Raw genomic sequence first — 127,797 nt, 5'->3', positions numbered from 1 at the left:
TGTGCACTTCTCCATTGGCTAGCATTAGCTTTTCATCACCCGTTGCAAGACATTCTCTTGAAAGTAGAAGAAAATTGAATTGTCCGTCTGTTTGTGTGTAGGTATACTTATTTTAAAATTAATTTGTTTTTATGACGAGCAATTTTCCATCGAGTTAATTTACAATTTCGTTTACAAATTCTTAAGGTTCAGTTTATCTTCATACCCTACTGTGATACAGGCTATTATGTCTTTTGGCATATGCAGGAAAAGAAATCAATAATATGCATAGAATTACTTTCTGAGTCGATATAAAGAATTTAGATACAGCTCCCTTATACATTTTCGTCCCATTTTTATGTAAATTTTGCCACATACTCACAACATTTGTACAATGGAGATTTGAATGGTGTTTGTAAGTTTGGTAGAAATCAATTCCGTTTTATTCCCTCATATAACTTCGACCGACTTCTTGTAGATGTTGCTCCAAACTCACAATATTTGACCGATCGACATAGATCGAGTTTTCCATAGCCTCCTAAATTGTGTTTATAATGGCGTGTGTTAGATTTTGTTGAAATCGATTCAGAATTAGACATAACATCAATATATTTATTTTATTTCGATTTTATGGCAATGATTAATCAAACTCTTCACATATGAATTTTACTAGCGTAGCATGCTGATGATAGAATTTGAAGATATTTGTCTCACTTTCAACCAAATTAGCTGTAATTTAATATTTTGTGTTAGCACACATTCTTACAAAAAATGATAAATTTTTGGTCCACTATTAGGGATCGATTTGGATGAAATCGGTTGTTCCCTTCGAGAATTACGAGTATCGTGCGCACGAGCCGGCCAGATGGACGGGCGGACAATTGTAAATGGACTCCAAATTTTCTTAATCGGATTTGGTGAAAGAAACATGGGGTCTAAAATCAACAATTCGATGAGGCACATTTTCACCGCATCAAAGTGTATATACCCTCATTAGCCATGAGGCTGAGAATATAAAAACTATATATATTGACTTATGTTTCGCATTAGGCCCAATGTAAACGGGCCTTCTTTATTACATAATTTAGGGATTTTGAAAGCGGCAGTTTGAGAATTTTATATGTATATATATACATATATATAGGTCATCGTACTATAGGGTAATCTGGTACAAATTGTTACTTTCCTTATTTTAGAGATTTTTGATAGCGATCACCGTTTCTCCCCTCATATATTGTTCTTAGTTTAGTCACCGTTTATTAAATCATTTTAATTAAAAAACAAGTGAAAAAGCGTTAAGTTCGGCCGGGCCGAACTTTGGATACCCTCCACCATAGTTATACTGACAGATACATGTAATGAAAATATAGGGAACATACCAAAAAGTGGGTATATACCGATAATTCTACAAACCGATTTATGTAAACCATTATATACACCAAATACAAACTTCAGCAATTTTTAATGGGGATTTTTCCTAAAATCTGCAAGATCCAAAAAGTGGACTGATACTGATAACGCATGGTAGAGTATAAAATCCTCAAACTACTGTAATTTAGATTACAAAGTTATATGAGGGTATGCCTAAAGGGGGACCAATATTGATTACATAGTGTAGGAAATAGTGAATATTTGGGGATACCATTATATGAGGGCTATGCTTAATTAATGACCGGCATATGCCAATTTTAAACCCAATATTTAAATTGTTTATCTCAATCCTTTCCTTCAGGAGGTATCACTATATTGAGGAGATGCCTAAATGTCTGCCGATATATTTCATTATCGTCATGTTTGAGTTTTCTTTCATCACCATATCTTTAGAAGGCGGAATGCTTACAACAGATGGCTAAATAGTCTTTGTAGGGTAAAAATTGACTATTCCCCGTAACGACTACCCAACTCCAACACACGGAACAAATCAGATAACTATTTTAATATAAAAAAGGGGGTTATATGGGGACTACCCCTAAAAAGGGGTGAATATTAATAATTTTTTGGTGGGGAGATTTGCTACCATAAACGACTACAAAATACCAAATTTCAGCGAATTCGGTTGAAAAACGGGCTCAAGAACCTTAAAATACCGAAAATTGGGGGGTACCCTTATATAGGGGCTACCGGAAAAAATTGACCAATATTTATAATTTTTTGTGGAGAGATTTGCTACCCAATAAGAACTCAAATCACTAAATTACAGCCAATTCGCTGAAAAAATCCGGTCAAAACCCCCCAAAAACTGGAAATCGGGAGGTACCCTTAATGGGGGCTACCAGAAAAAGTGGACCTATATTTATAATTTTTAGTGGGAAAAATTGGTACCCAATAAGAACCCAAGGAGGGTACCCTTATATGGGAGCTATGCCTAAACGTGGACCGATAAAGACCATCTTCGAACTTGACCTGCCTGCAGACAAAAGTCGACTCTATGCAAAATTTTGGCGATCTATCTCCATTCGTTTAGACGCTAGAGTGATTACAACAGACAGACGGACAGACAGACAGACAAACCGACATGGCTATATCGTCATAGAATTTTACGCTGATCAAGAATATATATACTTTATAGGGTCGGAAATGATTATTTCGATGAGTTACAAACGGAAAAACAAAATTAATATACCCTCTATACTATGGTGGAGGGTATAAAAAGGGGGTTATATGGGGACTACCCTAAAATGGGGGCGAGTATTAATAATTTTTGGTAGGGAGATTTGGTGCCATATACGACTACAAAATACCAATTTGCAGCAAATTCGGTTGAATAACGCGTTCAAGAACCCCAAAATACCGAAAATTGGGGGTACCCTTATATGGGGGCTATCCGAAAAAATGGACCCATATTTATAATTTTTTGTGGAGAGATTTGGGACCTACTTTGGGAACTCAAAATACTAAATTACAGCTAATTCGGTAGAAAAATACGATCAAAATCCCCAAAATATTGAAAATTAGGATGTACCGTTATATGGGGGCAACCAGAAAAAGTGGACCTATATTTATAATTTTCTGTGGAGACATTTAGTACCCAATAAGAACCCAATGTAGCAAATTTTAGCGAATTCGGTTAAAAAACGCGCTCAAGAACTTCAGAATACCGAAAATTGAGGGGTACCGTTATATGGGGGGAACTTGACCTGCCTGCAGACAAAAGACGCCTGTACGCAAAATTTTGGCGATCTATCTCAACTCGTTTAGACGCTAGAGTGATTACAACAGACGGACAGACGGACATGGCTATATCGTTAAAGAATTTTACGCTGATCAAGAATATATATACTATAGGGTCGGAAATGCTTATTTCGATGAGTTACAAACGGAAAAACAAAATTAATATACTATGGTGGAGGGTATAAAAAATTAAATTATTCCGAAAATTTCAAATGTAAATAACAAAGTAATGAAAGCGTAATGAAGAGAAAACGTAAACAAGAGGAAAATAAAAGGCAACAAAATCCGCCTGCCATTAAAAAACAATTTAACTTCGAATATGATTTTGAACTATCTCTTTGACGGAAAATCATTTTTATAATTTTATTAAGAAAAAATCTGGACATTCATACAATACATGAATAATAAATACCTTGTGTGTTTAGTCATGACAGGTATTATTCTAATATTTCATGGATTTAGCTATAAAATTTCAAATGGAAATATTCTCTTTCGGAATTTTTCAATAACATATGTTTTATTGAACAGTGTGCAACATTGCTTATTTTCCCCTCCGCCATAAGATGGTGTGTATATAAAATTTGTTATTCCGTTTGCAATACCTTGAACGATTCAGAGTATATATTGTCGATCAGAATTAAATTAAAAACAATTACATTTGTATTTTCTTACTTTTTTAATGGGAATATAATACATATATTATAATATTATTTTTATCCATTACCTATACCAACTTGAATCCTAAATAAAACTAAATCTTAAGAAAAAATAATTTTGTGTCACCCAATTGTCTAGGTCAAGAAATAGTGTAGATAAATTATGTTAATGCTTGTTTAGCTCGTTTTGTTTTCTGTTTTCACATTGTCCGGTTTTTTTATCACGTGAAATAATTAAACAAATTAGTATTTGGGTTTCCTACTAATTGACTCAAACAATTAATGCGTATTCGATTAATATCATCTACATTGACATGGGTTGGCTCTTTCGGCACATAGTGCAACCTGTCACATATAAACGTTTGATAAAAATCTTATTTTACATGTACATCAGATTAGGTAAATTTGATTTATAAAACTATAGTCCAATTATGAGGGAATAACTGTGATTTTCCGTACCGCTTGGACGCAACGAATTGAAGTCGGACTAAGTTAATATATTCCGCAAATTGTACCCTTTGTTATCTACATATATATTTAAACCAATTACCCCACGGTCAAAATTATTAAGCATGGATTTATATATATATATATATATATATATAATTTTGAGTTCCTACATGTAAATCAGATCCATATAGACTAATTTACAGGACGATAGTCCAATATTTTAATGCATTACAACGCTTTTTCTGGATGGGTACAAATGTACCACGGTTGTTGATCTACGTAGGTAATAACTTTAAAATATTGTAAAAATTATATATATAGAAAATATTAATATTTTTTTTCTTCAATTATGTCCGAAAATACCTCAAGCTTGATTCCTCAAAATTTGATGCAAATATCTCCATTATTAAACATTTTATAGCATTTTTATTCAAAAAAGGTACAAATGTACCCGGTTATTGACCGTAAGATTAAAAACCTTAATCTGGACCTAATTGAGCACCCGTGGCATATACCATTTGGTATGCTGCAGCCAGTGTTGCCAATTTAGCACTTTTAGTGCTAGATTTAGCACTTTTTGAACTCGTTTAGCACCAAAAAAATTGATCTAGCACCTGGCACTTTTTTTAGCATTTTTAATTTCTTAGGAATTTTTTTACAAAATTTTGGTTTCAATCCAAAAAATCATGTTTTTCGATTTCATATTGACGCATTGAATTTTCGCTATGTTTCACTCGATTAATTTGATTTTCCAATGCTATCCAGAAAGTGCCGTGCATTCCAAATTTCTTAAAAAATGGTCGGGTACTATGACATTGTCTATTGGTAAATTGTTTATTTAGGAAAATGAAAATCCAAATTAAGTTGTACATTTCATGAGAGCGATGTAAAAATAATGAACATGAATTATGTTGGAACTTTCTGAAAACAGGTTTTTTATTCAGCGGGAATCCCAAATGTCAAGTTATAACCACTTTAGATTACCGAAAAGGCGAGCGTACCCCTTTATATTGGGATTGTGCCAGAATAAGGACCAAAATAGAAAAATTCTGGCAAACATATTTTTTTTATTAAAGTCGCTGTTTGGAATGCGATTATAAACCCTTAAAAGTACGCATATGGGACGAAAATTGATAATTGTCTTCATATTTGTACGCAATGTGAAATTACAGATATATACCTTAACCAAATTTGGACATTATTAGTATTTATATTTTAGTAGGAAGATTTCAAAATCCATCAAAACAAAAAAATTAAAAAAAATTAGTCTATTCGGTTGCGTGTCCGACGTCCCCAAAATGTCGAATAATGGGGAGAGTACCGCTCTCTGGGGGCAACCCCCAGGGATGGTCCGTGTGACGAATTTTTAGGTTTTCGACTGTCAAAAAGGTGTAAACGTCGAAAACGTCATATACCTGTATAAAATGTAATAAATGTAGAAAACGTCATTTATTTCAATATTATCAGTATATACAGTCATTTTCAAGAATATATATTATTTTTACATATATCTTACTATTCCTTACTAGAACTGATGTAAATTTTTTTGAGAAGAAAATTTTGAAATTTTATATTAATTTGAGTAAAGCATGCGTAATTTCCCAATTGATTAATGGAAATAGCTATTTTGTCAAAAACCAAATGGATTTGGGTAGGATTCCGACGTTTCTGACGTATGTATTATACGTCGGAAATGTATGTCATTTACGTCACTGTTTCTGACCGGCCATCTCTGGCTACCCCTTATTAATAATTTTTGATAGGGAGATTTTTACTCAACAACATTTAAACAATCAAATTAAAACCAATGCAATTGATGAGGGCTACCCTTAAAAGTGGACCAATATTGATAAGTTCTAGTAAGAAGACTATATATCCAGGTAGAACACAATATACAAATATTTGTGCCTAAAAGCTTAAAAAACAAATATTGGGGTATGGTGTACCTAAAAAGGATTGATATATTCCATTTCCAATATCAAATTTCATAGGAGTAGTACCAACGTATGTGCAAAATTCCAAAGCTCTGTCTTCAATATTGCGACGTCAATCGGACGGACATGGCTAAATCGACAACGAATAGCCGTTAAGAATAAATGGGGTTTCTGATTAATATTTCATTATATAATATTAACAATTTTGTTCTAGAAATTTTTAGCACTTTTTTCTGGCACTTTTTTAAATTTTTTAGCACTTTCTAGCATTTTTTTCAACAAAATCTAGCATTTTTCCTCAACAACGTTTTGGCAACACTGGCTGCAGCACAGTGTGCTGTCAAAAATTTTCTATCGTGTATATCGAACAGACGTAGTTTCATCGGTGCACCATTTAAATAAAATGGACGGAAATATATATATGGGACCTATATCTAAAGCTGTACGATTTTAATAAAACTTAGCATGCACCTATCTGTACCTATCACTGTACACTGCCCAGGATTTTGTCTCAATCGGACAAATTTTGGGAGTTTGGTGCACCATTTACCAAAAATTGGACGAAACTATATATGGGAGCTATATCTAAATCAGAATCGATTTCCACAAAACTTCGTATACATCAATATGGACCTAATTTAGTACGATGTACAAAATGTTGTTTCAATCGGACAAATATTGGGTGTTTGGTGCACCATTTAGATAAAATCGGAAGAAAATATATATGGGAGCTATATCTAAATCTGAACCAATTACCACAAAAATTCGTATACATCAATATGTACCTATGTCAGTTTTGTTTTTTTGTTTGAATCGGTCAAATATTGGGAGTTTGGTGCCAAAAATCGAAGAAAATGTATATGGAAGCTATATCTAAATGTGAACCGATTTTAACAAAACTCCATAGGCATTCAACTGGACTTAATTCCGTACACTGTGCAAAATTTTTTATCAATCGGACAAATATATATGGGAGCTATATCTAAATCTGTACCGAGTGTGATCTTGTTTACAAATGCCTTGTTAACCTCGAAGTGAGCAACAGCGAAATTCTCATGCAGTTTATTTCGTTGGTCAGTAAAGTACTTCGCTTTCTAACAACATACATTTGGGTATAAAAGGCTTTTTTGTAAAGAAGCTTTTAATAGCTTTAAGGGAGAATACCCCTAACAAAAAACTAAGGGAACTGATGAAGATCAGTGGCGACATCCGAAACTGTAATCTTCCCTACATTAACCTTTGGTGGACAATGTTACACTTTGCCCACTAATCAATAGTTGTTTTTATAAAAACAACAAACTGGGACACAGCCTGACTATTTTAGAAAAACTAAATACAAATGGTATACAAAATAACCCATCATCATTACTGATGTTTTAATAAATATTAATTGTTTTCTAGTTGTTACAGTAATTCCTGGTACATTTGGTAATTTATTTTGTTATTTATTGATGTTTTTTTCGAATATAAAAATATTAATGGAGGCCGTTTCCGTACATTTATAATGTGAATTTCGAAAAACAAACTCCTTATACCTATTATTAGTTCTATTCCTTCACCCAAAGTTCTTAGCATACGAAAATGTATAGAGGAGCTATATCTAAATCTGAACAGATTTTCTCCAATTTCAATAGGGTTCGTCCTTTGGCCAAATAAGTGAGCTGTTCCAAATTTCATATAAATCGGATCACAAATACTTTGATCACAAAAATATGTGGACGGACGGACATACATAAATCAACCAAGAAAGTTATTCTATGAATATCTCAAAAGGAACCATGTGTGAGGCACCAGCGAAATTCTCATGCAGTTTTTTTCGTTAGTCAGCTAAGTATTTCGATTTTAGTTTGAGTAGTTAGTAGTTTTTTCACCTCCCATTACAACAATATGCAGCAACAATGACCAAATACAAATTTTCAGAATTTATACGTTATTAATTCACATTATTCCAAATACAATTTCACATTTAAATTTTCTATATTTAAAAATTTCATACACTTATGGTACGAATTTACAAAATTCAGCCTTTTCTAGATTCAGCCGTTTCTGCTGGACTTTAATTAGTAGTCATTTTAATACATTTCGTACCTTATGGTACGAGTTTCCGAAAATCTAAATAGTATACTTTTTAGTACTTTTCGTACCCTTATAGTAAGAATTTCACTAAATTCGGTTTTAACGTTTATCTACGTAGACATACTGACCCACATACGAAATGGCAAGATTCAAGCTTCAGCCGTTTCTTGGTCTTGGGTCTTGATTATAAGCCCTTTTGAAAATGTCATTAGTTACTCTTTATACCCTACACAACTATGTTGTCAGGGTATTATAGCTTTGTGCAGCTCCAAAAGTTTGTAACGCCGCGATATATTGGTCCTAGACCCACCTTTAAGTATATCGATCGTCATATCTCGACTAGCTGAGTCGATCTAGACATGTGTGTCCGCCCGTCCGTCCGTCTGTCCATTATAATTTGTAAACACGATACAGACCACAGTTATGGACCAATCTTCACGAAATTTTGCATGTAGAATGAGTTCTGGCCAATGAAGACCTCTATTGTTTTTGGAAAAGATCGGTTAATATTTAGGGGATGAAATGGACCAAAAACTTTATTTTTGTCGGTTTTTCTGGTTGCTCCTGAGGCCGCAATTATGGTCCAAACACCGCGAATTTTTGCACGGAAAAGGGGATCGGGCCAAAGAATAAGTATGCCGGTTTTGATAAAGATCGGTCAATATTTAGCGGGTCAAATGAACACTGACTTTTGTGTGAAAAATGACAAAATTTGTATTCTATGGCGTATATATTTGCCCCTGAAAGACAAAGACCCGAGAAGTTTATAGTGTGTTCAAGAGGAGTGGTTGACCTTTAAATTGATACCAATTATATGGTCGTATGTACTCAGATGTGGGAGTTACACTTAAATATTTACAGGTTCTTACTTATTCAGACATTATTTAGTAACCCAAAACCACACTAGAGGGCGGAAATATAGCGCTGATCGCTTTAAAAATTTCCATGAGATTCCAGTTATGGTCAAGGACAACGCCTATAATTTTCGGTGATGATCATATAATCATTTTGGGATGAAGTCGATCGAAAACTTAACTTTTTGTGTGTGTATGTGTTTTTTTATTCAATCTATAGGCCACAGTTGAAAGCCCAACATCACAACATAACCCACGGTAAAGAGAATCTGGACATGTACAGCCCTCGTCTACTGAATATTGCTAATATTTGTTGACCTTTAGTCGGGTATCAAGAGGGTGCTAATAACGCAAATTTAGATTTTCGTGGAAGTTGTGTAGGGTATTATATGGTCGGCCCGTACCGACTATACTGCTCCGCTCACTGGTTTATAGATATGTTTGTCGTAAGTTTTCAAAATGTTCTTATTTTTAAGGCATTTATATACAACAGACATTTTTAATTCGTTAATTGGTAATACGATTGTAAACATTCACATACACAAAACAAAATCATTAATATTTTTCACCCGGTTAATATTCGAGACTTTTCTTGTCGTATTAACTTCGTTTTTTTTTCAATATTTGCAATTTTATATATTTCTTTTAACTTCTTTTTTTAATATTTGCAATTTTATATATTTTCCACTAGAATATACAGAGAAATATGTGTAAAGTATAATTCTGTTTAGATTGACAACGGTTAATTTGAATTCAAATAACTCGCACAGTTCTTAACCAATTCGTAAGGAAAATGAAAAATATTTCAAAACACCAAAACATTTTTATATATGCATTTATTGTTCGTTTTTGTGGGTTCTATTCCGATGGCCCATCTACCCTATACTACTAGCAAACATTTTCGTAGAAGTTTCTATTACGGTTGGATGATAACGTGGTTTTTGTCAACATATTTTCCTAAGAACTCTAATGGACATTATTTAATTGCCGACAAACAATCAAATATAATATAAACAAAATATAATGGACAATGTGTGTATTTCGGTCTGACATTGGCCCAATTTTGTGTACAGCCGAAGTACACAACTAAATAAGGAATAAATTGTTTTGTCTGATATGCGAAGGTTGGTTCAATAATTGATTGAAAAGGAATACGTGCGTAAAACACCAAGCATTATTAGTGTGAATGAAACATTCGATCGAATACATGAATATAAATAGGTCACGCAGAGTTAATGAAGAAGGGATTTTCAATTTGTACAATTGTATGATTCAAATTTTAGAATCTTCAAGTGTATTTAAGACGGAGTATGTTTAGTAATTATACAACAAATATAAAATAAAACAATTAAGAAAGCCTTTAAACCGAATATTTAAAATTGAAATATCTAACTACATACATTCAGGTTGGAATATATTGCTAGGATATTCAAGGTATTGATTGATATATTAATTATTTTATTATTGATATATTAATTAGAATGTTCTGACAACACACTGAGAACTAGAAATATTAAAATTGAGGCAATTCATTGAAAAAAAACATACCTGAAACCATCAACAAAACGACCCATATGGTAATCTTTATTGGGAATGATTTGTCACCCAATAAGAAACAAAAATATTAAAAAAATATTAATATATACATACAACTATTAAAAAAATTGAGGGTACGATTTTATGAGACCAGTATTTTTAACATATATTCATAACTTTTGTAATTTGTAACCCAAGTAGAACACCAGACTTCAAGTTAGAGCGAAAAACGTGCTCAAGGGTTATAATATTCCCCCATATAACCCCCTTTTTATACCCTTCACCACACTCTGGTACAGGATATTATGTCTTTGTGTATATGTTTATAACAGACAAAAGGAAACGAGGTAGACACATGGTTCCTTCTGAAAATATGCATAGAATCACTTTCTAATTTAGATATAGCTCCCATATATATTTTCGTCCAATTTAATGTAAATGGTGTACCAAAGTCCTTATATATCTTTCGATTTGCCTGAAATTTAGCATAGCGCAATTAATTGGATCTAGCATGATGTGTATTAAGTTTCGTGAAAATCGGTTCAGATTTAGATATAGCTCCCATATATATTTTCCTCCGATTAATTGTAAATGGTTCACCAAAATCAATATATATCTTTCGATTTGCACGAAATTTGGCATAGCGTAATGAATTAGGTCTAGAATGATGTGTTTCCTGAAATTTAAGGGAACCTCCCCCCATTCTCGATTTTAATTTTTCAAGATTTTTAATGGGCTGGTAAATGAATACCAATGCTTGTCAAGGTTTGTAACTTTGCACATATATAATTGAAGATTTAAAAGAGAAGAAAAATAATTTACAAAAAAATTTTGTTATTGTTTTGTTGTTGTTTTTTGTAATTAAAGAAAAGTCCTTATTTTTAATGGCGGGCATGATAACTCCTCACTGGAACATCGGAATCCGAACATTCCAACGGTGTTAGAAAGAGTACATGTCTGGCTCTCGTATGAACTAGGATTATTGACATCGCTCTAAAATTAACAAAATAGTGGACCTGTGAAAAAATATTTTTGGAAAATCACCGATTTTTTACCAAAAACCAAATTAAAAAATAAGGAAGATCTTCACCGATTGGCTTTATCCTAGTTCATACGAGAGCTATACACTCACGGAGAAACGTTGCAAAATATGGAAATGATTGGATTATTAATTTTTGTGTTATCGTGCCCCCCATTCGCAAAAAAATGTTTAGAGAAAAACGCGTTTAAAGTTTGAGAAGCCCTTCAGCCGTCACTTGATGCTGACACAATAAATCGGCTATATCTTCAAGAGTTCTTGAGATTTTCACTTGAAATTTTGTAGTACAAAATGAAAGAAATCGCTGTTGCAAACATACATTTACTGTGAAAAAAATCATTTCGGGGGGGACCCGGGCCCCCCCGAGTTTATGTAAATTGTACACTAAAGACACAAAGTTTGTCTAATTGCCACACAATTTTGTACAATGAACTGTAGTTAACATAAATTAATCTCTGGCAAGTCTCGTTGAAATCGGTTAAGATTTAGATATACCTTCTACATATATATTTTCGTCCTATTTTGTACAAAATTGTTCACAAGGTACTGAAGTTAGTATAACCTAGACGATAGATATAAATTCTTCAAACTCCCCAGGTGTGTCCGATTGGCACAAACTTTTCCGCAACGTACTGAAGATACTATAACATTAAGTGCATCAAGTTTTGTTGAAATCGGTTCAGATTTAGATATAGCTCCTATATATAGTTTCGTCCGATTTTAAGTAAAAGGTGCACAAAAGACCCAAAGTTGGGCCGTTTGCTACAAAATTTTGCACAACGTACTGAAGTTAGCCTAACAAGTTTTGTAGGAATCGGATCCGATTTAGATATAGCTCCCATATAGAACCAAATTTAGGTATAGCACCAAAGTCCCAAAGTTAGGCCGATTGACACAAATATAACCTAGCATGTGGAAAGTTTTGTAGAAATCTGTTCAAATTCTGATAGAGCTACCATATATATTTTCTCCCGATTTTAAGTAAATCATGCACTAAGAACGCAAAATGTGGCGGATATGCACAAAACACAATGAAATTAGTATAATCTAATCTTTGACAAGTTTCGATGAAATCGCTTTAGATTTCTATATAGCTAATATATATATATATTTTCGTCCTCATGTTTATCAGATATTTATCCAAGTAATCACCGGGTGTCCGATTGATATTTGGTGATATGATTTATATAATTTTGTCCATTGTAAGAAACAACTCTATATCTGACCAAATGAAAACTTTAGTATAGGTTGCAGAATGACATGTTTATGCATCCAATATCATTTTACTGGTCCTTAAAAAATGCGACGTCTGTTAGGATTCATCTGTTGGATATACCCAAAGTGGTGAAGGGTATCATATAGTCGGACCCGTCCGAATTTACAACTTTAGTTGTCGTATTTGTTCCGCGTTTTAGGTTTGGTTCTAAGACTCTGTTGTAATCAGTTTTCCCGCGCAGGATATCGAGATAAAAAACTATAACGTAAGGTTCAATAATGAAATATATATGAATTATAACACGCTTTTAGGCCTAGTCCATTTGTGGGAGGTACCAAAAAGATGGTCAAAGTTTGGATGAAATCAAAATTTTCTGAAACGGATTTGGTGCAAAGAAACATGGGATCTAGAACCAATATTTCGATGAGGCACATTTTCACCGTGTCAAAGTGTATATACCACATTGGTCATAATGCAAAAGTCGGCCCAGCCGAACTTAACGCTTTTTCACTTGTTTTATATATAATGTATTCATAAAATCTTATAAAAATCCTTATAAAACAATCGATAATTGAGGGTGTCATGATGAGCATGTGTTCGAAGTCAAAAAAAAAAAAAAAAAAAATCGAATAATTCTTCGAAAACATTTTCAAGTCTATCTGTGTTTCCAGGTGTTTTTCCAGAGAATTTTTCAATGCCTTACATTATATAATAGAAGGCATTAGTATGAGTATAGCATTAGCAATCCGCTTGCGAATTCATGAAGGGAATTCATCCGAAAAATTATTATCTGATCATCACCTAACTTTGTAGACGTTGACCTTGACCATAACTGGAACCTCATGGAACATTTCAAAGCGATCAGCGCTATATTTCCGCCCTCCACTGTGGTAATAGGTTACTAAATAATATATGAATACGTAAGCACCTGTAAATATTTAAGTGTAACTCCCGCATCCGAGTTCCTACGACAATATAATTGGTATCAATTTAAAGGTCAACCACTCCTCTTGGATATACTATAAACTTCTCGGGTCTATGTCCTTCAGTGGTAAATATATACGCTATAAAATACAAATTTTGCCATTTTTCACACAAAAGTCAGGGTCATTTTGACCCGCTAAATATTGACCGATCTTTATCAAAACAGGCAACCTTATTCTTTGACCCGATCCCTTTCTCCATGCAAAAATTCGCGGTGTTTGGTCCATAATTGCGGCCTCTAGAGCGACCAGAAAAACCGACAAAAATTAAGTTTTTGGTCCATTTCATCCCCTAAATATTAAGCGATCCTTTCCAAAAACAATAGGGGTCTTCACTGGCCAGAACCCATCCTACATGCAAAATTTCGTGAAGATTGGTCCATAACTGTGGCCTGTATCGTGTTTACAAATTATAATGGACAGACGGACGGACACACATGTCTAGATCAACTCAGCTAGTCGAGATATGACGATCGGTATACTTGGGTCTAGGACCAATATTTCGAGGCGTTACAAACTTTTGGGGCTGCACAAAGCTATAATACCCTGACAACATAGTTGTGTGGGGTATAAAAACCAGCAAACATGTTATGTTGATTCTCTGCAAATTAGAGATGCATAACAGTGGAGTTATGGCACATGGTTACATGTTCCGCCACAACATTTTTTCAAAGACTTTTAGAGAATTCTCAAACAGAGCGTACTCTAAATTGGGGATGAAAGGTTTTTTGTGTAGTGGAGTGATACACGACTCCCTGGGACAATATCCCAAGCAAAAACTAAGAGACGTGATGAGGATTTGTGGCGAAATCCGAAACTATAGTCTTCTCTGCCTTTCCCGAAAGTAATCAATGTGACAATAACCCACTGCAAAAATAAACCCACTGCAAAGGCTGGCTTACCTAAAAAAGTATTTGTAATTACGATATTTTTATCGATGCCGCCCTTAGGGACAAACATTTTTAAGGTTTTCCTATAGTCGGCATATGTGTGAATAATAAACACCTTTTCGATGTTAAATAAGTGCTCTAAATAAGTCTCAATTTAGATTAGGCGAGTTTACTTGCGGCAAGTCTTTGTTTGTAGGAGAGAGGGGCAAGGGGTATAGAAATGAAAAAAAATTGCTCGTACCGACAATTTTCTGGCAATTCGTTTTGTGTATTTCGTATCTGTTGACATTTTATATACATACATATATTTAAATGTGAAAAAACAACAAATAAAAAATTTTTTTGGAAACCGAATTGCCTTGTATAGACGCATGGATCAAGTTCAAAAGAGAACGATAAAAATTGCCGCGAGTAAACTCGCCTAATATAAATCAGGACTAACGATTAGTTTATAAAAAGTCAGTTTTGAGTGATTTTACTTGGTTTTAGTCTTAAATTACACTGTGCAACACAAAAAAATAATTACCGTGTATAAAGAAGACACGTGTATCGGCGTTTTGAAAGTTTACGTCGGGAGGTAACCTAAAAAGGCGGGGCAATATTCCCCCTTTTCAAGAATTTTGATAATTTTCGAATTATGATTTCTTGAAATCCTTGCATTTTAGGTATATAGTGTCTTCGGCAATATTACTGACAAAATATCGAGGAATATTTTGGTATGCAACTTTAACCCTCAACCGACTCATTAAAGGGGTCTTTTCGGTCCCCTTTTCCAGGAGTGATTGAAAACTCATTCAAAACGGGGTTAAAGCTGCTCAGAATATTCTACAGAAATGTCCGCCATAAAGTTTTACTATAAGTCTCAGAATAGACTAAAACTCAAAAATCAGCCTAAACGTCAAAAATCTTAAAAAAACAAAAACTCATTTTAGGGTTAATATCGTACTTATTACTAGTTTTTACCCATTTTTCCCATAAGATGTCGCTTTAGAAGAATAGTATAAGGGACAAAAATATTCTCCACTAAATTTTAGCATAAGTCACTGAACAAGAGAAATCTGTATATATAACGTATATACCGAATATATAGTCACACATTTTGAACTAAAAACTCAAAATGTTATTGTATTTTTGTCAAAGACATTTTCCAGTATTTTTTTCGACTAAGTGCATTAAAGTAATGTTCAGACATTTTTCAGTATAACTTTTTATGGAAAATACGAATAACAAATGCATAACATACACATAAAATGTCAAAGTTGTTTTTTGTAAAAATCAGGATTTTTTCCGGCACTGAATAAGTGTGATTGCGCAATACCTTGACAACATGCCTAGTTACTTTTAAGAACTCACATAAATGGGATGAGGAAAACACCTTTGTTACCTACATCATCTTTATTGAGAAGCATGTGAAAATTATATTTAATAAAAAGTTTATATAAAAAAGTAATAAATACTCTCTTCATCTTAAAGTGAATTAATTCAATGCTTATGCTACAAATCACAAGATTAAAACAAATTTGGTTTTTTCGCAGTTTTTTGTTATTAAATATTCATATGTATTTAACACCATGTTCATAAAATTGGAAACATTGGATAGTTGGTATCAAATGATCCGCATTTAAAATCAATTAACACTTTTTGGCAGCTGAAATTAAAACGGATTTGAATTTTGTGCATCACAAAGAAAAACTTAGCTTTGCTAATAGCAAACAAAAACATGTTTAAATGTTCGCACTTAGTATCCACACATGGCCAGCCAAAACAAATAAACTGCCCCCATCAGCTTTGTAATTGCAGCAAGCTATTGTTTTGTATGTGTGTGTGTGTTTGTTTTTTTTTCAATTTTGGACGCTGACGTGTAAACAAAAGGCCTATGCCACTGAAAACAACAGAATAAAAACAGAAAATAGACAACAAGAACAATCAACTCGTATAAATGATTGAATAGCAGCAAATGGTTTCCCTGATTGTATTACAGGGGCAAAAATTTGTATACACAGTGATTCCGAAACAATGAATTGATCAAATACAAAAAATGTAAAACGTTGTTATGTTCGGCCGGGCAGACCTTTTTATAACCTCCACTAAGTGAAGTGCATTAAAAATTCCTTAAGTGGATCGGGACATTTATATGTGGACTATTTAATATGAAAACCTCGATATATATACACACACATGCACAAATTTGTATATAATGCGGCTAAAGTTTTCAAAATACCGAAAATGGGTACCATTCTATGGAAGCTGTACTAAGCAGCTGTAAGAACCTTTGACACAGCATAAAAATTTGATAAATCAAAATAAAGCTAATTCTGTTGAAAAACATTGTGAAGATGTGTTATATAGGGGGTTCCCCAATAAGTGATCCAATATGGACCTGATGTATCAAATTAAAGCCAATTCGGTTAAAACGGCTTAGAACCCCAAAAACACCTAATAATGGGGAATGCCGTTATATTGGAACTACCTGGAAACATTGGTCAATATTGATAATACCTCGTAGGCAGATCTGACAACCAAAGTCTATTCAAAATACCCCCGAAATACCGAATAACGTTGGGTAACGTTATATGGGCGCTATCCTAAAAAGTTGACCAATATTGATCATTTTCGGTAGAAAGATTTGATACCCAATGGGAAATAAATTAAGCAAATTCGGTTGAAACCCCTGCCAGAACCCTTAAGGGGACATCCCCCATTTTCGATTTTAAGTTTTCAAGATTTTTATGTTAAGGTTTGTAACATTACACATATATATATGAAGATCTAAAAGAGAAGAAAAATAATTTCCAAAATTTGGTGTTTTTGTTTTGTTGTTTTTGGTGATTGATCCTTATTTTAGATGGCGGGGATGATAACTCCTCACTGGAACATCGGAATCCGCCAATTCCAACGATGTTAGAAAGAGTACATGCCGGACTCTCGTATGAACTAGGATTATTGTCTTCGCTCAAAAATTAACAAAATGGCGGACCTTTGAAAAAAATTGTTTTGTTAATTTGCCTATTTTTGGCCACAAACTGAGTTAAAAAATAAGGAAGTTCTTTATCGATTAGCCTTACCCTAGTTCATACGGTAGCTATACATTCCCACAGAAACGTGTCAAAATTTGGAACCGATCGGATTATCAGTTTTTGAGTTACCGTGTCCGCCATTCGTATAAATACTGCTTCGAGAAAAATGCGTTTAAAGTTTGGGTGCCGTGCTTAAGCAGCGTTCGAAAATAAACATTATGGTACCGTTCCATAGTGTTCTGTACCGTTCCAAGGTGGATAGGTACACTAAAATAACGTATTGTACAGGTTAACAAACACTAAAAATATTTTTAGCGTTACTGTTCCGGAGCACAACGAAAATCTTAGCGTACCGGCTGAGGTACACTAAAAAATCGTATTGTGCCGACAGCGGTACACTAAAAATCGTAGTGTGCCGGCAGTGGTACACTAAAAACCGTAGTGTACCGACTGCGGTACATTAAAAATCGCTGTGTTCCACTGGTCGGAACACTAAAAATGTTAGTGTTCCACTGGTCGGAACACTAAAAATGTTAGTGTTCCACTGGTCGGAACACTAAAAATGTTAGTGTTCCACTGTTCGGAACAATACAAATCGTAGCGTTCCACTTACTTGAACTGTACTGGTAGTGTACCATACACGTCTGTTTTGTTTTTTGAGGTAAAATGAGATCAAATAATAAAAAATAAAAATGAATATAACTTTATTTGCAATTACAAAATGTAGGTATTTTGGCCAGTTTTTGTGACAAAATTATACAGCTTTGGATAAAATTGTCATTAATTTACACCTTGTAAAATGTTAGTATAAAAATTGTTGTTTTTTTTTAATTATACCTGCATCCTGTCTTCCGACAAATGGAACAGTACGATTTTAAGTGTTCCGCCAAGTGGATAACTATGATTTTTAGTGTTCCGGCCAGTGGAACACTACGATTTTTAGTGTTCCGACCGCGGTACGCTACGATTTTTTAGTGTTCCGACCGCGGTACACTACGATTTTTAGTGCTTCGACAGCGGTACACTACGAATTTCGTTGTGCTCCGGAACTAGTGTTACTGTTTTTTAATGTTTGTGTACCGGAACACTAACGCTAAAATTTTTTAGTGTTTGTGTTCCTGGTACGGAACACTGTGCTTAAGGTCCCCAAACTACCGATTTATTGGGGTGTAGCTTTATATTGATGCTTCCCTAACAGATGGATCAAAATTGAGAATTTTCAGTAGGAAGATTTACTATCATACCGCAAACCAAAATAACAAAGAAACATGTGCCCTAAATCATCAAAATAGTATTTGGGACGTACCATTGTATAAGAGCTACCTCGAAACATGGTTCAATATTGATAAATTTTCGTAGGCAGATTGTATAGCAGAAATGAATCCAAAATACCTACTTACAGATGATTCTGTTGAAGAAGGTTTTTTATAAGCTTTAAAATGATAATCATTTTGTATTAATCGGATCCTTAGAACCAGGTGCCCGTACCAAAAACTTCCGGCTTAAATAACCGGGTATCCGGGTACTTTCCCATGAAAAATACATACCTCTGGAAAAAAAATCTGACCATTTTTACTAAAATAGAATTGTTCCTACCTTTATATTTAGGCTATAGGAGAGGTCTTAATAATAAGTTCTCAGTATTAATTGCCCATTTTCAAGAAGTCTTCCGTACCATATGCTTATATTCGTCGGATTAGTCTGTTCTAGTGGAAAACTATCATAACGTTATATAAACTATTGTTCCAAAATTAAATGTTATATCAATTTTTCATTATTGTCTTAAACAATGCAATGTTTGATTGCCGTCCATCGATATAATTTTGTCTCCGTCCAGACCGATTTATAAAAAAAAAACAATTTCAAGTAATTACTTTAGATTTTAATAGGTTTGCGTGTATAAAAAGTGGTATGAATAAATGATACAGACTAAAAGGCCATACAAATTCAATTGTCTTTGGGTTCTTGTGTGTTACACAAAGGATGAACCTTGTCACTGTGTCATTCGTGCTAAGGATGGACGGCGACAATAGAAGAAAATTGAAGCTGAAAAAAGAACGATTGATGACATTGTTAAGATTTCAATCGATAAACAGGTTATCTCTCTATCAATGTTGTTATCCTCTATCGTATGTTTTCTATGGTAAAGACAATTTCTTGTCACTTTTGTAAGAATGTTCGTTGTATGTAATTGTTGCATACTTTTAGGCATATTTGTGGCATTTGTAAACATTTTCTGTTTTTTCCTATTAAATTTTAAGCGTTTGTGATATCTTTTCGGTGATTCATTCCAAATTAAAACCAGCAAGGAAGGCAGTAAAGTCTGACGGGGCCGACTATATGCTAGCCTTTACCACTTTGAGTATATTTAAAAGATGTATCCTAACAGACGTCGTATTTTTCAACGACTCTTGACATGAAATTGAACTAAATTTAATATGAAATCTGCAACCTATAAAGAATTAAATTTCATTGGGGCGGAATTAGGGTCGTTTTTCTACAATTGAACAAGATTACATAAATCGATTTAAATCAAATTGTGCAAAATTGTGCAACTTAAGTAGGTTGTGCAAAATTTTGTGTCAATCGGCCTAATTGTATCCCTTTGATGAACTGTTTACTAAAAATCGGACGAAAATATATATAGGAGCTATATCTTAACCGATTTCAATAAAACTTGCTACACGTTAGGCTATACAAACGTTAGTAGGTTATGCAAAATTTCGTGTCAATCGACCTAACTTGACCCTTTGGTGTATGATTTACTAAAAATCGGACGAAAATATATATGGGAGCTGTATCTAAATCTGGAACGATTGCAATAAAACTTGGTACGCGTTAGGTATACTAAATTCAATACGTTGTGCAATAGTTTGTGCCAAACGGCCATAAATTAATTCTTTGCTGTACCATTTACTAAAAGTCGGGCGAAAATATATATGGGAGCTATATCTAAATCTGAACCGATTTTCTCCAATTTCAATAGGGTTCATCCAAAATAATGATCTTTGCCAAATTTCATCTCATTCGGATAATAAATGCGACCTGCACTATGTTTACAATTTAACCTATATAGGCAGACGGACGGACATGCATAAATCGACTCTGATTCTCAAAAGGAGCCATGGGTCAATTAGTTTTCTATTGCATGTTACAAACATATGCACAAAGACATGATAACCTTTATCGCAGTATGTCTCCTATTTTTTTTTTTTTTCAAAAATACCACAGTGAAAAGTTTTCGGTATGTTGGTGATTTTTGGCACGTTTTTCAAATGAATTGTCTGAAATTTGGTATTTTAGGTCCTCAATAGAGGGGGTAGCCCCTATATAACAGCACCCCGATTTTTGCCGAATTGGCTCCAATTTAATATTTGGGTCTTTCCTGGGACAAATAAGTCGGCTGTTCCAAATTTCATCCAATTCGATTCATAAATGCGATCTATACTTTGCTCAAAAGAATTAAAAGTGATTCCTTGCATATTCTCAAAATGAACCATGGGTCTATCCCGTTTACTTTTGACTGATACTAACATATGCACAAAGACACAGTACCCTGTAGAACAGGGTGGTGAAGGGTATAAAGCATGCAAACTTTTCGGATAACTGAAATTATTTTCAGTTAATCGAACTCCGCTTAAGTGAAAAAATCGAATATCTGAAACAAACATCCAGATTATCTGTTTCGGTAAAACGGAGTCGACTGTAATTGTATTGGACAAATTGGTTTGTATCTTTGCTATTAGCTATTCAAACAAATTGCTGCTTAGAAGGAAAATAGTATTCCAAATATGTTAATAACATCCTAAAAGTATACACCAGAAGTTTACCAGTTTACATGCGGATAATGTGCATACCCATATTTTCATTATAGCCTGAATATATGCTATAGAAACACTTTTAAATAAATCACAAAGTTTTTTATACCCTCCACCATAGTATGGAGGGTATATTAATTTTGTGTTTCCGTTTGTAACTCATCGAAATAATCATTTCCGGCACTATAAAGTATAAAATTCTATGACGATATAGCCATGACCGTCTGTCTGTCCGTCTGCCTGTTGTAATCACGCTAGCGTCTAAACGAATTGAGATAGATCACCAAAATTTTGCATAGAGTCGTCTTTTGTCTGCAGGCAGGTCAAGTTCGAAGATGGGCTTTATCGGTCCACGTTTAGGCATAGCTCCCATATAAGGGTAACTCACCAATTTTCGGTATTTTGAGGTTCTTGAGCGCGTTTTTCAACTGAATTCGCTGAAATTGAGTACATTGAGTTCTTATTGGGTAGCAAATCTCTCCACTAAAAATTATAAATATGGGTCCATATTTTCGTATAGCCCCCATATAAGGGTAACTCCCCAATTTTCGGTATTTTAGGGTTCTTGAGCGCGGTTTTCAACCGAATTCGCTGAAATTTATTAAATGGGGTTCTTATTAGGTACCAAATTTCCACACAAAAAATTATAAATATAGGTCCACTTTTTCTGGTTGTCCCCATATAAGGGTACCTCCCAATTTCCAGTTTTTGAGGGGTTTTGAACGGATTTTTACACCGAATTAGCTATAATTTAGTAATTTGAGTTCTTATTGGGTAGCAAATCTCTCCACAATAATTATAAATATATGCCAATTTTTTCGAGTAGCCCCCATATAAGGGTACCCCCATTTTTCGATATTTTGAGGTTCTTGAGCGCGTTTTTTCCGTCGTTACGGAGAATAGTAAATTTTTACCCAACAAAGACTATTTAGCCATCTGTTGGAAGCATTCCGCCTTCTAAAGATATTGTGATAAAAAAAAACATGACGATAATGAAATATATCCGCAGACATTTAGGCATATCCTCAATATAGTGATACCCCCTGAAGGAAAGGATTGAGATAAACAATTAAAATATTGGGTTTAAAATTGGCATATGCCGATCATTAATTAAGCATAGCCCTCATATAATGATATCCCCAAATATTCACTATTTCCTACACTATGTAATCAATATTGGTCCCCCTTTAGGCATACCCTCATATAACTTTGTAATCTAAATTACAGCAGTTTGAGGATTTTATACTCTACCATGCGTTATCAGTATCAGTCCACTATTTGAATCTTACAGATTTTAGGAAAAATCCCCATTAAAAATTGCTGAAGTTTGTATTTGGTGTACATAATGGTTTACATAAATCGGTCTGTAGAATTATCGGTATATGCCCACTTTTTGGTATGTTCCCTATATTTTCATTGCATGTATCTGTCAGTATAACTATGGTGGAGGGTATCCAAGTTCGGCCCGGCCCAACTTAACGCTTTTTCACTTGTTTTTTTTTTAATTTCATTTAAAGAAACTTCATTCAAAGAAATTCAATTTTGAAAATCTGTTATGTGTATTAAACTTATAACACTGTTAAAGTTTAATACGACACTGTAATTCCGTTTATTACAAAACAAAAGAACTCTCTGTTTTTGATTTTGCATGTTTTAAATGCCCACGTCATGTTGGAGGTTACAAAAATGCGGTCCGTCTTAAATTGAGGATGTTTTAACTTGTTTCTTTTTCAACAGTTTTCAGAATTCGTCGAAGGAGTCTTAATATGGGAACCGATGTTTAATGTTTCTTTTTATACTAAGAAAAAACTACATTTGTAATATGTGTTACTATCAATGTGTCTTTACATCCTCTCCCCCAATTCACTTTATTTGCCATGACATAATCACACAAATAGGCTGACACTTGAAAACAAAATCCAGGGACATTTTTGTGATTTATTGCTTAGACTCCTGTGGGTATTTTAGAAACGAAAGTCGAAATGACAGCAAGCAAGTTTTCGTGGACTTATCTGTAAACACACGCACACACACTCACATACGTATGTATGTGCATGACGATTGATAAATATTACTTAGCTTTCATAAGACACTATGGGAAACCGATTTTACTTTGTTTTTCAGTTTTCTTTGTCCGACATAATAATGCGGATGCGGATGTTTCTAACACAAATACTCATATCCTTGGCCATCAAAATGAAATGCACTTTATATGCTTTTAAGATAACAAGAGTATCTTATAACCCAGGATATATGTGCCTAGTCGAAAAATAAACTGTCATTTGTTAGGAAACATAGTTTTGTCTAAATGTAGGCCTTTGTCTGCTTTGTGTCAATTTTAAATCGGCTTAACTGACGTCAATTTATACTGAAAAGAATGTGGCTTAGTACACACACAATAACCATAATAATTGTGATGCATTGCAAAAAAGTTAGTGGGTAAATACAATATATATATATATGTATACAATTGTAAAATCATTCATAGCATATGAATAAATTGGATTACATACAAACATAAGGGAACAGTTACGAGGCAATTCGGAAACATCTTAGCCCAGCACAAAAAGCGCGATATAAACAGAAAAAAATAAGTGTTTTGGAAACGTCCATCTCTATTATGAACGCATGTTAAATTTTGTTTCGATCTGGCCACTCCTTCGTATAGAAACAGGAGTTCAAAAAAGACGCATCCGCAATTTTTTACAATGGAAAAATTTGAAATGCGTGCTGTCATGTTACAGAATATAATGATATGGTGGATGTGCTAGGCGAAAGTGCTCTTTCATATGCAACAGTATAAAATTTGGGTTGCTGAATTTAAACGTGGTCGTACAAGCATTTAAGATGAACCACGTATTAGACGTCCAAAAACAGAAACTACAACAACAGAAATTCTAGCCAAAGTGCATGATATGGTATTAAACGATCGACGAATAAAAGTGCGTGAAATTGCTAATATCATGGGCATCTCAAATAATCGAGTTCATTTAATGAAGAACTACGGATGAAAAAGTTTTCTGCAAGATGGGTCCCGCATTGTTAATAGTCGATCAAAAACACATAAGCGAAATAAAATGGATTTTAAGCGTCGTTTCATAGCTGTCGATGAGAGATGGATCCACCACTTGACTCCAGATACAAAAGAACAATCCAAACAATGCACTATAGGTCAAATGACCACTTTTTCTGTGCAAAATTCATAGCGGCAACAAAATCATAGTATGCGTCATGAAATTTGGCCCAGCCGATTTTTTGTTACTAGAATTGTTATTGTTTAATTTGGAAGAAATCGGTTCAGATTTGGATATAGCTCCATATATATATTTCATCCGATTTCAGGTTTAATATACAACGGATTGCGATGAAATTTGGTTTGTACGATTTTTTTGAGTCTGCAAGTAAGTGTGTTGAATTTGGAAGAAATCGGTTCAGATTCAGATATAGCTCCAATATATATGTTCTATCCGATTTCACAACTAAGTAACTCCAAACCCACAAAATACATCCGGTTATCGTAAAATTTAGTTTGCATGTTTTTTATAGGTTAAAACAACTCAGAAAAATTTGGTTCAAATCGGGTCAGATTTAGATATAACATCCATATATATGTTCCCTCCGATTTCACGTTTAAACCACGCCAAATCACAATATAACCCGATCATAACGAAAATCAGAAATGTCTCTGCAAATTTGAATCTGATCGGATCTGATTTAGATATAGCTCTCATATATATCTGTATCTATCCGATTTCAACTTAAACCACTTCTTTACATTATCCCGCCCTTTTGAAAAGTTATATTTTAAAAGGAAAGCTAGAGCTTCATCCGTGGAAAGTGGATCAATCTCTTGGGGTGTCACGTTTCTCAGTTGAAAGCACCTCTTTTACCAAATTCAAAGTTTTTATTAGGTGCCGCTTTTTTTGAATACAGTAAACCCCGCTTAATTACCTCAGTGAAAATTTCAAGATTTTTGAGTAATTATCCGTGGAAGGTAATTAAGCGTAGACGGTTATTTACCTCGCTAGGGTAATTATCCGTGGACCCCGATTAATTACCCAGCAAGGGTAAATATCGGTGGACATTGGTTTTTTGTTTTTTCTTTCTTTTTTGCTTGAGATATTAACATGAGCTTTAGTTTGATAGACAAAGATGTATTTCTGGGAGACATTTCACGAAAACTTTCAAAACAATAGATTTTATGTGCACATGTGTGGCAAGTGCACTAGCAAAAATAAGCCATTTTAAGTGAAGTTGCCAGATTTAGACAAAATACATTGGGTAATTACATGGGACAGATTTAAATGTACGGTTACTTTGGGGTAGGTTATTTAGGGGCAAATAAATGAAATGGGTAATTAAAAGGGGGTAATTAAACGTGCTATTTTGTAAGGGATTGTACTGAAAATAACTGGGTATTTCGAAATCGGATTAATTAACCATGGAAGGTAATTAAACGTGGAGGTAATTAAGCGGGGAATACTGTAATTCTTAGGCAAAAAATGTAAATCCGAATTTAGCCTGTCATTGTCTTTGGAAACATTCATGTTTCTGTGAAATTTTTCACAATTGTGCGCTTATTTTAAGCAATATAAATGAATTGGTTTCTTTAAATATTTCTCTCTTTCATCCGAAATGTTGTCGACATCAATTTTGCTCATTTCATTGTTTTAAAACAGCATCAGTTTTTTATTTTCGCCATATTTCAAATATAAATTATAGTATATTATAGTTATATAGTTATCACTTAATTTATGTGCAAAATTTCAAAGGGGTCATATTGGGTCATTTTTTTAAAAGCTTACTGAAAATTAATATATCAAATTATTTTAACTCTTTAAAGTCTTCATAGGCTAAAGGGTTATTTTCAAGAATAGAGTCGCAAACATAAAAATGTTTTAATTTAATATACATATGCTCTTTTGTATATATATTTTCCATTTTTTTGTGTCAATTTTAAATCGGCTTAACTGACGTCAATTTATACTGACAAGAATGTGGCTTAGTACACACACAATAACCATAATAAGTGTGATGCATTGCATAGAAGTTATTGGGTAAATACAAATATTTATATATATATATAAATATATATATATATATATACAATTGTAAAATCATTTATATCATATAAATAAATTGGATTACATACATACATACAAAGTTACGAGGCAGTTCGGAAACTTCGTAGCCCACATGTTAAATTTTGTTTCGCTATAGAACTATATCTATAGAACATAATGATATGGTGAATGTGCTAGGCAAAAGTGCTCCTTCATATGCAAAAGTATAAAATTGGGTTGCTGAATTTGAATGTGGTCGTACAAGCATTTAAGATGAACCACGTATTAGACGTCCAAAAACAGAAACTACAACAACAGAAATTCTAGCGGAATTTGTTAATAGTCGATCAAAAACACATAAGCGAAATAAAATGGATTTTAAGCGTCGTTTCATAGCTGTCGATGAGAGATGGATCCACCACTTGACTCCAGACACAAAAGAACAATCCAAACAATGCACTATAGGTCAAATGACCACTTTTTCTGTGCAAAATTCATAGCGGCAACAAAATCATAGTATGCGTCATGAAATTTGGCCCAGCCGATTTTTTGTTACTAGAATTGTTATTGTTGAATTTGGAAGAAATCGGTTCAGATTTGGATATAGCTCCATATATATATTTCATCCGATTTCAGGTTTAAGATGCACCAAATCGGTAATATACAACGGATTGCGATGAAATTTGGTTTGTACGATTTTTGAGTCTGCAAATAAGTGTGTTGAATTTGAAGAAATCGGTTCAGATTCAGATATAGCTCCAATATATATGTTCTATCCGATTTCACAACTAAGTAACTCCAAACCCACAAAATACATCCGGTTATCGTAAAATTTAGTTTGCATGTTTTTTATAGGTTAAAACAACTCAGAAAAATTTGGTTCAAATCGGGTCAGATTTAGATATAACATCCATATATATGTTCCCTCCGATTTCACGTTTAAACCACGCCAAATCACAATATACACCCGATCATAACGAAAATCAGAAATGTCTCTGCAAATTTGAATCTGATCGGATCTGATTTAGATATAGCTCTCATATATATCTGTATCTATCCCGCCCTTTTGAAAAGTTATATTTTAAAAGGAAAGCTAGAGCTTCATCCGTGGAAAGTGGATCAGTCTCTTGGGGTGTCACGTTTCTCAGTTGAAAGCACCTCTTTTACCAAATTCAAAGTTTTTATTAGGTGCCGCTTTATTTTGAATACAGTAAACCCCGCTTAATTACCTCAGTGAAAATTTCAAGATTTTTGAGTAATTATCCGTGGAAGGTAATTAAGCGTAGACGGTTATTTACCTCGCTAGGGTAATTATCCGTGGACCCCGATTAATTACCCAGCAAGGGTAAATATCGGTGGACATTGGTTTTTTGTTTTTTCTTTCTTTTTTGCTTGAGATATTAACATGAGCTTTAGTTTGATAGACAAAGATGTATTTCTGGGAGACATTTCACGAAAACTTTCAAAACAATAGATTTTATGTGCACATGTGTGGCAAGTGCACTAGCAAACGTAAGTAATTTTAAGTAAAGTTGCCAGATTTAAAAAATACATTGGGTAATTACATGGGACAGATTTGAAGGTATGGTTACTTTGGGGTAGGTTATTTAGGGGCAAATAAATGAAATGGGTAATTAAAAGGGGGTAATTAAACGTGCTATTTTGTAAGGGATTGTACTGAAAATAACTGGGTATTTCGAAATCGGATTAATTAACCATGGAAGGTAATTAAACGTGGAGGTAATTAAGCGGGGAATACTGTAATTCTTAGGCAAAAAATGTAAATCCGAATATAGCCTGTCATTGTCTTTGGAAACATTCATGTTTCTGTGAAATTTTTCACAATTGTGCGCTTATTTTAAGCAATATAAATGAATTGGTTTCTTTAAATATTTCTCTCTTTCATCCGAAATGTTGTCGACATCAATTTTGCTCATTTCATTGTTTTAAAACAGCATCAGTTTTTTATTTTCGCCATATTTCAAATATAAATTATAGTATATTATAGTTATATAGTTATCACTTAATGTATGTGCAAAATTTCAAAGGGGTCATATTGGGTCATTTTTTTAAAAGCTTACTGAAAATTAATATATCAAATTAAGTCTTCATAGGCTAAAGGGTTATTTTCAAGAATAGAGTCGCAAACATTTTTAATTTAATATACATATGCTCTTTTGTATATATTTTCCATTTTACACTAATTAATTATTGTAAACACAATCGAAATAACACACACTCAAAGTTGACTAAGCACCACTGAAATATAAGCATATTTATAGAACAAATTATATTGAGCGACTTGCACGGCCAGATGTATGACGGTACTTTATATTTAGCACTAATAAATATCACGTGTCTCTATTTTGGAGTGTTCTAAAAACAGAAACAACAACAACTCGTGAAAAGCGACACTTTGATATTTTTCAATTTTGCACAGAAAAACCGGTCATTTGATCCAATTCAATTGGATGGAAAACTACCATCCAACTGAATTGCCTACGTTTTTTGTGATTTCAAAGGTATTTTATGGATTTACTATCTGCAAAAGAGTAAAACAATAAATTCAGAGTATTATTGCAAGCTTTTGGATCAATTAAATTTACAAATTCGTGAAAAACGTCCTGATTTACAACACAAAAAATAATTTTTCATCAAGATAACGCACAAGAAGAAATAGGGAAAAATAGTAAGATTTACTTTGGATTTATTTCTAATAAAAATGTTAGATCAAACGCTTCAGCTGTTAATCGCAATGAAATTCTGCGTACGTCCCTGTTATTTTGTGCACATTTTTAAACGTTCCTACCAAAAATTATCAATATCGATCGATGTATTGAATTAACCAACATATGGTAGAGGCTATAAAAAGTTCGGCCCGGCCAAACTTTACAATTTTTCACTTGTTTTTAACTACAGGGTGCTTCAAAAAAATGTATACACACTTTAAACTATTGTAGTTTTCCCGCTCTACAAGGCTAATGTTATATTTCTTTGCCAGGTGCCCTTTATGTTATTTTATCAGTTGGAATTTGTAATATCAACATGGTGAGATTCAAGCAGTGTGTAGAGACATCTCATTGGACGTTTTGATACGATGAACTATAGGTCAAACAGACCATTTTACTGGCCAAAAGTCGAATTTAACACATTGTCTTATCACTTCTTTTGAGTTAGAATCGAGTAAGGAACACTTCAAAACAAATAAAAATTAATTTTGTTTTTGCATAATCACTTATACCGTTATATGGCAAGCTGTCAAACGTGAATTATTAAAATATGATAAAAAATTATTCATTTGGTATGTACTTGTTAAGATTTAAAGTGGAAATAAAATATAAGTATAACTATAAGTAAAGAATTAATAAGAAAGTATTCCATATTTTTTATCATAAACATTGTATTAAAACAAGCGTAACTTTAGATTGATCGAAGGAATTTTTAAACTTTAAGGTTATGAAAGCATTAAATCCGTGGGCAACTTTTGGCAATTGAAATAAAAATTGATATTTGTTCATTGAACCGTCCTTAATTTAAATAACCTAATGTGGTTTTGCGGATTTGTGCGGTTTTTTAATTATTACCATTTTTGTATGTTAAACCATTTACCGAAATACTGATTGATTTGAATCTGAAATAACTGGAGTAGAGGTAAATCTTATATTCCGCCTCAAAATTATTTTAATTTCATTATTACGTCAGTTTTCAGTACATTTAAACATATTTCGAAATTATTGTTATGCTTGTTAGCTCTCCATGACTGCTACTGTCCATAAGGTACAAATTCATTCGACGCAGATAATGGAAAATTGTGTACCCCTAATGGAATTCTTGGAAAAGATGCTGCTGAAGCTAGGCATAAATTGTATAATGCATTTTAGATATATTTTTACTAGAGCCTTGGATACATTAGATCCTTTAATATCATCAATTAGCTTAATCAAACGCATGCAACAGCGAAAACGTTAAAGCTTGAAATGCTAAACCAGTCGAATTTAAATCAAAGGTGAAGATAGATCACATGATGAGAGCGATGAGTTCAATTAAGACGGACTACAACTTATATAAATATTCTTAATGACTTAGTTTTAGAAAATTAAACGTACTTCATTTAAATAATATATGAAATCAGAGACGTAGCAAAGTTGAGGTGTCCTTGGTGGTCGACAACCCCGTTTTTTGCTTACATTAACTTTTGTTATGCAAGAGAATTTTTTTCATTTTTTTAACAAACACCAAACATATCACAACCACCCCCTGTTTCGAAACATTGCATACGACCCTGTATATAATGATATTCCATAATTTTATTTATTCACAATAATAGGAATATATATAAATAAAATGTTATCAAATATATAAATTAATTTATTTTTATCCCCAAAGGCTTAATACATTAATAACCTAAAGGGTTTATTTCTAAAAAAAATTCCATTATTTTTTCAGAATGTTGAGACAGCTATTCAGGTTGAAATACCATTATTTTTCAATTTTATGACTTTTGGCCACAAAAATTGCCAGTTTGACCTATAGTGCGATGTACAGAATCAGTGGTGACTCGTACTCAGAATTGTATTGATGCTGCAGGTCACCAATTTGAACAGTATTAATATTTGTAATTTGTGTTTCATTTCCATTGGACTTTTAACTTTCTATTTTCCTTAAATTGAACTTTGTAGAACGGTAAAAAATTTTTTTATGGAAGTTCAAAGTGTTTATAATATTTTTGAAGCACCCTGTATAATAATAAAAAATTCGTAAGTATTTGTCCGTAAAAAATTAGTCCGTATCACATGGTTTATTTTATTCTTTAATTTCTTTGTGATACTGCTATTATGTCGACTATGGAAAATATTAAAATAAGCGGCTCCTGAGTTCCAAAGAAATCCATTCCATTGTACTCACATCCATAATTACTAAACCATGTGTACACATTTTAAGGATGAAAGGACGGAATACTTTTTTTGTTGATCGTTTATTTAAAAAATATATATGTAAAGCAAAAAATATGTGCATATATAATTACTAAATATATGTATTTATTTTTTATGAAAATAAAAAATAAATGTTGACCATGTTTTAACTGTTTGTTGTTTTTAATCAAATATTGCTAGCTTTGTTGTTTATCATTTACGGTGCAGGTGGGGAGGGAGTGTTGCGATGAATGTCGGAGGTCCCAAAGATTACAACATAAATAGAAACTATTAGTTCTGTGTCGACGATGTTTTTATTATTGTGGGTTAAAAAAGTTCATAAGTGCCGCACATGATTCCGGTACTTGATAAAGCTTTGGGGACTGTAGCTGTACATTAAGTTGTCGTCTTATCTCTCTCTCCCTCCCCGTGTTTCGTTCGTACACAACCAACTTGCTGCTATTTAAATAGCAGCCAACTAAACCTCATTTGTTGCTGCTGGTGCATATGTATTTGTGGTCGGTTCGTAGTCTTTGGTTAGAATAAATTTATATAGCACAAAGTAAAGTATGGCTCCCAGCAAAAGTTCACTAATACCAATCAGAGTCACAAGTGCCCATCCGGGTATAGCCAAACCAGCTGCATTCACATAGTGGCGTAACAAAAATATGCAAAAGAAAAATGAGACAAATAGAAAATATAATCAATGTTTAGAGAGCATAATATTATGAATTATGTTTTGTTTGTTTTAGTTTTCATTCTCGGTTGTGGTAACAGAAACAAACATAAATTCATTAAATTGTGGATGTTTTAGAATGGAATTTATACTCACTGAAATATCTGCGGGTTAAGGTACGGCGACCACGCATTACACGACGTACGGCTTCCGTTTCCTGAGTGCAACATGCGAATAGAACTGCAAGCAAATGAAACAACAGAGAGTTTAATTTAAATAAAACTAATAAAATCGGACGTAGAGGTTATTGGACAATTTAGCAATACGTTGGGTACCAACTTGCAGAGCTAAATTGATTACGAATGCTGATTGACAGCTGAGGTATTACCGTTTGTAACTCATCGAAATAATAATTTCCGATCCTATAAAGTATATATAATCTTGATCAGCGTAAAATTGTATGACGATTTAGCCATGTCCGTCTGTTTGTTGTAATCACTCTAGCGTCTAAACGACTTGAGACGTTTAGGCATAGCTCCCATTTAAGGGTATTCCCCAATTTGCTGTATTTGGGGAATTTTAAGCGCGTTTTGCAGCTGAATTCGCTGAAATTTGGTACATAGTGTTATTATTGGGTACCAAATTTTCCCATTAAAAATATAAATATAGGTCCACTTATATAGCGGTACTCCCAACTTTCAGTATTTTTGGGGTTTTGGCTGTAATTTCGCTTCACATAAAATTATAAATATAGGTCAATTTGTTCAAATAGCCCCCATATAAGCGTACCCTCCAATTTTCGGTATTTTGGGGTTCGTCCACTTTTTCTGGTAGCCCCCATATAACGGTACCTCCTAATTTTAGTATTTTGGGGGTTTTGATCGTATTTTTCCGCCGAAATAGCTGTAATTTAGTATTTTGAGTTCTTAATAGGTCCAAATCTCTCCACAAAAAATTATGAATATAGGTCCACTTTTTTCGGATAGCCCCCATATAAGGGTACCCCCAATTTTCAGTATTTTGGGTGTTTTCAACCGAATTTGCTGCAACTTGGTATTTTGTAGTCTTATATGGTAACAAATCTCCCACCCAACAATTGTTAACATTCACCCCTTTTTGGGGTAGTCCCCATATAACATCCTTTTTATACCCTCCACCATAGTATGGAGGGTATATTAATTTTGTCATTCCGTTTGTAACTCATCGAAATATTCATTTCCGACCCTATAAAGTATATATATTCTTGATCAGGGTAAAATTCTAAGACGATCTACCTATGGCCGTCGGTCCGTCTGTCTGTTGTAATCACGCTAACTTCTGAAGGAATTGAGATAGGGTGCTGAAATTGAGGTTTAATCGTATTTTTCCGCCGAATTAGCTGTAATTTAGTATAGGATAGCCCCCATATATGGGTACCCCCAATTTTCGGTATTTTGGGGTTCTTGAGCGAGTTTTTCAACCGAATTTGCTGCAATTTGGTATTTTGTAGTCGTAAATGGTAACAAATCTCCCTACAAAAAATTATTAATATTCGCCCCCTTTTTGGGGCAGTCCTCATATAACTCCCTTTTTTATTTTTAAATAGTTATCTGATTTGTTACGCGTTTTGAGTTTAGTTCTAAGACTCTGGTTCTAATCATTTCACCTGCGGAGGATAGCGAGATAAAAAATTAGAACGTAAGGTTCGATAATGAACTGTAGCCGCATTTAGACCTAGCCCCTGTGTGGAGGTTCCAGAAGGAGTGGACCGATATTCCCCATCTTCTAATTTGAACTAAGTTTGGAAGAAATAAGTTTGGGTGAAATCTAATTTTTCTAAAACGGATTTGGTCCATTGAAAGATGTGGTCTAGAACCAATATTTCGATGAGGCATATTTTCACCGTGTTAAAGTGTATACACCCTCATTAGCCACAAGGCTCAGGATATAATTATCCATTAAAAAATTCTGAAATTTGTATTATGGTTTACATAATCCTTTTTTAGAAATGTCGGTAAAGGTCCACTTTTTGGTATGTTCCCTATATGTTCATTTCTAGTACCTGTCAGTATATCTATGGCGGAGGGTATCCAAAGTTCGGCCCGGTCGAACTTAACGCTTTTTTACTTGTTTCAGTGTACGCTTTGTCCTTAAATGGGTTTCTCTTTGATGTTAGCTGCTATTTATATTTTTTGTGTTATGTTTATTGTTTTATTTTCATTCTACTTTTAATTATTGTCATTTCAAAAGTAAAACCATTGTTTTTTATATGATAGATCATGTACGAGGGCAGTTCGGAAACCTTTTAGCCTAGCACAAAAAGCGCGGTATAAACATAAAAAGGTTAAGTGTTTTGGAAACTCTGTTATGAAAACATGTTAAATTTTGTTTTGATCTGGCAACTCCACTCCATTTAATTTTCCATTAAGAACTACAGATGAAAAAGCTTTCTGCAAGATGGGTGCCGCATTTGTTTACAGTCGATCAAAAACGCATAAGAATGAACATTTCTCAATGTTTGGATCGTTTTAAGGGAAATAAAATGGATTTTACCACCATATACTCCAGAGACCCGGTAAATTGGGTAAATACACAATATAGAAATCCAAAATGGGGTGCTGGGCCCATGTTTTGATATAGCCCCCATATAACAGTATTTCCTGATTTAAGGTATGAGGACTACCAGTAAACGTGGACATACATACATAAATTATTGCATGGACATTTAACACCTAAAGAGAACAGTCTGTGCCAAATTACAGCCAATTTAGTTGTAAAATATGTCTAATAGACAATAAATACCTTAAATCGGGAGATATGGTTATATGGGGGCTATATCAAAACTTGGACTCAGGGACTCCATTTTGCATATCTATGTTTGCGTTGATATTAAAAACATGTATGCAAAATTTTGGCCGCCTATGTCAATGGTTAAATACCCAATTTTTGGTAAAAACTGGGTATTTAATATTTACCCACATATTAAAAGTATTGTAAAACAATCCATTCTAAATCGATTTGATAACATAAAAAATAGGGTGTTTGTTGTATTACCGTTTATAGTAAATACCCAAAAATACCCGCAAATGGGTATTTACTCACCCCTTGTATATACCACCATCTCTATTTTGGATCAATTAAATGTACAAAATTCGAGAAAAACGTCCTAACTTTCAACTGAAAAAAAATAATTTCTCTTCAACACAGCGCACGTATTAAAGTTCGAGTTGCTTTACCACCCACCTTATTCTCCTGATTTAGCTGCCAGTGACTTTTACTTGTTCCCAAATCTAAAAAAAAATTTTAGGAGATTACATTGAAAAATAAAAATATTTTTGAAAAAGTAACTATTCTCTTTCATTGATAGGTTAAGAAGTTTACGAGCCGCCCTCGTAAGCGGTATGTGAGGTCAACGGAGATTTCGGAGAATATGTTTCAATGTACAGCATATGGTGTATATTCATTTAGTAGTTTATAGAAGTACATGGCTAGAAATTATTGTACTGCATAGTTGACATACATATTAAAATAGATGGAATTGCAAAAATTTGTAATAACATAGATTTAATAACAAATTAAAAAAAAAAAAAATTAAATTGTATTTGTGTAAGTAAATATTTTCAAATGAAAATATGACAGTATGAGTTTTGTTCTAATGAATGGGGGCTCCATTAATTTCAAACATTTTGAATGTCATCCTCTTGGTGGAGCGTATTAAAAGTTCGGCCGGGTCGAACTTAACATTGCTGTAATATATCCAAATGCTTTTGTCTCATATAAAACGTATGGACAAAGCAAATAAACGAGTAGTATTTTTCAAAATTCAATTATATAGATTTCAAAAATATATATAATTGAATTGTTTATTATTACACACTGAATCATCACAACATTCCTCTTGCACACAACTAACCATGAGTAATTTCGTTATCTTATCTATTTTTGTGTACTTTGTTTTTATCAATTTTATGTATGGTTTTGTAAGTCACAATATGTATGTACACATACATATTTTTTTTCTTTTTTTAATATTACACACAAAATCATCACTTAATTTGAAATATTTTCAACGATTTTAGTAAAATAAAAGAAAAATAATTAGATCGTATTTAAGAACAATATTCTTACTTAAAAAGATGACCAAGTAGGTCGATGGATTTTTAATTAACTTCATTTTTCAAAATTTTTTTTTTTTGATTTTTCTTTGTGTTTGTTGAAAATTGAAAATTTCGTTCGTTTTATCGCCGACAATTGTCGCCGTTTAAAAGTCGTTTCAGTACTAACCAATATAACGGGGTGCGTACAGTTTTTTTTAATATACCATTGTTATCCGAATACACTGCATTCGGAATGATAAGATAAGACTCAGAAATGTTAGGCAGTTAGTATTTTGTGTGTGCCCCATCTATATGTGATATTCTTGGTAAACTGGTTGAATGTCACATATAGATGATGTTATGATTTTAATTCCCGCCTAAATGCGATTGTTTTAACCAGGATGTAGTCAGGGTTTTGTATTGGGGACTGGGTCGACTATGCGATACTCTTCAGCACCTTGGATAGTGAGAAAAAATAATATTGATCCAAGTTTGAGGATAACCCCACTCAACGGTATTTTGGAAATTTTAGACACGTTTTCTAACCGAATTGACTGTAATTTGGAATTCTCTATTGTCTGTCAAATCTTACTACCAAAAATTAACAATATAGATCCGTGTCTTGGTATAGACCCATATAACGCTATTCCCAATATTAAGTATTTGGAGAATTTAAATAATTTTTTCACGTCTATTTCGGTATGTTTGAGACCCCATCATAACATGAGTTTTCTCCTCTTATTTGAATGTCATCCTCATGGTGGAGGGCGTAAAAAAGGTTTTTATGCCCTCCGCCATAATATGAAGTGTAGATTAAATTTTTCATTCCGTTTGCCACACCTCGAAAAATTTACCGGAGACTCTACGAGTACACATATTCTTGATTAGAAACACATTCTAAAATTCTTAAGCAGACAAAATTCTATAAAATCCAGTGTCGGTTTACGCATTTCCGCAATAATAAAGTTAGAGATCTGAAATTTTGAACAGACATTGCTAGTACTCCTAGGATGTTTGGTATTGTAAATGTATCGGTCCACGTTTTGGTGTAGCCCCCATGTAACCGGGTTTCAATTGAATTGGCTGTAATTTGGTATTTTGGGTACTCATTGCATAGCACATGCCCGTACAAAAAAATTATTTATATTGACCCAAATTTCAGGGTAGCCCCCATATGATGGTACCCCCAACATTCGGTATTTAGGCGATTTTCGACACGTGTTTCAACGGAATTGGCCATAGATTAGTATTTTGGTTTCATATTGAATAGCACATCTCCATACCAAATATTTTTATACCCTCCACCATAGTATGGAGGGTATATTAGTTTTGTTTTTCCGTTTGTAACGCATCGAAATAATTATTTCCGACCCTATAAAGTATATATATTCTTGATCAGCGTAAAATTCTATGACGATCTAAGCATGTCTGTCTGTCTGTTGTAATCACTCTAGCGTCTAAACGAATTGAGATAGAGCGCCAACATTTTGCATGGAGCCGTCTTTTGTCTGCAGGCAGATCAAGTTTGAAGATGGGCTATATCGGTCCACGTTTAGGCATAGCTCCATATAAGGGCACCCCCAAATTTTCAATATTTTGGGGTTCTTGAGCGCGTTTTTCAACCGAATTCGCTGAATTTTGGTAAAATGGGTTCTTTTTGGATACCATATTTCTCCACCAAAAATTATAAATATATGTCCATTTTTTCGGGTAGCCCTCATATAAGGTACGCCCAATTTTCAACAGTTTTTCAACCGAATTCACTGAAATTTGGTACTTTGAGCTCTTATTGCGAAGCAAATCTCTCCACTAAAAATTATAAATATAGGTCCATTGTTTCGGGTAGCTCCCATTTAAGGATACCCTCCAATTTTCGGTATTTTGCGGTTCTTGAACACGGTTTTCAACCGAATTCGCTGTAATTTTGTATTTTGTAGTCGTATATGGTAACAAATCTCCCTACCAAAAATTATTAATATTCGCCCCCTTTTTGGGGTAGTCCCCATACAACCCCCTTTTTATATTAAAATAGTTATCTGATTTATTCCGCGTTTTGAGTTTGGTTCTAAGACTCTCTTGTAATCATTTCATCATGCGGAGGAGATAAAAAATTAGAACGTAACGCTCGATAATGAATTATAGCCGCATTTAGGCCTATCCCCTGTGTGAAGTTTCCAGAAGAAGTGGACCGATATTTCCCATCTTCGAATTTGAACTAAGTTTGGAAGAAATAATAAGATGGACAATGTTTGAATAAAATCTAAATTTTCTGAAACGGATTTGGTCCAAAGAAACATGGGGTCTAGAACCAATATTTCGATGAGACACATTTTCACGGTGTTAAAGTGTATACACCATCATTAGCCATATAGCTGAGGGTATAATTATCCATTAAAAATTTCTGAAATTTTTATTATAGTTAACATAATCCGTTTTTAGAAATGTCGGTATAGGTCCACTTTTTGGTATGTTCCCTATATTTTTATTTCTAGTAACTGTCAGTGTGGAGGGTATCCAAAGTTCGGCCCGGCCGAACTTAACGCTTTTTCACTTGTTAAGGTTTGTTTTTGGGATTTGGTACACAATGATCAATATTGATCCCCGTTTTGGTATAGCCCCAAAAAACGTCATTAGGTAATCATTTTTTCTCATGTATTTTTCGGTATATTTAAGCTCCTATCATAATATTAGTTTTATCCCAAGAAACCCAATTAATTGTACATATTTTAAATGTCATGTTGGAACATCGTTTTATATTGTTTCAACCAAATTGGCTGCAATTCAATATCCCCTATATAAACACCCCGCACCTTTTTAATTACATCGAGAGTTTTAACCACACATTATTCGCTGTAGTATAGTTTTAAGCGGGATTGGAAACTTCATTATAAAAAACTGACAGTATATCTATGGTGCAGGGTATAAAATCGATTGCGAATGTATAATATTTATTTTAACTCTTAATACGTTATGGTCTTTATTTTAGAAAAGACACAATTGTAAAAGTGTTTACGACCCAATTGTGTTAGCTTAACGAAAGTAAACATCGGATATATTCAATGAATTACTTTGCCAAGTTTTGTCAAATAGCGGCATGAACTACATCATCATATAGAAAGTAAATTTAGTAGTATTTAAAATTTGTGGGCATGTGCCAATTTCCACCGAATATGGTTATGTTGAAGTAGCTGGAAATTAGATTAGAAATAAACAAAAATTATTTTTTGTCAGTTTGTCAAATTGTCCCAAAATTTCAAAATCCATTTGGGGAACAATATATATCGAATTTCAAAACCCCAAAACGCTTATCGATACTGATAACTTATTGGGGTTATGCCTAAACACAGACAGTATTGACATTCTTCGATCTTGACCTGCGCTTCGGAATTTGAATACCTTCTTGCCAAAAATTGTCACTATTGGTCCACATTTATTTATAGTACACAAATTCGCCCAAATAGGAATTGCTTTACTATTATACAGATCTCAAAGAATATATATGATGCAGCTAATAAAGCTATTAGGCTTATACGTATAATAACGAGATATATATTTAAAAAATATATATATTGAAGGAAGTTAAATTTTGGTAGGGATGCATCACTCGTTTCAATAGGAATATAGTAAATAAATTAAGCATAACACTTGTGTTTAATAATTCTTTATTTTTTTTAACATGAGTCTTTCCTTTCAGTCACATCGTTCATTTCCTAATTGACTACTAATTAAAATAGCATTTGTCCGATTATCTTAATGGCGTCTGTGCTTAAGTTTGCGAACAGTCTTGTAGCGATAGCCGTCATCACCAAAGACGGCAGTCTGCTCGGGAACAGAAACAATACTGATGACTTCTTCGGTTTGAGATTCAGATGGTGGCAAATATTCGTTTGAGGGAAGTTCGTTAACATCGCGACGATGACGATAACGGATACGACGCACGGTCTTGTAACGGTAACCATCATCAGCCAAGACGGCAGATTCTTGGGCAGCAGCTTCAACAGGAGCTTCGACAGCAACTTCTTGTTCAGTGGCAGCTACAGGAGGCAAGTATTCGTTGGTTGGCAATTCATTGACATCGCGACGGTGACGATAACGGATACGACGTACGGTCTTGTAACGGTAACCATCATCAGCCAAGACGGCAGATTCTTGGGCAGCAGCTTCAACAGGGGCTTCGACAGCAACTTCTTGTTCAGTGGCAGCAACAGGAGGCAAGTATTCGTTGGTTGACAATTCATTGACATCACGACGACGACGATAACGGATACGACGAACGGTCTTGTAACGGTAACCATCATCAGCCAATACGGCAGATTCTTGGGCAGCAGCTTCAACAGGGGCTTCGACAGCAACTTCTTGTTCAGTGGCAGCTACAGGAGGCAAGTATTCGTTGGTTGGCAATTCATTGACATCGCGACGGTGACGATAACGAATACGACGTACGGTCTTGTAACGGTAACCATCATCAGCCAAGACGGCAGATTCTTGGGCAGCAGCTTCAACAGGGGCTTCGACAGCAACTTCTTGTTCAGTGACAGCTACAGGAGGCAAGTATTCGTTGGTTGGCAATTCATTGACATCACGACGACGACGATAACGGATACGACGCACTGTCTTGTAACGGTAACCATCATCAGCCAAGACGGCAGATTCTTGGGCAGCAGCTTCAACAGGGGCTTCGACAGCAACTTCTTGTTCAGTGGCAGCTACAGGAGGCAAGTATTCGTTGGTTGGCAATTCATTGACATCGCGACGATGACGATAACGGATACGACGTACGGTCTTGTAACGGTAACCATCATCAGCCAAGACGGCAGATTCTTGGGCAGCAGCTTCAACAGGGGCTTCGACAGCAACTTCTTGTTCAGTGGCAGCTACAGGAGGCAAGTATTCGTTGGTTGGCAATTCATTGACATCACGACGACGACGATAACGGATACGACGCACTGTCTTGTAACGATAACCATCATTGGCCAAAACGGCGCTGTCTTGGGTGGCTTCAACAGCTGGTTCCTCGACTACTACAGCTTCCTCAGTGGCGGCTGCAGTTTCGGTGCTTGGGGGCAAATATTCATTGTTCACCAGTTCGCTTACATCGCGGCGGTTTCTAAACTTAAGTTTACGTACAACCTTGTAGCGGTAACCATCTTCGGCAATTGGGGCGACTTCGGCATTCACTTCTGGTGGGATATACTCCTGAGTTATCAGGCTATTATCCACCACGGGTGTCAAATATTCGCTGTTTATAGAAGCTGCGGACGCAGCTGCTATGGCAGCAAAGGCAAAAACGAAGAATCTCTACAATAAATAAATGCATTGCATATTTTAATGTGAAACTATATATTCTGAGTTGGCACTGTCAGTAATATCCTCAAAATCCTCCAAATATATTGAATTTTACTTACCATTCTACTTAAGACTGAACAACTTAAGCTATGAAAGACAAGGTGTGTTATGATTTCTTCTCATCACAATCTCTAATATTTATACTCTAGATTGATTGGAAGAACAAATGACCTTATTTTGAATAATTTTTATTTCTGATATAATTAAAATCACTAATCCATAGATTTTGCCTATGAAAGGCATCATCAAACTACTTGGCCAATCACTTGGCTAGGTTGTTAGGTTAGATTGTTCGTCGTGGACAAAAAACTTCGCAGATTTTCTTATTGATATGATATGTTTTGATATGTTTTTTTTATGTTTTCTGTTTTGCTCATCTCAATTGTGTGGGTCTATCGTATTGTTATGATGATGGTGATGTGCGGACAAATGCTATAATAGACGTTTTCAATTATTTCCGGAAATATCTTTTTTTGATATAAACCTTTCATTTTTTTAACCAATTCAAGTTCAAGAATGATCGTTGTTTTGTAAGGTAAATGTGTTCAAGTGTTTATAGAGACTGTAGGTTATGATAATATTGATATTATAGAACATAATTATTTCAAGAATATTCATTAAATCAGAATGGTAGAAACAAATATAATACACGGAAATTTGTATTTGTGTGTAATTTTTGTAAATGTTAATGGATAATTCAACTAACATTTGTCGAGTAAGAAGTAATTTTATTTTTATACCCTACACCATAAGTTAGAGAGTATATTAAATTTGTCATTCCGTTTGCATCTCTTCGACATATTCATGTTACTATATACTGATAGAACGTTGAAATTTTGCATATACATTGTTATTACTCTTTCGATGTTTGGTATTAAAAATGACATTTATCGGCCCATGCTTTGATATAGCCTTCATATAACGGTACCCTCAAATATTTTGTATTTTGGGGATTGTTTCACATGATTTTCCCATTTTAAGTTCCCATTGGGTATTAATTGTTCCTGCCGAAAATGATCAATATTTGACAGTTTTCCAACCAAGTTGTGATTTTAGATTCTCATTGGGCAGAGAATCTTCCATCCAAGAAAATCAATATTGATTCATGTTTCGAGGGCACATCTTTCTATCAAAAATTATCCATATTGGGTGACTTTATACGACCCCCTCATTGGGTCACATTGGGTTGATATATACCCATTATTCGACAATTGAAGGTTTTGGTACATTTTTCAATCGAATTGACAGCAGTTTGATATTTTTTGTAAACATGGGGTGTCAAATTTTCCCATCGGTATTTTGAGGGTTTTTCTAATTTCTCTGACATAAATAAAGTTATATAAAAGCATCACCATATTTTCGTTGAAGGTTTTAGCCGCATTATCTCATAAATTGGCTGCCATTCCGGGTTCTTGCAGGTAGGTCTATATTTGAACACAGTTCCCACATATAGGTACGTATTTTTAAGTTTTTAGACAGATTTTCTCACCGAAGAGAATGTAATTTGAAAAAATATTTTTGTCGAAAAATTTCGTTGCTTGCCCATTTTTTGACATAGCCCCTATATAAAGAGGGGCGTGACCAATTTTCGGTACTCTGACGGAGCGGTTATTTTCTTTTTTCAAATTCTTACTTCAATTTCTTTCCAGAATGTTTTTAATATAAATTCACGATTTTTACGTTCCTTGTCCAGTTTTAAAATCTATAATTTGGTTGTGTATTTTCCCACATAAGCAACCTAATAGTTAATAGTATTCGAAAACCGTCCAAAGAGGTGTTTATTAATTTCGACCAGATGGACCTTAACACATTTTCTGGTAAAAGAAAGCTAAGCTATTTTGGGTGTACAAGTCACATTTCCAACCCATCCGACTTTTATGAATAAATCGATTTCAACGAAACTTGCCAGAGATCAATTTATATTAACTTCAATACATGTGCAAAATTATGTGACAATAGGACAAACTTTTGGTCTTTAGTGCACAAATTACATAAAATCGGACGAAAATATATATGGGAGCTATATATAAACCTGAACCAACTTTTACGAAACTTATCACATTATTCTAGATTTAATTCAAATGTTGTGCAAATCGAAAGATATATAAATCCTAGGAAAATATATGTGGGAGCTATATCTAAATCTGAAGCGATTTTAAGGAAACTTAACACACATCATTCTAGATTTAATCCAGCACGCTATGCCATTTAGTGCAAATCGAAGGATATATAGGTACATTGGTACATCATTTACATAAAATTGGACGAAAATATATATCAGAGCTATATATAAATCTGAACCGATTTTCACAAAAGTTAACACATATCATTCTAGACTTAATTCTAGAGTAATGCCAAATTTTGTGCAAATCGGAAGATATGTAGAGACTTTGGTACACCATTTACATAAAATCGGACAAAAATATACGCAAATCGAAAGATATGTAGGGACATTAAAAATCATTTACATTAAATTGGGCGGAAATATATAGGGAGCTATATCTACATCTGAACTGATTTTCAGGAAACTTAACACATATCATTGTATATTTTAGCACGCTATGCCAAATTTCGTGCAAATCGAAAGATATATAGAAACTTTTCTACACCATTTACATAAAATCGGACGAAACCAATTTCAGAAAGTGATTCTATGCATATTATCAAATGGAACTATGTGTCTATTTCGTTTCCTTTGCCTCTTACATACATATGCACAAACACATAATGATGGTGAAGGGGGTAAAAACATAAAAACAATTAATTTAGGATAAAGCACCCTTTCCTAAGGGTACCATACGTCCTCTTTAAGAGGACAATCATCTAATTTAATTAGCTGTAATCTGTAATATTGATGTCATTTATTTTTTTAATCTGTCATCATTGTCATCTATATTTTTAAAGCCTCTTTGTTATGTACATTTTATAAAGATCCCAAGATTATTCGATTCGGACCAAAAATTTGGCAGTACTTAACGGGTTTTTAACTAATTTTATATATTTATAAGTAAATAGAAATTTACGTTTATATACATATATTATTGTTTTATTAAAAATATACAAAAATATTAAAACTATACCACAATCATGTACCAGTGTGTGTGGTGTAGGGTATAAAAAGCCTAAATTTATTTTTGATTTTCATAGTGCCATAAATGTTTTGACATAATGATTGAACTGAGACAAACTGAGCATATTTAAATAATGTTTATTTTTGGTTCCATTGTTGATTCTTTTTTATTGTTCCCTGAAAACAATGACCAACCACATGGCGCATGGGCATACACAAAACGATGCCACTTCATTCATTTGTGGCCATTCGTATCGATTGTAAACCGGTCTATAATTTTCAAGTGACAAAAGATCAACACAATATTTAAATTTAGGTATAATTGTTATTGTTTTAATATGCATGCTGGATCACTCAACTATAATGCTTAGCGGCGAATTTATTAAAGAAAAAGAAAAAAACACAATAACTGGGAAGTAAAAAAATAGTCATTACTTTTAAGAGTATCTCAAGAGAGCATCGTAAAACACGCGCACGCACATACATAGAGCATTTGTAAAGTTTAGTCGCACTGGTCGATTATGTTTATTGTGGGGAATGGAATATGCAAATGCTGTTAAACGTTTTTTTTTATCAATGGCCATAAAGGTAAATCTATAGTTTGGGAATAATAACAATAAAAAATAAAATTAAAATGGTGTTAATTTGTGAATGTCGTATATTAGCAGATATTATGTGGAAAGGTCAGAATTTTTTCATAGGTATCGGAGAAAGAGGTATGAATGAAATGTAATATTAAAAGGCATTTAAGGGAACCCCCCCCATTCTCGCTTTTAATGTTTCAAGATTTTCAATGGGCTGGTAAATCAGTACCAATGCTTGTTAAGGTTAGTAACTTTGCACATATATATTTGAAGATTTAAAAGAAAAGAAAAATAATTTACAAAAATTTGTTGTTATTGTTTTGTTGTTGTTTTTTGTAATTAAAGAGAAGTCCTTATTTTTGATGGCGGACATGATAACTCCTCACTGGAACATCGGAATTCCGAAAATTCCAACGGTGTTAGAAAGAGTACATGTCTGGCTCTCGTATGAACTAGGATTATTGACTTCGCTCTAAAATTAACAAAATGGCGCACCTTTCAAAAATATTTTTGGAAAATCACCGATTTTTGACAAAAAACCAAGTTAAAAAATAAGGAAGCACTTCCGATTGGCTTTATGCTAGTTCATACGATAGCTATACACTTACAGAGAAACGTGTACAAATTTGGAATCGATTGGGTTATTAATTTTTGAGTTATCGTGCCCGCCATTCGCAAAAGAGAAAAAAAAACGTTTAAAGTTTGAGAAGCCCTTTAGCCGTCACTTGATGCTGACACAATAAATCGGCTATATTTTCAAGAGTTCTTGAGATTTTCACTTGAAATTTTGTAGGGATATTCTTGAATTAGTGTAGAATCAAATTAAATCAAAAAAAATTTGACTCCGAGAATGGGGGGGTCCCCTTAAATTAGATTTGTACTGGTGTTTATAAATCCAGTACAATGTAAGCGTACTATTAAACATCGAAACCAGGTTTTTAAAATTTGTTAATCGAATAACAATCGCATATAATGTCCGATATGATACAAAATATGTACATTGTGATATTTCATTCAAGCTGAAATCAATTTCGAAGATGGGACCTACCGGTTTACTCATTCCTTACTTGCATTTGAAATAATTGATGTTCAGAAATATACTTACTGTGCGGATCTTAAAAAATCACCCTTTAGTGGATTCAATGCCAAACCAGACCATGAATCGGAATTAAAATTTAATAGAATGTTCTCTCCGCAACAGAAATCTAGCTCTATACTATACTATTAAGAATCATTTATTACCCTTTGTACTCTTGTAATATTTATTTCGAAAAAATTCAAATATAGAATCACCCAGTCGGTATATCAAAAACCACCGCAACATTAATTCGAAATCTCAGAATTCCAGCTCTATCGGTCCACTCTAAATCCACATTGTACCAAATTTAGTGTCATTTAGTATACATTAGTGGATATTTTCAAAACTTCCTACATACCCCAAACCATCACCCAAACAGTGATCCTGACTCCAAATGTCAAGATTCCAGCTCTATCGGTTCACCCAAATCAAAATTTGCTACCATTTAGTACAAAATTTACAATACTCACTGCATATTCCAAACCTACACCACAAAAATGATTCTTACTGCAAATTTAAGAATCCTAGCTCTATCAGTTCACCCAAAATTTAAATGTGTAGTAACCATAAGTATGAATTTTCCAAAACTACACCGATATTCCACACTCCAACAGTAACCTTATTTTCAAATTTCTGTGTTCGAGCTCTATCGGTTCACCCAAATCCACATTTGGTACCATTTTATACACATTAGTAAAAATTTCCAAATCCAATCCTCCATCCCAACAGTGACCCTAAATCCAAATTTCAGGATTCCAGCTATATTGATTCAATAAAAATTTAAATTGACCAAATTTAGTAGACGTTAGTAGGATTATGCAAAACTTTCTAGAAAGTCCAACCATACATCCCAAAAATCATACATCTTAACATCAAATTTCAATCGGTTCTCCCAAAATTCACATTTGGTACCATTAAGAAAAATTTTTCAAAACATCCTACATCGGGCCACCGTACAATTTAACTTGCACCATATTTAGTTCACATTAGTAAGAATTTCATCGAAAAATATATTTGTATATTGTAAAAAAGACATATAATTTCAATTAATCATCTAATTGACACAATGAAGCTGCTCCACGATTTATCCAATGCATTTGATTCCTGGTACATGGTAAATCCATATACATTACGAAATTTGTCGAATGGCCAGTGGTGGAGAGAACACCACGTCTTTCACTTGTCTTATATACAGGACATTCGTAGATATGCTTCCCATCTCGACCAATATCAACGTTATCTTTGGTCGTTTCATCATTTTTCAATGTTGGCAAAAGGCAAACAACGGGTATGGTATCGAAGAGAACTTTCGCAAACGATTCATCCAGAGCTTGTTCGGTACGATTCCAGCGACAACCCTCTAAGAAGAGACCCTGCATTTTAGAAAAATAAAAAAATAAATTGCATTGTGATTAGAAAAGAGTAAATAATATTAATTGTATGACATGCCAGATAACTTAGCTAGTAAAAATGATAATCGACTGGAATTACTCCAACAAAATAAAAAAATAAAATTTAAGAATATTTAATGTATGTTAAGTTCAAAAGGAGGTAATGCCGTATTTTTTTAATAATTAAAAGATTGGCAAATAAGAGTATTATAAAGGTACGTTAAGATAAATAAAAATTTTATATTGCAACGATGTTTTAACATTGCCTCTTTATAAAGGACCCGATCCATGTTTAAGGTTTGACCACATTTTCTAAATAAAGTGGTTGTAATTTGTACGTCCGAGTTCTGGGAGAATGACACACTTATTTTCAGTTCCTGATTTTCATATAGCCCTAATATAACGGTACGGTTCGATTTTAGGTATTTTGAATGCTTAATTTGACATTCCGTGGATGTATGACCATGTCTGTATATGGCCCTTGTATAGAGGTATGATCCATTTTAGGTATTTCAATGGTTCTAGTCTCATTCTCTAAGCGATGTGTCTAAAAGTTCAGGTTTAGGGAACCCCAACCATATTTTGATTTTCATGCTTAATTTGACATTCCGTATAATTGGATGTATGACCATGTCTGTATATGGCCCTTGTATAGATGTATGATCCATTTTAGGTATTTCAATGGTTCTAGTCTCATTCTCTAAGCGATGTGTCTAAAAGTTCAGGTTTGTAAGGGATAATAGATCGCTTAATAGAAAAGATTTAAAATTGCTGCATGTTTTGCAACAGTATCATTATTTATATGTTGATGGTTTTGAGCGAATTTTATAACAGAGACTACTATATATCCATCTGTCCAAGGGCTCCACATGATATTGTACGGATGACCTTATTGTCCCTTTCGCACTTTGGGTATCATATAGTCGGCCACGTCTTGTTTAATGTCTGTTGAAATTGGTTCAGATTTAGATATAGCTACAATATATGATTTTGTCCGATTTTATATAATGATGTACCAAACTCCCAATATTTGTCAGATTTTGCACAGCGTACTGAAACAGGTCCAGATTAATGTCTGTCAAATGCTGTAGAAATCTGTTCAGATTTAGATATAGATCTCATAAATAATTTTGTCTGATTTCATGTAAATGGCACACAAAACTTCCAATATTTTTCCGATAAAGACAACAATTTTGTACGGCGTATTGAATTAAGTCCAGTTTGATGTCCGTGAAGTTTTGTGGAAATCGGTTCAGATTTACATTTAGCTCTCATATATAGTTTCATTCGACTTCATGTAAATGGTGCACCAAACTCCCAATATTTTTCCTATAAGGACAAAGCGTTCTGAATTTCGGTCCAGTTTGATGTCCATGAAGTTTTGTCGAAATCGATTTAGATTTAGATATAGCTCCCATATATAGTTCCGTCTGATTTTATGTAAATGGTGCAACAAAGTCCCAATATTTGTCCGATTGACGCAAAATTTTGCACAACGTACTTAAATAGTTCCAGATTAATGTATGTGGAAATCGGTTGTAGTTGGATAGCTCCCATATATTTATACCCTTCACTAAACTGTGGTACAGGTGCATATGTTTGTAACAGGCAAAAGGAAACGAGATAGACACATGGTTCCTTTTGAGAATATGCATAGAACTCTTTTTTTAAGTCGATTTATGCATGTTCGTTTGTCCGTCCGTCCATGTATTTTTGTTAACAAAGTACAGGTCGCATTTGTGATCCGATTTGGATGAAATTTGGCACAGTTCACTTATTTGGCCCTAGGACGAACCCTATTGAAATTGGGAAAAATCCCTTCAGATTTAGATATAGCTTCCATATATATTTTCGTCCGATTTTATGTAAATATTGCACCAAAGTCCCTATATATCCTTCGATTTGCACGATATTTGGCATAGCGTACTGAATTAAGTTTACAACGATGTGAGTTAAATTTCGTGAAAATCGGTTCAGATTTAGATATAGCTCCCATATATATTTTCGACGTCTGTTAGGATTCCATCTGTTGAATATACCCAAAGTGGTGAAGGGTATCATATAGTCGGCCCCGTCCGACTTTACCACTTTCCTTACGGGTTTTTATATATAGTTGGTTGTGCTATTGACATACAATTTTGTACAGCGTCCCTTTTTGAATTTAAAATTAAGTGCATTATGTTTCATTTTAATCGGTTGAGATTTACATATAACTCCGATACTAATTTTCGCTAACAACTTACTGGTTACAAAAATATTATGACTTTTCATATACTACAAAGTTTGTGCTTGGCTAGAACAGATTGTGCATTGTACATGTTACAATAATATTCCATCTTACGTGTATTAACTTTGCTTCGTCATTGCTTTGCTTTTGTTTCTGAAAGTTTGTTTTGTGTTTAGCAAATTAAAAATAAAAGATGAAGAAGGAAACACAGTAAGTTAACTCTCTCTTTCTCTTTTTTAAACATTATTATCTTATGTTTCTTGAAACTTTTGGTTGTTTAAGAATGTAGCTGGAAAAACAAAACAAATGGCAACGAATTTTCAACTTACCCGTATATATGCTCCACGTTCTGGCTCTTCATCGGCTTCCATTTCATATTGAGTAACTTCGAAATCAATTTTCACCATATCAATCTGATAACTATTCTTTCTAGAATAATTTTGCAATACACCAGTCATAAACGATTGAGTGAAATAAAATCCGGACAGCCAGTAGACGATTGGCTCCCCCTCCTCTATCCAACGTTGAAAGAATTCCAATCTGGAAATAAGATGATTGCAGTTAAAAAAAAAAATAATAAAAAAATACAAACAGAGTTTGTCGATAAAGTGTCCAAACAACATGCTTACGCACATTTCAGTTTGAACAATTTCAATAGATCTTAGAAAGTTTATTTTAAATTTTAATTAGTTTTTCAGAGCATTTTGTATCTTCTTTTTTATAAAATCTTTTGATATCAAAGAACTTAAGGCTTTTCTTTTGAACTAAATAAAAGTGAAAAGGAAAATATATTTTTGTATCCTTAGGGATTGTAAAATAAATTTTGTAAATTAAAGTTTAGGTGCATCCATTGGATGCATGTATATTAAATGTAGTATATATTAAATTAAATGTATATATTAAATGACTCGTTCCGTTTGCAACTCCTCGAAATATTCACTTGGGACCCCATAAATATTTAGCCAGGTCCGCAATGGTTCACATTTTAGAGAATGCCCCATGTAACGCCACATCTAGAGTTCGGCATTTTTCGGGAGCTTGGGCACGAGTTTCAACCAAATTGGATGCAATTTAATATTTGGAATTCGTATAGAGTAGACGATCTCTTCCTACCCAAAATGATAAATATTGGCTCATGTTTCCGGGTAGTCGCCCATATAAAGATAATCCCCAGAGTTTTTAACACTTATTTATACGAACTGGACAAATTTGATTTTTCAGATGGTATATCTGTTATATAACGGTACCAAAACATTTTGGGTTGGATTGAAGGTTTTAGCCACATTTTCCCAAATTCTTTATACCAAATTGCAGCTGTAATTTGTAAAAGCTCACATGCATATATACAGAAAATTATCAATACAAGTCCATGTTGTGATATAGCCCCTATGGATCTGTATCGAAATGGTGTTGCTAAAAATCATTAATGATTATTATGCTCCAAGAACATCGAATGCTAAATTACGCAATCCCACGCAGCGCGATCCTGAAATTACACGGACAGCTGTTGCTAACCACCTTATGTTTGTATTGTTCTGTTTCTATTTTGGAAGCAACATATCCCGGAATGCTTTCTTCGGATTCTTTTGGTCCGTGTCGGGATCTAACAAAACCCCAAACTTATGGTTCTGTTCGGTTTGCCACAACATCATTGACCACAGATAAGTGGGATATAATGGGTGCTGGGAGTGGGTGCACTTCAGGAGCTGTTCCGGTTAGGAATTATGTTGCCTCACGCTGCTACAGAGCAATCCCCAGCGAGCCCTTGTCCACGACGACAACTTCTTCGTCGGAGTACGGAACTCCACTGCAGTTTCCTCACCAGCAACCAAATATGCAGTATTTAACACCACACTGTGCTGTTTCTATTCCTGATAGTGCATCATATAATGGCAACGACCTTCGGGGAAAAATAGACATGGATAGTGGATTTAATGAATAGGAAGAATATCTTGGTGGCGGAGGTACTGGAAGCCAAGTTCGATGGTAATTGTAGGCTATAGCGTTGTGTTGGTAACAACGTTCCGAGGAAGGATCGCACCAGAAGTGGAGGTGGGGACCTACCATTCCTTATGCACCACTCTGTTCAATACAGGCTTATCTCGCTTGAGATGGAGTCTAGTGACCCATGCAATGTATGGGAGTAGCCGTTAAATGTGGTAGGTACTGTCGAAATGTATATAATGCCGATTAGTATCTGTGAACCGCATAATTTGCTTAATATTAGGTTCCTATTGGAGGGCAATAATGTTCTCCGTGGGTTGTGCCATTTCCGTCCTAGGTAATGACCACAGGTGATCAGTGCTGGTAGAGCTGGCAGAGAGATTTTCAGTTCACCAGACATAAGCATTTTGTTGACCGGTCTTATAAATAAATTCAACTGGCAGCCTGTCATTTCTTTTAGTTCAGACCATCTCCCTCTCCATCCGTAGATCACCGGATTCCATTACCTCTGAACGGCGGACTTAACTTAATCATAAGAAAGCCAACTGGCAATGAGAGAAAGCGCTTGAGAGAAATTTCCATTCCTTCTTACGTACGGATAGCAGTTACGATACGTATGCAGTTACGTATTTACCAGCCTTCTTCCACGCGAGAAATATAAAAGTATCCCCCACGAAATCTTCGGCCACATTTTTCACAATATGGACTGCGGAGATGAGAATGTATTGAATGTGCAGGTCGACGGGGCATACAATTCCAACCACCAACAACCCCAAATTCTCGGGGTCACATTCGCCAGCAATCTACGATAAGTTGAAAAGTGGGAATACGGTACTCTTACAAAGTGATAAAGTGCCAGTGTGGTCTGCGAAGACTAGTGCTACGCAATGCAAAAGTATTCAGTATTTTTAGAACGCCGCCCTGACAATATGGTGCCTCCTCATGACACCATCTTCATAAGAAAACGAAGATCCTACCTTACGTCAGCATGCAATATACTTTTGTTGCAGTACATGCTTGGGTGCTTCAGACATACTCATACTGACCATCGTATAAAAGGAAGCCTCTAGATCAAGTTGCCTATTGAGCAGAATGAATACAGAGTGAATGATGTCTGAATCTCAATCCCTACACGTCGCAGCTGAAGAAGGTCAGCTGTACACACACACCAGAGTATTTTTGACCCTTTTACGTTCAGGATGGTGCAGTCTCATTGATATATAACTCAAAATGTCAAATTACAGTATCTTTGGTTGGAAATGCGGCTAATCCAAATAAAAGGAGTGAGACCTCATTTTATGCTTAGATATATTTGCCTTCAAAAAACCGAAATTTCAAATTATAGCCGGTGCGCAGGATAACTCTCGAAGGGGATAACCAATTTCATCCAGTAGTAGTGTATCGTACTACATACGATGTCATACACTGAGAATCTATATCTGTCAGCAACATCGACAAACACTTTTTTACAACATTGAAGATGAATATATACCACTCACCTGGCAAGAAAATCCGTAATATAACTACCCAATGGTTTCAATGAGGGATAACTCTTTTTCAGCCAATCACTCGGTAACTTTCCAATAACCATAGAACGATGAGTTCTCTCTAGTTCGGGTATCATTGCTATTTGACCCTGTATAGCTTTTTGTACATTTTGAAGACTTTTTCGTATATATTCCAATAAACGATTGAATCTTCATTTTTGAATATAGGTAAAAAATAGAAATTCTATATTTCAAGCGAATATAAAAACAATGAAGAGACAACTCTACCTTATCAGCTCCTGTCGTAATACAGTGTTCATTGAATTTGTATAGACAACTGGGTATTTTTCTGCAACTTCGTCCACATTGAATGCTTCAGGCAAACGTGACAATATGTCTGTGCATATTTCAAAGGCTGGATCGACTTTTGGGCCATCACCGCTGCGGCTGGTTTTCACCGAAGCCATAAGATCCGTTTGTGTCTTCAAAACACCTTGTATTAGCTTTTCAAGAGAAAAATCGTATTATGTTCATTGTTTTAAATGTGTGTGTGTGGGTTTTTGCATTTTTATTATCAATGTAATATACGAACATTACTCGAATGACTCTATTCGGTTGTTATTACTTACAGCATCCGTTTCCTTGTTGTTGCGATTTATATCGGCATTTTCGTGCAAGCCATAAACTTCCGGATGAGGGCTTAAGGGAAAAGTTTTTATGTACTCCAAGGCATTGACACGTGTTGGATTTAGAGGTATCCTGTAGTTACCAGACTGTGATAGTTGATAACTTGGTGGTCGGACAGAGACAAATATTAATTTTCAGAGGACATAAAATTTTGTGGGTTTATTTGTGGTTATTTGTTGTGAGGATAACATTTATGATATAACAATTGGATATTTTATATTTCTTTATGGTGTCTTTTTAATATATCCGAACTTAAAAACATCTAAAATCATTGGGGGCAAACAACGGAATTTTGGATTGAAAAATTGGGCTAAGTCCTGAACATCCTGTTCTATATAGAAACATGAACTTAAAACCGATATATGAAAAAAATTAACGAGATAGACCCATGATTACTTTTGAGAATATGCATAGAATCAATTGTTGAGTCGATTTATGCATGTCCGTCCAACTGTTGATGTAAAATTGTAAGCATTGTACAGGTCGCACTTAAGATCCGAATGAAACGAAATATGCCACAGCGTATTTGTTTCGCCCAAGGAAGAATCTTATTGATATTGGAGAAAATTGGTTCAGATTTATATAAGCTCCCATATATATTTTCGCCCGATTTTGGTTTTTTTATTGAAATCATTCTCGCATAAGAACGAATTGAGGCCTAATATCCAATGTTTTTATAGCCTTCACCACACTGTGGTACATGGTATTATGTCTTTGTGCATATGTTTGAAACTGGCAAAAGGAACCGGGATAGACCCTTTGTTCCTTTTGGTAATATGCATAGAATTACTTTCAGAGTCGATTTATGCATGTCCGTCCATGTATTTTTGGAATCCGATTTGGATGAAATTTGAAACATGCCACTTATTTGGAGCAAGGACGAACCCAATTGACATTAGAGAATATCGGTTCAGATTTAGATATAGCCTCCATATATAGATTAGTATTATTTTATGTAAATGGTGCGCCAAACTTCCAATATTGGTCCGATTGAAACAAAATTTTGCATAGAGTACTGAATTAGGTCCGATTTTATGTAAATTGAATACCATGCGGCCAATATTGGTGCGATTGAGACAAAAATTTTACACAGAGTACTAACTTAGGTCCAGATAGATGTATGCGATTAGATATAGTTCCCATATATAGTTTAACACGATTTAAAGGAAATGAAGCACCATACTCCCGATATTTGTCCGACTGAGACAAAATTTAGCACAGAGTACTGAATTAGGTCTAGATTGATGAATGCGATGTTTTATTAGAATCGGTTTAGATTTAGATATAGTTCCCCTGTATAGTTTCCTCCGTTTTTACGTAAATGGTGCACCATACTGTCAATATTTGTCCGATTGAGACAAAATTTTGCACAGCGTCCTGAATTTACTGCAGGTCGACCTCCGTGGTTCAGATTTAAAAAGTGCTCACATATATACATATTTTAAAATTTGTCCGCTTAGGATGAATTAGTGCACAACGTACCAAATCGAATCTAGAATAACGTGTATTGGATTCTGTGTCGAGATAAATTTTGGATAGGTCACTGTATTGCAGCATACAAAATGGTGGATGCCACGGTTGCTCAAATACGTTCATTTATATATAGATATTTTGCTCGATGATTGGCATTTCATTTTTCATAATTTTCGGTTGGTATGTATATGGGTTGTTTAAATTTAATTCAAATATCTATGTACGCAGTAAGTTTCGTGCGATTCCATTTTGATGGTCCTTCAAAGATCCTATGTCTATTCTATGTAAACGATGTAAACATATGAGCATCTCAGGTATGTACTCAAAGTGGTGAAAGGTATCATATAGTCGACTCCGTCCGACTTTTGTACTTTCCTTACTGATTCCATATGTTTTACTTTATATTTAATGCGTGTATGTGTGTGTATGAACTTTAGATATTTCACTTACTTGTCAACATCAATAGTATCGGGATTATAGATCATGTTCAGTAATGATAAGATTAAACGGCGATCCTTGTCATCGGTTACACGACCGCCATAATTACATTCACCCGTAAGATAGACATGGCCACGAAACGGAATGCTGTGGCTTTGGGCTATAAACATCTTCAGCTGGAGCAATGAAATTCTGCAAGCAAAACGGCATTGTTAATATATACACAAGACTAAGAACATACAAAACAGAGAGAAAAAAATAATAGTTCATCCGTCTAGTTCCTTATGTGAGGTGAATGAATGAATAAATAGAAAAAATTTTGAGGTGAAATTGGAAAGATTTAACTTAACGTTGAAGAAATTAATTTATTCATAGGGTTTACTCAATCTTAAGCAAAATATAAAATATTCAATATAATAAAAAGTATAATTGTCTTACTTCAAATCCGCTTCGCTAAATTCATACGGTATATTCCAGCCAAGTGGGCCAAATTCACGACGTTCTTGGACAACAGCATGAAAGAAGACCAATGCAAATACGCCACGCAACCAACATTTATTGGCTGTTTCAACATGAACAAATGCATTGCTGAAGAATTTACTGCGCACCAACGGATCCGAATTGAATGACCTCTGCATATTGGCTTTGAGACCTTTGGGTGGTTCGTTTGTCATCTTTACAGAATTTTGTAAAACCGATACCGGGAAAACGGAACTGGGATATGATGTACACCACAAACGATAATCTGGATGAGCGGATTCGGCCAGTGTACTGTCATTGCAAATGCGTTCCAATTCTCCCATCCAGCTTACAGCTACGTGACAATTTTGCAAAACCACCCAGTGTCCATGGCGATTGGCTTCGATTATCATCTTTTCAGCACGTGGTCCTTGTCCTTGGCCCAATGAAATGCTCTTTGTTCTGCAACGAGAAAAAAGATACAACTACAAGAAATATGGCTAGAATGTTATGTCGTTTGCATTGCTTTGTAGATATGGCATAAGTGAATTTTTTAGAAATGAAAACGATGTTTGAAGTACGGTTCTGTAAGTACGTAGAATCGGTAACAATATCTAGAATTACCAATAGCTGGAATTGCAATTATCTTCAATTATCAATAACTGATAATTAGATTTATAATTAGAATTTGTGTATAATTTTCAACCGATTATATGACTTGTTACTTTTGAAGATTCACACAGAATCATATGTATTTTTGAAAAAGTAGGACTTCGTCAATTGTAATTAAATTAGACACAATTCATTCTAATGGCCCAAAGACTCTTGAAAATTTCTCTTGAAATTGGTGAAAATCGAGTCAGATTACAATATAACTCCCATTTATAGTTTCGGTTCAGATTCAGCTATTACTCTTATATATCCCCAACTTTATGTAAAACGGCTCCGATTTAGATATAGCTCTCAAATTTATCCGATTGTATGAAAATGTTGCACCAAAGGCTTGTCGTATTTGGGCGAAATTTTTACATAGCGAATTGAATAATTTCACTATTTTGTAGACATGAAGACATTTATATAGTAATGAATATAGCCCATCATTACTATATAAATGTCTTCAATGTTTCATATGCCAATGATAGCAATTAGTCGACTATTTGAAGCATTCATAATGACATTGTTTTCTATTCTATTTTATGTTCTCGATTTTCAATTAAAAATACATTGTAAAGCTGTTAAAGTGGAATTGCCACAACATCCATACCGAGTAAATTATGTTTGAACAGGACAAAAAAATCCAATGCCACTTCTACTGGTAAATGTTAAAAGTCATAGTCAATAATTCGATCAATTAAATTGTAACGTTCTCAGCACTGTAACAACACCAAGGAGTAGAAAGTAATCAATATTATTTTGCTTCATGTCTAGGGACAATTTATTTCTTCTGTACGAGAACAAAAACATATTAGAAAATTAAAAATAATTTGTTCGTGTCAACTGCGATATATCACAAATGAACATTTTTTTAAATGATGTCTATGGTTCACTGTTATAACACATGAAATTTTACAAAAAAGAAAAAAAAAACAAGTAAAGAAAGTAGTAAAGTCGGACGGGGCCGACCATATGATACCCTACACAACTACCACGGAAACCGAACTTTCTGCGGATGTTTATTCCGAGCCTGGGCAATATTTCGTGATAATTGCATCCTCTTGCCCGATTAGAGGTAAGCAGCACCTCTTCCTTACACTGACATATTTTCCGAATATTACGAGTATTCAGTACATCTATTGTCCAGATTCCTTTCACCGTGGGTTGTGTTGTGATGTTCGGCTTTCATTTGTGGTCTATAGATCGACTCGAAAATAACACAAAAAATTAAGTTTTCGTTCCACTTCATCCCAAAATTATTTTCTGATCATCACCGAAAGTTATAGGCGTTGTCCCTGACCATAACTGGAATCTCATGGAAATTTTCAAAGCGATCAGCGCTATATTTCCGCCCTCTAGTGTGGTTTTGGGTTACTAAATAATGTCTGAATACGTAAGAACCTGTAAATATTTAAGTGTAGCTCCCACATCTGAGTATATACGACCCTATAATTGGTATCAATTTAAATGTCAACCACTCCTCTTTAACATACTATCAACTTTTTGGGTCTATGTCCTTCAGGGGCAAATATATACGCCATAGAATACAAATGTTGTCATTTTTCACACAAAAATCAGGGTCCATTTGACCCGCTAAATATTGACCTATCTTTTTCAAAACAGGCACACTTTTTCTTTGGTCCGATCCCCTTCTCCATGCAAAAATTCGCGGTGTTTGAGCCATAATTGCGGCCTCTGGAGCGACCAGAAAATCAGACAAAAATAAAGTTTTTGGTCCATTTCATCCCCTAATTATTAACCGATCAGTAGGGGTCTTTATTGGCCAGAACCCATTCTACATGCAAAATTTCGTGAAGATTGGTCCATAATTGTGGCCTGTATCGTGTTTACAAATTATAATGGACAGACGGACGGACGGACACACATGTCTAGATGGATCAGCTAGTCGAGATATGACGATCGGTATACTTAAAGGTTGGTCCAGGACCAATATTTCGCGGCGTTACAAACTTTTGGGGCTGCACAAAGCTATAATACCCTGACAACTAGTTGTGTAGGGTATAACAAGTAAGGAAAGTAGTAATGTCGGACGGGGCCGACTATATAATACCCTTCACCACTTTGGGTATATTCAAAAGATGAATCCTAACAGACGTCGCATTTTTAAAGGACCAGCAAAATGAAATTGGAATCATAAACATGTCATTCTGCAACCTATACTAATTTTTTCATTTGGTCAGATAAAGAAGCTATATCTAAATCTGAACCGATTTCAACGATTTCAGGAAATTTAACACACACCATTCTAGACCTAATTCATTACGCTGTGCCAAATTTCGTGCAAACCGAAAGATATTAAGGGGTTTTGGTACACCATTTACCTTAAATTGGACGAAAATATATATGGGAGCTATATCAAAATCTGAATCGATTTTCACGAAACTTAAAACACATCATTCTGGACCTAATTCATTACGCTGTGCCAAATTTCGTGCAAATCGAACGAAAATATATGTGGGAGCTATATCTAAATCTGAACCGATTTTCATGAAACTCAGCAAACATTATTCTAGTCCTAATTCATTACGATGTGCCAAATGTACAAATCGAAAATATATAGGGACTTTGGTGCACCATTTAAAATTAAATCCGACGAAAATATATATAGGAGCTATATCTAAATCTGAACCGATTTTCACCGAACTCAGCACACATCATTCTAGGCCTAATTCATTAAGCTGTGCCAAATTTCGTGCAAATCGAAAAATATATAGGGACTTTGGTGCACCATTTACATAAATTTGACGAATATATATATGGGAGCTATATCTAAATCTGGACCGATTTTCACCAAACTCAGCACACATCATTCTGCACTTAATACAGAACGTTCTGCCAAATTTCGTACAAATCGAATGATATATAGGGACTTTGGTGCACCATTTACGTAAAATCGGACGAAAATATATATGGGAGCTATATCTAAATCTGAACCGATTTTCAGGAAACTTAACACACATCATTCTCTACATCATTCATTAGGTTGTGCCAAATTTCGTGCAAATCGAAAGATATATAGGAACTTTGGTGCACCATTTACATAAAATCGGACGAAACTAAATATGAGAGCTATATATGGGCAATATTGCCAATTTTTTAATATTCCATTTTCAAAAAATCAGCTTTTTTGTTTTTGTGGCACATCAATGATTTTTGGTACACATATAGAGAAAAATGTTCTGACTCCGAAACCGTTCGCGATCAAATTTTTGGTTGATGCGCGCAAAAGTTATCGAGGTTTTAATTTTGGGCATAAGAAAAAATCTTAAAATTACGCCGTTTATTATATTGACCAAAAACTTTGATATATATCTTCCTTCGTAAAATTAGAATATGAATATATTATAATAATCGCGAAAAAGTTGCACATCTTCGCGAAATATGAGAAAAATAATAAAAATATAGGAGATTACGTCAATATTTTCATTATATTAATGACATACACACACTTAAAAATTAATTGAAAAATATCTACATAATCTAAACTCCATGATGAATCAAATGATATCAAAATCACACAAGTCCGTGTAGCGGTTTGTAAATTACAGCGACAACAAAACAAGATATTGAGGAAAAATATTTGTTTTTAGTTCGAAAAAATAATGTCATCATATTTCTTTTTTTAATTGTATACAAGAAATTTCAGAGAAAAATGTTGGGGTTATTCTGCTATTTTACCCGAATTTCGCCGAAAAATTGACATATTTAATAGTAATAACTTTTTGTGTATAATTATACGCCTTGCGGATTATATCAAGACACTTTCGATAAATCTTAGAATTCTATAAATAGGAATAAATCTTAAAATAAAATAATATTATCAAATATACATTTTAAATTGCGTCTAAATCGCGTAATTCTCAAAATCATCTGATGCGCATGCGGTTTTCAGGAAGTACTGAAGTTTATCTTCCAATCCATACATATTTTGCGAAATTTCATTTGACGGCTAAGATGTGCCACACGTTACATTGAAGTACCCAAAAAATCGTAAAACGCGAATAATTTCCGAAAACTCCATATGCCATTATAGCGCATCCGATTTTGGTGTGCACCCTAAAAAAATACATCGATCTATACCGATTTCAATGTGGTCCATTAAGAACCATGGATGTGCCAGCTCACACTATTTTTGAGATAAATTGCGTCTAAATCGCGTAATTCTCAAAATCTTTTGATGCGCATGCGGTTTCCAGGAAGTACTGAAGTTTATCTCCCAATCCATACATATTATGCGAAATTTCATTTGACGGCTAAGATGTGCTGCACGTTACATTGAAGTACCCAAAAAATCGTAAAACGCGAATAATTTCCGAAAACTCCATATGCAATTAACGCGCATCCGATTTCGGTGTGCACCCTAAAAAAATACATCGATCGATACCATTTCAATGTGGTCCATTAAGAACCATGGATGTGCCAGCACAATCTATTTTTGAGATAAATTGCGTACATCTATCTTTCGGCTGAAGTTTTTAAAGTTCTCTTTTCGAAAAAGATCAAAATCCGTAAGAGGTCATTTATTGAAGCTAAAATGATACACAGAAAACGCAAATAAATCCGCGACATTTTCAAAAACATTTTTTTGCCAAATTTCGTGTTTTTGGAAGGCCAGTTCCCGCCGTTCTAGTAGATGGATTTTCACGAAGAAGATTTTATATCATCCGAAACGTAAAAAACCTTATTGATCGCAGGTATCCATTTCATTCAGTTGACAGATCTAAAAATTTGGTCGGAAAAATAAGTTTTTTAGAAATTTGATCGCACAAAATTCGCACCTTGGGATGAGTATTACTCTGATGCTGTGCATACTACATACACAAAATACATATCAAATTACGCAGATTCGCGACTACAATAATCTTATAATCGATTTTTATAAATTCCTGTTTGCGTATTAAAGCTAGAAGTAAAATTAAAAAAACACTCAAAATCTAGCTTCAAAATGTCAGCATCATTTAAAGGTAGATGCAGTTAAAATTTTGAAAAATGATACATAAGGGGCGTAGTCCCCATTTTGTTGGCTTCTAGTTTTCTTTTGACACGAAGACCGTGCAATGAGTGGCTTAGTCACAAATCGATAGAGAACATAAAAAAATTGGTTCGCCTCAACCTGTTTTTACACATTTTTTTACATTAAAGTAGATACAGTTTCCACCAAAATAAAGTTTTGAGGTCAATATCATGAATAGTTTGCAACGACAGATCAATTAACCCAAAACTATTCACTTTGTTTCATATACTTAAGTAGTTCCCGAGTTATAAAGGGGTGAACCACCGCTTCAGCTATGTTAAAAAATTGGCAATATTGCCCATATAAACATATGAATTTTGAAATGTGTATAAATCGTAAAATTTATTCGATGCGCAAGCGATTTCCCTGAGAATCCGATTCTTATATTTCAATCTGTGTCCGTTCATCATCCGTTCTTCTGTCGGTCCATGTATTTTTTGTATACAAAAATTCAGTATCTCAATGAGATAAACTTGACGGGTCTCATTTATTTGGCCCAATGACATATCCTACTACAAAATCCCAAAGCTTTTTCCAATTGCAATAGCATTTTGTACAGCGTTCCAGATTGAGGCTGAATTGACGTGTATAAAATGTTGTAGGAATTTTTAATTTTATCTAAATGACCCACCAACATGTCACCGATTGTAATTGTACAAATGTTTGTTTAAATCGGTTTAGCGTGAGATGTGTGTAGCTCCTATGTGCATTGTCAGTCGATTTCTTCTAAATGGTGCAGAAAATTCCCCAGTTTACCCTATATTGTGTACAATGACGTGCATTATGTTCTGCTGAAGTCGGTTTATCTTCAGGTTTAGGTTTCTAAATATATATGCCACCAATATTTTGTCAATGTATTATACTTTACACTATCAAGCTTTATCTAAATTTTAAAATTACGGTTCCTAAAGACAAATTGATACAAAACTACATATTGCATATACCTGCCATAATGATTCCCTTACTATTAAATGGTGAACCTCGGTTTCAGTTATTAAAAAAAATAATAATAAATAATTTAAAAAAATTAGTTTTCCGACTGCTAAAAACGCATTTCCATGTGAATAACTGTCGTCCGTTCGTTCTTACGGTTTCTCGTTCGCAATGAAGAGACAGGCTGTAAATGTCATATATTTGTGTGTTCTGCAAACATGTAGCACAAAGTGAAGTGTTGAAAGATGTCTTTGCCAAATAGTACAGTTAAAATTAAAAAGGATGTATTTCCCATTTGTGATGAACTGGCCAATGGACATCATAAGACCAATTATCCCAACAAGCATATAATCATTGACAAAGGTGTTTATTTTTGAGTGAAAATAAATTACAATATGACTTTATGAAATTAATTGTTTACATAGTCATAAACAATTACTTACTGAATCGATGCAAAAAAAAATCAGTAAGGAAAGTTCAAAAGTCTGAAGGGCCCGACTATATATATTATATATATATATATACTACATCTGTTCCAAGTTTAACTTCTTCATCGATCTTCACCGATCATACAATATTTAAACGTCATACGAACGTCCCAAAATTTGGAATCAGTTGGGTCATTCGTTTTTCAGTTATCGTGACCGTGTTTTCAGAAAAACGCGTTTAAAGCTTGAGAATCACTCTGGTTTTCACTTGATGTTGGACAATGAATCTGCTATATCTTCAAGAGTTGTTGAGATTTTCACTTGAAATTTAATAGGGGCATTATTGAATCAGTGTAGGTTCGAATTAAATCAAAACACAAAATTATTATTGTACAAACTCCTAATACAAATTTAAAACGCATTACTCCAGCCTCCATTTGAAATGAAAATGTCTTCTTAATCGAGAAATCGTTGGTAATTTAGATCAAATCAGACGAAAATCTATTTGGGAGATATACAAAATTGCGCTGTTGAGTCGGCTGATTCAAACTTTTGATATTATGAAGTGTGCATTAATAATTCTTAATTCCATCGAAACTTGTTGGGGTTGAAGGAAGATACCAAAAATTGGAGATTTGAGATTCCCCAAAAATAAACTACCTCTTTTCGTTATTTATACATGGTTTCCAAACGAACTGAAATCCTTAGAGAATTTAAAATATTTCAGCTTCTATTCTCCTATGCAAAATTATAAATATGTATTCTACATTTTAAGATTTATTGAAACGGTTTCCAAAGGAATTAATGGTAATTTGATATTTTGGTTTGTAATTAGACAGAAAGTTTCCATAGTAAAAATAATAATTATTGGTCCAGGTTTAGATATGGATCCAAATTTTAAGGATTTCATTTTCTATATTATCAATTTAAAAATCTCAATATCCGTTCATCCCACTACAGATGTATACTATATTTTATCACGCTACAAACGATACACCCTTCAAGTGCAGAGAACTACATTGTTAAAATTAATTGACTTACTTGTCGTACATATTCCGTTGTTTGGCATACATAAAAAGACTGGACATCGGATCAGAACCAGGCGACAATAAAAACACCAAAGGTATCCTAGGCGAGCTATCAGCAAACGATTCATCCAAATCGAATGGAGGCGGTTCCACAAAGGAGCGATCCATATTACGAGTTATAAAGGACTACAAAAAAGAGATGACAATAAAAAAAACGAACAGAAACCATACATCACAGTTAATTAAATTTTATTTGAGCAGTTTGTGAAATCAACGATAAATGCTTTAAAGCCGGTCTATTTAAATGGCTGGGATGGGATATAAAAAATAATGGTTAAAAACGTAATGTGAAAAAGCGTTAAGTTCGGCCGGGCCGAACTTTGGATACCCTCCACTATAGATATATTGACAGATACTTGAAATGAAAATATAGGGAACATAACAAAAAGTGGACCCCTACCGACATTTTTACAAACCGATTATGTAAATCATAATGTACCCCAAATACAAATTTCAGCTTATGGCTAATGGAAGTGTATACACTTTGATACAGTGAAAATTTGCCTTATCGAAATATTGGTTCCAGACCCCCCTTTGGACCAAATCCGTTTAAAAAATGTTTGATTTCTTAGTTTATTCTTCTTCTTTCTTCTTTTCTTAGTTCAAGTTCGAAGATGGGCAATATCGGTCCACTCCTTCTGGTACGTCAAACACAGGGGCTAGGCCTAAATGCCCGGAACAAATCGGTTATATAGGGACTACCCCAAAAAGCGGGCGAATATTAATAATTTTTGCTGGAGAGATTTGTTACCATATACGACTACAAAATACCAAATTGCAGCAAATTCGGTTAAAAAAACACACTCAAGAACCCCAAAATACCGAAAATTAGGGGTACCCTTATATGGGGGCTATCCGAAAAAAATGACCTATAATCATAATTTTTGGTGGAGAGATTTGGTACCTATTAATAACTCAAAATTCTTGTGGATTTTTGTTTTGGCTCTAGGTCAATTGAAAAGCTCGTTGTTTATGTTTTTCTTTTTTTTGTTTATTTTTATTTTCCAATATTTCGACTGTCTTCGGCAGTCATCTTCAGGGAAATACTACAAAACATACAAATATTTTAAAGATATAGACTTAATTGTATTGCACAGATCTTACTTTTATGAGAAAAGCAACCGATTTTCATCACCGTCTATGCTAAACTAAGTTTTTCTTTTTTCTCGTCTGTGCTTATGAACTATGTTTCTATAAATATGTGCACAGTGGTCCGTGTCAGTCTTATAATTCATTCTTCTATCGTTAGGTACATTAATTATGTTTAACATTTCTAATGTGAATCGTCGTTTATAATTATTTTCTTGTGTCAATATGTCCACGTCTTTAAAATTCGGTGTATGTCCAGTTTTTGTGCAATGTGCAGCAAGCGCCGTTTTTTGCTCTAAAGGTTTGTCTGAATTTTGATCTGACTTATGTCCAGAAAGTCTAGTCTTGAGTTTAGTTTTTGTTGTACCAACATATACCTTTTGGCATACGTTGGATTTGTCCCCATTACATTTTATCTTATACACTACATTGCATTTGTCTTCCTTTTTAATTTTTGATTTTATTTTGCTGAACAGGCTATTGACGGTATTCTTCGATTTTAAGGCTAATTGATAATTGTTCTTGTCATATATATTGGAATTACGTAATCTCTCAGACAGTCCAGGTATATAAGTCAATGTTTTGTATGCTTTTTCCTCTTCTTTCTTCTTTCCGTTCTTGTGATTGGATGTTTTTAGTAATTCGTCAATAGTTCTCTGTGGGAAATCATTTTTCCTCAGTATATTACGTATCCTTTCTTTGTTCTTTTGGTGGAATTGTTCGTCGCTAATATCAAGTACTCTGTTGATGAAGTTTGTGGCCGTATTTATTTTTATTCGTCTAGGGTGCTTAGAGTAAAAGTTTATTAATCGTCCAGATGCGGTGGGCTTTTGGTACCAATCTATTGTTAGTTTTTGGCCCTGTCGGATTATTATTGCGTCAAGATAAGGCAATTTTTCGTTTTCTTCCAATTCGTGCGTAAATTGCACATGTTTGTCAAAGGAGTTCAGGATATTTAATGTATTCTCGATCTCTGTTCTTTTCACTATGCAAAGTATATCGTCTACATATTTCGTAACTAATTTTGGTTTATTTGTCAATTTCTCCATTGAAGCGTCCAATAACTCCTCCATTACTATATCTGCAATAATCGGTGACGCTGGAGAGCCCATTGGAAGTCCTTTTCGCTGTTCGTACACCTTGTCCTCATATATGAAATATCTTGAGTCTTTTATACAAAGAGTCAATATTTCGATGAAGAGGTCCTGTGGTATTTTTGTGTATTCCTTAATTATGTTCCATTTTTCGGTGATTGTCCTCAATGCTAAATTTATAGGTATACTAGGAAATAGCGAGATAACGTCAAATGATAGTAGAACTTCGTCTTCGTCAATATTTATATCTTTAATTTTTCTTTTCATTTCAACGGCGTCTTTAATGTTATATATAGAATCTTTAGTTAAATTCTTTAAAATATCCACTATGTATTTTGAGAGCTCATATGTTGGGGAGTTAATGGATGAGCATATTGGTCTAAGTGGTATTCCTTCCTTATGTATTTTGGGTAGTCCGTAAATTCGTGGTGCAATTGCTGTGTATGTCATTATTTTGTTTTTCTCATATATATTTAAAATGTTCATACCGTATAATTTTTCGGTAAGCTTATTATTTTTGTTTTGTAAATTAGATGTTGGGTCCCGTTTTAATCTTTTATATGTACACATGTCTCGTAATATATCCTTCATTTTTGTTCCATAGTCGTTTTTGTACATAGCCACTGTTTTTCCCCCTTTATCCGCATTCAATATTAAAACATCTTTGTTTTGTTTCAAAAATTGTTTTGTTCTACCCACTGTGTCAATTATCATCTTATCTCTTATACTCAAGTTTGTCCGTTTTAAGTGGTCGTCAATTAGAGAGACTAGTTTTATTCTCGCGTTTTCCTGATATTCTTTGTTACTCAATGTTTGTACGCATTCCTCGCTCTCTGCTATTACGTCTAATAAAGGGAATGTTGTTTTTGTTGTGGGACATGCATATTTTGGTCCCAACGAAAGAAGCCACTGAACATCGTTAGGTATGTTTGTGTTCGTGTTGTTTGTAAACCACTCATTGTTTTTTACTCTTTTTACTCTAAGCACCCTAGACGAATAAAAATAAATACGGCCACAAACTTCATCAACAGAGTACTTGATATTAGCGACGAACAATTCCATCAAAAGAACAAAGAAAGGATACGTAATATACTGAGGAAAAATGATTTCCCACAGAGAACTATTGACGAATTACTAAAAACATCCAATCACAAGAACGGAAAGAAGAAAGAAGAGGAAAAAGCATACAAAACATTGACTTATATACCTGGACTGTCTGAGAGATTACGTAATTCCAATATATATGACAAGAACAATTATCAATTAGCCTTAAAATCGAAGAATACCGTCAATAGCCTGTTCAGCAAAATAAAATCAAAAATTAAAAAGGAAGACAAATGCAATGTAGTGTATAAGATAAAATGTAATGGGGACAAATCCAACGTATGCAAAAAGGTATATGTTGGTACAACAAAAACTAAACTCAAGACTAGACTTTCTGGACATAAGTCAGATCAAAATTCAGACAAACCTTTAGAGCAAAAAACGGCGCTTGCTGCACATTGCACAAAAACTGGACATACACCGAATTTTAAAGACGTGGACATATTGACACAAGAAAATAATTATAAACGACGATTCACATTAGAAATGTTAAACATAATTAATGTACCTAACGATAGAAGAATGAATTATAAGACTGACACGGACCACTGTGCACATATTTATAGAAACATAGTTCATAAGCACAGACGAGAAAAAAGAAAAACTTAGTTTAGCATAGACGGTGATGAAAATCGGTTGCTTTTCTCATAAAAGTAAGATCTGTGCAATACAATTAAGTCTATATCTTTAAAATATTTGTATGTTTTGTAGTATTTCCCTGAAGATGACTGCCGAAGACAGTCGAAATATTGGAAAATAAAAATAAACAAAAAGGAAAAACCAAAACCAACGAGTTTTTCAATTGACCTAGAGCCAAAACAAAAATCCACAAGAATTAACATATCACAGGTCAACAATAACAACAACAACATAACTCAAAATACTAAATTACAGCCAATTCGGCGAAAAAATACGATAAAAACTCCCAAAATACTGAAAATTAGGAGGTACCGTTATATGGGGGGTATCAGAAAAAGTGGACTGATATGTATTATTTTTAGTGGAGATATTTGGTACCCAATAGAAACCCAATGTATAAAATTTTAGTGAATTCGGTTGAACAACGCGTTCAAGAACCCCAAAATCCCGAAAACTGGAGGGTACCCTTATATGGGAGCTATGCCTAAACGTGACCCGATAAATCCCATCTTCGAACTTGACCTGCCTGCAGACAAAAGACTCTATGTAAATTTTGGTGATCTATCTCAATTCGTTTAGACGCTAGAGTGATTACAACAGACAGACAGAGTGACGGACATGGCTATATCGTCATAGAATTTTACGCTGACCAAGAATCTATATACTTTATAGGGTCGAAAATGATTATTTCGATGAGTTACAAACGGAAACACAAAATTAATATACCCTCCATACTATGGTGGAGGGTATAAAACATAAAATAAATTAATGTTGACAGGTATTGTAATATTTTATTTTTATACCCTCCACCATAGTATGGAGTGTATATTAGTTTTGTTTTTCCGTTTGTAACGAATCGAAATAATCATTTCCGACCCTATAAAGTATATATATTCTTGATCAGCGTAAAATTCTATGACGATCTAAACATGTCCGTCTGTCTGTCCGTCTGTTGTAATCACTCTAGCGTCTAAACGAGTTGAGATAGATCGCCAAAATTTTGCACAGAGTCGTCTTTTGTCTGCAGGCAGGTCAAGTTCGAAGATGGGATATATCGGTCCACGTTTAGGCATAGCTCCCATATAAGGGTACCCCCAAATTTTCGGTATTTTGGGGTTCTTGAGCGCGTTTTTCAACCAAATTCGCTGAAATTTGCTACATTGGGTTCGGATTGGGTACTAAATGTCTCCACAAAAAATTATAAATATAGTTCCATATTTTGGGATAGCCCCCATATAAGGGTACGCCCAATGTTGCGGTATTTTGGGGGGTTTGATCGCATTTTTCGACCGAATTCGCTGAAATTCGGTACTTTGAGTTATTATTAGCAAATCTCTATACTAAAAATTATAAATGTAGGCAAATTTTTTCGGGTAGCCCCCATATAAGGGTACCCCCCAACTTTCGGTATTTTAGGGTTCTTGAGCGCGGTTTCAACCGAATTCGCTGAAATTTGGTACATTGGGTTCTTATTGGGTACCAAATGTCCCCACTAAAAATTTTAAATATAGGTCCACTTTTTATGGTAGCCCCCATATAAGGGTACCTTCCAATTTTCAGGTTTTGAGGGGTTTTGACCGGATTTTTCACCGAATTGCTTGTAATTTAGTAATTTGAGTTCTTATTGGGTAGCAAATCTCTCCACAAAAAATTATAAATATAGGTCAATTTTTTCGGGTAGCCCCTTTATAAGGGTACCCGCAATTTTCGATATTTTGAGGTTCTTGAGCGCGTTTTTCAACCGAATTCGCTGAAATTTGGTATTTTGTAGTCGTATATGTTAACAAATCTCCCCACAAAAATTATTAATATTCACCCGTTTTTAGGGGTAGTCCCCATATAACCCCCTTTTTTATATTAAAATAGTTATCTGATTTGTTCCGTGTGTTGCGGTTGGGTAGTCGTTACGGGGAATAGTCAATTTTTAGCCTACATAGACAGTTTAGCCATCTGTTGTAAGCATTCCGCCTTCTAAAGATATTGTGATAAAAAAACTCAAATATGACGATAATGAAATATATCGGTAGACATTTAGGCATCACCTCGATATAGTGATACCTCCTGAAGGAAAGAATTGAGATAAACAATTAAAATATTGGGTTCAAAATTGGCATATACAGGTCATCAGTTGTAAGCATTCCGCCTTTTAAAGATATTGTGATAAAAGAAAACACAAACATGACGATAATGAAATATATCGGCAGACATTTAGGCATCTCCTCAATATAGTGATACCTCCTGAAGGAATGAATTGAGATAAACTATTAAAATATTGGGTTTAATATTGGCATATACCAGCCATTAATTAGGCATAGCCCTCATATAATGATATCCCCAAATATTCACTATTTCCTACACTATGTAATCAATATTGGTCCCCCTTTAGGTATATACCCACTTTTTGGTATGTTCCCTATATGGTCATTGTATGTATCTGTCAGTATAACTATGGTGGAGGGTATCCAAAGTTCGGCCCGGCCGAACTTAACGCTTTTTCACTTGTTTTAATTCATATTACCTTAAATATTTAAAGCTTATTTTTGTTTACACTTTAAAACAATTCTGTAATATGTTCGATAGTTTCTATTTTTTATCATAGTGTCCACTCACCCTTACTGCTGGCACAACCTTATCCGGTCTCAGTGATTTGAGTATTATTAAACCCAACATTTCGTCAATGCTATCGTATGGTGATGGAAATTTGGCTTCTTCGGGCGATTGCAGATCATAATATGTTTTCCATGCAGAAATGTCGGATTGAAAGATTTTGTAAAAACCTTGCAATCTGCATTTGCATTTGAATATGAAAAGTAAATTAATTTATTATTTACACACATAACACATGGCAGGTAATTCTAAATATTTTTGGTGTATCTGCACAATTTTGTGTTTATAAATTTAAATAGAAATTTGATTCTTATTTTTTCTTTATTTATTTTTTTATTAAAACAATTTCGCATATCTTCAAACAAATCACAGTGTAACTGTACAATTTTATTTCTAGGTTTTGTGCTAATACTATGGTCGCTACAATATCTTAAGAAAATAATTTTGAATGAAATGTGCAGTGTTTTTTTTTCGAGAAATGTATGCTGTCCTGTATAATAAATTACTTACCCATCCAAGTTGCTGGCAAGAACTATTTGAAACCAAGCCTTTTCAGGCAGCCATGACGATGCTGGATTAGCTGGAATGCTTTGTAGACCAACGCCTCCCGTTAAAAAGAACAGCAAATGGGATTTATTTATTTTACCCTTGTTTTTTTTAAGCAATTGCATTTTTCCATTCCGTTTTGTAATTAAGCCGGAAAACGGTTGAAGGGGGAATATGTTGTTGTTAATAGGGATAAAAAGGGGGAAAACGAACGAATAATTTAAATTCACTGAACATTTGATTGTAATAATTAAGGATTAGACAAATTTATTTGATTGACAAAGGGTAATTTAAAAAAAATCAATAGTAAAAAATGAAAAATAGGATGATTTCGGTAAATGTTCAAAATAAACCAGTAAGGAAAGTTCAAAAGTCGGACGGGGCCGTACATGATACCCTTCACCTCTTTGGGTACATACAAGAGATGCAAATATATTGTAGAACAAACTTAGCATCTTTGGAGGACCATTGAATTGGAATCGGGCGAAATTAAATGAAGTAGTAAACTCGGACTGGACCGACTATACCACTCGAAGGAACATACTCATGTCTCTCTGCAACCTATGATAAATTTAATTTCATTCGGGCAGATTTAGACCATTTTACCATTTTCATTAAAATGGACGAAAATATATATGGGAGCTATATCTAAATCTGAACCGATTTTCACGAAACATAGCACACATCATTCTAGAGTTAAGTCAGTACGATGTGCCAAATTTCGTGCAAATCGAAAGATATGTATGGTCTTTGGTGCACCATTTACATTGAATCGGACGAAAACAGATATGGGAGCTATATCTAAATCTGAACCGATTTTCATGAAACTTAACACAAATCATTTCGATTTTCGACATCATTCTAGACTTTTTTTAGATTTTTACAAAACTTCGCAGACATCAAAATTGACTTAATTTAGTACGCAGTGCAAAATTTTGTCTCAATCGGACAAATATTGGGAGTTGGGCACACCATTTAGATAAAATCGGGTGAAAATATATATGCTATATCTAGATCTGAACCGGATGGAAAGACGGACATGGATAAATCGACTCAGAAAGTGATTCTATGCAATTCTCAAAAGGAACCATGTGTCTATCTCGTTTACTTTTGCCTGTTACAAACATATGCACAAAGACATAATACTCTGTACCACAGTGTGGTGAAGGGTATAATGATTTGAGTACGTTTTGCAATCGTATTCGCTGTAAGTTGTATCAAATCACCAATATTGATACCCGTTTTGGTATACTGCATTATTTGACAATCATCCGCCTTTTCTCACGCCTTTTTCGGTATAATCAAGGTCCTATCATAACATAAGTTTTCTCCTAGGAACCTCCATCCCCCATTTAAATCCTTTAAATATCTCAATATAATAAAAAATTGACTAAACGATTCATATGTTCTGATAAAGCCAACGTTCAATTTTAGGTAGTTTAATGGTGATTTTTCTAACAGTTTCCCACGTTCATTACAGCAAATAGACTATTTAACGATATAGGCCTGCCGATATACTTGATGGATTTTTGTGGCTATGGTCTTAGATAGTTCATGTTGTAAACTTAATATGACAACAAAACTTAAATATTCACTTTTTAACCTCCAACTTTTGAAAATAGAATTCAATACGTGATTTGTGGTAGCATATTAACGTGGTTTAGTATTCATGTAACATCACTTAGTGTAGGCTATGTATTTCGATCCGGCCGAAATTATAACAGTTTATATTTTAAAAAATCTGCTTAAACATTTTATTCCTTCAATTGCATTCGACGGTATTACTTAAGTAATATACATACTTACCCGCGATAGCTGTATGCCCAAACACATCACCAGCGATATAACTAGTTTATCTTTCTCAAACAGCGAACGACACACATTCTGATATATGGACTTCGTAAAGTAATTATTCAAATGTTCCAAACGTTCGTCCAGCTGCGATGACTTGGGCGCCTTTAGAATTGCATTAACGAAGAGATTGAAAAACCATCCCAGGGAATATTGGTACATTGGGTCGATGTTTGCCAATTCACTGATGCAGAAGAACAGTATGGCCGAATGTTTGGCCACTGGTATGTAACGTTGTCGTGCTTCGTCAATTTCCGTTTCGGTTGCCACCGCAATGACTTGTTTCTCTTGAATTTGCTCCGACAAAACTTTGCTCGACGACAGAATATTAATGGCATTTTCATCTTCCAATACATTGCCTTCGGATGTTGAAAGAACCTAGGGATGGTAGATAAAAGTAGTTAATCCATTAGCAGACGTAAACTGTGGCTCTTCATTGCATTCGTAATGGTTTCGTGGAAGTAAATGCGATTTTCATAAAATAATGATAAGCACTCGAAAATCTCTTAATAATACCAATTAAGTATGGCGCGCTGAATGTTATGAAGCTACTTTTCCATATGTTCAAATGCTCGTATGTGGAAAGCTACGTTGGCGGCCTGGGTGAAAATTTTCAATTGATGTTATTCGTTATTACATAACTGTACAAATCAAAATCTTTTAAGTCGCCGAGTAAGGAAGGATATGTTAAGTGCAGTATTAAAATTGAACGGTATGAGATACACGGTTATCGTAATTAACCCTTGGGGAAAATACTGAAGTTGGATGGGGTCGACTATATGATACCCTACCAGAAATTTGCATATATACAAGGGGTGCTCTAAAAATCGTAGTGTAATGCATTATCTATACTAATAAAAGAGCAAAGTGATTGACTGACTGACTTAACGAGATTTGAGCTATTTAAGAAGTTTTGGAAATTCCGAGTAATGTGAACTACATTTGGTACAATTTATTTATTGAGTGAACCGCTGTAGGATGTTTTGAAAAATTGTACTAAATGGTACCTAATGTAAATTTGATTGAACCGATAGACCTGGAATCTTGAAATTTGATGTTAGGATCACTGTTGGGTTGGTTGTAGGATTGGGGTATGTAGAAAGTTTTGGAAATGTTGTCAAATTTTGATTTTGGTGAACCAATAGAGCTGGAATCTTGAAATTTAAAGTTGGGGTCACTGTTGGGGTATAGGATTGGGCTATGTAGAACGTTTTAAACATTTGTACTAAATGGTACCAAATTAGGAATCCTGGAATCTTGACATTTGAAGTTAGTATCACTGCAGGGGTGTTGGATTGTGGTATGTAGGAAGTCATGGTACAATTATAGAAGGTAACAGCAAAACACAGCTGATTTGATTCCAACGTAATGCTAGTGTCAATATAAATATGACAAGTTATGTTTTTAAAAATCACCCAACAGGAAAATTGGGAACGCATACAATTCGATTTTTTTCTTTATTAAATGTCGATTTACTCAATCTGCCTGCTGGGAAAGTTTGAGGAAGCACATCTTTCTTCGTGGAATAACTAGCATTTCCCATCATTTTCATATGTGTTACACATATAAATGGCAATTTCTCAATCAATAAAAGATGTGGAAGCGATAGAAATATACGCCCATGTGACATGTTCCAAGAGTTTTTGAATTCCCATACTTTTTTAAATTCCCATGTTGTGCAAAATGGTGTGCTCAATTTCGAGCGATAGTGCGACTCGAAAGCATAACTGTGTTCAATATGTTACGAAATGTGTTCAATAAAAAAACATATGTTTCATTGGAATTAGCAATTTGTTTACAAACAAAATTAAGAAAAAATATGACTGCTGGCTTATTAATTGCCCTGGTTTCTACCAGAAAAAGACTAATGATACTGGAACGTGTTAAAATAAGAATTTATGGATATTTTGAGAGAAGTGGGTCCTTTCATACACAAGGGTGCCATTCCCGAAAGCCTCCAGTTAGCAGGTATCTTAAGATTTCTGGCTGTTTCAGAGGGTAGTGCCAAATGATTTAAATATATGTGTTGATCGCACAACAATGTGTAAAATATTGTGGAGAGTAATGAAAGTCCTGAAAGACAAAGTGTGTGCAAGCTGTGGACACCTGCAGACCAGGATCCAGCCATGATGCTTTTTTTTGGCATATGAATGCAGCTAGGCAGCATTAACAAAAGGGGAAATGGTACGCAAAATAGTTGGCTTCTATGAGACAGTGGTTACGCTTTAGAAAAATAAAAATATTTTGATCATATGGTGGTTGAGTTGCCAAATTGATCTCAAAAATTTTACGCGCTGTTTTTGAAAAAAAGAGCCCTTTTTTATTTTCTTTAATTTTACTATAAAAACTAATGTAAATACTGTATTTTTTAAATAAATATTGTAAAAACACGTTAAATATTACTTCAGCGTTCTTTTTAAACTTGTACGTACTCAGAAAAACACGTACGATCTCATTTCGTTTTCAATCCACAAGGCTATATGTGCTCGAATTATACTCCCAATATTTTTTTGGGAATTCAGAAAGGAGCACACCATATTTGGGAAAATGTTTCACATTCGAGCAAACTCGAAATGCAGCACATGGGCGATAAATTTCATAGATTTTCATTTATGTTTTTCAATTTTTTTTTGAGGATTCGAAAATATTACATTTTCAAAATAAATAAAATTTGTTGATAATTTGTTTACATTTTTCTGTCAAATGACGTTGACACACTAGTATAACTTACAACAACAAATTTACATGTGGTTGTTGTATCGTTTGTTGTACAACAACAACTTGCTGTTACCTTCTATTCCCAGTAGAGAATATTCCCTTGCGTGACAATTTCATTGACGAAACGTTGACGAAATTTATGGAATTGTCATTCATGACTAAACACATGATATGTCGTCGAAAATATCGTTCTTCTCGAAATATGAAAACAAAACAAAAATAATCTGAATCGAGTGTACTATGAAATATTGACAGAAACGAAGAGAAAAATGTTTCTGAAAAAATATATAAGAAATTTAGGTTAAATTTAAATATATAAGAATTAAGAATCTCGGTTAAAATAGGTAAGCTTAACTGAATATATAATTATTTGTATCATTTCTTAAATGTTTTCTTTTACTCTTAGGATGGGGCAAATAAATGACAATTGGTGAAATATTGTAAGTAATATCTGAAAGATGTTTCATATTCCAATGCATTTTAATTTTGTTGTTTCTTTACAGATGATGTTAAAATGGAGAAAATCATCTCGACAACTTATTCTGCAATGTGTTTATTTATATTATTATAAACGTAAATGCAATGTATAATTCTTGTTATATAATAAATTACATGCTATAAAAATATAAATCGAAAATGTATATGTATATTTTTATTTGAATTTTTAATGGGGTATGACTGATGGCAATGGGTATTCAGTCGTCAACGACTGTGTAAACGACATAGTCGATGATAGTCGTCAACGAAAAGTAGGGAGTTTTGTCGCCGTCAACGACAACTTCGCTTACCTTGTCGCCCAAGTTGTCTTGCATGAATACTGCGACACTTGTGTGAAAATTTCGTCAAGGATCTCACATTGTTGTCTGCAAAGTGTCTTCAAGGAATTGCCATTGTCTTGCACGATTCGTTAATGTTGTCTGCAAGACACTTTCTACTGGGTTATTATACCATGGTAGGAAGTTTTGAAAATGTCTACTAATGTGACACTAAATTTGGTACAATTTGGATTTAGAGTGAACCGATAGAGCTGGATTCCTGACATTGGGTAATATTGCATTAGATTCCATGATGTAGGTCGTAATGGAAATTTGTACGTATGTGTACTAAATGGTACTAAATTTTATATAATTTTGATATTGGTGAACCGATGGAGCTGGAATCCTGAGATTTGGAATTGAGATTGTGGTGTTTCGGAAATTCGTACTTGTAAATGTTAAAATAGTTTTGGAAATTTATATTGATGTGTACAAACTGGTACTAAATTTTGATTTGAGTAAACCTACATTTGAAATTTGGATTTTTTTCGAAATAAGTATTACTAGGGTAATACTAAATGATACTAAATTTAGTATAGGGCTATATTTCTGTTGCGGTCAGAATTGGTTTGTAAAGTTGAGATATCAAGATACTTTTGGAAATACATACTGTAAGAGAACATACTAAAATTTTAATTATGGTCGGTATTGGTGTTTAGATAATTCCCACATTCGCTAACGAAGTGACGGGCATATGATAGTATAATTATATGTGTGGGTGGAATGGGTTATTCTATACATAATTGAAATGGAAGCTATTTTTGTTTAACCTTGAGAGTTGAGAGCTCAATTTACAAAAAATATCAAAGCTATATCTAAATCTGAAAATATTTCAACCAAACTTGCTGATTTAAGTGGGCCGGACAGGACTTTGAACATATCATTCATTTTTGGATATAGACCTATAATAAAAATGGCCCCGGAATGTCAAATGAAAATCACTTCGTAATGCTTAAACATTGTCACATTGGTTGGAAAGTGTGTGTAATACCACCAAAATACAATTAAAGGGGGCTGGAAATTTTACATATATTAAAAAAAATTACATATATTTGAAATATTTGTCCGCCCAATGATAACACAAAATATTAACAGTTGAAAACATGGGTCGCAGCATATTTACACATACCTATATGGGCTTGACAAATTATTCTACTACGTCTTCAACGAACTAAATTTGCCGGCCCCATTGACATCCATATAACAGTGTTCGATTGTATTCCATGAAATTTTAATTTTTAAATAAAATAACAACCATAATATACCCTCCATATGATAGGAGAATGAAATGTTGCTGAAACTCATCTAAATTGCTAATATAGTTCAAACAGATATCATTGCTATATCAAATACTTTACAACATTGTATAACGATATACTAAACAACGTTTTTATCCGAATGAACAAAACTACTCTGATTGGATGCTAAAATGAATCATAAATAAAGAATGGCGATACTAAAGTGAACCAAACAATAATTGCATTTTAAAATTAATAGAAAATTGAATTGAATGATTTTTTTATTTCAATTTTCTATTGCATAACACAAAACGTGTAACGTGCTTACCTCCAGTATTTTCGATTCAATGGTATACAAAGAATCGCGATTTTTTGCCGATTCAATAATCAATTGCTCCTTTTTCTCTTGCAAGTCTGGTCGTTCATGAGCGACAACGGTGGCCAATAGTTGTTCACTTAAACCTTGTTCAGTAATCATGAAATTAATTACAGTTACCTGAAAAGGAAATAGAAAAATAAAGGTCAACAATTGATTTAAAAGAGCAGAGCAAGAAGAAAATGGGGAAAAAGTCGAATAGCGCAAAGTATATCATCTTATCTTATTGTAACGCATATTCACTTATATATGATATATTTTGATGATATGTATGATTTATGTTCGTGCTTTAAATGGAATGACAAATTTAAAATACACTCTACCTCTAGAGAGTTAAATTTATAGCGACTTTTATGTGGGAGCTATGCCATGAAAAACGTTAGATATAACAAACTTCAGACTATACGATTGAACAATTTTGTTAGGATGTTAACATAATGACATCTTCAAAATATTATACATTGTTGGGGTAACGTTACATGAGTTCTATATCCAAACAGGGACATATAAGTTTTAGTAAGACAATTCGACATCCAAAGGAAACCTAAAAACGTATAAAACCCGGTATTGAAAGTTCAAAAGTCGGACGGGGCAGACTATATGATACCCTTCACCACTTTGGGTACATACAAGAGATGCTCATATGTACAATATACTTTAGATAGAATAAGAATGTAAGTTACATAATTACATCTGAACTAAATTAAAACTGTCCATATACATATCAATCTGAAATTTATGAAAAATTTAATGTTAATGTCCAACGAAAATTCGCATAAATGAATCCTGACCTATTTCAGTACTCTGTGCAAAATTCCGTCTCAATTGGACATATATTGGGAGTTTGGTGCTCCATTTACATAAAATCGGACGAAACTATATATGGGAGGTATATCTTAAACTAAACCGATTTTCTGCAATTTCAGTAAGGTTCGTCCTTGGGTCAAATTAGTGACATGTGTCAAATTTCATTCGAAACGGTTCATAAATGCGACCTGTACTTTGTTGACAAAAAATACATGGTCGGACGGAAAGACGGACATGCATAAATCGACTCAGAAAGTCATTCTATGCATATTCTCAAAAGGAACCATGTGTCTATCTCGTACCGCAGTGTGGTGAATGGTATACAAAACACGAATAAGGTAGGATTAATTACAGATGATGGACAGATTTTCTTGGGTGACGTAGGGGATGATAGATATAAAGCAACGTCTTGGATTGGCTTTAACATGTCAAAGCCCAGGCTTATCTTGGTCCCTCTTTAATCTCAATTGTGGACATCCGTTGAAATAGTGAGCTGATTTTTGCCGCGAGTTCCACCATAAGAACTATAAACAAGTGAAAAGGAGTTAAGTTCGGTCGGGTCGAACTTTGGATATCCTCCATCATAGATATTGTAAGCCATAATACACATTTCGGAAATTTTTAATGGATAATTACACCCTCAGCCTATAACACTTTGACTAGGTGAAAATGTGCCTCATCGAAATATTGGTTTTATACCCCATGTTTCATTGGAACAAATCCGTTTCATAAAATTTTGATTTTATCCAAACTTTGCCCATCTTACTATTTCTTCCAAACATAGTTCAACTTCGAAGATGGGGAATATCGGTCTACTCCTTCTGGAGCATCCCAAACAAGGGCTAGGCCTAAATGCGGGCTAAATTTCATATATAGTTCATTATTGTAACTTACGTTCTAGTTATTTATCTCGATATCCCTCGCAGTTGAAGTGATTACAACATAGTCTTAGATCCAAACCAAAAACGCGGTATAAATCAGATAACTATTTTAATATAAACAACTGAAAAAGCGTTAAGTTCGGCCGGGCCGAACTTTGGATACCCTCCACCATAGATATACTGACAGGTACTAGAAATGTAAATATAGGGATCATACCAATTGGGGGTACACTTTTATGGGGGCTATGCTTAAACGTGGGCCGATAAAGCCCATCTTCGAACTTGACCTGCCTGTAGACAAAAGACGACTCAATGCAAAATTTTGGCGATCTATTTCAGTTTGTTTAGACGCTAGAGTGATTACAACAGACAGACGGACAGACAGACGAACATGGCTAAATCGTAATAGAATTTTACGCTGATCATGAATATAAATACTTTATAGGGTCGGAAATGATTATTTCGGTGAGGGACTACCCAAAAAAAAGGTTGAATAATAAGTTTTGGTAGGGAAATTTGTTATTATATACGACTACCAAATACCAAATTTCATCGAATTCGGTTGAAAACGCGCTCAAATATTTAAAGATTATATTTTTACTAAACTTACCATAACCATAATTTCGGGTGGATAGTGCGGATTCCGAAGGCACGTTGTTATATATAATCGAAAATTGCTGTTATATTCAATCATTTGATCGCCACTCTTTATGAAATAACCGCCTTTGTGTTTAATAATATTTTTTTCCAAAATGGGTGTTAAATTTGAATCCAATTTTTCACCTTTATTAAGAAAAAAAAGAAAAAAAAAATAAATTAAAAAATATATTTCAGGTTTTATTTAAGAAATATTAAGAAACAGTGCAACAAGTTTTTGTGGAGGTGGAATGAAAAGGAAATTTCACCATAGGTCTGTCATACTTGATGAAATAGCTTCAAATATTCAATTTGTAGGTATTGTATGCATTTTTTGAGATTACATGAGTAAAATCGAATGCGGATTTTTTTGTGGAATTCGATTATTTAACGTTCATAAATTTAATAATAAGCAGATTAAATTGAATGAAATGTATGTATATAACCTTAGGGGGAAATAATTACTATATCAATAAATAAAATATGAAAAATCAAATGTTTTTTAAGGAACGCATATACCTTTTGATAAACAACGCGCATTATAATCCGTGCAAATGTACGTTTATTATATAAATTCCATCCCAATCTCATAATGCTCTTTATATGTGGCGAATTTTCTACCTTGCAAACAAAATATTTCAATTACATCCATTGAAAATTGCATTAATCGAATAATGAAAATGAATTATGGAAGTCGGCTGGATATGAATGGAATGTTAATCTCAAAATATAATCAACGTTAATTGTATTCATCTCAAGTGTAAAACAATTTATCACTTCAAATATTTCCAGCACATTTAATTTCTTGGAATGGGCAATAATTAAATTCAAATGACCAGAAACGGAGTGCAAATAAATTTGTGTATTTGGTTTTGTCACCTTGTGCTCACCCCAATAGTCATTGTCAATCTTAGCATTCAATTTGAAATCATTTGTGCCGTTTATTTTGAAAATGGTTTAAGTACTTTTTGGTGTTCTGATGCAAATCTCGGTTTTCCAGAATGTTCATGTTTAAGGGCACAAAGCCACAAACAAAATGAAACCCAAACATTTAAATATCTCAATAAAGTAAAAAAACGGACTTAGATCCCTTTCAAAATAAACGACTAATTTATATTTCATTTCATGGCATCATTAATCTTTGCAATGGGCAAGGCTTATTTATTAAACCATAAATTTTCAAAATAACAATAGAAGCAACACTAATGACTTGGAAGGAAGCATTATTATGAAGAATAATAAGATGGCTTTACCGTTTGTAAGTCATTGAAGTAATCGTTTCAGACTTCAAGAGGTTTACATATCAGTGTGACAATCAAAGACGACATTGGCATATACTATTTTATGTTTTGCGGTAAAAATACATGAGATTGTTTTAGGATTTTAAACTCATACTCCAATATAATTACGAAGGCAGTTCGGAAAATTCGTAGCCTAGCATAAATAACGCGGTATGAGCAGAAAAAGTTAAGTATTTTGGAATGTTCCATCTTTGTTAAGAACACATTTTAAATTTTGTTTCGATCCGCGTAGTTATCATTAAAAATTTTTGGTTCGGATTCGGTAGAAAAGCTAATATTTTCATTATATACGCACGCTTTTGTCCATTCTCATATTACCCATCAACGGTTTTTATTTTAGAATTTAAAATGCATTGATATTTTTATTCACTTTAGATTGAGGTAAATGTACATTAAATTTGTTTCGATCGAACTTATAGTCTTGTACTGTTGATTGTGAGTGTTACACAAAACAACATGTTACACTGCAACATAGTGGGGTGTAGGGTATAACAATATTGTATGGAAACACTTGAATTCACGACTATTAAAATTAAAATAATCGAAAAAAATAATGATACCAAATGACACTCCACAAAACAATAAAAGAAAAGTAATAGGAGCAACAAAAATAAATAAACGAAGGAGAAAATACAAAGGGGCGTAATCACGCTTATAATCTTAGAGATAGCCATAGCCATCGCATCCATCGTAATCGACATCATCATCACAACTACTCTTATCGGCGACGAAAACATTCAAGTATATTAAAAGAGCTTTCCATCAAAAAGCAATAAAATTCATCTGGAAAGGAATGAAGGGCGGTCGAGGGCATATAACATTAGGGATGTCAATATATAGATATTCATTTGTGAGCGTAAGTAAGGAAAGGTCATAAGACGGACGGAGCCGACTATATGAAACAAGAGATGCGCCTAAGATTCTTATTGTAAGAAACATTACGATATAAAAACCAATATGAACCAAATAAAACATGCGCCCTTCTCTTTTGGTCGTGTAATCTGTCCATAGAACGTAGCATCTTTGGGGATCCATTGTGGTGAAATCGTACAAAATTAACAATGTGATCGATATAGATATACGAAATTATTTTAATCAACCCATACACGTGTCATTCTGAAATCTATGCAAATTTCATTGCGCTGATTTACTATTACGAAAAACTATATGGGAGCTATATCTAAATCTTGCTCGATTTTCTCGAAACGTGACATACGTGATTCTAGACTCAATTCAGTATCCTATGTCAAATATCGAGCAAATCCAAGGATATATAGGGACCTTGTAGACCAATTTACCTTAAATCGAACGAAAATATATATGGGGCTATATCTAAATCTAGATCGATTTCCTCGAAACTTAGCACACATCATTCTGGAAATAATTCAGTACTCTATGCCAAATTTCGTGGAAATCGAATTATATATAGGGACTTTGGTGCGCCATTTACCTTAAATCGGACGAAACAATATATGAGAGCTATATCTAAATCTGAACCGATTTTTCCCAATTTCAATAGGGTTCGTCCTTGGGCCAAATAAGTGACTTGTGCCAAATTTCTTCCAAATCGGACCCTAAATACGACCTGTACTTTGTTTACAATTTAACATCTACAGACGGACATGCATAAATCGACTCAGAAAGTGATTCTATGCATATTCTCAGAAAGAACCATGTGTCTATATCGTTTCCTTTTGTCTGTTACAAACAGATATAAAGTCGTCGTGACTCAGTAGGCTGTGCAAAATTTTGTCTCAATCGGACAAATATAGGGAGTTTGGTGCACCATTTAGACAATAGGGTTTGTCAATAAGCGACCAAATTTCACAAGAAGACATACATGCAGACGGACGGATGTGTGTGCGTAAATCAACTCAGAAAGTGATTCTTTGCACATACTCAATATGAACGATGTGTCGTCCATCTCGGTTCCTTTTGCCTGTTACAAACACATATGCACAAATATGTAATACCCTGCACCACAGTGTGGTGAAGGGTATAAAAACAATAAACCAAAATAAAATCATACCAAAAAAAAAAAAACCAAAATAAAATCATACAAAAAAACTCCCATTTTCTCGTTGAAATAAAAATATCTCTTTCGACAACTCTAACTTCGATTCAAAGTTGTATTGGTAATAATTCAGATATAAAAAGTTTTCTTTATTATTATGGTTGGACGAAATGATACATTAGCTCCATTTGTAATTGAATGTCTGCCCTTGGGCGAAACTCGAAAACGCATTTCCTTGCCATCAAAGAACCATAACGATTTTCGAAATATATATTTATAAGGATAAAATAAACAAAAAATGATTCTGTGGTTATAAAATATACCCTTTGGCAGTTATCTATTCATCCTCGATTTCTTTAATGCCGTAAAATTGTCTGCAAAACGCTTCGGTGCCATAATATCCTTTAAGATTAACAAATAAAACTTACCAACATTTTCAATCAATACAGGATTGCCATAAGTGATAGCCAGTTCAAGCACCTGCATATAATTGCTATCGCTTTGCTTAATGACTTTCAAATCGTTCTTCTTTTCCATATTTTTAATCCACTTATTGGCTTGCACTATGAGTAGGGTAAAGTTAGAAGGTACAGTATTTGTTTGTAATATTCGAAACTTTAATTAGGTGTGTATTAGTGTGGATGATACCACTGCCGCTGAGTATTAGCTTACCTTGTGGATCAATTAGCAAGGAATAACGACTGGAGTTAGCTACAATGATGGCATTTTCTATTGAAAAATTATCAGCAGGTAAGCCGCCTAATGACCAGGCTCTTATTTGCATCGGATTACCCAGAGTATTTGCAAGCGAAAACTTTTCCGAACAAGGAATTTTACGTTGTCGGCAGAAATCATTCCATTCTTGAAGTATTCGAACTCTATACTGTTGTTATGGGAATAAGAAGAGTGAATCATTGATGGTCATTAAATTAGTACTAATTGAAAATTATACGCTAAAAGTTTTTAATAGTAAGTTCATGTTGTAAATATATGAGTGTTAATTTCTAAATATCTATAAACAAATAGCTTCGTAAATACATAATTGATGATTTAAAACTAGTGGAAATGGAATAAGGTAATACAGTATTCCCCGCATAATTACCTCCACGGTTAATTAATCCGATTTCAGAATACCCAGTTATTTTCAGTACAATCACTTACAAAACCCTACGTTTAATTACCCATTTCATTTATTTACCCCTAAATAACCTACCCCAAAGTAACCGTACCTTTAAATCTGTCCCATGTAATTACCCAATGTATTTTTTTTAAATCTGGCAACTTCACATAAAATGGCTTACACTTGCTAGTGCAATTGCCACACATGTACACATAAAATTTATTGTTTTGAAAGTTTTCGTGAAATGTTTCCCAGAAGTACATATTTGTGTATCAAACTAAAGCTCCAGTTAATATCTCAAGCAAAAAGGAAGAAAAAACAAAACACCAATGTCCACGGAGTTTTACCCTTGCTGGGTAATTAACCGGGGTCCACGGATTATTACCCTAGCGAGGTAATCAACCGTGCACGCTTAATTACCTTCCACGGATAATTACTCAAAAATCTTGAAATTGTCACTGAGGTAATTAAACGGGGTTTACTGTATATGTATACAATGTTGAAACCCCTGGCCAACACTATAAGATATTACCCCGATGAAAACATAATACACCGGCAATGTAGTGCTCAGCCCGCCATCAACAGTTATACACGGAGATGCTTTGGTGATAATCGGTGTTTGCCCATTTTTATACCCTTCACCACACTGTGGCACAAGGTATTATGTCTTTGTGCATATGTTTGCAACAGGCAAACGAAATCGAGATAGACCCATGGTTCATTTTGAGAATATGCATAGAATCACTTTCTGAATCGATTTATGCATTTCCGTCTGTCCATGTATTTTTGTGAACAAAGCGCAGATCGCATTTATGATTCGATTAGTATGAAATTTGTCACAGTTCACTTATTCGGTACAAGGACGAACTCTATAGAAAATCGGTTAAGATTTAGATATAGCTCCCATATATATTTTTTGTTCGATTTTATGGGGATAATGCACCAAACTCCAAATATTTGTCCGGTTGAGACAAACTTTTGCACAGCGCACTGAATTCAGTCCAGTTTGACGTCTGTGAAGTTTTCTTGAAATCGGTCCAGATTTAGACGATTTTAGGTAAATGGTGCACCATACTCAAAATATTAGACCGATTGAAACAGAATTTTGCACAGCTTACTAAATTCAGTCCAGTTTTACGCCTGTCAAGTTTTGTTGAAATCGGTCCAGATTTAGATATAGCTTACATATATAGATTCGTCCGATTTTATGTAATTGGTGCACCAAACTCCCAATATTTGTCCGATTTAAAAAAACATTTTACACAGCATTCTGAATTTAGTCCAGTTTGATGTCGGTGAAGTTTTGTTGAAATCGTTTCAAATATATAGCTATATGTAGCTCCCACACATAATTTTGCTGGATTTCATACAAAAGTTACAATAAAAAATCCAAGTCTGCCCAATTGATGAATTTTTCATAGATTTCAGAATGGTATGTGTATGATTTTTTTATTGATTCAAATATCTTTGTAGATAACACTTTTTTTCGCCCGATTCCATTTCAATGGTCTTCCAAAGATACTCTTCTACTTACAGGATATTGTACAAATTATGATCTCTTGTATGTACCCAAAGTGGTGAAAGGGTCATGTAGTCGGCTCCGTCCGACTTCAAATCCCGACGTGTGATTTCAAAATGCTAAAAACCCGAATTCTTAGTTGAACTTCACACGCTGATCATATTCATTGCATTCTCTCATGCCAAAAAAAAAAAAAAAAAGAAAAAAAGAACTACTATTACACATATCAAAACTTCGTCCCATGGACTACTCTCCTCAGAGCAATATCGTGTGGTTAAGAATAATAAGTGTTAAGTATAGTGTTTTTATGGTTTTACTCATAGGAAATAAAATATTTTTGAAATGACTTAAGTTTTTCTCTCTCTCTCTTAAAAATCCCACTACGAAAATAAATTATTGTGGCAAAACTGACAAACGCGTCGTAACAAGACTCAATTCAATATGTTATCACCCTTAAAATGGTCAAGAGTCTAGCTCCATTCGAATATTTATTATATAATTACAACACTATCCAAAGTGGTATATGATGTCATCCCGCCCGATTTTTTCTCTTTCCTTATGTTCTATTTACTTTGTTTTTGTTTTAATAATACCGAAGGCATATGCATAGAAGCAAAACTGTATTGAGTGTGGGAGTATATGAAATAAAATGCTGTTATGAATGTGAAGCCATGGTTAAAAATTCGCTTTTTATAGTTGTACAGTGGACCATATGGTCAACATATTTTTTATATACCATAAAGTAGAGTGTATATTAATTATTAATTTATTATTCCGTATGCCACTCCGTGAAATATTCTAAGTCGTTCTAACTATGTATGTATGTCTTTGGAAATCACGATAGATCTCACAATAATAAAGGTAGATCATTTTAGTTTTGAGCATACATTGCAACTACTTATACGACGTTTGGTATTAAAAATAAAATATACTGGTCCACGTTTTGATATAGATTTCTGATAACGTACCACCCCAGTTCGGGCATTTGCTGGTATTTTGCAATTTCCAATTGAAGAGCTGTACTTTGACAATCCGCACAGTTTGTTGCCTCGCTTTGACATAGCCTCCGTCTAATGTCGCGTCATATTTAAGGTATGTTAATGGTCCGAAGGTAAATTCTCATTCTTTAATTTCTCTCATTCTTTAATTTGAAATGAGCCCTCGGAAAAAAATTTAAAATATGTGTCCATGTTTTGAAATTGATTTTCTTTATCTTTAACGTTCAAACCTAATTTCTTAAAGTATGTGACTGAATTTGGGTACATCGTTTCCTCAGTTTTAGATAATTTTTTTACATGCACATGGGTTCCGATCGATTTCAGTTGTTTCGAATGCCCACAATTACGTACGACTGAACTTATGAATTTTTCATACCATGTTGTATACAAAAACCAGTACCCTTCACCACTTTGAGTATATTCAACAGATGCATCCTTCGTAATTTTTGAAGGACCATTAACATGAAATTGGATAAACTAAAATATGTGATTTTTATCTGACTGTGAACCGACTTAAATCAATCATAGATCTGTCATTCTGCATCCTATGCTAAATTTTTCATTTTTCATAACATCAGTACGTTGTGCAAAATCCTGTGTTAATCGGTTTGATTTTTGGGGTCTTTGGTACACCATTAACTTTAAATCGCATGAAACTATATATGGGAGCTTTATCTAAATCTGAAGCGATTTAATCAAAACTTGACGCATTTGTTATAACAACTTCAGTACGTTGTGTGTCAATCGGGCATAGTTTGGGACTTTGGTGCACCATTTACTGCACATTGGACGAAAGTATACAGGAGAGCTATATCTAAATCTGAACCAATTTCAGCAAAACTTTCCACACAGTAGGTTATACCTACTTCAGTACTTTGTGCAAAATTTTGTTTCAATCGGCCATATTTTGGAGCTTTGGTGCACCATTTACTGAATATCGGACGAAACTATAAATGGGAGCTATATCTAAACCTGAACCGATTTCAGTGAAACTTTCCACACAGTAGGTTATAGTAAGTTCAGTACGTTGTTCAAAATGTTGTATCAATCGGCCATATTTTGTGTCGTTGGTGCACATTTTACTAAAAATTGAACGAAACTATATATGGGAGCTATATCTAAATCTGAACCGATTTTTCCCAATTTCAATAGGGTTCGTCCTTGGGTCAAACAAATGAGCTGGGCCAAATTTCATCCAATGCATGCGACCTGTACTTTGTTTACAATTTAACATGGACAGGCGGATGGACGGACGGACGGACATGCATAAATCGTCTCAGAAAATGGTTTTAATGCATATTCTCAAATGGAACCATGGGTCTATCTCAAACATATGCACAATCACATAATACCCTGTACGACAGTGTGGTGAAGGGTATAAATATATATTTCAGTGGCTACACTATAATCACATTGAATCACTGTTGCAACGGCACATCACTTAATCTAGATCCAGTATCCTTTTATTGCGGCAGATCCGGTGCGTTCGTTAGTCATGCACATGCATATTCATGTTCAGTTAAGGTTACCATGATGGGGCAGGATGTGAATGTGGCTTGAGAGAGAGTATGGCGACCGGCAATAACGTTGGTTTTTGTATCTTTTATTTACAATATAAATTTCAGCAACTGGTACCAACGGCCCCATCAACATTATCGTTACCAGCAGTATTGCTCTGTTCGAATAACATACTGTCGTCATTGATACCCTGGTAACGATGCCTGCAACTACCCGCAGGCAACTGGTGTGACCAAAGACTAACGAATCGAATATACCATGGGTGTGTGTGTTTTCCTACACCAACAATATCAACAGTTGGTATAGTTTGGGTCCGGTATCGAAGTATATGTCACTCGTAGATTGGCACCAACATAAAACACAAACAAGAATTTAACATGACTGTGCATATATTGTGAAAACAAATCCAATTGCCCTCGTGGTGATGCGTACACTAGAGCCAATTAATAACAAATCTAAGTCTCGTAAAAAAACTGAGTGTACACAAATGTATTAGAACTCGAAGAAAACTAAAAAAGAAATGTTGTGCAATGCGTAGAAATTTAAGGATTTCCCGAAAATAAATGTTAGATTCGTGATTCCTAATACTAATAATAAATTGGAGTATAACATTTCTCAGGACCGGTCGATAAATAAAAATATATAAAAACATGCAATATTTTGAAATATGTCAACTCGAGAGCTGCGATGTGTATTAGAATTAAATAAACAAAATACTCTCAGGTGAAATTGCAGTATTTCGTATTATGACAAAGACTTGCAAGGCAGCCAAAGTGGGGAGAAACCATTTTACAGAGACTATGGAATTTGTGAAAATCTGTTCAAAGTTTTTTATACCCTTCACCACACTGTGGTACAGGGTATTATGTCTTTGTGCATATGTTTGTAACAGGCAAAAGGAAACCAGATAGACACATGGTTCCTTCTGAGAATATGCATAGAATCACTTTCTGAGTCGATTTATGCATGTCCGTCCGCCCGTCTGTCTGTCTGTCTGTGCATGTTAAATTGTAAACAAAGTACAGGTCGCATTTATGATCCGAATTGGATGAAATTTGGCATAGGTCACTTATTCGGCCCAAGGACGAACCCTATTGAAATTGGGAAAATCGGTTCAGATTTAGATATAGCTCCCATATATATATTTAACCGATTTAATGTAAACGGTCCCTATATATCTTTCGATTTGCACGAAATTTGGTACAGCCTAATCATTTAGGTCTAGAATTATGTCTGCCAAGTTTCGTGAAAATCGGTCCAGATTTTGATATATCTCCCATATATAGTTTCGTCCGATTTCATGTAAATGGTGCACCAAAGTCCCTATATATCCTTCGATTTGCACGAAATTTGGCATAACGTACTGAATTAAGCCTAGAGTGATGTCTGCCAAGTTTCGAGAAAATCGGTCCAGATTTAGATATAGCTCCCATATATAGTTTCGTCCGATTTCATGTAAATTGTGCACCAAAGTCCCTATATATCTTTCGATTTGCACGAAATTTTGCATAACGTACTGAATTGAGCCTAGAATGATGTGTGCCAAGTTTCGAGAAAATCGGTCCAGATTTAGATATAGCTCCCATATATAGTTTCGTCAGATTTCATGTAAATTGTGCACCAAAGTCCCTATATATCTTTCGATTTGCACGAAATTTTGCATAACGTACTGAATTGAGCCTAGAATGATGTGTGCCAAGTTTCGTGAAAATCGGTTCAGATTTAGATATAGCTCCCATATATATTTTCGTCCGATTTAATGCAAATGGTGCACCAAAGTCCCTATACATCTTTCGATTTGCACGAAATTTGGCATTAGGTACTGAATTGAGCCTAGAGTGATGTCTGTTAAGTTTAGTGAAAATCGGTCAAGATTTAGATATAGCTCCCATATATATTTTCGTCCGATTTAATGTAAACGGTGCACCAAAGTCCAGATATATCTTTCGATTTTCCCGAAATTTGGCATAGCGTACTGAATTTAGTCCAGAATGTGTGTGTATAGTTTCGTTAAAATCGGTTGAGATTTAGATATAGCTCCCTTATATTATTATAGGAACAAAACGTACTGAAATTAGTAACAACTTTCGTTGGAATCGGTTCATATTTGGATATATTTTCGCCCGATTTTAAGTAAATGGTGCATCAAACTCCTCATGTTATTCTGATTGACATCAAATTTTGCACAACGTACAAAATTGAGCATAGAATTACGTAGTTGCGTTTTCTAGAAATACAGACATAGCTGTTTGAAGTCGATTTACATACTTTTGTCCCATTGTAACAAACGAATGACATGTTTATGGATAGATCTAGGTAGATTCACATATATATAAGTATCACATATTTTATTTCATCCAATTTCATGTTAATAGTACTGTTTAATATATCCATAGTGGTGAAGGGTATCATATAGTCGGCCCGTCCGACTTTACTACTTTCCTTACTGGTATATATCCCCATTGTCTCCGATTTTATGTTGCATAAAACAGGCCCCATGGTTTCTACTGGAGTTTACTAGGTAAGTTCAAAGGTGGATAGGTATAGTCAAAGTTATTCATTCTGGTAGAAAACAAGATCCCCTATGTATGAATGTATGCATTAGGGTTATGACTTTTTTTTGTATATTTTGCCTATTAATAAGGTTTCACTCAAACAGCCACTTAGGGTGGCTCTAAGGGTTGTGGATAATTATATATCTGCTTACAATGACTCAAAAACTTTTCCAATATTCTTATAAATAAACAATTTCAATGTAAATTTCACCAGACTTAATTAGATATTTACCTCAGTAGGAAAAAATCCCAAATATGCTGTACAACCACCTGCTAGAAGAACATCGCCAACGATATTGCTTATGGATTGATGTAAATTATGGGCAGTTTCGGACCAACGTATCTTTTCACCACCCAAGCCACCAAGTAATTTTTCAGCTCTATAGTAATAAATTGATAAAACAAACGTGTAAATATATATAAAAATACGCACATATATTCCTTACCTATTTAATTTCTTTTCACAATTATCGATTTCATCTTCTAGGCCCTTCTTTTGTCTTGACTTTTCGGCAAAATAATCGTTTAACTTTTGCAATTTATCCAATATGACTTGTAATTCGGCACGTTTTGCATTTAATTTTTCCATTTGAGATGCTAATTCATTTTCGGCTTCGGCTAAGGCAGCTTTTTTGGGCATAACAATTCGGGCCACTTTGTCATATACATCCATAGCGCGTACCCAATGACAAATACCTTCACATGCCGTCGACGCTGATTTAATCTTTTCCGGTACGAAATCGCGATCAGCTACATATCTGCAAGGAAATTAAATGTATTTTGTCAATAGTATTCTACTGATTTGACTTTTGTTAATCTCTATCAGAGGAGCTACAATAAATTGTGTAGCTATATATTGATCTATCAGTCAGTCATTATATATATCAGTGTATATATAAATCGAAATCATTTAAAACGACACCGATTATAATGACATATTGCTTATCGTTTCTAATACAAAGGGTTCTACGATCCGAAACGGCACGAGTCTTTATCGGCCAACGTCTGTCATCTCAGTACATAGTGTAAAAGCAATAGCGCTGCCACAACAACAGCGAGAAACAATTTCTGCCCTTTTATTTTATATCATTTATAACGAAATATCGCTACAGCCGAAACCTTGGCTATCGTATAAACAATTTCTACTGTATCTACATTGACTTTAAAAATATTGTTAATGTTTGGTAGAAAAAAATTCTACCCAATTACATCCGACAATACAAAATTACTGCTAATTCGGTTGAATAACCTGTCCAAAGTCCTTAAAATGATGTAAATTTTAGTAGAAAGCTTTGCAACCCAATTAGATCCGAAAATACGAGTACAACATTACAGCTAATTCCATTGTATAATACAATACTTACAAACAATTCGGAATACTCACTTCTCGCGTATCTTTTTTATAATTGCCGGCGGTATATTATCTTTATCGAAAGTCTTTAGAGATTCCAAAAATTTCATATCGCTAACCATGCGCAATGATGCAGCCCAATAATCTTCAACCATTCGACCCGAAGCATCAGGTTTACGATCCGGCTTCAATCCCTTCAGAACGCATACAGCCTCCAGCACCAATTTAACGCCGTACGGGGGATTCTTCATAGACTTAACTACAAAAATATCGGCAGGTTTCAAAGTGTTGAGAGCATCCAATGCTGCCTCTAGGGCTGGTATTGCCTCAGCCAAATCACTTTCACAGTCATCTTTAATGGCCTGGGCTGCTGCGGCAGCCTCATTGGCCGCTGCCTCGTCGGCACCCACTACCTCTTTTTTCTTTTCCGCTTCCGCTGTTTCACGTTCAATATTTACCATAATTTTTTCCGTTTCCTCTGACAACACTTTTAGCTTCGGTTGCAATTCATACAAATTGGCCTGCATTTCACCCACTTGACCGGCAGCAAACTCCAACTTCTCCAAACCCGTTGTATACCTAAGGACATGAATGAGGGTGTGAAGGGGCATAACACGTAAGTTTACATTGCAATCTGCTCGTACCTGTCCCTTAATTTCGTTATCTCGTCGAGTTTCCTTATGTAGAACGCTTTAAATGCCTTCAGCATTTCCAAGTAGGATGAGGGTGTGACATAATTGCGTCTACCCAATTCCGTGTAGCATCTGTAAAATAGTTTTCAATGTTTTTAACAGCTCAGCGTTATTTGTGACTGTGTCGAGTGGTGTCCATGACCAGCGCCGAATGCAACACAAACGATTTACCTTTCGCTCGCCTCTAGAACAGATTGATTGAAATGCATTACACATTTTACCAATTCCTTTTCCAAATCACTCAGCACAATCTCGTGGACATCCTCTAAACTCTTTTTGCTCTCCTTGGAATCGATTGATTCAACTGACTTATTGGCTTCCGCTTCATCTGTATCGTGCGACTGACCCAATTCCATGGAACTAATAAAATATTCCGCAACACGTTCCAAAGCGTCTACCGGCCAAGGCATGTACCTAGTTTTTCGATTTCCATTTAGTTTAGTTGATGGTGGATTGCGGCACAATATGGGTGGTAAAAAAACAAAGTTGATTTAAAGGGGAAATTCGAGAGTGGCAACGAAAAAATATGTTAACAAATTGATAAAATATAAACTGATGTAGGTATGACATCCTTATTTCTTTCAAATTGATTTATTTCAACTCAGGTTGCATACAATTGAACAGTGAAGTGAATTGGAATACACAGAATGGACTACTGCGCGACTTTGTATACATCCAGGCGTATACATGACGACCAGTTGATCCCCTAAACATGAACCGATTATTACAAAAACAAACAAGTAAAAAAAGCGATAAGTTCGGCCGGGTCGATTTTAGATACCATCCACCATTGGTATACTGGCAGTTACTTGAACTGAAAATATAGGGAACATACCAAAAAGTGGACCTTTACCGACAACTGCACCAAGAGCTTCTTGCAAACCGTAATATACACCAAATACGAATTACAGCAATTTTTAATGGAGATTTTTTTAAAAAATCCCAAAAATGAGGGCCGATATTGGCGACGTATGGTAGGATGAAACATGTGTATAAAATCCACAAAATGCTACAACTTAGAGGGTGCAACGTACACAGGTTTTATTTCGGGGGGTTTGGTGGAAGCTGCAGAAGAAAAATTGTTATATGAAATGCTACGCCTAATTGAGAAAGCATCACAAAACGCTAAAGGTTAAAAGTACCGAAAATCGTTAGATATGGGGCTAGGCATAAATGCGGGCCGATAGAATATCGAATCCAAAACGGAATAAATCAGATAACTATTTTAATACCACAAAAGGGGTCGAATATTAAACATGTTTGGGATGGAGATTTGTTTCTATATACGACTACCCAAAAACCCAAATTACCCTTATATGGAGGCTACGCGAAAAAATTTACCTATATTTATAAGTTTTAGTGGAGAGATTTACTATCCAATAAGATCTCAATGTACTAAATTTCGATTGAAAACGCGATCAAGAACCCTAAAATACCTAAAAGGGGGGGGGGGGGGGAGGTTGTTTTACCCTCATATGGTAGCTACCGAACGTGGACCGAAATTGCCCATCTTCGAACTTGACCTGCCTGCCAGACAAATTTTGGATCTTTCTCAATTCGTGTAGATGATAGAATAATTACAACACACAAACGGAGATGGGCCATGCTTCCGGGCCATCTCCGTTTGTATAATTTACACCGGTATTTTGGGGTGTGGGCATATTTTTTCAAACAAATTTGCCGGGGAAGTGCGGCAATGTGTTACAAAGACTATGAATATAAGACCATGAGTTGACAGAACCCTTCTTATTCAGTATTTTGAAGGTGTTTTTATACCCTTCACCACACTGTGTTACAGGGTATTATGTCTTTGTAATAGGCAAAAGGAAACGAGATAGACACATGGTTCCCTTTGAGAATATGCATAGAATCACTTTCTGAGTCGATTTATGCATGTCCGTCCGTCTGTCTATCCATGTTTAATTGAAAACAAAGTACAGGTCGCATTTATGATCCGAATTGGCTGAAATTTGGCACAGGTCACTTATTTGTCCCACGGACGAACTCTAATGAAATTGGAAAAATCGATTCAGATTTAGATATAGCTCCCATATATATTTTCATCCGATTTAATGTAAATGGTGCACCAAAGTCCTTATATATCTTTCGATTTGCACGAAATTTGGCACAGCATAATACATTAGGTCTAGAATAATGTGTGTTAAGTTTCCTGAAAATCGGTTCAGATTTAGATATAGCTCCCATATATATTTTTGTCCGATTTAAGGTAAATGGTGTACCAAAGTCCCTATATATCCTTCGATTTGCACGAAATTTGGCACAGCATAATGAATTAGATCTAGAATAATGTGTGTTAAGTGTCCTGTAAATCGGTTCAGATTTTATGATAAATGGTGCATCAAAGTCCCTATATATCCTTCGATTTTCACGAAATTTGGCATGGTGTACTGGATTGGGTCTAGAATGATGTGTGCTTAGTTTCGAAAAAATCGGTTCAGATTTAGATATAGCTTCCATATATATTTTTTGTCCCAACCTGCATCGATTTTATGGTAAATGGTGCACAAAAGTCCCTATATATCTTTCGATTTGCACAAAAGTTGGCACAGCGTTATGAATTAGGTCTAGAATGGTGTATTTTATGTTTCGGGAAAATCAGTTCAGATTCAGAAATAGCTTCCATATTTATTATCGTCCGATTTAAGGTAAATGGTGCACCAAGGCCCCTATATATCTTTCGATTTGCACAAAATTTGGCACAGCGTAATGAATTGAGTATAGAATTGTGTGTGTTAAGTTTCCTGAAAATTGGTTCAGATTTAGATATAGCTCCCATATATATTTTCGTCCGATTTTATGATAAATGGTACACCAAAGTCCCTATATATCTTTCGATTTTCACGAAATTTGGCATGGTGTACTGGATTGGGTCTAGAATGATGTGTGCTTAGTTTCGAAAAAAATCGGTTCAGATTTAGATATAGCTTCCATATATATTTTTTGTCCCAACCTGCATCGATTTTATGATAAATGGTGCACTAATGGCATGTCGTGCTGAATTACGTCTAGAATGAAGTTTTCTAAGTTGGAAATCGGTTCAGATTTTGATATAGCTCCTATATATTCTTTCTTCCGATTTTATGTAAATTGTGCACTAAAGACCCAAGGTTTGTCCGATTGCCACACAATTATGTACAATAAACTGTAGTTAATATAAATTAATCTCTGGCAAGTCTCGTTTAAATCGGTTCAGTTTCAGATATAGTTGCACCAAACTCCTCATTTTTATCGGATATTTGTCCATATAATCAACGGGTGTCCGATTGCTATAAATTAATTTACATAATTTTGTAAGGAGCAACTCTATATCTGACCAAATGAAAAATTTTGTGTACGTTGCAGAATGACATGTTTATGGATCCAACTTCATTTTACTGGTCCTTCAATAATGCGACGTCCGTTAGGATTCATCTGTTGAATATACACAAAGTGGTGAAGGGTATCATATAGTCGGCCCCGTCCGACTTTACTACTTTCCTTACTGGTTTTTTATTTCCCCGTTGGAGGGTGAAACAAATTTTGTGCGGAAAGTGTATACGTAGGACCAAGTTTTGATGTAATGCCCAGATAAAAGATCCGGTATTCGGCACAACTACATAACGCAATAACATAGTCCTAATGTAAATGTCCCTATCGACTTTGAATGCACATCACATGGTGGAGGGTATAAAAAGTTGGGAAAAATCGAACATAACGGCTTTTTTACTTCTTTTAAATTTCAAAATGTTTGCCCTGCAAATCAACCCTCAAGTGCAAGGAAAGATATTCTTGTACGTTTTGTGCATTATCAGCGGTAAGTCTCAGAAAATTATAGTTTTAAATTTCAAAAATGTTAGTCACGTCTTCTTCTCAGTCGATGAACGTAACAGTATTGCCATTAATCTCTGTAAGAATAAAGTTACCTCTCCCACCATATTTACTGATTATAATAAGAAGAAGGTTTGTAAAATATGATCGTATTGGCAGCCATAAAATAACCTAGTTATAAAATTGTGATGATGTCCTTGTTATAATCATAGTCCAGACGAAACGATTAAAGTTTGTGTTTTGAAATTTTACCCAATGTGGGTGTGTGTGTTAAGACAGGATATCAAAATGTACTAAATAAGGCATCATTGGTCAACGAAGTTGTAGACAAATAATTCTGCAATTTGTAATGAAGAAACTATATTCGTATTGATTGCTGTTTACACAATCTATATTTCGTACACAACAATTTGCCTACCTTTAGATATACAGTCCCCATTACTTACCAATCAATAGTGCAACAGTTAATCAAAGACGGGTACATTCGAATACGCTCCTTAAATGATTCGCCAATGGGTGAAAATGCCAATGCCACATGCAATTGTTCACGTACACGTTCAATATAAAAAGCGTTCATTTCACTTGGTATTGATTCGATATTTTTACCCTTTGATTATAACCATTTAGGTATCAGATATAAACACGTTTTATTTGCAGTTTAGAAAATAGGCAGGAGATTGCAGTTCCGTTGCCATGATATGAATTTAGAATTGATTTTAGCATAATTAGTGAAAGAATTTGGTATTAACTCCAAATCATATTGCACAAAGACAAACCAATTACAGTGAGTAGTAATCAATATTCAACGATATACATACGGATATTCAACATGCCCATTCCAAATATATTTAAAAATTGTACCGCAAATTAGGAAATTGTGTGTGTGTGAGTGAGCGTTATGGCACAACCAGGCAGCATTGATTTTATGATAGAGAGAACAAACATAAATATTATCCAGAACGCGATGGGTGATTTTGGGAACGTATGATGTGTGATTTGTGGTAAACGGAAATAAAATAAATTGAATTTGGGTAAGAACATCATTTTACAGAACCAATATATTCCAATAATATTCATTTACCAGCTGTTTGGCTATATTGGTCATGTTCTCCATTATGGTTGCCTTGTCTTCCAATTGATAGAGGTTGGGTAAATCACCACAATTTAGTATTCCATTGATATCTTCGATGTAGCCTTCATCAGTTGCCTGTAAAAGTAATAAGACGAGTAATTGGCCAAACATTATTGAAGAAAAATTACAGATATTGTTTAAAAATATGCTACAAAATTTAAAAATATGACGGGAAAAATTGTAAAAAAAAATAATATTGAGAAATTTGTTTCCAGGTTATAGTCAGATCAATATTTCTAAATTTTTATGCATAATTTTTTGTAATAATTGTTTAGTGAACCAGGGGAACTCATACCGATATTGATAACACATGTGTATAAAATCATCAAAATACTGCAATTTAGAGGGCACAGTTATATTTGGAACTATACGTGATGGAGGACCAATAATGAATACATACTGTAGGAATTCTCGAACATTTAGAGTTATAATTATATGAGGTGCTATGCCTAATTAAAGACCAATAAATATCAATTTCGAACCTAAAATGTTCCCTTTGTATTACAATACACGGCAGATATCATTATTTGGGGATAGGACTAAATTCATACTCGACCCTGACATTCTAGTTATACCCTCCACCATAGTATGGAGGGTATATTAATTTTGTCATTCCGTTTGTAACTCATCGAAATATTCATTTCCGACCCTATAAAGTATATACATTCTTGATCAGGGTAAAATTCTAAGACGATCTAGCCATGTCCGTCCGTCTGTTGTAATCACGCTATCTTCTGAAGGAATTGAGATAGGGTGCTGAAATTTTGCATAGGGTTGTCTTTTGTCTGCAGGCAGGTCAAGTTCGAAGATGGGATATATCGGTCCACGTTTAGGTATAGCTCCCATATAACAGTACCTCCCAATTTTCGGTATTTTGGGGTTCTTGAGTTCGTTTTTCAACCGAATACGCGGAAAATTGGTACATTGAGTTCTTATGGGGTACTAAATGTCTCCACAAAAAATTATAAATATAGGTCAACTTTTTCTGGTAGCCCCCATATAACGGTACCTCCTAATTTTCAGTATTTTGGGGATTTTGATCGTATTTTTCCACCGAATTGCCGGTAATTTAGTATTTTGAGTTCTTAATAGGTACCAAGTCTCTCTACAAAAAATTATGTATATAGGTACATTTTTTCGGATAGCCCCCATATAAGGGTACCCCCAATTTTCGGTACATTGGGGTTCTTGAGCGCGATTTTCAACCGAATACGCTGAAATTTAATACATTGGGTTCTTAATAGGTACAAAATCTCTCCACAAAAAATTATAAATACAGGTCAATTTTTTCGTATATCCCCCATATACGGGTACCACCCAATTTTCGGTATTTTTGGGTTCTTGAGCGCGTTTTTTTAACGAATACGCTGAAATTTGGTACATTGAGTTCTTAATAGTTTCCAAATCTCTCCACAAAATATTATGAATATAGGTCCATTTTTTGGATAGCCCTCATATAAGGGTACCCCCAATTTTCGGTATTTTGGGGTTCTTGAGCGCGTTTTCCAACCGAATTTGCTGCAATTTGGTATTTTGTAGTCGTATATGGTAACAAATCTCCCTACCAAAAATTATTAATATTCACCCCCTTTTTGGGGTAGTCCCCATATAACCCCCTTTTTATAACCTTCACCACACTGTGGTACAGGGTTTTATGTCTTTGTGCATATGTTTGTAACAGGCAAAAATAATCGAGTAAGACCCATTATTCCTTTTGAGAATATGCATAGAATCACTTTCTGAGTCGATTTATGCATGTCCGTCTGTCCGTCCGTCCGTCTGTCCATGTTAAATTGTAAACAAAGTACAGGTCGCATTTATGATCCGAATTAGATGAAATTTGGCATAGGTCACTTATTCGGCCCAAGGACGAACCTTATTGAAATTGGGAAAAATCAGTTCAGATTTAGATATAGCTCCCATATATATATTTAGCCGATTTAATGTGAACGGTCCCTATATATCTTTCGATTTGCACGAAATTTGGTACAGCCTGCTCATTTAGGTTTAGAATAATGTCTGCCAAGTTTCGTGAAAATCGGTCCAGATTTAGATATAGCTCCCATATAGAGTTTCGTCCGATTTCGTGTAAATGGTGCACCAAAATCCCTATATATCTTTCGATTTGCACCAAATTTGGCATAACGTACTGGCTTGGGCCTAGAATTATTTCTGCCAAGTTTCGTGAAAATCGGTTCAGATTTAGATATAGCTTCCATATATAGTTTCGTCCGATTTCATGTAAATGGTGCCCCAAAGTCCCTATATATCTTTCAATTTGCACGAAATTTGGCATAACGTACTGAATTAAGCCTAGAATGATGTCTGCCAAGTTTCGGGTAAATCGGCCCAGATTTAGATATAGCTCCCATATACAGTTTCGTCCGATTTCATGTAAATGGTGCACCAAAGTCGCTATATATCTTTCGATTTGCTCGAAATTTGGCATGACGTACTGAATTGAGTCTAGAATGGTGTGTGTTAAGTTTCGTGAAAATCGGTCCAGATTAAGATATAGCTTCCATAATAGTTTCGTCCGATTTCATGTAAATGGTGCACCAAAGTCCCTATATATCTTTCGATTTGCACGAAATTTGGCATAACGTACTGAATTAAGCCTAGAGTGATGTCTGCCAAGTTTCCAGAAAATCGGTCCAGATTTAGATATAGCTCCCATATATAGTTTCGTCCGATTTCATGTAAATGGTGCCCCAAAGTCCCTATATATCTTTCGATTTGCACGATTGACATCAAATTTTGCACAACTTACAAAATTGAGCATAGTTGCGTTTTCTAGATGTACAGACATAGCCCAACGGATGACCTATTTATATTTGTTTGAAGTCGATTTACATACTTTATGGATAGATCTAGGTAGATTCACATATGGATAAATATCACGTATTTTATTTCATCCAATTTCATGTTAATAGTCCTGTTTAATATACCCATAGTGGTGAAGGGTATCATATAGTCGGCCCCGTCCGACTTTACTACTTTCCTTACTGGTTTATATTAAAATAGTTATCTGATTTGTTGCGCGTTTTGTGTTTGGTTCTAAGACCCTTTTGTAATCATTTCAACTGCGGAGGATAGAGAGATAAAAAATTAGAACGTAAGGTTCGGTAGTGAACTATAGCCGCATTTAGACCTAGCCCCTGATTGGAGGTTCCAGAAGGATTGGACCGATATTCCCCATCTTCGAATTTGAACTAAGCTTGGAAGAAATAATAAGATGGGCAAAGTTCGGATGAAATCTAAATTTTCTGAAACGGATTTGGTCCAAAGAGACATGGGGTCTAGAACCAATATTTCGATGAGGCACATTTTCATCGTGTTAAAGTGTATACACCCTCATTAGCCATAAGGCTGAGGGTATAAATATCCTTTAAAATTTTCTAAAATTTGTATTATGGTTTACATAATCCGTTTTTAGAAATGTCGGTATAGGTCCACTTTCTGGTATGTTTCCTATATTTTCATTTATAGTACCTGTCAATATAACTATGGTGGAGGGTATCCAAAGTTCGGCCCGGCCGAACTTACCGCTTGTTTACCTGTTTTTATCCTGATATCTCCCAAAGGTAGAATGATTAAAACACATGGCCAAATCGACTAAATGGTCATAGAATCTCATATTTGTTAGATTTACAGTATACAGAATACCAACATTTATGGTGGAATGGAGACAAACCCAGAACGCGTAAAAACTATGTAACTATTTGAATATAATGTAATATGGGGGCGTATATGGGGGCTACCAGTACAAAAAGGGGCCTATCTTTATTATTTTTGATTGGAGAAATTTCAGCGAATTTGGCGAATCCTTATGTGGGGGCTATGCCTATATGTGAACCTATATAGCTCATCTTCGAACTTGACCGATTGTATGTGTTTTCAAGACGCATCTTATGGTGAAGGATATAAACAGTTATGTTCGACCGAACTTAACAGCGTTATTACAGATATCATTACAATATTTCAATTGTCCAATTGTTTTTTATAAAGAAGTTTCGTCTACATGATAACATTAATATAAATTTACTTAAAATCCGATTCCTGGAAACAATGGTACACATTGATAAAAATATCATAGTTTCCAGGAATGGGATTTTACGCACATTTAAAAGAAAATCCATTCATGACAATTCTCTGACATACATCTACAACAGTTACGTTGCGACTAGAATACATAAATAGTACCTTGTCATCGACCGATGACTGAGTCTTACCTGCGAATCGGAAAATAGGAAAACCGTATGATTCATACTGAATCCTGATGACATCAATATCTTTTTCAGATCATCTCTCCAATCTTGTTGGGTGTACGTTTTTGTCACTTGCACCGTCATCAACTTGCAATCAGCAATGTGGGCTGCAAGCCTACACGAACTGCGACGCCCAGAGCCACCCATACCAACCATCAAAATGTTGCCACGTGGCATTTGCAGAACTCGTGAAACTCTGCAAGAAATGTCGGATAACGAGAAGGGGGAAAACGGTATGAATAATCAAAGAAGGATTTTTTCAATTGAACACAATGCAGTTGTAGGGAAATACAATGCAAATATGAAATACATGAATCCATTTGTACATACAAACATTTGTTTCTCGTCTCGAATAAATGTCATTGCTTATTTTGGTGTAACACTTACCTCGATATGTGCTCAATGGCAAAGCGGAACAATACCAAATCCATGGGTGTGCTCGAAAAGCCATTGTAGTCACGTAAATAATAATGCATTAGCTTCTCCAATTTGTTGTAGTTTTCGCATTCGTCGTAAATTTTCGGTTCGGCATCTGGTTCGAGATAATTGCCAAAAAATAAATTGCGCAAGTCGTTATCTGTCAATTTGCCAGCAGGATTTTCCATGCGGTCTTTAAATGCAGACTCCAGAGAGAAGCGTAAATTAGTTTTACACGCACCAACTACCATCTCGAGTAGTTGATCACGGTCACGTTGATCAATTAAACTGCAAAAAATGGTAAAAAATGAGTACACAATTTGTAAACAATAGTTTGAGACCAATTTGTCAACATTTATTGTATGGGACATTATCACAATATCCATATCTACACCACCTTTAAAAATAAATTAACAAACTCAATTACAAATCAACTAAAATGCGTGTACCCTTTACAAAATTTCGATTGTCTTTCTATCAAGTATTTAGTTCTTATAACGACTACATATAAAAAAATTAAAAAGCTCCATAAAAATCTAAATAGTTTTCAAGGCTAAATTAGAGATCGTAAACATATTTTAGGCAATGATTAATAAAAACCAGTAAGGAAAGTAGTAAAGTCGGACGGGGCCGACTTTGGGTATATTCAATCTTAACAGACGTCGCATTTTTGAAGGAACAGTAAAGTGAAATTGGACCCATCAACATGTCTTTCTGCAACCTATACTAAATTTTTCATTTGGTCAGATATAGAGTTGCTCCTTACAAAGCGACAAAATTATGTAAATCAATTTAAAGCAAATATCAATCGGACACCCCTTGATTATTTGGATACATATCTAATAAACATGAGAAGTTTGGTGCACCACAGCATATCGGCCACATATTGAGTATTTGGTGCATCATTTACCAAAAATCGGGGAATATATATATATATATATATATAGTAGCTCCATTCAAATTTGAACCGATTTCAATTTCAACTTTCTCCATGCTAGGTTACATAAACTTCAGTACGCTATGCAAAATTTTGTGTCAATCGGCCTAACTCTGGGTCTTTGATGCACCTTTTACTTAAAATTGGAGGAAACTATAGGAGCTATATCTAAATCTGAACAGATTTCAACAAAACTTGCCACACCTTATGTTATAATAATTTCAATAAGTTGTGCAAAATTTTGAGCCAATCGGACCTACCTAGGGAGTTTGATGCAGCATTTATATCTAACTTCTAGGTTATACCAAGTTCAATACGAAAGATATATATGGATTTTGGTGCACCATTTCCATTAATCGGACGAAAATATATATGGGAGCTATATCCAAATCTAGACCGATTTTCAGGAAACAACACACATCATTCTAGACCCAATCCATTGCGCTGGGCCAAAACTCGTGCAAATCGAAAGATATATAGGGACTTTGGTACACCATTTACCTTATATCGGACGAAAATATATATAATAAAGCTGAACCGATTTTCATGAAACTTAACACACATCATTTTAGATTTAATTCATTACGCTGTGCCAAATTTCAATAGGGTTCGTCCTTGGGCCAAATTTGGCCAAATTTCATCCAATTCGGATCATAAATGCGACCTTTACTTTGTTTAAAATTTAACCTGGACAGACAGACGGACGGACGTCTGCGACTTATATAGTGATTGTATGCATATGTTAACTAGTAAGGAAAGTGGTAAAGTCGGACGGGGCCGACTATATGATACCCTTCACCACTTTGGGTAAATTCAACAGATGAATCTTAACAGACGTCGCATTTTTGATTTTCACGAAACTTAACACACATCATTCTAGACTTTATTCAGTACGCTGTACCAAATTTCGTGCAAATCGAAAGATAATTAGGGACATTGGTGCACCATTTACCTTAAATCGGACGAAAATTTATATGGGAGCTATATATAAATCTGAACCGATTTTTATGAAACTTAGCACACACCATTCTAGGCTTAATTAAGTACGCTGTGCCAAATTTCGTGCAAATCAAAAGATATATAGGGACTTTGGTGCACCATTTACCTTAAATCGGACGAAAATATATATGGGAGCTATATATAAATCTGAACCGATTTTTATCAATTTCAATAGGGTTCGACCTTGGGCCAAATAAGTGACGTATGCCAAATTTCATCCAATTCGGATAATAAATGCGACCTGCACTTTTTTTACAATTTAACATGGACAGACAGACGGACGGACAGACGGACGGACGGACGGACATGCATAAATCGACTTAAAAAGTGATTATATGCATATTCTCAAAAGGAACCATGGGTCTATCTTGATTCCTTTTGCCTGTTACAACCATATGCACAAAGACATAATACCCTGTACCACAGTGTGTTGAAGGGTGTAAAAAGGAACCATGTGTCTATATCGTTTCCTGTTGCAAACATATGCACAAAGACATAATACCCTGCACCACAGTGCTGTGAACAATTTTCCTTCTTCTCTAAGCCTTCAAATAATCTATGCAAATTTCCAAGTCTTTATCATAATTTTGAAATCTATAGTCCCTAATGCTAACCCCATTATTAGGTATTTTTTGCCTGGTGTTTTAACCGGCTCTAAATTGGTAATCATTGGATGTCAAATCTTCCTAGCAAAAATGTACTATCACACAGCCGGCCATTTAAAGGTCCAGAACAATTACTGGTATTATAAGTTCCATCTCTTAGTGGTCCTAAATGAGTGGTATAGAAAATTGGATCCGAGCAAATATAGTTTTTCCTGGTTTTAATTTAAAGTGCCACTCTCTGAAAGTTATGGGCTATAAAAAAAACAACATCGACATCTGCAGAATACGCAACAAAAATGTGGAATAAATAATGTTCGTCGTTGTTGTTTTTTTATTATACCCTTCACCACACTGTGTATTATGTCTTTGTGCATATGTTTGTAACAGGCAAAAGGAAACGAGATAGACACATGGTTCATTTTGAGAATATGCATAGAATCACTTTCTGAGTCGATTTACGCATGTCCGTCTGTCCGTCCATGTATTTTTGTGAACAAAGTACAGGTCGCATTTATGATCCGATTTGGATGAAATTTGGCATAGGCAACTTATTTGGCCCAAGGACGAACCCTATTGAAATTGGGAAAAATCGGTTCAGATTTAGATATAGGTCGCACATATATATTTTCGTCCGATTTAATGTAAATGGTGCACCAAAGTCCCTTGATATCTATCGATTTGCACGAAATTTAAGTCTAGAATGATGTGTGCTGAGTTTCATTAAAATCGGTTTAGATTTAGATATAGCTCCCATATATAGTTTCGTCCGATTTTACGTAAATTGTGTACCAAAGTCCCTATATATCATTCGATTCGTAGGAAATTTGGCAAAGCGTTGCGTATTAGGTGCAGAATGATGTGTGCTGAGTTTGGTAAAAATCGTTTCAGATTTAGATATAGCTCCCATATATAGTTTCGTCCGATTTAATGTAAATGGTGCACCATTTACGATTCGCGCGAAATTTGGCAGAGTGTTCTGTATTAGGTGCAGAATGATGTGTGCTGAGTTTGGTGAAAATCGGTTCAGATTTAGATATACCTCCCAGATATATTTTCGTCCGATTTAATGTAAATGGTCCACCAAAGTCCCTATATATTTTTCGATTTCGACGAAATATAGCATATCGTATTCAATTAAGTCTAGAATGATGTGTGCTAAGTTTCGTGAAAATCGGTTCAGATTTAGATATAGCTTCCATATATATTTTAAGGTAAATGGTGTACCAAAGTCCCTTAATATTTTTCGGTTTGCACGAAATTTGGCACCGCGTAATGAATTAAGTCTAGAATGATGTGTGTTAAATTTCCTGAAATCGGTTCAGATTTAGATATAGCTTCTATATAGCTTAGTATAGGTTGCAGGATGACATGTTTATGGATCCAATTTCATTTTGATGGTCCCTTTAAAATGCGACGTCTGTTAGGATTCATCTGTTGAATATACCCAAAGTGGTGAAGGGTATCATATAGTCGGCCCCGTCCGACTTTACTACTTTCCTTACTGTTTATTATTTATTCAAACAGAAAGGTGGTGTCAGACAACACCAAACAAACATAAATATGAATGTATATGCGAGGAATACATACATATAACAAATATAGATGTATACAAACGAACAATACAACAGCCGTGAGGCAAAAAATCAATGTCCTCTTAATTGAACTAAATTGGCGTCCAGACTTTTGCATATCGAAGTTAATGTACATTTTTATTAGGTTGTCCGCAAACTACCAAATTACAGATATTCAGTTTGGAAAATTGAGTTAGGAACTTGAAATACCGAATAAAGAATTATGAATTGCCAGATAACTGCCAATTTCTGGTAGGAAGATTTGTCAACCAATTAAAAACGTGTATATAATCCTCAAAAGAACAGATATAAAGGAATGTCACTTTATGACTAGAGTATCTGATCATGAGCCAATATTGGTAATATTTACTATGAAAGATTTACCTTCCAATAAATTAGTACACTCTTATAATAATAATATTGCATCACATACAGTTTCATATAGAATATAGCACAACTATAACAAGTTTTGTATAAAGTTTTGTAAAAAACATTTTTTAAAATATCTTAATACTAGCATATGCGCGCTATTTCCTTAGCGAATGTGGTAACACAATCCATGATTCGAGCTTTAATGGTTCACCTAAATCCAAATGTAGTTCCATAAAATTACCGTCGGAGTGTAGGAATGGGATAATTGGTACAATTTGGATTTGGGTGAACCGATAGAGCGGGAACAATACAATTTGGAGTTAGGATCACTGTAGGGGTGTAGCATTGGGGTCAGGATTCAGTTTAAGAAGGTAATACTAAATGGTACTAAATTTGGTACAATCTGAATTGTGGGTGAACCGATAGAGATGGAATCCTGAAATTTTGATTTAGGAACACAGAGGAGGTGTAAGATTGGGGTATATAGGAAGTTTTGGAAAATGGTACTACTATGTACTAAATTTAGTACAATTTTAATTGTGGGTGAATCGATAGAGTTGGAATCCTGAAACTTGGGGTTTTGATCAATGTGGGGTGAAGGTTTGGGTGTACTAAATTTATTACAATTTGAATTGTGGGAGAACCGATAGAGTTGGAACCCTGAAATTTTGGTTTAGAAACAATGTGGAGGTGTATGATTGGGGTATGTAGGAGGTTTTTGAAGTTCGTACTACTGTGTACTAAATTTGGTGCAATTTAAATTGTGGGTGAACCGATACAGTTGGAATCCTGAAACTTGAATTTATGATCACTGTAGGAGTGTAGGTTTGGGGTAATTATGAGGTTTTGGAAATTCGTACAACTGTGTACTAAATTTGGTACAATTTGAATTGTGGGTTAACCGATAGAGTTGGAATCCTGAATCATGGATTAGGATTACTGTGGGGTGTAAATTTGGGTTGAGTAGGCAGTTTTGAAATTCGTACTACTGTGTACTAAATTTGGTACAATTTAAATTGAACCAATATAGTTGGAGTCCTGAAATTTGAATTTGTAATCGTTGTGGGGTTTTAGGATCGGGGTATGCAGGAAGGTTTGTTGGATGGTTGAGGTGGGTACTTATGGAAATAATGTGTGCTAAATGGAACTAAATTTGGTTAAATTTGGATTTAGGTGAACCTTTAGAGCTCGAATCATGAATTTTGGTACTAAATAGTACTCAAATTTAATTTACTGTTGATATTAATGTGTAGATTGCTCAGTTTTTCTAACATATGCAGTTTTCTGTTAAAAAAATAATAATAATAATAATTCTTAAATATTTCCCACATTCACTAACGAAGTAGCGGGCATATGCTAGTACTTTAAAAATTCCCGAGTTAAAAAGGGGGTGAACCACTGCTTCAGCTATGATAAAAAAATTGACAATATGGCGACACCATTATATGGGGGCTACCCGGAAATCTTAGACCAATATTAATAATTTTTTGTAGAGACACTTTCTACTCAATGAGAATACAAAATATAATATTACAGCTATTTTGTATGAAACTTAAAAAATTATCAATCTCGGTTGAGGTGTAGCTCCCATATAACCAAAAATCAATAATATGGTCCCGTTGCATTTTACAAATATTTTCCGATGGAAAAATTCGTCAAAAAATGTTCAGATTATTAGCATGTAAAAACGCATAACATACTGCTATTATTTTGTTCGCTGCATGTACCTGTATAAGCTATTATGTATATACACATACATAATAGCTATGTAACTATTGTAGGAGTTTACCTACGAAATTGGAATAGTGAAAACATACATGGATGCATATATACGTACCGGTCATAAAAAACACGATATGTTTCATGAGCCCACAAACGTCCTAGTTTTTCTGGATCATGGAGACGTTTTGCTGGCACCAATACAATACCCTGAAACACACGGGTGATATCACGTAGTGAAAATGTATAATGGGATTTGGCAGGAGTTGGTAAAAATATTCTCATCGCTGAACAATAAACACTGACCATTGCTTCAGCCAGACCCTGGTTATTGACGGCGATTATTGTTTTTGTTGTCATTTGATTTCCATTTCAAGCATATATGCATTTGTAATCGGTGTTTTTGTTGTTGTTGTTTTTATTGTGGAGTTGGCAAACACATGAAACGAGAAAAAATGGGAAGCAATATAAAATCACATAAAACTTTTGCTGGTGAATTTTGTAGGAAAAAATGAAAAAAAAAACGTTGTAAGTTAATAGGTGTATTTTGTGTGTTGTGAAGTTATATCAGGTGTGTATGTGTGTGTTTTGTAAAGTTATATCAGGTATTTAAAGAGGCAACAGATATGCCTGGCAGGAAAATATAAAACGAAATGTATATAAAAGTAGACGACATTAAAATATACACTTTGAGAAAAAAATATAGCTAGTGTGTTGCCCAAAGCCTTCAGTGAGGTCCACTGAGAACATACACACAATTGCAATTTAGGAATGTTTGGCATGAAGTATTTACGCACCTTAGATTTCAGGCCAAGCCCACAACTTTCGATATGATCAGAAAGCCAAATTTCGTGCAAATCGAAAGAGATACAGGGACTTTGGTGCCTCATTTACCTTAAATCGTACGAAAATATATATGGGAGCCATATCTAAATCTGACCTGATTTTCTCGAAACTTGGCACTCATTATTTTAGCCACAATTCAGTACACTATGCAGATCTCGCGCAAATCGAATGATATATAGGGGCTTTGGTGCACCATTTACATAAAATCGGACGAAAATATATATGAGAGCTATATCTAAATCGTCCTTGGGCCAAATTAGTGAACTGTGCCAAATTTCAGAGACATAATACCCTGTACCACAGTGTGGTGAAGGGAATAATTACACAAGTGTGTGTAGCGGTTTGTAAAATACATCGACAACAAAACAAGATATTGAGGAAAATTATTTGTTTTTGATTCGAAGAAATAATGTCATCATTATTATTTTTTCAATTTTATAGAAGAAATTTCAGAAAAAAAATGTCGAGGTTATTCTTCTGTTTTACCCGAATTTCACCGAAAAATTAACATATCACTTCTTCAGTATAAGTATACACCTTGTGGATTCTGGCAACCTCCTTCCGATAAATCTTGGGGTTCGATAAATAGGAATAAATCTTAAAATAAAACTACATTATGAAATATACATTTTAAAGTGCGTCTAAATCGCGTAATTCTCAAAATCATTTGATGTACATGCGGTTTCCAGGAAGTACTGAAGTTTATCTTCCAATCCATATATATTTTGCGAAATTTCATTTGACGGCTAAGATGTGCTACATGTTGCATTGAAGTACCCAAAAACTCGTAAAACGCGAAAATTTCTGAAAAATCCATATGCCATTAACGCGCATCCGATTTCGGTGTGCTTCTAAAAAATATCGATCTATACTCACATCAATGCGGTCCATGGATGACCCAGAACACACTATTTTTGACATAAATTGGGTACATCTCTCATTCGGCTGAAGTTTTTAAAGTTATGTTTTCTCAAAAGTTCAAAATCCGTATGAGGTCATTTATTGAAACGGAAATGACCCACAGAAAATTCAACTATATATCCGCGATATTTTCAAAAACATTTTTTGCCAAATTTCGTGTTTTTGGATGGCCAGTTCCCGTCGAAATAAAAAAACCTTACTGATCGCGTGTAACCATATCATGCAATTGACAGATCTAAAAATTTTCCCCGAAAAATATGTTTTTTAGAAATTTGATCGCACAAATTGTTCACCTTTGGATGAGTATTACTCTGAAGCTGTGCATACTATATACACAAAATATATATCAAATAACTCAGATTTGCGACTACAATAATCTTGTAATCGATTTTCAGAAATTGCGTGATTGCGTATTGAAACTAGAAGTAAAATTCAAGTAAAACATTTGTAGGTTGGTGCAGATAAAATTTTGAAAAATGATACATAAGAGACGTAGTCCTCATTTTGTAGTCTTCTAGTTTTACTTTGACACGAATACCGTGAAATGAGTGAGTGGCATAGTCACAAATCGATAGGGAACATACAAAAACTGGTCTGTTTCAACATTGTTTTACATTAAAGTACACACAGCTTCCACCCAAATAAAGTTTGGAGCTCAATTTCATGAAAAGTTTGCAACGACAGATCAATTAACCCAAAACTATTCACATTTGTATATCCTACACCACACTGTGGTACAGGGTATTATGTCCTTGTGTATATGTTTGTAACAGGCAAACGAAAACGAGATATCCATGGTTCCTTGTTTGTAAATGTAAGAATAAATTCACAAAGTCCGATTGGGACAAAATTTTTCAAATTTGTTTTTTGTTTTAATTCGAATAATTCTAGAATGTCCCTACAAAATTTCAAGTGAAAATCTCAAGAACTCTTTAAGATAGCCGATTTATTGAATCTCTTTTTAAACTAAATGACAGGCACGATAACTCAAAAACTAATAATCGATTTATTGTTTATTTATTGTTTCAAATTAAATAGGCGATCTCTAAGTCAATAATCCTAGTTCGTACAAGAGCCAGACATGCACTCGTTCTAACACAGTTGGAATTTTTGGATGATTTAGATTTTTTTGTAAATTATTTTTCTTCCTTTTTAATTCAAAAATTGGAACTCAAAATTATATATGTAATATATATTTAAAGCCATGTTTGAATGAAAATCTATCTAAAACAATATACCTTGGTTTTCCTTTGGTATAACATCAATTAAACATTGATTTTATTTTATATTATTTAAGTGTATAAATAATTTTGAGTTTCTACATCCAGATCAGATCCATATAGACTAATTTAAACCAAAAAACCCGTACGATAGTCTAATTCTTTAATGAATTACATAGGTAACTTTGGATGGGTACAAATGGTTATTGATCAACGTATATTTTTTTGGTTATTGACCGAAGTCCGAAGATGGGCTCTACGGCTCACTCCTTCTTATACCTCACCCACAAAGTGTCTGAGCATTTTTTAATTCAATATCACACGAATGGAATGTCCGATGTTATCCAAATATACAAATCATGTCCGAAGATAGGACTCATCGATCCATTCCTTCTGGTATCTACTCCACTTGTGGGGATCAATGATCCAATTATTCAATCAACTATATGATCAAAACATGTATAGTAATTCCGTAGACCTCCGCAAACCTCATCTGTCTGTATGGGGTCTCCGACGATTATTTCGAGGCGTTGCAAACGGAACAAGATATTTGATTTTGACTCCACCTTATGATAAAAGCTATAAAAATACATGGCCTAGATCAATACATTACCCATAAGAAATCCGAAAGTTTTTTTTTTATATATATATAGTCAAATATGTCGATCTCTAGGTGATTTCAATGCGAAAATGATGCCATCATGCAAAAATATAATGTATTTAAAATAATTTTTGCTATCGTCATTTTGTAACAACTTACCAACGAGAATAAAGCCGTCACAAAAAAGTTACAGGCCTTCAGTTTGTAAACACTCTTACACACAACATTTTTTGTAGATAAATAAAATTTAACATTAACATACTCGTACACTGAATATGTGGATATTTACATACCCTTGAGAGCAATGCCACCTTATCAGGATAGCCCTTGGAAAAATGCCAATCGCCGATTGCTGTAAATATTTTGATTATGGTAGCATCCTCGAACGAATCCACACCCACAACGAATGTATGACGGTAGAAACGTGGAAATATGAAATTACTGCCGCCTGGCATACACATTGCACCGATAAAACACTAGAAATAGAACAAAAGGATAAAGGGGTGAAATAGAGACTACAATGCAAAAATGTAGACACATAAAAACTAAACATTTTTCATATTCACTCCACATGTTGCAATCCGAAGTTACCACCTAAATATACGCCCTGTAGCCGTTTTATTGTACATCCTTAAAGTTCCGGTATAGCCTTGGGACTTTGCATTTTAACAGTTTGTTTATAATTTTACATAAACAAACGGAGGGAAGGTCGGATGGACGTACATAAATCGACTCAGAAAGTGATTGTATGCATATTCTCAAAATAAACTATTGGTCCACATCCTTCCCTTTGTATGTTACAAACATGTGCCCGAATACATAATACCCAGTACCACAGTATTCTGTAGAGTATAAATACCACAACATTTTAAATCAAACTTATCTCATATTCGTTCAAGCAGCATATGCTGTAGTTCACTTAACACCCGTTATCCACTATCAATGGAAACTAAAGGTATCAGAGTGCTCGGTACAAATTGACAGCAATGGATGAGAAAGTACTTCAGCATTCCCTTTCTATAATAGATTACACTGCCATAAATTTCAAAAAAATATCTCTTCATAAAATGTTTTCCCTGTCTACAAGCATGGCAACTCATACACATTTTTTGAATTTTATTTGGATATATGAAGCATTCTGGCATGTAAATGTAAAATTAACTAGTATTATACTTTAGATTTGGGGTTGGGACTTTTTCTATGAAATTATAAGTTTTCATTTTTAAAATTTCAAATATTTAAAATAACGTAATGCAATTGTAGCCCTTGGCAATAAAACAAATATTGTAAAAATTTAATAGAAAATATTTGCAAAGAAGAATTAATTAAACCAGTAAGGAAAGTAGTAAATTCGGACTGGGTCGACTATATGATACCCTTCACCACTTTGGGCATATTCTAAATATGTATCCTAACAATTGCATGTCAATGTTCCCTCTCAGAAACCTATGATAAATTTATATTCATTCAGGCAGGTTTAGACCATAGGACAAATTTATGGAAAACGATTTATAGCAAAATTTATGCACGATATTCGATACGCCGCACTGTTAAAAAATTTAATTTCAATCGGACACCCGTTCGAAATACATGTGGATGTTATGGCTGCATCTGCACCAATTTCAACAAAACTCAATAACGTCTTTCAAATCTCAGTTTGATACATTGTGCAATTTTCGTGATTATCAAACAAACATTAGGAGATTGGTGCACCACTTATGTAAAATCGGACGAATATATATGTATATGTGGAAGCTATATCGAAATCTAAACCGATTTTTCCGAAACTTACCACACATCATTCAAGACTCAATTCAGTACGCTATGCTAAACGAAGGATATATAGGGAAAACGCAAATCGAATGATATAAAGGGACTTTGGTGCACTATTTACCTAAAATCGGACGAAAATATATATATATATATATATATATATATATGGAAGCTATTTCTAAATATGAACCGATTTTCACAAAACTTAACACACATCACTCTAGGCTTCATTCAGTACTCTATGCCAAATTTCGTGCAAATCCAAGGATATTTATGGACTTTGGTGCACCATTTACGAAAAATCGGATGAAAATATATATGGGAGTTATATCTTAAACTGAACCGATTTCCACGAATCATATCACATATCACATCACTCTAGCCTTAATTTAGTACACTATACCAAATTTTGTGCAAATCGAAAGATATATAGGGACTTTGGGGCACCATTTACATAAAATCGGACGAAAATATATATGGGAGCTATATCGAAATCTGAACCGATTTTCCTGAAACTCGCCAATCATCATTGTAGACTCAATTCAGTACGCTATGTCAATATATATATAGAGATCACATATTGTAAGAATCGTAGCAGCATCTATTGTATATGACTAAGTGGTATCAGGTTATCCCATGGTAGTGGTATAAGTAGTTCGTCGCGGCTGAACTTAACGTAGTTGTTATATGTTTCCCAATAAAATTAATTATTTGAATTTATATTTATTTTAACAAAAATTCATATAAACAAATTTCAAATTAAATGAAATGTTTTTTCACACAAAAATAAAGAAATTCTAACATTGATTTGTACACAAATATTTCAATGTAAGTGATAACATAGTTTTCGAAGTTAGGTCGTAATTTGGTATTGAGGATTTTCATTAGATGTAGGAATATCAATATCTTTTTTATGATTCAAGCAATAGAAGAAACACGAACAAAATTTATTCTATTCAGAAGACTGTAGAGATTATTCAAAACCAATTGGGGAATTTGTAAAGTCGGACTGACCGACTATATGATACCCTTTACCATTTTGGTATATTCAACAGATGCATCCTTATAAATGTCGCATTTTCAAGGACCATTTTTCATTTGAACAGAGTCGTTTGTTTACAATGGAAAAAAGTATGAAAATCGATTTTACGCAAATCTCAATCGGACAACTTTTGATTATTTGGAGTTCAAATAACATGAAGTCGGTCGATTTTATATATATTGACTTTGTTTGAATTTCTACGTTGTACGCTGTGCAAAATTGCATGTCAATCTGACAAACATGACGAATTTTGTGCTCCATTTACTCAAAATCGGACAAAAATATGTATTGGAAGCTATATCCAGCTCTGAAACGATTTCAACAAAACTTGACACACATTAGTCTATACTAATTTCATTACGTTGTGCAATATTTTATTCCTATCGGCCATATTTATGGTCCTTGGTACATCATTTCCCTAAATGCGGACGAAAATGTATATGGGAGCTATATCAAAATTTGAAAAGATTGTAACAAAAATTGACACACTTCACACTATACTAATATTTATCCAAAAATCCACGCCTCAGAAAAATATTATTTTTTACAAAATTCCCGCCTCAGTTATAGTCCGTGGAAAAATATTATTTTTTATAAAATCCCCGCCTCGGATGTAGTCCGTGAAAAAAAAATATTTTTTAAAAAAAATCCGCGCCTCAGATAGTCCTGCACAAATTATTCTTTAAAAAATCCACGTCTCAGATAGTTATCGGAAAAATATTCTTTAAATCAAAAATACACGGACGATACTTTATATGTGACATCAGTAGGGTTCGTCCTAGGAACAAATAAATGAGCTGTGCCAAACTTTACCATATTATCGACTCAGAAAGTGATTCTAAGTGTATTCTCAAAAGGAACCATGGATCTACCTCGTTTCTTTTTGTCTGTTTCAAACATATGCACGAAGTGTAAAGAGTAAAAAATGTTTCTACTAAAATAGATCAGGGTAGCCCCAATATTCAGCACATTTTTCAACCTAATTAAAAATGTCGGTGTTTTCCTAATTCAAAATTTCGGCTACATACATTACATTTCGGATTTTCATTGAGTAGAAAATATATCTACGAAAAACAATAATATTCGTCCAATTTTCCGTGTAGCTACCATATAATGGTACACCATAAATGGATATGTTTACCAAACGAATTGTCCCTAATTTAATTTTTTAGGATCTCAAATCCTCCTATCAAAAGTTATCAATATGGGTTTACGATTTGATATAATTCCAATTTTCTGTATTTTGAAGGCTTTATCCGCATTTTGCCGCATTTAAGGTAACTGCTCAATTCTCAGTGTGTTGAAGGTTTTAGGCCCAATTTTCTATCGAAATGTTTCTAATTTCGATTTGATCGAAGAAGCTGTGATTTGGGACTTGCAAGTACATTTTAAAGAAAATATTTAATTTAATTTTCGCTATGTTAAATTTCCTAGCCTAGTTTTCCAACCTTAGTGTCTGCAATTTGGTATTTAATTTTTTTAATAGTATAAACAATTTGTTAGAAGACAATTTACAATTGTCTCCATGTAGATAAAGGTCTCGACTTTTTAAAATGTATGTATGTTGAGTGTACACCACGTTGGCAAACTTAACGCAACCTTGTGGCAATGTTTTACTTTTTAATAGTCATTTTTTGCGAGCATTCCCTTAATCCCGACTTGTTTGTTCTCAATCAATGTATTGTTAACCTTTTTGTCGTAGATTATTTAAAGTTTTCGCTAGTATAACTTTTTTTATCGGCATTTCTCTCTATTATTATGGCAACGGGAAAACTTTTTTAATAACATGAGAAACTCCAATGACAATAAAAAAAACCAAAAAAACGTTAGCAACTGGACCGGTCAACATCAGATATTGTAAAAGTTTTTACATGAAGGTGTGGTATTTCCGTAAAGTTTCAGAATAATATTAATCGGCTATCAATATATTACAAAAAAATGTTTCCGATTCGTGTGTTTTTTATGATAAGACTGACGGTGCTGCTTAAAACATCTGGTTCATTGTTAAGCCATACACAGCAAATTTTGCACATACATTGTTTTTATAGCTCAGATGTTTTTTTTTACGTTTTTGTGGCGTTATCCAACCGCGGGCTATAATTTGGCATTCTAATTTTTTGCGGGTCGACAAAGCACTTATTTACCGGACGCGTCCTATTTTCAGTATTTCGAATACTCTATGTAATTTTGTGTCCTTGTCTTGGTAAAGAACCCATAACATTGTCCACATTTTCGAACTTTTTGTGCAGAAGGAACTTTTCAACAATAACTCGTGTCCTCTGATTCTACAATTAACGTGGTAACCAACTAGGCAGTTTTTTGCAATGAGTTGTAGACTATTTTCACTCATGACAAAGTTCCTAATCCGGTCTCGTCAATTTTCTAATTTGCCATTCCAAGTTATTGGTAATGAAAAAACTTCCCCTTAAGAAATTTTTATAATTTAATATATAGTTAATTTTTTCCACATTGTGCATGTACCAGGTTTAAAATATAAGTACAAATTCTTGTATTTGAGTTTTGAATTTCATTGTTTTCTTCATTGCAGACACTTTCAACGACCGCTGCATTTGTGTAACATAATTCGCATGTGTATTTTCCAAATTATTTTGATATAAATGCTAAATAAATATAAAAGAACAAGTTTTGATAGGCCTAACCGAATGTTTACCATTGTATATTGCTATTCTAATGACGCCAAACGTGAACATGTAAGTAAATAAGAAGAAACGGGACAAGACATAACGAAAAAGGAGAAAACATAAACTCAAAATAGAAAATTTAAAACGAAAAAGAATTCCTGTCCACAATCCAATTTTTCAACCGAATTGGATGTAATTTATATTGTCATTGGCTGTAAAATGTCACTACCAAAAATACCCATTTTGATATATCCCCTTAAAACGCTAGGTAATCATATTTTTCTCACATCTTTTTTGGTATGTTCAAGGTCCTATCATAACATGCGTTTTTTAGGACCCTCCATTAATTTTACATATTTTGAATATGATCCTAAAGTTCGACCAAGCCGAACTTATCGTCGTTTTAACTGGTTTTTTGTTTAACAGGGGTGCCGCTTAACCCATTTAAGACTAACTGTCTTCAAAATTAAAACTCATCAATTATATTATCATATTATGAAAGAAAGTTAAATAGTAACTGAAAAATTAAACCAGTAAGGAAAGAAGTAAAGTCGGACTGGGCCGACTATATGATACCCTTCCCCACTTTGGGTATATTCTACATATGTATCCTAACATATGTACAATATATCTGAACCTATTTCAGGAAACTCACGAAGCTTAGCATCATCATTCTAGACTTAATTCAGTACCGTATACCAAAACTCGTACAAATCGAAAGATATATAGGGACTTTGGTGCACCAATTACATAAAATCGGTCGAAAATATATATGGGAACTATATCTAAATCTGAACCGATTTTCACGAAACTTTCCACACATTATTATAGACGCAATTCAGTACGCTATGCGAAATTTCGTGCAAATTGAAAGATATATGTGGACTTTGATGCACCAATTACATAAAATCGGACGAAAACATATATGGGAGCTATATCTAAATGTGAACCGATTTTCAAGATAAGTTCGACCAAGCCGAACTTATCGTCGTTTTAACTGGTTTTTTGTTTAACAGGGGTGCCGCTTAACCCATTTAAGACTAACTGTCTTCAAAATTAAAACTCATCAATTATATTATCATATTATGAAAGAAAGTTAAATAGTAACTGAAAAATTAAACCAGTAAGGAAAGAAGTAAAGTCGGACTGGGCCGACTATATGATACCCTTCCCCACTTTGGGTATATTCTACATATGTATCCTAACATATGTACAATATATCTGAACCTATTTCAGGAAACTCACGAAGCTTAGCATCATCATTCTAGACTTAATTCAGTACCGTATACCAAAACTCGTACAAATCGAAAGATATATAGGGACTTTGGTGCACCAATTACATAAAATCGGACGAAAATGTATGTGGGAGCTATATCTAAATATGAACCGATATTCACGAAACTTAACACACATCAATCCAGACTCAGTTCAGTACGCTATGCGAAATTTCGTGCATATAGAAAGATATTTAGAGACTTTGGTGCACCATTTACATTAAATCGGACGAAAATATATATGGGAGCTATATCTAAATGTGAACCGATTTTCAAGAAATTTTACACACATCATTCTAGACCTAATTAATTACGCTGTGTCAAATTTCGTGCAGATCGAAAGATATTTAGGGACTTTCGTGCACCATTTACCTTAAATCGGACGAAAATATATGTGAGAGCTATATCTCAATCTGGACCGATTTCCAGGAAACATAACACACATCATTCTAGACATAATTCATTACGCTATGCCAATTTCCCGCAAATCGAAAGATATATAGGGACATTGGAACACCAATGTCCCTGTTATATTGCTCAATACGTATAAATATGCTTAACCGGAGTCCAAGTAACCCAAAATCAAAACAAACACTGAAAACATGTATTTTTTGAAAGGACTTATAGCATTTTATTTAAGAAATAGGGGTCATTAGTATGCTAATTTGCCAGATATTAAAGCTCATGTCTTAGTTTTCCAAATTTAGTGCCTCTAATTTGGCGTTTAATTTTCCATGAGGTAAACAACCTATTGGAAAGTGGTTATCAATGTCAATGAACTGTGAAGGTCATCGCATCTGTCTACTGATAATTCGAAATGCCATCATACAGTCCAATGGGGAATGCTATTAAAAACTTTAAAATAATTAAAATCAAATTGAATATTGCTGAAAAAGAGCAAACATGATATTACAAGAATAACAACACATAAATACCTCATGTCTGCTATAGAGTGTATATACAGGAATTAATGAGTTTGAATCACTTAAATTTGAATTTTATTTAATAAAAAAATCCATAAATTATTAAATTACAGTTATTCCTCATACGAGTTAAAGTCAACAATAAAGTAGTTTAATTAAACGATTTAACAAATATTCACAGTAATCAACATATTTTTTTACGAACACTTCACAATATTTGCATATGTTTACATGTCTACATTGGGATCGATCGTGAATATCTAAAACTTGTTAACGTTGTTTACTTTATTATTTACATATCATGAAGAAAAACCAGTGTGGAAAGTAGTAAAGTCGGCAGGGTTACCGTTGTGCGACTAAAGTCGCAATTTGCAACCTTTTTGATGTCCTGTAACTGCGTTTGAAACTTTTTAAGCTTTGTGCGACTTTTCTTCTTTGTTATTTTTAAATTTGAATTTTCCTTTTTATATGTTAATTCAAACTAATTTAGATTTTTCTACGTCGTTTTTGAGTTCCAAGGGTATCTGACATATTCTCGGACCAGTTTTATTGACAAATTTATTTTTCTGTGCGACCTTTTTTCAAGGGAACGACTTTTTGTGCAACTTTTTTAAAATTGCCAGCGGTAACACTGAAAGTCGGACTCGGCCGACTATATGATACCCTTCACCACTTTGGGGATATTCTACATATGTATTTTACAGATGTCGTCTTTTCGAAGGAACATTGACATGAAATTGAACGAACCTTAAATAATCGACCACACACATGCCATTCTGCAATCTATTCCATACTTTGTAATAAGATGTTAAGTAAACTTTACGCACGCTATTTCGTATGCTTCACTGTTTAAAATGTTATATCAATCAGGCACCCATTTATTATTTGGTTTAAAGTCTACATGAATAGGTCGAAATTATATATGGTAGCTATGCTATACCTAAATCCGAACCGATTTCAAGGAAATAGAGGACCAGACGAGGTCTTTTATTCTCCTGTTAACCATAAATCCGCCGCCAAATTCATGTCTCGTTTCATGGCAGCTATAATACTGGGCGTAATCATCTGATTTTCTTACGCCAGTCCCTTTCCATCGCATTTCCTGTAAGGCAATAATATCGGCTTTGTACTTCATGAGTACATCTGCCAAAGCGAACACTTCGCCTGTTATGTACAACGTGCGAACATTACAGGTTTGTTTACAATTATATAACAAACTCTTAGTACTTTGATCAAGAAGCTTGCATCAAAACCCAATACCATAAGATATATAAATATATCCGTATAATGGCTAAGAAATTAATTTGAAATGAATCTGCACCTGTAATGTTCGCACGTTGTACATAACAGGCGAAGTGTTCGCTTTGGCGGATGTACTCCAGAAGTACACAGCCGATATTATTGCCTTACAGGAAATGCGATGGAAAGGGACTGGCGTAAGAAAATCAGATGATTACGCCCAGTATTATAGCTGCCATGAAACGAGACATGAATTTGGCTGCGGATTTATGGTTAACAGGAGAATAAAAGACCTCGTCTGCAAATTCACTCCAGTAGATGAGCGAATTGCTATAATCCGTTTAAAAGCGAAGTTCTTCAACATCAGTCTTATTTGCGCCCATGCTCCGACCGAAGACAAAGATGAGCAGACTTAAGACATATTTTACGAGCGCCTAGAAACAGCATATGACCGCTGCCCTGGCCATGACATTAAAATTCTGCTAGAAGATTTTAATGCGAAAAGCGGAAGGGAAAATATCTTTGGCCCCACGTCGGAAAATTCAGCCTTCATGAAGAAACATCCGACAACGGCATGAGGTAGATTGAGTTCGAGACAGCAAAGAACATGGTAGTTAGCAGCACCAGATTCAGACATCTCGATATACACAAGGCCACCTGGACGGATGGCATTCATCCAGTGTATTAGACGATCGATAGATCCGAGGAGCGAATATCGATTCGGACCACTACCTTGTAGCAGCCAAGGTTCGCACTCATCTTAATGTTGCAGCAAAGGTTCGATCTAACACAACACGGAAACTCGACGTCGAAAAGCTGTAAACACAACAGATATATGCAAAAGGGAACAGAAATCGCACTCTGTACATCAAAAAACACATGCTACTCGCCTACGACGATGACATCGACATAATGGGTCAAACACTGAGAGCGGTAACAGCCACCTTTGAACAAATCGAGAAGGAGGCTGCCAAAGTGGGCCTGGCAGTAAAAGGCGAGAAGACCAAGCTGATGGTATCAACGCGCAAGACGTCCAGTAGACCAACTGTGGAACTTGAGAACTACAGCTTCGAGGTAATCAAAGATTTTATATACCTTGGTACCGCCGTAAACAAAACGAATGACATCAGTTTTGAAATTCGGAGAAGAATAGTGATGACCGACCGATGATACTATGGTCTGAGCAACCAAGAACAACTCAAACACCTCCCGCCAGACCAAACTCACACTCAACAAGACGCTGATACTACCCGTGCTGTTATACGGATCTGAAGCATGAAGAATGGATGAAGATGCCCCAGCCAGAAGGCATATAAAAACGAAGCAGCTGAGTGTTCACGCAGAAGGGGAAGGCCGCGAATAAAATGGAAAGATCAAGCGGGAGAAAACATTGCCGAATATGGTCTTTCAAATTGGAAAAACTGCGCAAAAGACTGATGCGCCTGGAAATTTGTTTAAGCTCGGCTTATGGAACGAATGTCACAAGCCAGCTAAGTAAGTTACATTACATCAGGGATGCTTTGCACTCTCGCGGGAGCAAATATCACTATTCTCTCACACACATTCAACTGAACCAACTGAAAAACCATTGACACACACATAGACAAATGCGTGAGAACAGAATTTTTTACGCTCTGCATTTGTCTTTGAAACATCTTATGGGTATAGCTTTTATAGCTAACATACTTCCAAAATTTAATTCTTATTACGAAACGCTGTAAAATAAATTTTCTCGAGAATCGATCGTGCCTAATATCCGTGTCCAAGGGCCATTCATTCATGATTATTCATGTTTTGAATCCGCTTTAAGCGCTAATTAAATGTAAATGTTAAATATTCTGTCTGACGTCGGTATTATTTTAGTTAAGAGGCACTCAACATCCCACATATCCCCTGATTTAAACCTTTCAACAGCTATCTGGATTTTTGGTAAGCGCTTATCATTAATAAGTATCTATGTATATTGTTGCTGGTAAATATGAGAACAATAATGTAGTATCAGTGTGTGTGTGTTTCTTTTGCTGATGCAGGTATTGCAGTACATTCCAAACTGTTGGTTGTTGCGCATTTCTTTTTGTTGCATTTCAGTCCGCCTGATGTGATGAGACATGCATTCATTTTTCTGGAAAATGTGTTAAAGTTTTTATACCCTTCACCACACTGTAGTACAGGGTATTATGTCTTTGTGCATATGTTTGTAAGAGGCAAAAGGAAACGAGATAGACCCATGGTTCCTTTTGAGAATATGCATAGAATCACTTTCTGAGTCGATTTACGCATGTCCGTCCGTCCGTATGTCCATGTATTTTTGTTAACAAAGTACAGGTCGCATTTATGATCCGATTTGGATGAAATTTGGCACAGTTCACGTATTTGGCCCAAGGACGAACCCTATTTCGTCCGATGTTATGTAAATGATACAACTCCCAATATTTGTCCGATTGGGACAAAAATTTGCACAGCGCACTGAATCAGGTCCATGCTTATGTGTGCGGAGTTATGTTGGAATCGGTTCAGATTTAGATATAGCTCTCATATATATAGTTGTCCGATTTTATGTGAATGATGCACCAAACTCCTAATATTTGTCCGATTGGCACAAAATTTTGCACAGAGTCTTGAATTAGGTCTAGACTGAGGTCTGCGAAGTTTTGTTAAAATCGGTTCACATTTAGATATAGCTCCCATGTATAGTTTCGTCCGATTTTTTAGTGTTTGATACACCAAACTCCCAATATTTGTCCGATTGGGACAACATTTTGCACATAGTACTGATTTAGGTCCAGACTGATGTCTGCGAAGTTTAGTTAAAATCGGTTCAGATTTAGATATAGCTCCCATATATAGTTTCGTCCGATTTTATGTGAATGACGCACCAAACTCCCAATATGTGTCCGATTGGGGCAAACTTTTGCACAGAGTTCTGAATTAGGTCCAGACTTAGGTACTCCCAATATTTGTCCGAGTGGGACAACATTTTGCGCAGAGTATGACATTAGATCCAGACTGTTGTCTGTGAAGTTTTTTTTTTTAAATCGGTTCAGATTTAGATATAGCATGTACCCAAAGTGGTGAAGGGTATCATATAGTCGGCCCCGTCCGGGTTTTGAACTTTCCTTACTGGTTTATTGTTTACATATCACCAAAATACAATAGGGCAGACATAGTATATTTGGTGGACCCTGGACAGAAAACCAGACAAATTTAAAATTACAAAATTTATATCAATCGTATAGACTTCGGGATACAATATATATATATATATAATGTTCTACAAATTTATATATTAAAGCAATATGTAAATCTGACCCGAATTAAAGTATGTTTGGCAAACATCATTTTGCCAAATTACATGAAATGGGGCAAAAAGTAAATGGGATTTATATTTAAATCTGAAACGATTTGAAACCCCATTAAACAAACAGACAAACAATTTAATCAAATCGGAAGATTTAATCAATTGGGCAGAATGTCTTCGAATTCGGACAACCTCTTAGGTTGGGAGCACTATTGAAATATAATCAGGAAAAAATATATGTGGAAGTAATACCTTAAATTTCTAAAGCGTAAATTTGTTACGATTTCCAAAATTTAAATTGAAAACGGCGGCGCGTTCGCCATTTTAATACCCTTCACCACACTGTGGTACAGGATATTATGTCTTCGTGCATATGTTTATAACAGACAGAATGAAATGAGATATTAAATATTTACGTCTTTTCTTGCAAAATCGTAGTCAGCGTCTCCGAAATAATGGGCAAAAAATAGGATCTCCGGCCTATAATGCGATGAGCAAAATTTTACTTCATATTTATATTTAAATCTTAACAGACTGGGACCAAACTTTGGCGCCATGTGCAAAACTTCGTCTCAGTCAGACAAACTTTGGCTATTTTTTTAATTGCTTCAGGTGACAGGAATTAAATTGACAAATACTCTGGTGTCAATAATGATCACTTTTTTCAATAAGAAAAATACTTACCATATCAATTAAGTCAATTTTGCTTGTATCGGTTAAATCAGACCAATAGCCATGGTCTAGCCATTGGCGCACTAATTCCAGCGGTGGTTGAGATCCATAGGTATCTCTGCTGGGCATCGCAACATCATCACAAAACACAATACACTGAAAATACAAATTATATACACTGGCTTGTTAATACACATACTTGACGTGCATACTTTTTTCCCCACGGGTGGACCATAGACACCTTTGCGTTCTTATCCAATTTCGCCATAACCGTATCCTGTACCAATTGCGCCGATGTTCTTGCGGAAAAGTTAATGATGTTAATCATATTCGATTGTTTGGGTAACGCCATTAAATTGTTCGTCAATATAGCACTTTTTCCCGTGCCGGTAGGACCAATAACCAGCATAGGATATGACAAATTTAAGCAAAATTCTTGCCAATATGTTAGATAACCAGACTCATTGGTTGGTACGATTAGTTCACTGATTTGAGCTCCCTCTGGAAATAATGATGTGACAGCTGTGGGATCGTCACCTGACTTTTGCCATGTCCACCAATTTTCTTGTTCATCGAAACGATAATCCATAAGGGTCAGTTTTTCGGGAAACATTTGTCCTCGATTTAGGGAGAAGTATTTAGGTCGCGGATAGTTCTCATTGGCACCATAAAGAATTTTCCGTATCATGCTATCGAAATGTTTAATGCCTTTGACTGCAAGAAATACCAAAACATATTAAGAGAAGTAAAAAGCTGGACATAAATTATTCCGTTGCAATCAAAGTAATATCATGTACCAATATAACCCATAAAGTCATCTGTGCACATAAGCGCATTTTTAAATCCACCCATGCCGAACTTATCGACAAAAGGACATGTGTGTATTGGGTTTATTTTCTCCATTTAATTCTGAGCTCTGAATAACACACATTTAACTTGTCATCCTTAAATCATGTGTTACATATATAAACATACCTTGTAAATGCGATCCATAAGCCCACGCAAAGCAAAACAGAAACATTTGTTGGAACCATACCTGATTAAAGGTTTTATGTTTATCCAGGAAGTGGAAGAAGAAGCAGGAGAACATCTTGAAGAGAAATGTTAAATATCGTTTTGAAAATAAATATATATTACAACAGAGAAAATTTCAAAATATATGTATAAATATAATTGTAATTTGTTTTTGCAAAATAGTCAGGCTTAACCCCAGTTTCTTGTTTTTTATAAAAAACAACTACTTATTAGTGGGGAATGTATGGCATTGTCCGCCGAGGGGTAAGGCAGGGAAGACTTGAGAAAACCTCAATGTTTTCCAAAAAATGTAAACATTTCATTAATATCACAACTATTTTCCTAC

The 127,797-nt window shown here is 34.4% G+C and overlaps 3 protein-coding genes across 3 annotated transcripts; all 3 read right to left on the bottom strand.

The window, feature by feature from the left end:
* Positions 1–32,053: 32,053 nt before the first annotated feature.
* Positions 32,054–36,444, bottom strand: LOC133326818 (uncharacterized). Its single transcript, XM_061535425.1, has 3 exons — positions 36,379–36,444; positions 32,428–32,511; positions 32,054–32,234 (listed from the first exon to the last, which is right to left on the bottom strand). Exons 1-3 carry the CDS (start codon positions 36,422–36,424, stop codon positions 32,074–32,076), a joined length of 291 nt encoding a protein of 96 aa, XP_061391409.1. The 5' UTR covers positions 36,425–36,444; the 3' UTR covers positions 32,054–32,073.
* Positions 36,445–40,097: 3,653 nt separating this feature from the next.
* Positions 40,098–46,407, bottom strand: LOC133326807 (uncharacterized). The gene is made up of 2 exons (XM_061535412.1): positions 46,396–46,407; positions 40,098–41,645 (listed from the first exon to the last, which is right to left on the bottom strand). Exons 1-2 carry the CDS (start codon positions 46,405–46,407, stop codon positions 40,098–40,100), a joined length of 1,560 nt encoding a protein of 519 aa, XP_061391396.1.
* Positions 46,408–47,471: 1,064 nt separating this feature from the next.
* On the bottom strand, positions 47,472–127,527 carry LOC133326815 (dynein axonemal heavy chain 3; the record flags this gene model as incomplete). The annotated part of the gene is given in 30 exon segments (XM_061535420.1): positions 47,472–47,798; positions 50,373–50,583; positions 53,487–53,684; positions 53,763–53,977; positions 54,104–54,263; positions 56,085–56,264; positions 56,511–56,993; positions 64,623–64,795; positions 71,206–71,380; positions 71,713–71,849; positions 73,555–73,977; positions 78,699–78,866; positions 81,045–81,217; positions 84,814–84,948; positions 85,058–85,268; positions 92,328–92,475; positions 92,542–92,853; positions 93,480–94,025; positions 94,091–94,210; positions 94,310–94,552; positions 98,413–98,573; positions 99,048–99,173; positions 103,331–103,562; positions 103,754–104,071; positions 110,105–110,310; positions 113,868–114,050; positions 126,450–126,593; positions 126,650–126,687; positions 126,690–127,151; positions 127,413–127,527. Coding segments are annotated over 30 exon segments (6,723 nt in total), but the record flags the coding sequence as incomplete, so codon positions are not given.
* Between the last annotated feature and the right edge of the window lie 270 nt (positions 127,528–127,797).

This window comes from Musca vetustissima, unplaced genomic scaffold, assembly GCF_032173495.1.
Source record: "Musca vetustissima isolate MV318-11 ecotype Yass unplaced genomic scaffold, APGP_CSIRO_Mvet_v1 utg2717, whole genome shotgun sequence".
Classification (NCBI taxonomy): Eukaryota; Metazoa; Arthropoda; class Insecta; order Diptera; family Muscidae; genus Musca; species Musca vetustissima.
The sequence above is the reverse complement of the archived record's forward strand: the minus strand, read 5'-3'. Positions and strand labels throughout refer to the sequence as shown.

Excerpts from the sequence above, each read along its gene's own strand:
- LOC133326818 (XM_061535425.1), bottom strand. The coding sequence starts at position 36,424 with ATGAAGTTAATTAAAAATCCATCGACCTACTTGGTCATCTTTTTAA. Across the intron at positions 32,512-36,378 it reads CTACTTGGTCATCTTTTTAA|TTCTATTCGCATGTTGCACT; the intron begins GTAAGAATATTG and ends ATTTGCTTGCAG. Across the intron at positions 32,235-32,427 it reads CTTAACCCGCAGATATTTCA|CTGGTTTGGCTATACCCGGA; the intron begins GTGAGTATAAAT and ends ATGTGAATGCAG.